We start from the raw sequence: 144,179 nt of genomic DNA on the forward strand, positions 1-144,179 counted from the left end.
CAATGTTGATAAAGAATTCTATATACAAACCAACGTCATACGTTATAGGAACTACGTCATACGTTATATGAGCTACTTGTGAGTAGTAAACCAGAGCATCACTAAGATCTATGCACTTCTAGACTAATAACATTTTATTAAATCAATACGTCTATTGAAGTGAGATACCATCGTTGTCTGGTCGGTAGCACACTGCTTTGTTTGATTGATCTAAAGACACACGAACCAAAGACCAAACTAAAAAGATATTTGAAACTTCACCGTTCGAACATAATAGGTATAGTAAAATACAATAGTAGCTCGTAAACGAAACCAGAAAAGAAATGCATAAAATGTTGGCAGGTAAGGAGACCCTGTCAAAGAAATGTAGACTTACTTGTTCAATGGTATTGAGACGATAAAAACATCGCACCTACCGGTATATATGTATTAGGACTGTGTCTACGGAACGCTATCTAAACGTCAATAAGTTGAACCTCGTTATCTAAACGTCAATAAGTTAAACATCGCTATCTAAACGTCAATAAGTTAAACCTCGCTATCTAAACGTCAATAAGTTAAACCTCGCTATCTAAACGTCAATAAGTTAAACCTCGTTATCTAAACGTCAATAAGTTAGACCTCACTATCTAAACATCAATAAGTTAAACCTCGCTATCTAAACGTCAATAAGTTAAACCTCGCTATCTAAACGTCAATAAGTTAAACCTCGCTATTTAAACGTCAATAAGTTAAACCTCGCTATCTAAACGTCAATAAGTTAAACATCGCTATCTAAACGTCAATAAGTTAAACCTCGTTATCTAAACGTCAATAAGTTAGACCTCACTATCTAAACGTCAATAAGTTAAACCTCGTTATCTAAACGTCAATAAGTTAAACCTCGCTATCTAAACGTCAATAAGTTAAACCTCGCTATCTAAACGTCAATAAGTTAAACCTCGCTATCTAAACGTTAATAAGTTAAACCTCGCTATCTAAACGTCAATAAGTTAAACCTCGCTATCTAAACGTCAATAAGTTAAACCTCGCTATCTAAACGTCAATAAGTTAAACCTCGCTATCTAAACGTCAATAAGTTAAACCTCGCTATCTAAACGTCAATAAGTTAAACTTCGCTATCTAAACGTCAATAAGTTAAACTTCGCTATCTAAACGTCAATAAGTTATACCTCGCTATCTAAACGTTAATAAGTTAAACCTCGCTATCTAAACGTTAATAAGTTAAACCTCGCTATCTAAACGTCAATAAGTTAAACCTCGCTATCCTAACGTCAATAAGTTAAACCTCGCTGTCTAAACGTCAATAAGTTAAACCTCGCTATCTAAACGTCAATAAGTTAAACCTCGCTATCTTAACGTCAATAAGTTAAACCTCGCTGTCTAAACGTCAATAAGTTAAACCTCGCTATCTAAACGTCAATAAGTTAAACCTCGTTATCTAAACGTCAATAAGTTTAAACCTCAGAATTACTAAAGACAGTTTAGAGGATGTACATATTAAAAAAAATTGAGCACTTTAAAATCGAGTACTTTGACATTTTCCGGACTTGTAGTACAGGTGGTTATACCGACGGGAGACATTTAGGGTATTGCCACTGTCATATGCTTACGAACATTAACACGACACTGTTCTCGCTGTCGTTTTACATCTCGTTAATTCTCGTTAATTCTTGTTTCATACCTCGGAGGGTCATAATACACGTCATTGGGACGTACTATAGACAGATGGTTTGTAGTGGTTCTGGGGAAACAGTTTAACAGACATTGTATTGTTACAAACGGCGCAAATATCGAGTTTATTTAAATGCTATCAGTTGGTTTGCTTAAATCAAGATACAAGATAACGCTTGGACCCTCGAACCTTGCTTTTATTTATGAGGGTTTTAAAATGAAACTGAAAATAAAACCGAAAACGCGAATAAAAACAACTCGAAATCACAAGTGATTCGGTATGGTTAACGATGTAAGAAAAAAAGCTTTAAAAATTTCAATGAAACTTTTACCGATGAAATATTTCTAGCCAGACTCGCGTTACGTCTACCACGTAATAGACGATCTCACGATTTGTCACGTGACGCCTTCCACGTAATAGACGATCTCACGATTTGTCACGTGACGCCTTCCACGTAATAGACGATCTCCAGATTTATCACGTGACGCCTTCCACGTAATAGACGATCTCCAGATTTGTCACGTGACGCCTTCCACGTAATAGACGATCTAAAGATTTGTCACGTGACGCCTTCCACGTAATAGACGATATCAAGATTTGTCACGTAACGCCTTCCATGTAATAAACGATCTCAAGATTTGTCATGTGACACCTCCAAAGGTAATAGACGATCTCATGATTTGTCACGTGCCGTCTCAACAGTAATAAACGATCTCACAATTTGCCACGTGACGTCTCCACCGTAATAAACGATCTCACAATTTGTCACGTGACGCCTGTTGGGTTCTCGACGTTAGTTATACAGATGTTTGGTGGCGTTAACGACGTTAGTTATACCGATGTTTGTTTGTGTTAACGACGTTAGTTATACAGATGTTTGGTTGCGTTAACGACATTAGTTATACAGATGTTTGGTTGTGTTGATGACGTAATTATACAGATGTTTGGTTGTGTTGATGACGTTAGTTATACAGATATTTTGTCGCGTTAACGACGTTTGTTATACAGATGTTTGTTTGTGTTAGCGACGTTAGTTATACAGATGTTTGGTTGCGTTAACGACCTTAGTTATACAGATGTTTGGTTGCGTTAACGACGTTAGTTATACAGATGTTTGGTTGTGTTGATGACGTAATTATACATATGTTTGGTGGCGTTACCGACATTAGTTATACAGATGTTTGGTGGCGTTAACGACGTTAGTTATACAGATGTTTGTTTGTGTTAGCGACGTTAGTTATACAGATGTTTGGTTGCGTTAACGACATTAGTTATACAGATGCTTGGTTGTGTTGATGACGTAATTATACAGATGTTTGGTTGTGTTGATGACGTTAGTTATACAGATATTTTGTCGCGTTAACGACGTTTGTTATACAGATGTTTGTTTGTGTTAGCGACGTTAGATATACAGATGTTTGGTTGCGTTAACGACCTTAGTTATACAGATGTTTGGTTGCGTTAACGACGTTAGTTATACAGATGTTTGGTTGTGTTGATGACGTAATTATACAGATGTTTGGTGGCGTTACCGACATTAGTTATACAAATGTTTGTTTGTGTTAACGACGTTAGTTATACAGATGTTTGGTTGTGTTAACGACATTAGTTATACAGATGTTTGGTTGTGTTAACGACGTTAGTTATACAGATGTTTGGTTGTGTTAACGACGTTAGTTATACAGATGTTTGGTTGTGTTAACGACGTTAGTTATACAGATGTTTGGTTGTGTTGATGACGTTAGTTATACAGATGTTTGGTTGTGTTAACGACCTTAGTTAAACAGATATTTGGTTGTGTTACGACGTTTGTTATACAGATGTTTGGTTGCGTTAACGACGTTAGTTATACAGATGTTTGGTGGCGTTAACGACGTTAGTTATACAGATGTTTGGTGGCGTTAACGACGTTAGTTATACAGATGTTTGGTTGTGTTAACGACGTTAGTTATACAGATGTTTGGTTGTGTTAACGACGTTAGTTATACAGATGTTTGGTTGTGTTAACGACGTTAGTTATACAGATGTTTGGTTGTGTTAACGACGTTAGTTATACAGATGTTGGTTGTGTTAACGACGTTAGTTATACAGATGTTTGGTTGTGTTAACGACGTTAGTTATACAGATGTTTGGTTGTGTTAACGACGTTAGTTATACAGATGTTTGGTTGTGTTAACGACCTTAGTTATACAGATATTTGGTTGTGTTAACGATGTTAGTTATACAGATGTTTGGTTGTGTTAACGACGTTAGTTATACAGATGTTTGGTTGTGTTAACGACCTTAGTTATACAGATATTTGGTTGTGTTAACGAGGTTAGTTATACATATGTTTGGTTGTGTTAACGACGTTAGTTATACAGATGTTTGGTTGTGTTGATGACGTTAGTTATACAGATGTTTGGTTGTGTTAACGACGTTAGTTATACAGATGTTTGGTTGTGTTAACGACCGTAGTTATACAGATGTTTGGTTGTGTTGATGACGTAATTATACAGATGTTTGGTTGTGTTGATGACGTTAGTTATACAGATATTTTGTCGCGTTAACGACGTTTGTTATACAGATGTTTGTTTGTGTTAGCGACGTTAGTTATACAGATGTTTGGTTGCGTTAACGACGTTAGTTATACAGATGTTTGGTTGTGTTGATGACGTAATTATACAGATGTTTGGTGGCGTTACCGACATTAGTTATACAGATGTTTGGTGGCGTTAACGACGTTAGTTATACAGATGTTTGTTTGTGTTAGCGACGTTAGTTATACAGATGTTTGGTCGCGTTAACGACATTAGTTATACAGATGTTTGGTTGTGTTGATGACGTAATTATACAGATGTTTGGTTGTGTTGATGACGTTAGTTATACAGATATTTTGTCGCGTTAACGACGTTTGTTATACAGATGTTTGTTTGTGTTAGCGACGTTAGTTATACAGATGTTTGGTTGCGTTAACGACCTTAGTTATACAGATGTTTGGTTGCGTTAACGACGTTAGTTATACAGATGTTTGGTTGTGTTGATGACGTAATTATACAGATGTTTGGTGGCGTTACCGACATTAGTTATACAGATGTTTGTTTGTGTTAACGACGTTAGTTATACAGATGTTTGGTTGTGTTAACGACATTAGTTATACAGATGTTTGGTTGTGTTAACGACGTTAGTTATACAGATGTTTGGTTGTGTTGATGACGTTAGTTATACAGATGTTTGGTTGTGTTAACGACCTTAGTTATACAGATGTTTGGTTGTGTTAACGACGTTAGTTATACAGATGTTTGGTTGTGTTAACGACGTTAGTTATACAGATGTTTGGTTGTGTTGATGACGTTAGTTATACAGATGTTTGGTTGTGTTAACGACCTTAGTTAAACAGATATTTGGTTGTGTTAACGACGTTAGTTATACAGATGTTTGGTTGTATTAACGACGTTAGTTATACAGATGTTTGGTGGCGTTAACGACGTTAGTTATACAGATGTTTGGTTGTGTTAACGACGTTTGTTATACAGATGTTTGGTTGTGTTAACGACGTTAGTTATACAGATGTTTGGTTGTGTTAACGACGTTAGTTATACAGATGTTTGGTTGTGTTAACGACGTTAGTTATACAGATGTTTGGTTGTGTTAACGACGTTAGTTATACAGATGTTTGGTTGTGTTAACGGTGTTAGTTATACAGATGTTTGGTTGTGTTAACGACGTTAGTTATACAGATGTTTGGTTGTGTTAACGACGTTAGTTATACAGATGTTTGGTTGTGTTAACGACGTTAGTTATACAGATGTTTGGTTGTGTTAACGACGTTAGTTATACAGATGTTTGGTTGTGTTAACGGTGTTAGTTATACAGATGTTTGGTTGTGTTAACGACCTTAGTTATACAGATATTTGGTTGTGTTAACGATGTTAGTTATACAGATGTTTGGTTGTGTTAACGACGTTAGTTATACAGATGTTTGGTTGTGTTAACGACCTTAGTTATACAGATATTTGGTTGTGTTAACGACGTTAGTTATACATATGTTTGGTTGTGTTAACGACGTTAGTTATACAGATGTTTGGTTGTGTTGATGACGTTAGTTATACAGATGTTTGGTGGCGTTAACGATGTTAGTTATACAGATGTTTGGTTGTGTTAACGGTGTTAATTATACAGATATTTTGTCGCGTTAACGACGTTTGTTATACAGATGTTTGGTTGTGTTAACGACGTTAGTTATACAGATATTTGGTTGTGTTAACGACCTTAGTTATACAGATGTTTGGTTGTGTTAACGACGTTAGTTATACAGATATTTGTATACGTTAACGACGTTAGTTATACAGATGTTTGGTTGTGTTAACGACCTTAGTTATACAGATATTTGGTTGTGTTAACGATGTTAGTTATACAGATGTTTGGTTGTGTTAACGACGTTAGTTATACAGATGTTTGGTTGTGTTAACGACCTTAGTTATACAGATATTTGGTTGTGTTAACGACGTTAGTTATACAGATGTTTGGTTGTGTTGATGACGTTAGTTATACAGATATTTGGTTGTGTTAACGACGTTAGTTATACAGATGTTTGGTTGTGTTAACGACGTTAGTTATACAGATGTTTGGTTGTGTTAACGACGTTAGTTATACAGATGTTTGGTGGCGATAACGACGTTAGTTATACAGATGTTTGGTTGTGTTAACGACGTTTGTTATACAGATGTTTGGTTGTGTTAACGATGTTAGTTATACACATTTTTGGTTGTGTTAACGACGTTTGTTATACAGATGTTTGGTTGTATTAACGACGTTAGTTATACAGATGTTTGGTTGTGTTAACGATGTTAGTTATACAGATGTTTGGTTGTGTTAACGACGTTAGTTATACAGATGTTTGGTTGTGTTAACGACCTTAGTTATACAGATATTTGGTTGTGTTAACGACGTTAGTTATACAGATGTTTGGTTGTGTTGATGACGTTAGTTATACAGATATTTGGTTGTGTTAACGACGTTAGTTATACAGATGTTTGGTTGTGTTAACGACGTTAGTTATACAGATGTTTGGTTGTGTTAACGACGTTTGTTATACAGATGTTTGGTTGTGTTAACGATGTTAGTTATACACATTTTTGGTTGTGTTAACGACGTTTGTTATACAGATGTTTGGTTGTATTAACGACGTTAGTTATACAGATGTTTGGTTGTGTTAACGATGTTAGTTATACAGATGTTTGGTTGTGTTAACGACGTTAGTTATACAGATGTTTGGTTGTGTTAACGACCTTAGTTATACAGATATTTGGTTGTGTTAACGACGTTAGTTATACAGATGTTTGGTTGTGTTGATGACGTTAGTTATACAGATATTTGGTTGTGTTAACGACGTTAGTTATACAGATGTTTGGTTGTGTTAACGACGTTAGTTATACAGATGTTTGGTTGTGTTAACGACGTTAGTTATACAGATGTTTGGTTGTGTTAACGACGTTAGTTATACAGATGTTTGGTTGCGTTAACGACGTTAGTTATACAGATGTTTGGTTGTGTTGATGACGTTAGTTATACAGATGTTTGGTTGTGTTAACGACATTAGTTATACAGATGTTTGGTTGTATTAACGACGTTAGTTATACAGATGTTTGGTTGTATTAACGACGTTAGTTATACAGATGTTTGGTTGTGTTAACGACGTTAGTTATACAGATGGTTGGTTGCGTTAACGACGTTAGTTATACAGATGTTTGGTGGCGTTAACGACTTTAGTTATACAGATGTTTGGTTGTGTTGATGACGTTAGTTATGCAGATGTTTGGTTGTGTTGATGACGTTAGTTATACAGATGTTTGGTTGTGTTAACGACATTAGTTATACAGATGTTTGGTTGTGTTAACGACGTTTTTAACACGGAACAACGCCCCTGTCCTTGGATATTTATTATCAAAACTTAGTGTTAATTACGGCCTTAATCTGGCAGCGATTTAGCAGACATCTACTTTTATTATCCAATACCAGCCCATAACTCTGGTTTTTTATAGTGACAAAATGAGGGACGCTCCTTATATAGACTTCAGTAGGTGTAATTATGTCAGGACCTTGGTAGAAATACTTAACCTCCAATAATGTTTTCTAAACTTGTTGATACCCTTTGAGAAATTCGGCACTGAATACTGGGAGATATCCATTATCCTCGACGTTTAATTGTCAGTATTAATGACTCGATGTTGAAGGGTTTTTCTGTATCTTGAGCTTAAAATAAGAGTGTTTTCTACGACAGGTCTTAACCTAGTTTTGTGTTAACACGATCAGAACTGAACTGAAACATTTATCACGTGACCCCTTTTCTCACTTTGAGGACGTTACCTGAACTGACCTAGATTTTCACAGAAGATACCCTCTCCCGTGACACATGACCCCTTTTCTCATTTTGAGGACGTTACCTGAACTGACCTAGATTTTCACAGAAGATACCCTCTCCCGTGACACGTGACCCCTTTTCTCACTTTGAGGACGTTACCTGAACTGACCTAGATTTTCACAGAAGATGCCCTATCCCGTGACACGTGACCCTTTTTTTCTCTTTAACTTCACAAGTACCTCCATAGAAATATTCTTTATAATTTGTCCTGATATCCACTTTTGGTAAGAATTGTTATTTAGTTTGCAGGTCAGTGTGTTGTATGTTAATTTGAATTAAAACATAGCGATTATAAGACTAAGAGTTTAGACCGCGGCTCGCCATTACACCAAATACCTTAACTTACTTTCTCTGTAATACATAAACTTAACTGTTCTGGCAGCTATGAAAATAAAATTAAGAAAAAAAATAAAAATAAAAACGAGCTTGCTCCAAGCAGTCGCTAAATTATGGCAAGCCAAGTACTTCACCAAAATTATATTGTATGATAGATATTTTATAAAGTTCATGATATATCTTATATGCTTTTAAGATATCTTTTGAACTATCAGACACTTTCTTTTTCTCTCTTTTTCATTTGAAAAAAAAAAAATTGACATGTTTTAGAGATGCTGTTTATTGGACCTTTCTTTCTTTCTTTTTCTTTCTTTCTTTCTTTCTTTCTTTCTTTCTTTCTTTCTTTCTTTCTTTTGAAAACTAAGATCGACAATTGAGAAAACAAATATAAGAATTTTCTTAGTTCGTGAAAGATTGAAAGAAAAAGAAGTAGGAGCGAACATATGATTGTACGAAGCTTCCTCACTGTGTTCTATTACAGGGCTGGTATAGGCGACGCCTATTGCCAAATTCCTCTGCGTAATAAAATATTCTGATTAGGAAAGAAACCACAATTAAATCAGCGTTCACGTCCTAATAATTTCATTGTTTTCACTGGCGGTGAAATGAACGCCCCACATCTTCTATAAATGGTATGTACATGTATATTTCATACGCATGGGATAAAAAAAAAAAATTAGAATTTAAATATTTAACAAAATACGATGGCGATTTGCCCCGTTTTTGTTGCTCCGTAACGATAATATTGCGCCATTGTGTATTATGATGTGAGATTCAGTACTATATCGATCGTCACTTAGGGCCCTAATGGAGATAAGTGTAGGCTTTCGTGGAAAATGTGATGCATGACCAACTCTGCCATCGATACAAAGGTTGTCTAATACAAGGATTGTCTGATACAAGGATTGTCTGATACAAGGATTGTTATATACAAGGATTGTCTGATACAAGGATTGTTATATACAAGGGTGGTCTGATAAAAGGATTGTTATATACAAGGATTGTCTGATACAAGGATTGTCTGATACAAGGATTGTCTGATACAAGGATTTTCTGATACAAGGATTGTTATATACAAGGATTGTCTGATACAAGGATTGTCTGATACAAGGATTGTCTGATACAAGGATTGTTATATACAAGGATTGTCTGATACAAGGATTATCTGATACAAGGATTGTTTTATACAAGGATTGTTATATACAAGAATTGTCTGATACAAGGATTGTCTGATACAAGGATTGTTATATACAAGGATTGTCTGATACAAGGATTGTTATATACAAGGGTTGTCTGATACAAGGATTGTCTGATACAAGGATTGTTATATACAAGGATTGTCTGATACAAGGATTGTTATATACAAGGATTGTTATATACAAGGATTATTATATACAAGGATTGTCTGATACAAGGATTGTTATATACAAGGATTGTCTGATACAAGGATTGTTATATACAAGGGTTGTCTGATACAAGGATTGTCTGATACAAGGATTGTCTGATACAAGGATTGTTTGATACAAGGTTTGTTATATACAAGGATTGTTATATACAAGGATTGTCTGATACAAGGATTGTTATATACAAGGATTGTCTGATACAAGGATTGTCTGATACAAGGATTGTCTGATACAAGGATTGTTATATACAAGGATTGTCTGATACAAGGATTGTTATATACAAGGATTGTCTGATACAAGGATTGTTATATACAAGGATTGTTATATACAAGGATTGTCTGATACAAGGATTGTTATATACAAGGATTGTCTGATACAAGGATAGTTATATACAAGGATTGTTATATACAAGGATTGTTATATACAAGGATTGTCTGATACAAGGGTGGTCTGATACAAGGATTGTTATATACAAGGATTGTTATATACAAGGATTGTTATATACAAGGATTGTCTGATACAAGGATTGTTATATACAAGGATTGTTATATACAAGGATTGTCTGATACAAGGATTGTTATATACAAGGATTGTTAGATACAAGGATTGTTATATACAAGGATTGTTATATACAAGGATTGTCTGATACAAGGATTGTTATATACAAGGATTGTTATATACAAGGATTGTCTGATACAAGGATTGTTATATACAAGGATTGTTATATACAAGGATTGTTATATACAAGGATTGTCTGATACAAGGATTGTCTGATACAAGGATTGTTATATACAAGGATTGTTATATACAAGGATTGTTATATACAAGGATTGTCTGATACAAGGATTGTTATATACAAGGATTGTCTGATACAAGGATTGTTATATACAAGGATTGTCTGATACAAGGATTGTCTGATACAAGGATTGTTATATACAAGGATTAGTCTGATACAAGGATTGTCTGATACAAGGATTGTTATATACAAGGATTGTCTGATACAAGATTGGTCTGATACAAGGATTGTCTGATACAAGGATTGTTTATATACAAGGAATGTTATATACAAGGATGGTCTGATAACAAGGATTGTCTGATACAAGGGATTGTCTGATACAAGGATTGTTATATCAAGGATTGTGATATACAAGGATTGTCTGATACAAGGATTGTCTGATACAAGGATTGTCTGATACAAGGATTGTTTTATACAAGGATTGTTATATACAAGAATTGTCTGATACAAGGATTGTCTGATACAGGATTGTTATATCAAGGATTGTCTGATACAAGGATTGTTATATACAAGGATTGTCTGATACAAGATTGTTATATACAAGGATTGTCTGATCAAGGATTGTTATAATACAAGGATTGTTATATACAAGGATTGTTATATACAAGGATTGTCTGATACAAGGATTGTCTGATAAAGGATTGTTATATACAAGGATTGTCTGATACAAGGATTGTCTGATACAAGGATTGTTATACAAGGATTGTCTGATACAAGGATTGTTATATACAAGGATTGTATATACAAGGATTGTCTGATACAAGGATTGTATGATACAAGGATTGTTATATACAAGGATTGTCTGATACAAGGATTGTCTGGATACAAGGATTGTTATATACAAGGATTGTTATATACAAGGATTGTGTATATACAAGGATTGTCTGATACAAGGATTGTTATATACAAGGATTGTCTGATACAAGGATTGTTATATACAAGGATTGTATGATACAAGGATTTGTTATATACAAGGATTGTCTGATACAAGGATTGGTATATGACAAGGATTGTCTGATACAAGGATGTTATATACAAGGATTGTTATATACAAGGATTGTCTGATACAAGGATTGTTATATACAAGGATTGTCTTATATCAAGGATAGTTAGATACAAGGATTGGTTAGATACAAGGAATTGTTATATACAAGGATTGTCTGATACAAAGGATTGTCTATACAAGGAGTGGTCTGATACAAGGATTGTTATGATACAAGGATTTATATCAAGGATTGTCTATACAAGGATGTTATATACAAGGATTGTCCTGATACAAGGGTTGTTATATTACAAGGATGTTATACAAGGATTATCTGATACAAGGATTGTCTGATACAAGGATTGTTATATACAAGGATTGTTATATCAAGGATTGTCTGATACAAGGATTGTTATATACAGGATTGTCTGATACAAGGATTGTCTATACAAGGATTTTCTGATACAAGGATTGTTATATACAAGGATTGTCTGATACAAGGATTGTCTGATACAGGGATTGTTATATACAAGGATTGTCTGATACAAGGATTGTCTGATACAAGGATTGTCTGATACAAGGATTGTCTGATACAAGGATTGTTATTATAAAAGGATTGTTATATTCAAGGATTGTCTGATACAAGGATTGTCTGATACAAGGATTGTCTGATACAAGGATTGTTATATACAAGGATTGTTATATACAAGGATTGTCTTATTACAAGGATTGTCTGATACCAGGATTGTTATATACAAGGATTGTTATATACAAGGATTGTCTGATACAAGGATTGTCCTGATACAAGGATTGTCTGATACAAGGATTGTCTGATACAAGGATTGTCTGATACAAGGATTGTTATATACAAGGATGTTATGATACAAGGATTGTCTGATACAAGGATTTGTTATATACAAGGATTGTCTGATACAAGGATTGTTATATACAAGGATTGTCTGATACAAGGATTGTTTATACAGAGGATTTGTCCTGATACCAGGATTGTTTGATACAGGATTGGTCTAATACACGGATTGTAGATACAAGGAGTGTCTGATACAAGGATTGTTATGATACAAGGAGTGTCTGATACAAGGATATGTTATATACAAGGATTTGTTATGATACAAGGATTGTTATATACAAGGATTGTTCCTGATCCAAGGATTGTCCGATACAAGGATTTGTCTGATACAAGGATTGTATATACAAGGATTGTCTGATACAAGGATTGTTATATACAAGGATTTAGATACAAGGATTGTTATTACAAGGATTATCTGATACAAGGATTGTCTGATACAAGGATTGTTATATTCAAGGATTATCTGATATAAGGATTGTTATATACAAGGATTGTTATATGCAAGGATTGTCTGATACAAGGATTGTTATATACAAGGATTGTCTGATACAAGGATTGTCTGATACAAGGATTGTCTGATACAAGGATTGTTATATACAAGGATTGTCTGATACAAGGATTGTCTGATACAAGGATTGTCTGATACAAGGATTGTCTGATACAAGGATTGTTATATACAAGGATTGTTATATACAAGGATTGTCTGATACAAGGATTGTCTGATACAAGGATTGTCTGATACAAGGATTGTTTTATACAAGGATTGTTATATACAAGAATTGTCTGATACAAGGATTGTCTGATACAAGGATTGTTATATACAAGGATTGTCTGATACAAGGATTGTTATATACAAGGATTGTCTGATACAAGGATTGTTATATACAAGGATTGTCTGATACAAGGATTGTTATATACAAGGATTGTTATATACAAGGATTGTTATATACAAGGATTGTCTGATACAAGGATTGTCTGATACAAGGATTGTTATATACAAGGATTGTCTGATACAAGGATTGTCTGATACAAGGATTGTTATATACAAGGATTGTCTGATACAAGGATTGTTATATACAAGGATTGTTATATACAAGGGTTGTCTGATACAAGGATTGTCTGATACAAGGATTGTCTGATACAAGGATTGTTATATACAAGGATTGTCTGATACAAGGATTGTCTGATACAAGGATTGTCTGATACAAGGATTGTTATATACAAGGATTGTTATATACAAGGGTTGTCTGATACAAGGATTGTTATATACAAGGATTGTCTGATACAAGGATTGTTATATACAAGGGTTGTCTGATACAAGGATTGTTATATACAAGGATTGTCTGATACAAGGATTGTTATATACAAGGATTGTCTGATACAAGGATTATCTGATACAAGGATTGTCTGATACAAGGAATGTTTGATACAAGGTTTGTTATATACAAGGATTGTTATATACAAGGATTGTTATATACAAGGATTGTTATATACAAGGATTGTTATATACAAGGATTATCTGATACAAGGATTGTTATATACAAGGATTGTCTGATACAAGGATTGTTATATACAAGGATTGTCTGATACAAGGATTATCTGATACAAGGATTGTCTGATACAAGGATTGTTATATACAAGGATTGTTATATACAAGGATTGTTATATACAAGGATTGTTATATACAAGGATTGTTATATACAAGGATTATCTGATACAAGGATTATCTGATACAAGGATTGTCTGATACAAGGATTGTTATATACAAGGATTGTCTGATACAAGGATTGTTATATACAAGGATTGTTATATACAAGGATTGTCTGATACAAGGATTATCTGATACAAGGATTGTCTGATACAAGGATTGTTATATACAAGGATTGTTATATACAAGGATTGTTATATACAAGGATTGTTATATACAAGGATTGTCTGATACAAGGATTGTTATATACAAGGATTATCTGATACAAGGATTGTTATATACAAGGATTGTTATATACAAGGATTGTTATATACAAGGATTGTCTGATACAAGGATTATCTGATACAAGGATTGTCTGATACAAGGATTGTTATATACAAGGATTGTTATATACAAGGATTGTTATATACAAGGATTGTTATATACAAGGATTGTTATATACAAGGATTATCTGATACAAGGATTGTTATATACAAGGATTGTCTGATACAAGGATTGTTATATACAAGGATTGTCTGATACAAGGATTATCTGATACAAGGATTGTCTGATACAAGGATGTTTATATACAAGGATTGTTATATACAAGGATTGTTATATACAAGGATTGTTATATACAAGGATTATCTGATACAAGGATTGTTATATACAAGGATTGTCTGATACAAGGATTGTTATATACAAGGATTGTCTGATACAAGGATTATCTGATACAAGGATTGTCTGATACAAGGATTGTTATATACAAGGATTGTTATATACAAGGATTGTTATATACAAGGATTGTTATATACAAGGATTATCTGATACAAGGATTGTTATATACAAGGATTGTCTGATACAAGGATTGTTATATACAAGGGTTGTTATATACAAGGATTGTTATATACAAGGATTGTTATATACAAGGATTGTTATATACAAGGATTGTTATATACAAGGATTGTTATATACAAGGATTGTCTGATACAAGGATTGTATATACAAGGATTGTCTGATACAAGGATTGTTATATACAAGGATTGTTATATACAAGGATTGTTATATACAAGGATTATCTGATACAAGGATTGTTATATACAAGGATTGTCTGATACAAGGATTGTTATATACAAGGATTGTCTGATACAAGGATTGTTATATACAAGGATTGTCTGATACAAGGATTGTTATATACAAGGATTGTCTGATACAAGGAATGTTATATACAAGGATTGTCTGATACAAGGATTGTTATATACAAGGGTGGTCTGATACAATGATTGTCTGATACAAGGATTGTTATATACAAGGATTGTTATATATAAGGATTGTCTGATACAAGGATTGTTATATACAAGGATTGTCTGATACAAGGATTGTCTGATACAAGGATTGTTATATACAAGAATTGTCTGATACAAGGATTGTTATATACAAGGATTGTCTGATACAAGGATTGTTATATACAAGGATTGTCTGATACAAGGATAGTTATATACAAGGATTGTTATATACAAGGATTGTTATATACAAGGATTGTCTGATACAAGGATTGTCTGATACAAGGATTGTCTGATACAAGGATTGTTATATACAAGGATTGTCTGATACAAGGATAGTTATATACAAGGATTGTTATATAGAAGGATTGTTATATACAAGGATTGTCTGATACAAGGATTGTCTGATACAAGGATTGTTATATTCAAGGATTATCTGATATAAGGATTGTTATATACAAGGATTGTTATATGCAAGGATTGTCTGATACAAGGATTGTTATATACAAGGATTGTCTGATACAAGGATTGTCTGATACAAGGATTGTCTGATACAAGGATTGTTATATACAAGGAATGTTATATACAAGGATTGTCTGATACAAGGATTGTCTGATACAAGGATTGTCTGATACAAGGATTGTTATATACAAGGATTGTTATATACAAGGATTGTCTGATACAAGGATTGTCTGATACAAGGATTGTCTGATACAAGGATTGTTTATACAAGGATTGTTATATACAAGGATTGTCTGATACAAGGATTGTCTGATACAAGGATTGTTATATACAAGGATTGTCTGATACAAGGATTGTTATATACAAGGATTGTCTGATACAAGGATTGTTATATACAAGGATTGTCTGATACAAGGATTGTTATATACAAGGATTGTTATATACAAGGATTGTTATATACAAGGATTGTCTGATACAAGGATTGTCTGATACAAGGATTGTTATATACAAGGATTGTCTGATACAAGGATTGTCTGATACAAGGATTGTTATATACAAGGATTGTCTGATACAAGGATTGTTATATACAAGGATTGTTATATACAAGGGTTGTCTGATACAAGGATTGTCTGATACAAGGATTGTCTGATACAAGGATTGTTATATACAAGGATTGTCTGATACAAGGATTGTCTGATACAAGGATTGTCTGATACAAGGATTGTTATATACAAGGATTGTTATATACAAGGGTTGTCTGATACAAGGATTGTTATATACAAGGATTGTCTGATACAAGGATTGTTATATACAAGGGTTGTCTGATACAAGGATTGTTATATACAAGGATTGTCTGATACAAGGATTGTTATATACAAGGATTGTCTGATACAAGGATTATCTGATACAAGGATTGTCTGATACAAGGAATGTTTGATACAAGGTTTGTTATATACAAGGATTGTTATATACAAGGATTGTTATATACAAGGATTGTTATATACAAGGATTGTTATATACAAGGATTATCTGATACAAGGATTGTTATATACAAGGATTGTCTGATACAAGGATTGTTATATACAAGGATTGTCTGATACAAGGATTATCTGATACAAGGATTGTCTGATACAAGGATTGTTATATACAAGGATTGTTATATACAAGGATTGTTATATACAAGGATTGTTATATACAAGGATTATCTGATACAAGGATTATCTGATACAAGGATTGTCTGATACAAGGATTGTTATATACAAGGATTGTCTGATACAAGGATTGTTATATACAAGGATTGTTATATACAAGGATTGTCTGATACAAGGATTATCTGATACAAGGATTGTCTGATACAAGGATTGTTATATACAAGGATTGTTATATACAAGGATTGTTATATACAAGGATTGTCTGATACAAGGATTGTTATATACAAGGATTATCTGATACAAGGATTGTTATATACAAGGATTGTTATATACAAGGATTGTCTGATACAAGGATTATCTGATACAAGGATTGTCTGATACAAGGATTGTTAAATACAAGGATTGTTATATACAAGGATTGTTATATACAAGGATTGTTATATACAAGGATTGTTATATACAAGGATTATCTGATACAAGGATTGTTATATACAAGGATTGTCTGATACAAGGATTGTTATATACAAGGATTGTCTGATACAAGGATTATCTGATACAAGGATTGTCTGATACAAGGATGGTTATATACAAGGATTGTTATATACAAGGATTGTTATATACAAGGATTGTTATATACAAGGATTATCTGATACAAGGATTGTTATATACAAGGATTGTCTGATACAAGGATTGTTATATACAAGGATTGTCTGATACAAGGATTATCTGATACAAGGATTGTCTGATACAAGGATTGTTATATACAAGGATTGTTATATACAAGGATTGTTATATACAAGGATTGTTATATACAAGGATTATCTGATACAAGGATTGTTATATACAAGGATTGTCTGATACAAGGATTGTTATATACAAGGGTTGTTATATACAAGGATTGTTATATACAAGGATTGTTATATACAAGGATTGTTATATACAAGGATTGTTATATACAAGGATTGTTATATACAAGGATTGTTATATACAAGGATTGTCTGATACAAGGATTGTTATATACAAGGATTGTCTGATACAAGGATTGTTATATACAAGGATTGTTATATACAAGGATTGTTATATACAAGGATTGTTATATACAAGGATTATCTGATACAAGGATTGTTATATACAAGGATTGTCTGATACAAGGATTGTTATATACAAGGATTGTCTGATACAAGGATTGTTATATTCAAGGATTGTCTGATACAAGGATTGTTATATACAAGGATTGTCTGATACAAGGAATGTTATATACAAGGATTGTCTGATACAAGGATTGTTATATACAAGGGTGGTCTGATACAATGATTGTCTGATACAAGGATTGTTATATACAAGGATTGTTATATATAAGGATTGTCTGATACAAGGATTGTTATATACAAGGATTGTCTGATACAAGGATTGTCTGATACAAGGATTGTTATATACAAGGATTGTTATATACAAGGATTGTCTGATACAAGGATTGTTATATACAAGGATTGTCTGATACAAGGATTATCTGATACAAGGATTGTTATATAAAAGGATTGTTATATTCAAGGATTATCTGATACAAGGATTGTTATATTCAAGGATTATCTGATACAAGGATTGTCTGATACAAGGATTGTTATATACAAGGATTGTTATATACAAGGATTGTCTGATACAAGGATTGTCTGATACAAGGATTGTTATATACAAGGATTGTTATATACAAGGATTGTCTGATACAAGGATTGTCTGATACAAGGATTGTTTGATACAAGGATTGTCTGATACAAGGTTTGTCTGATACAAGGATTCTCTGATACAAGAATTGTCTGATACAAGGATTGTTATATATAAGGATTGTTATATACAAGGATTGTTATATACAAGGATTATCTGATACAAGGATTGTCTGATACAAGGATTGTTATATACAAGGATTCTCTGATACAAGGATTGTCTGATACAAGGATTGTTATATACAAGGGTTGTCTGATACAAGGATTGTTATATACAAGGATTGTTATATACAAGGATTGTTATATACAAGGGTTGTCTGATACAAGGATTGTTATATACAAGGATTGTCTGATACAAGGATTGTTATATAAAAGGATTGTTATATTCAAGGATTATCTGATACAAGGATTGTTATATACAAGGATTGTCTGATACAAGGATTGTCTGATACAAGGATTGTTATATACAAGGATTGTCTGATACAAGGATTGTTTGATACAAGGATTGTTATATACAAGGATTGTCTGATACAAGGATTGTTTGATACAAGGATTTTCTGACAATCCTTGTATCAGACAATCCTTGTATCAGACAATCCTTGTATCAGACAATCCTTGTATCAGACAACCCTTGTATATAACAATCCTTGTATTAGACCACCCTTGTATATAACAATCCTTGTATCAGACAATCCTTGTATATAACAATCCTTGTATCAGACAATCCTTGTATATAACAATCCTTGTATATAACAATCCTTGTATCAGACAATCCTTGTATATAACAATCCTTGTATATAACAATCCTTGTATATAACAATCCTTGTATCAGACAATCCTTGTATATAACAATCCTTGTATATAACAATCCTTGTATCAGACAATCCTTGTATATAACAATCCTTGTATCAGACAATCCTTGTATATAACAATCCTTGTATATAACAATCCTATGTATATAACAATCCTTGTATATATAACAATCCTTGTATCAGACAATCCTTATATCAGACAATTACTTTCAAAGTCATTTCCGTTTTGGTTATAAAGTACTTATGTATTTTAGTAACCATTGGCAAATCATGAAACAGAAAAAAACACCTCAGAAATATAGTGATCGGACAGTTTTCCATTCGTTGTGTATAAGGTGACAGGTAGTATCTAGGCATTCATTGGTCTGTTGATATACATTCCCGTGTAAACAACAGTATTCTTTGAGTAACAAACCTTAAGTGTTTACCTTATTCCGAGAGTTGTATTTTATACTGATATCAGTAATATTGTGTTGTGGTCGGACAAACCAAACTCTATCTCATAATAATGACTCTGGCTGTGATTAGGACACTAAACAAAATGAACCCAACTGAAATTAACATTATTATGAGAGTAGCAGTAGGATTAAGTATCGTTGTGTTGGTTTATATCTATATTATATACATATAAATCAATCACAAACATTGACAAGTGACACTGTTATCAGTGCGGACATCCATCCCAACCCTCGGACATCACACCTTACGGCCAGTAAAGACTTTCGTTGACACGTTTTTCTTAATAACAAGATGACGTATCAATGAAGGAAAGCTGATATTGAAATCACGGTGCGGATATCGTGTCTGATAAATCATACATACAACTCCGTATTACGATTTTGGGGGGGATATGTCTTTGTCTGGCCAACTAGACCCTTATCGCCGACAGTGGTTTAGTCGGGGATCAAATATAAACCAGCAATTTTCTGAAGATATGGAATCCATTTACCGTTAATAACTGTATATGTCTGGTGAGGTGGACTGTTATATTCAGATATGGATATCTTTAGACTACGTTAACATAAATCAACTGTTATCACGAAGAATATAATGCATATCTTAAACTCTATCTTATAGCATGCCTCGTGCACTTTTCTGTGATGCAGTAGTTATTTAATGAACTATCAGATATAGTTTGTGTCTTGTGGAGTGTTCTGTTGCTTGACCCGAGTGATAAAGGGCGTGAGCCTATGGATGACGTGCATCTTGACCTGAGTTATGGAGGACGTGCACCTTGACCTGAGTTATGGAGGACGTGACCTTGACCTGAGTTATGGAGGACGTGACCTTGACCTGAGTTATGGAGGACGTGACCTTGACCTGAGTAATTGAGGACGTGAACCTTGAACTGAGTTATGGATGACGTGCATCTTGACCTGAGTTATGGAGGACGTGCACCTTCACCTGAGTTATGGAGGACGTGACCTTCACCTGAGTTATGGAGGACGTGACCTTGACCTGAGTTATGGAGGACGTGACCTTGACCTGAGTAATTGAGGACGTGAACCTTGAACTGAGTTATGGAGGACGCGCACCTTGACCTGAGTTATGGAGAACGTGCACCTTGACCTGAGTTATAGAGGATGTCCACCTTGACTTGAGTTATGGAGGACGTGGACCTTGACCTGAGTTATGGAGGACGTAAACCTGACCTGAGTTAGGCAGCACGTGAACCCTGACCTGAGTTATGGAGGATGTCCACCTTGACCTGAGTTAGTTAGGAAGGACGTGCACCTTGACCTGAGATATGGAGGACGTTGACCTTGACCTGAGTTATTGAGGACACGCACCTTGACCTGAGATATGGAGGACGTGGACCTTGACCTGAGTTATGGAGGATGTGCACCTTGACTTGAGTTATGGAGGACGTGGACCTTGACCTGAGATATGGAGGATGTGCACCTTGACCTGAGATATGGAGGATGTGCACCTTGACCTGAGATATGGAGGACGTGGACCTTGACCTGAGTTATGGAGGACGTGGACCTTGACCTGAGATATGGAGGATGTCCACCTTGATCTGAGTTATGGAGGACGTGGACCTTGACCTGAGTTATTGATGATGTGCACATTGACCTGAGTTAGGGAGGACGTGCACCTTGACCTGAATAATGGAGGATGTGACCTTGACCTGAATAATGGAGGATGTGACCTTGACCTGAATAATGGAGGATGTGACCCTGACTTGAGTCATGGAGGACGTGACCTTGACCTGAGTTAGGGAGGACGTAAACCTGACCTGAGTTAGGGAGGACGTAAACCTGACCTGAGTTAGGCAGCACGTGAACCCTGACCTGAGTTATGGAGGATGTGCACCTTGACCTGAGTTATTGATGATGTGCACCTTGAACTAGGTTATGGATGACGTGAACCTTGACTTGAGTTATTGAGGACACGCACCTTGGCCTGAGCTATGGAGGACGTGAACCTTGACCTGAGTTATTGATGATGTGCACCTTGACCTGAGTTATTGAGGACACGCACCTTGACCTGAGTTATTGAGGACACGCACCTTGACCTGAGTTATTGAGGACACGCACCTTGACCTGAGTTATTGAGGACACGCACCTTGACCTGAGTTATTGAGGACGTGAACCTTGAACTGAGTTATGGAGGATGTGAACCTTGAACTGAGTTATGGAGGATGTGAACCTTGAACTGAGTTATGGAGGATGTGAACCTTGACCTGAGTTATGGAGAACGTGAACCTTGACCTGAGTTATGGATAACGTGAAATTTGACCTGAGTTATGGAGGGCGTGAACCTCTATTTATTTAGGACACACATCTTGTATATAGAGGTTACACAACGAGTGGTTGTTGTATATAGAGGTTACACAACGAGTGGTTGTTGTATATAGAGGTTACATAACGAGTGGTTGTTGTATATAGAGGTTACACAACGAGTGGTTGTTTTATAGCAATGATTTTATATATATTTATATAAAAGATGAATTATCAAAAAGTCAGTTACGAACTACCTTTTGTGTGTCATCATTTCTGCGACCCCATTAAGTGGTGTTTAGTGTTTGCCAGTCAAAACCCACTGAACTACGTGATTTGAAAAAAAAACATGCCCTTGTCAAAGTTCATTGCAATGCCTTTGGAGTTGAATTGGTATAAATACGAGGTATGATTGATGTTGTAAGCCTTGATATAAAAGCTAAGAAAAGGAGTTCTATGAAAGTGCCCTTAAACATCGCTGGCAAAAGTGTATAGATACTGAAGAGGATTGTGTTGAAAAATAATACAATATGTCCGGCAAAATTCAAATCCTTCAATAAAAGACTCACAACTTATCAATCAGCCCTCGTAAATCGATGAGACAAGGAAAAAACAAAAATGTGCACCCAAGATATCTGACAAGTAATACAAAGACCAAGTATTTCTGATAAGTGTTTTGTTGAAGCAAAAGTTGAGTATATCTTAACCAAATCCCATGTCACGTTTACAGAATGGGAATCAGGGTAGTGAAATCAAACTAAAGTGACATTGTAAATGTCACAAATAGAAGATATTTTGTTTTAGTGAGAGCACGTTTATCCTCAATTTTTGCATTAAGCATTGTGACAAATGCCGATCCTGACACCTAACATCCATTTAACTATCTTTGCTATGCCATGGTTTTATTTTCTTCAAGACGAAGTTCCGAGTCGCTCACTAGTTTTATATGAACTGCCATATCCGTTCAGAAGACGGTGTTGGTTTATTTTCAGGCAGCAAAACAATATCCTGGTTTTTATGTAGTTAAGAACATCATTCATCATACAAAAGTCCCGGTTATGTATGCGAGTACTTCAGCTGTAATTTGACAGATTAATTGATAATGGAATACCCCGAACGCGACAGACCCATCTGTTACATCCGTGACCGACCTTACAGGAATGTGGATCAGGTGCATAGAAAAAAGGCATATTGACATAATGGCAGGGGATGTTGCTTATGAGCTGAGAAACTGGCACAGACAAGTTAATTCCCCGGAGATATGGTACGAAATGATGAACGCGAGTCTGTTTTGTGGTATTTACATAAAGCCGACATAAAATGCAACACAAACGTATAAAATATCCACGACACTTTACAATATGTAGTATAGTGTTCGTTGAAGTTCTTCTGCTAGAATTTACATCAAGCTTAATTTTCTCGGCGTTTTGTATGAAGGCTGATTTGTGCCATTTCGTCCTTTCGCCTTTTCGAGCGAAAAGACGGTAATTATCAAAACATAAATTTCGTCTTTTCGCCCCGAAAAAACGAAACATCATACGCGAAATTATTAATTTTCGTCTTTTCGGGTGAAAAGTCGACAAGACGAAAATAATGAACCCGAAAAGACGAAAATTAAAGTCTCTAATTTGCGTGCATTTATTTCGTCTTTTCGCGTATGATGTTTCATCTTTTCAGGGCAAAAAGACGAACTTAAAGTTAATAAAAAGTCAGTTAAGTCAGAATCTAGGTCACTGTATTAACAGTTTAACATCAAGGAGAAGTGACACCAAAGTCACAATCTAGGTCACTGTATTAACAGTTTAACATCAAGGAGAAGTGACACCAAAGTCACAATCTAGGTCACTGTATTAACAGTTTAACATCAAGGAGAAGTGACACCAAAGTCACAATCTAGGTCACTGTATTAACAGTTTAACATCAAGGAGAAGTGACACCAAAGTCACAATCTAGGTCACTGTATTAACAGTTTAACATCAAGGAGAAGTGACATCAAAGTCACAATCTAGGTCACTGTATTAACAGTTTAACATCAAGGAGAAGTGACACCAAAGTCACAATCTAGGTCACTGTATTAACAGTTTAACATCAAGGAGAAGTGACACCAAAGTCACAATCTAGGTCACTGTATTAACAGTTTAACAGAAAAGAGAGGTACCACCAAAACTAAATCTATATTTATCAAACAAGTAAATGTATATTGATACTTTTCACTTATATGCCGGTTTTTTTTTTATTATTTATTTTTTATTCAGTTTTTTTCATCATGAATACAATATACAAATACATAACTTTCTCACACATACACACTCATACATACCAAGGCTTGTATAAACTCTATCAATTATTGAAATTATAATAAATTAGAGATATTCAAAATTACCTATAGAAGATTATATACATCTACTATATTAGTGTTGCATACCATGTATATACAGTATATATACCACATGCGACTCAACCTGCACGCATGACGCTAAGTTTAAATTTCACGATTTCTTATCTTGCTGTTTTAGTTACCAGATTCTATTTTCACTAACCGGCTATGTGAAGGAATCATGTAACGACTAAATCACGAGACATTGCCGTTTCCTTTGTAAATATTTTCCCTAAAATCCACGATTAGTATTTTTTACGAGCAGGAACATGAATTGATGGCGCACTGCAGATTTTTCGGAACCTTTCTTTTCAAGTGGTCTTACACTGCAGATTTTTCGGAACCTTTCTCTTTAACTGGTCTTACACTGCAGATTTTTCGGAACCTTTCTCTTTAACTGGTCTTACACTGCAGATTTTTTGGAACCTTTCTCTTTAAGTGGTCTTACACTGCAGATTTTTTGGAACCTTTCTCTTTAACTGGTCTTACACTGCAGATTTTTCGGAACCTTTCTCTTTAACTGGTCTTACACTGCAGATTTTTTGGAACCTTTCTCTTTAACAGGTCTTACACTGCAGATTTTTCGGAACCTTTCTCTTTAACTGGTCTTACACTGCAGATTTTTCGGAACCTTTCTCTTTAACTGGTCTTACACTGCAGATTTTTTGGAACCTTTCTCTTTAAGTGGTCTTACACTGCAGATTTTTTGGAATCTTTCTCTTTAAGTGGTCTTACACTGCAGATTTTTCGGAACCTTTCTCTTTAACTGGTCTTACACTGCAGATTTTTTGGAACCTTTCTCTTTAACAGGTCTTACACTGCAGATTTTTTGGAACCTTTCTCTTTAACAGGTCTTACACTGCAGATTTTTCGAAACCTTTCTCTTTAAGTGGTCTTACACTGCAGATTTTTCGGAACCTTTCTCTTTAACTGGTCTTACACTGCAGATTTTTCGGAACCTTTCTCTTTAACTGGTCTTACACTGCAGATTTTTTGGAACCTTTCTCTTTAAGTGGTCTTACACTACAGATTTTTTGGAACCTTTCTCTTTAACTGGTCTTACACTGCAGATTTTTTGGAACCTTTCTCTTTAACAGGTCTTACACTGCAGATTTTTTGGAACCTTTCTCTTTAACTGGTCTTACACTGCAGATTTTTCGGAACCTTTCTCTTTAAGTGGTCTTACACTGCAGATTTTTCGGAACCTTTCTCGTTTACTGGTCTTACACTGCAAAGATAATGCAGTTAGCTAAAACGAACGGAATCGTGACACATTAGTGAATAGTCAGATTTTTTGCCAGTACTTACAGTTTTTGAATTGTTAACACCGTAAACCTTGATTTATAAAGTTATTGACAGTAATTCCAATGTATGGAGTAATTGTAAGCGATCCCTCTGTATGTAGTTATTTCTATACTTGATGTATAAAGTAACTGACGGACTTTCTACTGGATGTAGATAATTCTATACTAGGTGTATAAAGTAACTGACGGACTTTCTACTGGATGTAGATAATTCTATACTAGGTGTATAAAGTAACTGACAGACTTTCTACTAGATGTAGATAATTCTATACTAGGTGTATAAAGTAACTGACAGACTTTCTACTGGATGTAGATAATTCTATACTAGGTGTATAAAGTAACTGACGGACTTTCTACTGGATGTAGATAATTCTATACTAGGTGTATAAAGTAACTGACAGACTTTCTACTAGATGTAGATAATTCTATACTAGGTGTATAAAGTAACTGACGGACTTTCTACTAGATGTAGATAATTCTATACTAGGTGTATAAAGTAACTGACGGACTTTCTACTGGATGTAGATAATTCTATACTAGGTGTATAAAGTAACTGACGGACTTTCTACTGGATGTAGATAATTCTATACTAGGTGTATAAAGTAACTGACGGACTTTCTACTAGATGTAGATAATTCTATACTAGGTGTATAATGTAACTGACGGACTTTCTACTAGATGTAGATAATTCTATACTAGGTGTATAAAGTAACTGACGGACTTTCTACTAGATGTAGATAATTCTATACTAGGTGTATAAAGTAACTGACGGACTTTCTACTGGATGTAGATAATTCTATACTAGGTGTATAAAGTAACTGACGGACTTTCTACTAGATGTAGATAATTCTATACTAGGTGTATAAAGTAACTGACGGACTTTCTACTGGATGTAGATAATTCTATACTAGGTGTATAAAGTAATTGACAGACTTTCTACTGGATGTAGATAATTCTATACTAGGTGTATAAAGTAACTGACGGACTTTCTACTAGATGTAGATAATTCTATACTAGGTGTATAAAGTAACTGACGGACTTTCTACTAGATGTAGATAATTCTATACTAGGTGTATAAAGTAATTGACAGTATGTGTTAGAATTAAGATTAAGGTAACCCTAACCCTAACCCCGGTTTGACGATTTTTTTCTGTGCCTAATCAACTATTGATGATCCCAACCCTGAACTTCCAAACATTAATTACGAATGTTTTCACTCTCTCTCTAATATACATATCACTTCTACTTACGCAAACGACGCTACATTAAAGCTGGAGTGTTCTAAAGCCATTGGCCGCGACCTTGTGAATCTTCGATTGCTTAAAGAATCTGTTGATACCTATATTGTATGTAAGCCCTTAAGCTCTCTCTTTAACCAATCGGTAACATCTACTTATTATATATTGTTCGAAAATTAATGGAACGATACATTTTTAAACATGTCTACAAGTGTTTCGCATGCCAACTCCCTACTAGACACGGCGACCAACCCTTTAATCAACTTCTTGCTATCACACATGGTATTTACTCTACTTTAGACCATAGTAATGAAATACAAAGCTTTTGACCGTGTTGGTATAAGGAAATACTAAGTAAGATTTCCAGTTTTAGAATTTGAGTTTCACTTCAATAATGGTTCTAAAATTATCTTTACAATCGTAAGCAAAGAGTTATTTTTTTTAATTGGTCTTAAATTATGGTCGGGGTTCCCCCAAGATTCGATATTGGGCCCCTTTTTGTTTCTTTTATTTATAAATTACATTGTGCAAGACATATAAGCTAATATTGCATTATATGCAGGTGACACCTCTATTGATGTTATTACGGACTTCCCTAGGATAAGTGACTTTCGACCTTAGTAAAATTCATGAAAGATCGGCGAATTAGTTGGTTAACTTCAATCCTACAAAATTAAAATAATATTATTATCTAGAAAGACTAATTCACCAATTCCTCCTCCTCTAAACATAAACCATATTTTGCTTACTGAGGTAAATTCACATAGGTAACTCGGTTTGTTGATATCACATAATGGCGGTTGGACCAACATATTAACATAAGCAAATCTAAGTTTTCACCAAAATTAAATATTTCACGGTTATTTAAATTCACTTTAGATCGTACTTCCCTTCAAACTTTGTATTTTTCCTCTTATCGGACTTAGTTTGAAAATGGAAACATTCTCTGTGATAACCTGACATATTAGAAGATCTCAAATTAGAAGCAGCAAGAATAGTTACTGGCGGAACTAAACTCACAAGTAGAGTAAAACTTTATCTTGAAACAGGCTGGCTTCCCTTAGAGCAAAGGAGTAAACTCCACAAAATCTTTAATTTCCATAAAAAGATTCACGGTCTCCCTCCTCAGTACCTACAACTCAGCGTAATCATAGCATCCATGATCACAATACTCGTGTTGAATATAACTTTCGCCCTCCTCCTTGTCGCATAGGTCTTTACATGGAATCGTTTCCGCCGCAGAGTTTTTCTTACGTTGTTTTAGTACTCTAAACTATCCCTTATCAACTAATTAATACTCTTTGGTGATAACAAACTCACAAATGATGACAGTATATTGATTTTCTCAGTGTTCAAGAATTTAATATTAGTTCCAAAAGATTTGAATGATTTTTTTCTTGTCCAGTTACAGCAGGTGGCATATTTCATGTCATGGAATACAATTCATTTCTTTTTTCTTTAATCTTTTCATCTCTCCTCTTTTCTTAATTTTCTCATTTTTCATCTATAAAAATATTACATTGGTCAATTATCTGTCCTCCCACCTGCTGCCGTTTACTTAATGTTTCATAAAAAGGAGACGGATTAATATAAGTATAATACTTGTTTCCTAATCCCATTCAAATCATGATTGTATGATCATGTATAAAATAAATGATTAACATTTAATTTATACTTAGAAACATAATGCTCTTGTTAAAATCATATAAATTTGCATCGGCAATATCATTATCAGTATAGTAAAATTGTTCATAATTTATTTTTTTAAAACATCTTGGTTTGTTATGTCAAAACCTTTATCGTCTTTTAATTTCAAATAAGTAGTAATACAACGTTTTACCTTTTAAATTGAAAAAAAGAAGTTCATTGCTTATTCCTCCTCCTCCATTCATTTAAGCATTGAGGTTGATTTTTTTTAGTTTTCATCGGGGTATGAAAAGAATTTTTTTTGCAAACTTTGTAAGAATCAGCGTGCTTATAATTAATTTCAGTTAATTGTTTTTTTCTAATTCAATACATGTTTTATGTACAATTTTACGGGTTTTAGCGGATTCTTACAGAAGTTTGCAAACAAAATTTGTTTCATACCCCGTTGAAACTTTAAAAAAAAAAATGACATCAACGCTTATAATTAATTTTTGAAAATGATTTTCAAATTTAAAACATGATTTATGTACAATTTTACTGGTTTTAAATGGGATTCTTTTTCTCAAATCAATACGCAACGTCAATTGTATTGTGACGTAACATTTTTCGCGCCATTCTCGGAATTTCGTTCATAGAAGAATGAAAAGAATTTTTCGACCAATCATATTTGAGTATATACCATGAAAACAAAGAAAATTAATTATAATGCTTTGGTCCAAATAATACTGCTTTTGGTTTTGATTAATCTAATATCTTTCAGTTCCGTTTTCTTCCTATTCAGCTCTTCTGCTGATATATTCTTATAGTAGGAAATATATCTGTCCCTCATGTCAATTAGAATATATCTGTCCCTCATGTCAATTAAAATCGTTTCCTAAGGAGGTGGCCGTTTGTTATCGTAGTCAGGAATATTATGAATAGAACCAGTATTATATATGGGGAGACCATACAGTGTTTTAACAAACTTTATAGTATTATTTACAAATTAAAACATCATATAACATGGAATTATCACATTTCCATGGCATGTTACTTATTTTCAAACGTTGCATCTTTTTTTGGAAACAGATAGTCTTTATGGTACCATACTAACCACATAGTCACGTGTTCGTTCCAGAAATGACGCAAGTTGTAATAGTATTTGCAGTACTAGTATGTAGGGCACACGTGTAAATCAATCTAAATGCCACAAATTACGGCGAATATTACAGAAAAAGAAAAAAATAAGGCGTTAAACTATCACGAATCATGTTAGTATTATCATACTGTACTGTAGACTCAAACATCGTGATGTTTTTGTTTTTGTTTTGTTGTTGTTGTTTTTTTTTGTTTGTTTGTTTTTTCGTTTTCGTTTTTTTTTTGGTTTTTAACATGTTTATATATTAATACTGTTTCGTAGGCGCCTTGTGGTATAGATTAAAAGTACCCACATTATCCAAATTACAAACTAATCTCAGATTTCAGCAGTTCATTCATTCCTTAACATATAGAATACATGAGTTCTATTATTTTACTGTTATCTTCAATAGGACCGTCAATACCATGTACCAAGTGTCTTCCTGACGATATGATAAGTTGAAAGTATTCATGCTGAAGGCCATCGTGGAATAATAACGACATTTAACAAAAAAAAAATTACATTTTCACTTCGCTCCGCCTCAATGAACCTAGTAAACTCAGATTCTTCATTTCCCGTTGAAGATTTTGGGCCGCGTGCTTCTGTTCTGAGAGACGAATCACTTTCTTGCCGGCGTGCGAATACATTCACTGAATTTACAATTGCGATCAAGTTCTGTACCGCCTCAGATTCACTTCATTTGCACGAGGTTCATTTCCCTTCATAAGTCCATGCCAGCAACAAAATTGACAATCAATCCTTAATTAATACTTTCCAGTAGCATAAACCAAGCGGACGTTATTTTGTGAACATAAAACTTGACATATGACTTTGGATATAAACTTTGTTTAATACACGAAAAATGACAAAAATCGTAACATATTGTTGTTAGAATATAAAGAAAATTTAACAATGAAACAGGTCTTAGGAAACACGGAAATGAAATATCCGCGTACTGGTTGTGGTTGTCGATCGGAACGAGTCGATTCGGGCCATCGTCCATCTTTGTTTTGTATAACATCCAAATATGGAACCAATTCCTGGAACAACAAAATAATATTTCTATTAGAATCTGGTAACTACAAAAACGTAATGATCTTTGGATCAGGGTTATTTTGATACAGATAGAGTTGTTTACATCATCATTACTTAAGGGTTAACTGTAATATTTTTTTTACATTATTGCGCGGTTTATGAAAAGAGTACACCCCAGTTTTTTTTGTGTTTTGCTCAATAACATAAAAAAAAATATTACAGTTAACCCTTATAATTTAATTAACAACGATAAGAAACATTTTCATTAAGTTTAATATGTTTATTTTGCTCCAGATATTTAAAAACACATCGATAAATACTAAATCCCGTGAACAACGATTACTCCGCTGACGTCACAGTCATTATTTATGTTATGAGATGATAACATAATTTTTTGAGCCAATGAAAATGCTTGTTACAAGCAAAATTAAATTATAATGGATTCGAAATGAAGGTTTTTAACGTGATAACAGTTATATTTTCCCAGGGAAAGAGTTTGACCATTGTTATATATATATAACATAGCAACACAATTGACAAAGGAAGACAATTATATATATATATAACATAGCAACACAATTGACAAAGGAAGACAATTATATATATATATAACATAGCAACACAATTGACAAAGGAAGACAATTATATATATATATAACATAGCAACACAATTGACAAAGGAAGACAATTATATATATATATAACATAGCAACACAATTGACAAAGGAAGACAATTATATATATATATAACATAGCAACACAATTGACAAAGGAAGACAATTATATATATATATATAACATAGCAACACAATTGACTAAGGAAGGCAATTATATATATATATAGGGCAAAGAAGTAATTAAAACAGTGTAAACAATAAGGTTTGTTAAATTTTCGAGGCAATCCGCCCCTTTATCAAAACACAAAAAATCACAAATACAATCACATAATATATATAAGAAGTACTGGAAATACAATAAAATACAATAAGAATAATGTTTTATTAACTGGAGAAACCACAATGAACCCTTCGGCAAACGTGGGCCGAAGGCGGATACTAGCGTGACTGCATCATGTTCAAACACTAGAACGCTATGCGACCAACGGCAGAGATATTTTGAATTTCCCCGCACGTGAAAGTATACCGAAGAGTTCAAAGACGATTCGTCCCTAAACACTGCTAGTGGACGACATTGCATTTATATAAAAAATGTTGCATTATCGTCTCTACAGTGATTGATTAAATATCGTGTACAAAGTCTGAAAAACTTTAGAAAAATATGTGTTAGATCATAAGAATTATAGAGAGTGATGTTTTGATAAAGGGGCGGATTGCCTCGAAAATTTAACAAACCTTATTGTTTACACTGTTTGAATTACTTCTTTGCCCCATATATATATATAATTAAAAATATATAATGTCCTTGTGATGGGTATACATAGTAATAATAATAAAAAACACAAACCAGAAATTCACACTAGCGCTTTCAACATGCTTTGAGAGCAAGCTCTTCAGGTGTATCTTTCTCAAAGCATGTTGAAAGCGCTAGTGTGATATATACCATAGCAACACATTTGACAAAGGAAGACACTTATATATATATATATAACATAGCAACACAATTGACGAAGGAAGACAACTTTTTGACTCGTGCCTGGACCGGGCCTTGAACTCACGATCTACACCACCCAATCATGATCACCTAGCCAAAAATACCCGCAGCTTATACCGCTGCGCCACATCAACGTTCTAAAACAGAACGTTTCAATGGCGCAGTGATGGTCGGCCCGATACCCTGACATGATCATGACATGAATACCTGGATTGCAATGCATATACATGGATGCGAATTGAACACATATTATCAATTTTCATCATAGTACAATTACGACGGGAAGTTCAAATCTTGACCTTCGTATCATCAACACATAGTGAATATCAAACATTGTGCTTATGATTTGATATGTAAATAACAGTAACCCAAATGACGAATTACTCGTGCCCTGACCGGACCTCGAACTCACGATCTACGGCACCCAATGGCCTAGCCAGAAATACCCGCAGCTTATACAGGTGCGCCCCATCCTCCGTTTTTTTTTTTAAATTTTACTTTATTTCTCTTCACAAACCAAGATGTACAGAGAAAAACATATTTACAACAAAGCAAATTTGATGCATGTGGAGGACAAATTATGACTTTTTTAAACTAGGACTTTGATCCTTTAATTTTGTTTGATCATTATTTCGAAAAAGTTGATAACATTTGGTAAATCATATGCATACTTAACTAAATATAGTTTTCTTTTTGTATTAAAAATGGACATTTCAATAAATGGTGGAATTCATCACCGATTTCATGTGTATAACAATTAAGACACATTCTATTTTGATATCTAATATTATTGTATCTCCACTATAAATATATATTTTACAAGTTCTAAATGTACACAGTAACATTCGCTCATTGTAATTTAATAATTCTAAATAATTTTCAAAATCACAATTATTTTTTATATATTTTATAACCAACAGATGTAGAAGAATTAAAAACCTTCACTGGTAATTTTTTGTAAAAACCTGTTCGTGTAATATTTGTTTTACCAATTGCAGGTTACTATTTTATCAAAGAATCATGTATATATTTAAATGATAAATTAAGTTTTCAACAGAACGTTTCAAATATATATTTACCATCATTTCAAGTTACGTTGGAGTCTCCGGAAGTTGCTAAATGTTAAATCTGTTGATCTAATTGTCGAATGGAGAGTTATCCAAATTCCATGAGGAACTATCTATTGCAATTTTTTTTTATTGATAACAGACATTCAATTATTTGTAAATGTAAGATATTTAGCTACCATGAAATAACAGATGCCTTTAATTTATCTTTTATTTCGTATTTTTCATAAATACTAGGTAGACATCATTTTAGATTTAGAGTCATTTTAGATTTAGAGTCATTTGAATAAAGTCGATAAATTTTGATTGATTAACTAGCACGAGTATTCAGAAAAGAGCTATTTGTTGTATATATTAACACCTCTCCCTTGTTCAGCTTAGTAAACTCTGACTGCGTTAAAATTAACGGAAAGCAGTGAATCGGTAACATAATCATGATCTCGTACAATAATGTATCTTTGTGACGTTACCGGAACGTCAACTAGACGGCTTCATTTTCAAAGGATTGGTCAACGCAATTTTAGTGTTTTCTCCTGTTACCCGATGATCTCTGTACAAAAAGCTAGTGCCAAGTGAGTATTTTGTCAAAAACTAAACTGAAGATTGCGGAAGTGGGTGCATATCTAACTTCTCCACGAGGTAAGCTAACAACAAATGGCTGAAGCGTACAGTTCCTATAGAACAATCGACCACATCACCACTAAATCTGTGTCAATACACGCTGGGCTTGACAACCATAGTTAGTCCGAGACGGAAATTGTTGATTGTGAATATATTAATGAACTGAAAACGTAAAGTGTATTTAACAAAAATACTAAGTTGTTTCTTTTAAATTTGTTAACACTACTAGTGTCTTTACGTAAATTCACTGGAACTATATTATCTTAGCAACCGCGGCTGCCGTAGTTACCAACGTCGCAACACATCTCGAGTTTCATTTTCTGCGCACGGTATTTCAACGATATATATACATACATATAAGCTTTCCTACTTTTTGTTAATGTAACCACTTATCTGTTTTCCCTTGCTTAGGGCATTAGTGTTGTCAAACGATACCATTTCTTTTTTTCACATTTAGAGTTCTTGTCTACATTTAGTTGGTTTTTTTAAATAGTAAGATAAAAAAGAAATAATTAGAGGTAGACAGGTATAAGAAGGTCCCCAATAGCTTACAACATTCCGTTTCCATTGGAAACCATTGTCTTGTATTACAAAATATAAAACAATAGCCGTGATTATTAGACCAGTGCTCTATTTTGGGTTACTTAACGTTATATATGATATAGAAATATATAAACAAACAAAAACTGACAAACAAATAAACAAAAACAACCTAAAAAACAAAAATATCAGCTTTGGCCTATTCGAAACTAAAACTGACGTCCTCAACCACATCCCGATAACAATGACATATCACGTGCTCATTGCATCATTTCCGGTTCCGGTTTCACTGATCCCATTCGTGTCCTCTGGAGTTTTGTTTAAAAATAGTTCATTAAAATAATATGTCAAGTTTAGTTGTGATTCACGATATTTTGAGTTCAATTTATAATGATATATTTGATATCTTCTCAATATATGATTACAGAAATTTGTCATTTGTTTACCGGATGTTAGCTCCCCCTTTGTGGTCATGTTTCAGGAACATCCTTTTGTTTTTGATGAGACAAGGGTCTCCTGACAGTATAATCTCTAAAACCCGATTAATCAAGTTAATAATAGTGACAATGATTCCAAGGATTCCATTAATTATTTACACGACCCTGTCGTAACCACCGACTCTCTTGTTCATTTCCGACCTAGTATTTTTGTTATGTAATTGACTTAACACTCGCGTCTTCTCGTGTAGCACCAGATAGCTCCTGACACGAGTCACACCGTAATAAAGTGGATGTATGACCTGTGTCGCCGTCTAGTGATCAAACCTAATAGTCTGCCTATTAACATCCCTGTTTATTCCGACTGTATTGTTTTGTCCGGAATTTTCCTTCTTAAACTATAGCAATTCATTTCATCAAATTTTATTGCGAACGTTCGCGAACAGTCAATTTAATAGAATAACACTAAAATGCCCTATCTGTTCTGAAAGCCGGCTTCTTATATTTAAAAAACTGACCATGAAATTGCATGCTTCTATGTATTGTTTTGTCCGTTATATCCCTCTTAAATAATTGCAATTCATTTCATCAAATTTTATTGAAAAAGTTGTAGACAGTCAATTTGATAGAATAACACTAACATTCTCTCTATTGTATAGTGATTAAAAACTTTTTTGGTCCGGAACCTGTCTATTCTGGAAATCGGCCACTTTCAACTGACCATGATATTGTATGCTTCTATATATAATATCGACCTGATCGAACCGGCCAACAACAATTTAAACAAACATTTTGATGATTATTCAAGGTCGCAGCCGTGTTATGGCTTGCATGACCAAGGAGACTTAAATAAAAGTATCAGGCTGTCCGCGAATAAAAAAATATTAATTCAATTCAATCGCCCCCATATATTCATCTACATTCCGTACCTGAGTAATACAGCATACATTGAAATAATATTACCATATTGTTAAAATTCATCCTTATTATGCCCTGTAGGTAGGGCATATGAATTGTACGTGTTGCCCCATTGCATAATCGTAAGTGGCGACTAAATATTTGGGATCTTATCTTTACTCTCTTTCATAAGTCATTCTTTTTGCTACTCTCTCCCTTAATACTGCCTCACGTTTGGCCATTGGTTGAGAATTCGCAAAAACGTGGAAGGCTTGGGGTTCAGTTCCCTGGCCGAGACATACCAGAGTCTTTATAATGGCAGTTTCTACTCCTGCTTAACGCTCAGCATTGTAGGAGTGGGACGACAGGATTGCGCGTTGTCAGTATAATGTGACCGGGCGGGGTATCCTGCTTAGTGTCTTCGGCAGTATGTTTCAGTGATGTAGCACTATAAATCGACAAAAGCTCCGGACAATCAGGAGACTTAACACGAAGATATACGCTCTCACCTCACATATGCATGAAACCGCCCATAATTAGGAGGTTTAACAATTTTAAACCGAACCAATCCTCCTAACCCTTACCCTAGCCTTAGTTGTGCACATTTGATTTTGAGAGTGATCCAGTCAAACAAAATAACAGACAGTTTAATTTTGATATTGCTATTTCTAATTCACAGAAAGTTCTTAGATCTTTCTGACATTCCATAGGTATGTTCCTTTTGATACCAAATCATTAAATCAAAATCAGTAAAGATAATAACATAAGAAATATACATATCAAAGACATCTACAATTAAATATCACGACATAGCTGTCGCCTAATTGAAACTACAACTGACGTCCTCAACCACATTCCGATAACACTTACACATTGCGTGTTCATTAAGGTATTTCTGGTTCCGGTTTCACTGATCCTATTCCTGTTCTCTGAAGTTTGTTTTGTGTAAAACCAATATCTTTAATCGAAACGATATCTGTCAAGTTTAGTTGTAATTTATTCATTTTTTAATACAATCTATAATATAATGTGTTATCCTCTTAATGTATGATATCTGTCATTTGTTTACAGAACTGTCCCGGACATTAGCTCCCCCTGTCTGGACATGTTTCAGGAACATCCTTTTGTTTTTGATGAGACAAGGGTCTCCTGACAGTATAATCTCTAAAACCCGATTAATCAAGTTAATAATAGTGACAATGATTCCAAGGATTCCATTAATTATTTACACGACCCTGTCGTAACCACCGACTCTCTTGTTCATTTCCGACCTAGTATTTTTGTTATGTAATTGACTTAACACTCGCGTCTTCTCGTGTAGCACCAGATAGCTCCTGACACGAGTCTCGCCGTAATAAAGTGGATGTATGACCTGTGTCGCCGTCTAGTGATCAAACCTAATAGGCTGCCTATTAACATCCCTGTTTATTCCGACGATATTGTTTTGTCCGGAATTTTCCTTCTTAAACTATAGCAATTAATTTCATCAAATTGTATTGAGTACGTTGTAAATAGTCAATTTGACTAATTAACATTAAAATTCTCTCCAGAGTATAGTGATTAAAACCTTTATAATAAGGAACTTATCTATTCAGAAAACCGGCGTCTAATTTAAAAGAAAAAGACCGTGAAATTGTTTGCTTCTATGCATAATATCAACCTGATTGAACCAACCGTCATGTTTTCCTGACAAACAACAATCTAAACAAACATTATTCAAGGTCGCAGCCGTGTCGCTGTGGATTGGAGTACCCGTTAGGGTGATTTACCTGTATTTTAACTGATTGACGATTCACCACATCAGATGTTTATCGTCAAATATCGCCAATAATAAATCACACGCGTGTCTATTGAGCATGCAGTAGATAAACAATGCCCGTATGTTAGACTACCTTCTGGAATCTCACGTAATTCTAAATATAGAAATCGGCCTACTCTATAGAATGCCACATAAGGTTGACAATATGGTCTCCAGAAAGATAAGTTTTTAATTATTTGATTATTTGTTTTTGTTTCAGATGACAATTTCTGATGTGGATAGATTAAGAAGGTAAAATAAATGAACATTTGACCAAACATTAAAAAATTTCAAAGAAACAAAGAATACCAATAAGTGAACGATTCTAGGGTACTGAGAAATGATGAAGTGAACATCATATTGGTACAAAGATCTCGAGATCCTTATCGAGATCTTGTGTGAAACATGTTACTTGATGTGAGATGTGTTACCTTGTGTAAGATGTGAGCTAACTGGTGTTAGATGTGAACTAACTGGTGTAAGATGTGAACTAACTGGTGTTAGATGTGAGCTAACTGATATAAGATGTGAGGTAACTGGTGTAAGATGTGAGCTAACTGGTGTAAGATGTCAGCTAACTGGTGTAAGATGTGAACTAACTGGAGTTAGATGTGAGCTAACTGATGTAAGATGTGAACTAACTGGTGTTAGATGTGAACTAACTGGTGTTAGATGTGAGCTAACTGATGTTAGATGTGAGTTAACTGATGTTAGATGTGAGCTAACTGGTGTAAGATGTGAGCTAACTGATGTTAGATGTGAGCTAACTGATGTAAGATGTGAGCTAACTGGTGTAAGATGTGAGCTAACTGGTGTAAGATGTGAGTTAACTGGTGTAAGATGTGAGCTAACTGGTGTAAGATGTGAGCTAACTGGTGTTAGATGTGAGCTAACTGGTGTTAGATGTGAGCTAACTGGTGTTAGATGTGAACTAACTGGTGTAAGATGTGAGCTAACTGGTGTTAGATGTGAGCTAACTGGTGTAAGATGTGAGCTAACTGATGTTAGATGTGAGCTAACTGATGTTAGATGTGAGCTAACTGGTGTAAGATGTGAGCTAACTGATGTTAGATGTGAGCTAACTGATGTAAGATGTGAGCTAACTGGTGTAAGATGTGAGCTAACTGGTGTAAGATGTGAGCTAACTGGTGTTAGATGTGAGGTAACTGGTGTTAGATGTGAGCTAACTGATGTAAGATGTGAACTAACTGGTGTTAGATGTGAGGTAACTGGTGTTAGTTGTGAGCTAACTGGTGTTAGATGTGAGCTAACTGGTATAAGATGTGAGCTAACTGGCGTTAGATGTAATCTTACTGGTGTTAGATGTGAGCTAATCGGTGTAATATGTGATCTTACTGGTATAAGATATATCGCAAAGATCCAGGACATCTGACATGAATTTATATCTAATTAGATGCGCGGAATCACACAGCGTCACGTGATGCCGTATGTGGTCTGTTCGTTTTTTCCCACATTTGCTACATCTAATTTGGGGTTAATCCAAAATTCATGGAAACAGATCTGGCGACGAACACAAAAATCTTTGTTTCCGATTCCACACCATCTAGTCTCCAGCGAAAACTAGTGTTGTTGAATCGTCGACAAAACACCATAGTACAACTTTGAATAGCACTGAATAAGAATTTCCACCGGGATGAGAAGTTCTCGTAAATATCGAGAAGGTAGCGAACGCACCTACAGAGCAATTTTGTATTCGGCAAGTGTAGAACTGCCACGGTGTAATACATTTAGCGGTGTACCAAGATTAGAATTCGTAAAGTCGTTCAGAGGATCGTCGATGAAGGTCATATTGTATACTTTTGACAAAGTCATCCTTGTCTCAATCCACTTCAATCAGTTTCTGTGTGAGTTCACCATGCCACACAGTATCGAATGCTTTATGCACAAGAAAGCAGCACACAATCTGCTGTGCTGTTCTTTATTTTGGCGTAGAGTGCTTTCTGAAGAACAGTTGACACTGACAAACGACTTGACGTTGAAAGCCCTGTTATCTTCCGAACGCCATGAAGTGAGTCCTCTGTGAATAATACTTTCATTTAACTTATACACTGCAGGCAAAAGTGTAATGGGGCGGTGATTATCGAGGTCCGATCTTGGTTAGTTGTTTCCCTCGTATATTGGTATAATAACACCCCCTTTTCCACATGTCAGAAATTTTAGCACTAATTGTAACAGGTTGAATCGTTTCATCAGGTGAATGTCAAATGTCGACCGCCATATTTAATTTACCGATTGTTATTCCATCGACTACCGGAGTATTCCGTAGGTTACTTAACTTATATAACTTCTTTAAATTCATAGAATGAGATTTATTCACAATGTTCATCAAACGATTCTTGAATGTTTTTAAAGGTAAGGTATCAACATCGTGGGAGGATACAGTTATACAAATCAATTTGCTATATTTTCCGGGTCGCGTGCTACTTTATTATTTATATTATCTATATATTTTATCTATATTATTGTTTCGTTACACAAGTTCAGTGGCTGTCATTTGCGAAGTCTTATTAACTGCTAAAATAGGGGTATCTCATAATCAGCCACATCGTCGAGTTCCTTGTTTGTGTTTGTTTCATAGTCATTACTTGTCATAGTCAGTATAGACAGACATTGATATCACGTGACATTTCTTGTACCGTCACATGACTCTCATAAATAAAATGGCTACCAACATGGAAATATCGCCGACCTGTTAACGTCATTCGCGAATTTAAAATCATTTTGAGGTCGGAATTCGGGAACTTATGTTTTCGCGAATAAGTCGAATGAGGTGAGTTCGCGAAATTAAGTACTCGCGAAATATAAATGATTTACAGTATATGTTTTCTCATGGATCACCCGAAAATCTCGTTTTACAGCTCTGTAATCACGGTAAGTACAATGTTGATTTCTTCTTGGTCTTCCGACTTGTATCCAAATTTTCCGTTTAGTTCGGGCGATTTTATAAGACGCTCGGACGTCCATAGTCCAGTGTTGTAGTCCGGGATTGTATTACGAGTTTGGAATGCGGTGTTAGGCTGATTTTTTTAGTATAAGGGTCAATTATTCACACAACATTTCGATGTGTGTCGTGACGTCAAAGTGACTTAATCAGATGGACTGTTGATTTTGGAATCAATTAGCTATTGGTACGTTATAAAACAATCGACTGTAGCATTCGTCCAAGCAGAATTGCAGTTATGTCGTTTAAATGTTTTGTATCGTGCAACTTCAAGCTGAAATTGAGCTGTGATCGGATGGTGACCAGATGGTATCTCTGTATCTGCAGTCGAGAACACAGTTCATGATGAAGCACGTTTCATAAACGTGTCTTGTATCACATTAGAATATATGGGTTGTCATATTCACAACATAAATTCGTTTTGTTAAGAGCAACCATAGCATGGGCAGACAAGAATTTATGGAAAATGGCCGATTTCCGTTTCGTGCATACTGTACTGTACTTAATCAGGACGTTTCATAACACGCATTTAAGTCTCCAGCTATGATATGTCCCTGTCCACATAGTTGAGTGTATATCACCTTAAGTTCCAATTTCATCCATATAATCAGATATGTTGTTATCACTAGGGATATATGTTCCGATTATACATATATGTTCCTGCTTCTCGGTAAGAAGTTAAGACACTGACTATTTTTTCGTTTAGGGACATTTCAAAAAAAAAAAAAATTCGGAAAAAATAAACATGTTTTTCCGTAAGATTTCGATACTCCTCCACCATTTGGCTCTGTAAGTCCAATATTATGGGTATCAGAGTAGCCGAGATGTAAGTGATAAAAAATGTACTGAAGAGAGCTATCTGCCAGTTTATGTTCCGTTATACCGATATTCTCACTATTCAAGGTGTATATCACGTTACAATCAGAACGGATGGCATCAGGCCGCGCACGTCTTAGGTAAGTATAGAAAGGCTCATGGTAATTATCAGTGAAAGCCAAGAAAAACGTTTTCTGCAGAGCCTCTAGTATTCTGAACAAAATTTGTGATTTCCATTGTTTTGAGAACTTGACGAAGAAATCGTCCGTATTTCTTTCCTCAATTTTTAGTCTCCAATCGAGTTCGTTCAGCCAACGGCGACATCAATTTTTACCATTCCTTTAACCCAGTGATTCTATTTCCTCTGTTTCTTCTGGTATGGTATCAATTTTTGCCGATTTATTATTTCCGCGATTTTCAAACATCACTTTTGAGTTGATGTTAGTTCCGTTTCGTATAAGAATTTTCCAAGACAGTTTCCTTCGATCGGGGGTCGATATTGTGTATATGTTAGTGGTCTTTAAGCGAACATCTCGGTGCAGCCGCAAAGCACAGATCATGTCTCGTTATCGGAATCGGTTATTAGCTCGGAAAACATTTCAATCAATACAAACAGGTATCTCATATTCTATTAGGTTCCAGATTGTTAATTGTGGAATCGTGTTGCATTGTGGCATTTTCATTATTTCGTACAACGCCAGCAAATGTAGTATTTGCAGAGTCCTTGTGATTTGGTGGTTTTGATATTTTCAGGTATAAGATATGGTATGAGATATGTTACCTGGTATGAGATATGTTACCTGGTATGAGATATGTTACCTGGTGTGAGATATGTTACCTGGTGTGAGATATGTTACCTGGTATGAGATATGTTACCTGGTATGAGATATGTTACCTGGTATGAGATATGTTACCTGGTATGAGATATGTTACCTGGTATGAGATATGTTACCTGGTGTGAGATATGTTACCTGGTGTGAGATATGTTACCTGGTATGAGATATGTTACCTGGTATGAGATATGTTACCTGGTATGAGATATGTTACCTGGTGTGAGATATGTTACCTGGTATGAGATATGTTACCTGGTGTGAGATATGTTACCTGGTGTGAGATGTACATGTAACTTACCTGGTGTGAGATATGTTACCTGGTGTGAGATATGTTACCTGGTGTGAGATATGTTACCTGGTATGAGATATTTTACCTGGAGGGTAAATCTATTAGAATCGTAACCGTTACATCTGATCAGAGTTACACTATTAAACAACAATGATACCAATCTAGATGTGAGTACCGTACCGTTACCTGATGGCTGACATAGTAAACAACTTGCTTGTTATCAAATATATACTCCTATACATACCGATGGTGTTTAGTTTGATTTGTTATTATTGACGGTAATAGTCAGTGTATATATATATGTAACCAACACACATTGACTGAGAGGCTTCATCCTTATATCGGGACTCTTGTTGTCACTACCATGATAAGTGTGTTATGTACCATTTGTTTATATGGTTACCATAGCAACAATCACCATAAAGTACTGGAAATACTATCTCTTGTATGATAAGCTTTAAATCTGTACTATAGATATGATTGACACGGATGATTGGAAATTCGGTCAAAAGATATACACTGTCTCCAATACAACTTTTGTAACAATGGTGAAAAGACTGCTCAATACTAATGAAAATTACATTGATTTTTGCATTTTTCAAATATTTTGCATTTCTTTTCTTTTTTTTCAAATCACACGTGTGTTTTATACGGTGGCTGATTTGTGCCATTTCGTTATTTCGTCTTTTCGCCCCGAAAAGACGACAAGTCATACGCGAAAAGACGAGATTAATGCATGCTAATTAGCGACCTTAATTCTCGTCTTTTTGGGTTTAAAAATCTCGTCTTTTCGCCCCGAAAACACGAAATTTAACAAACCTTAATTCTCGTCTTTTCGCCCCGAAAACACGAAATTTAACAAACCTTCATTCTCGTCTTTTCGCCCCGATTAAGGTTTGTTAAATTTCGTGTTTTCGGGGCGAAAAGTCGAGAATTAAGGTTCGTTAAATTACATGTTTCGGGGCGAAAAGACGAGAATGAAGGTTTGTTAAATTTCGTGTTTTCGGGGCGAAAAGACGAGAATTAAGGTTTGTTAAATTTCGTATTTTCGGGGCGAAAAGACGAGATTTTTAAACCCGAAAAGACGAGAATTAAGGTCGCTAATTAGCGTGCATTAATTTCGTCTTTTCGCGTATGACTTGTCTTTTCGTCTTTTCGGGGCGAGAAGACGAAAATTAAAGTTTGTTAATTCTCGTCTTTTCGGTTCTTGGCGAAAAGACGAAAGAATGAGAATTTAGATATTTCATTTTCGTCTTTTCGGGGCGAAAAGACGAAATAACGAAATGGCACAAATCAGCCACCGTAGTTTTAGTATATCTTTTTTTATTTTATATGTCATCTTTCTAAATATATCAACAGGTTTTGTTGATTTAACTGTTATGTCAAATAAACATGGAATTTTGTAGTATGTTACGTGAGTTACCAAGGAAACCTTTGGTCCCTGGTTAGCATAGCAACGAACACATTTTGACTAAATAAATATATTTTTTATCAATGCATATTAGTGATAAACATGTATATGTAAAGGGACTATTAAAACTCGTGACATGTTGAAGAACGCCCCAGCATGGTTCCGAGGTAAATTTATACTTTACAATTTGTTAACATCGATCTAAGAATTGTATTAATACTCCTGTCAAACTACAGCGTTAATGTCAACATAGAAACATACAGGCTCCCAAACAAGTGAAGGTTGTGTATCATGTTTATCTAACTCGAGATAGGTAATTTTGAAATGTAGAAAAGACATAATCTTTAGAGTTAAAAGATGTAACATTAGAGTTAGTCACCAATTCGATCTAAAGAGGTGCAACATTAGAGGTCGGCAATCATTACATCTAAAGAAATGTAACATACGGGGTCGGCAATCATTACATCTAAAGAAATGTAACATACGGGGTCGGCAATCATTACATCTAAAGAAATGTAACATTAGAGGTCGGCAATCATTACATCTAAAGAAATGTAACATTAGAGTTAGTCACCTATTCGATCTAAAGAAATGTAACATTAGAGGTCGGCAATCATTCGATCTAAAGAAATGTAACATTAGAGGTCGGCAATCATTACATCTAAAGAAATGTAACATTAGAGGTCGGCAATCATTACATCTAAAGAAATGTAACATTAGAGGTCGGCAATCATTACATCTAAAGAAATGTAACATTTGAGGTCGGCAATCATTACATCTAAAGAAATGTAACATTAGAGGTCGGCAATCATTCGATCTAAAGGAATGTAACATTAGAGGTCGGCAATCATTACATCTAAAGAAATGTAACATTAGAGGTCGGCAATCATTACATCTAAATAAATGTAACATTAGAGGTCGGCAATCATTCGATCTAAAGGAATGTAACATTAGAGGTCGGCAATCATTACATCTAAAGAAATGTAACATTAGAGGTCGGCAATCATTACATCTAAAGAAATGTAACATTTGAGGTCGGCAATCATTCGATCTAAAGAAATGTATCATTAGAGGTCGGCAATCATTACATCTAAAGAAATGTAACATACGGGGTCGGCAATCATTACATCTAAAGAAATGTAACATACGGGGTCGGCAATCATTACATCTGAAGAAATGTAACATTAGAGGTCGGCAATCATTACATCTGAAGAAATGTAACATACGGGGTCGGCAATCATTACATCTAAAGAAATGTAACATACGGGGTCGGCAATCATTACATCTAAAGAAATGTAACATTTGAGGTCGGCAATCATTACATCTAAAGAAATGTAACATTAGAGGTCGGCAATCATTACATCTAAAGAAATGTAACATTAGAGGTCGGCAATCATTACATCTAAAGAAATGTAACATTTGAGGTCGGCAATCATTACATCTAAAGAAATGTAACATTAGAGGTCGGCAATCTTTACATCTAAAGAAATGTAACATTAGAGGTCGGCAATCATTCGATCTAAAGATTTAATAGTACAGGTCCTCACACAATGGTTCCGTGTAGACTATTTTATTCAATCGTCGATACAAAACAGACGGCCTTCAGTTATCCGGAATTCGCTTACATTGTTCCTCGCAGATTCGAATTGAACATTTGTATTGACTTCTGTACCCAGCCGTTCATAAGAAACCTAACTTAACCGTTCTCAAGTAATCCGCACTCAATTGTTTCCCTGAAATTCTAACTCGATCGTTCTTTAGAACATCTAATGCGACCGGTTTATCGGAATGCCCATCAGTGACTCTCGGGAGATGACGGTCGGCGGTCACTGTGCCTCAATCAATGAGAACACAAGCCGATTACAACCTAACGTTACTGCAAAAGAGCAGTCTATGATAAACGGATTTGCCGAGTGAGGAAATCGATGATTCTGTAGCTGATTTCGGTTTTGGCTGATTCATCTGATTCATGACATTCATAATATCAATCTCGAGTTCGGTCGGGACAATTTAAAATTAAATCCCTTCTCTAAAGATCAATAAAACCTTGAAATACAGAGGATTATGTCGCTAATATAAAACGGATAAAAATTACGTCAAGTGTTTCAAACATCACTCTAAATACTTGTATTCGCTCACCTTGTCTGAAATTGTCGTTGAACCCAGCATATACCAGGGGATTGATAGCGCTGTTAGAAAATGCAAACGTTTTTGCAAAGAATGTAAATTTTCTATACCAGGGTCCCATCTGAAATAAAAAGTTAAATATTCATATAAGAAAAAACAACATTTTCATGATAATGGACGACCCCTGTGTCAGGTCAAACAAAGACGAGGTCTACTTCTGTACTTTTCCTGGAATTCTGCTGCCCAGAAGATTAAATTATTTCGGACCTTTTAAACTTTTTTCGGCATAGCCGTATAATATTCTTTTGGCTCCGGATATGACGCGACAGGTGGCGTTGCTGGTCAAGATGAAGTATGTGATTGGTCAATGTAGCGGTCAATGCAAAATGCAGATATGCAGTTCAAAACCGAAACAAAGTTAAGATTGAATACAAGCTAAGTAAGTGGATGTATCTATTCAAGTGACACATTAATAAAATTATATTCCTGATTCAAATGCAGTCTTATTATCACCAAAAAATGATTAAAACTGATATTATTTTGTTATCGGTGCTGAAACATATTAGTTCGTTAATTTATATCATCAGCAAATTTACATTATAACCACCAGCATTAAAACTATGCCGTTTATCTTTTTTAACGATATTTCTTGCGAAGACATAATTCCATGGTAAAGTTAGACTATCATGCCCTTGTGTAGCTGTATACTTACTCGCTGTAGCTGTTCTGGTCGGTATTCAGCGTAGAGAATAGTAACGATGAGAGGGAGCCAACACACAGTGAAAATAGTCAGGATAAACACCAGCATGATGACAACCTGTCAAAATTGTCAAAATTAAAGTTCAGGAGACGTTTTCAAAAATTTCAATTCATTTCTTCTGTATGCTTAGAAAAACAAACAACACACCATAAACATTTTCGTCCAAATCTATATGTAAGGTAGCTATCTATCAGTAAATAATTTTTGAATTTACGTCATCCAGCTTAACAAACAAGTAATTATTTGAGGTAATAGAGGATATCTAACAGTGTCTTCAGTAATACCAAATATATTTCACGAGTGGGGCTAATATTTTTTTTTTTCACGAGTGCGCAGCACGAGTGAAAAATATCAAAATATTAGCCACACGAGTGAAATATATTTGGTTTTACTGAAGACACTGTTAGATATTCTGTTTATTACATTTTTATCAACGAAAACCTACCCCGTATACTAACTAGGACTAGGCCTACAGCGATAATTTGTAAACAAAAAAAGTAGTTTCCCCTGTCCAGGTGCTGACATATATGTCGGGCTTTCTGATTGGTCAATTATTTTGGTATTTTCTAATCATTAATTTGATTGGTCAAATCAGCAAAAGTGATATCACTTTTATAGAATGAATAATTTTTGATATGTCACTGGTAAAAATGTAATAATACTTGATCTTCGCCGTAGTTTATTTCTATATCTACCATACATAGGATGTTTAATCATCTGGTTCTCATTTCCAGGACATCTTCATTTTCATACAAAAACAATTAAGAATACCTACATTTTCACAGTTACAATTATCAACAAGAGGCCCATAATGACCTAAAAACAGATTAGTCGAGGAAAAAATATAAACATTAAATAGATTTGTATCAACAAAAATGCAAAAAAAAAAAAAAAAAATGTGTCAACAAAAAATATAAACAAAACAACAAATTACATTTGTATCAACAAAATTATCAACAACAAAAATTGTGTCAGCAAATATATGAACAAAAAGGCATTTGTATCATTAAAAATATAAACAAAATAACATTTCTATTATCAAAAACATAAACTAAATTCAAAACAAAAGCAGGAGTTTCGGAAGCATCTCCGGGTTTATCGACGTCACGAAGTGAGGGCCAAAACCGTTGACGCCATTTTTTAAATCTCAAAATCAAATAAAAGCTAAACAATTCCCCAATCTAAGGGAATTCAGCAATGGGGACAGGAATAGTATGACTTGTTAGTACGTGTCGACATGTGTACATACATGTAGTCTAAAGTATGGAAACTGATTATGGCCATCTCGTGTTGACGCTGTGGTGTGTTGACGTTAAAATGTCGTGTTGGTTTTATTCATAAAGTATATAGTATATCTACCTGTCACTTACCATTCTGTTTTACCCAGGCACGTGTTAGTTTGGTTTGGTTTGTTTTTGTTTAACGTCCTATTAACAGCCAGGGTCCAGGTTTTGGAGGTGGAGGAATGACGGAGTACCCGGAGAAAAAACACCGGCCTACGGTCAGTGCCTGGCAACTGCCCCACGTAGGTTTCGAACTCGCAACCCAGAGGTGGAGGGCTAGTGTTAAAGTGTCGGGACACATTAACCACTCGGCCCCGCGGGGTAGAGGACTAGTGATAAAGTGTCGGGACACCTTAACCACTCGGCCCCCGCGGGGTACAGGGCTAGTGATAAAGTGTCGGGACACCTTAACCACTCGGCCCCCGCGGGGTAGAGGACTAGTGATAAAGTGTCGGGACACCTTAACCACTCGGCCCCCGCGGGGTACAGGGCTAGTGATAAAGTGTCGGGACACCTTAACCACTCGGCCCCCGCGGCTCCCGGACGTGTTAGTATATATAAGTCAAAGTACCGTGAATACCGGTATATACTTATATGCACGTGTTAGTATATATAAGTATATACCGGAATTCACGGTACGATAGTGATTTACTCACACAAGAATCCAATTAACCATCATTAAAGGTACATATAATATGCCTATTACCAGATATATTTTAAAACTTGTATGGGATAACATTTTTTACCGAAATTTTTTAATCTAAAATTTTATTGTGTAAATCAAACCTGCATCCCTTGGTTTAGGGTATCACTACATTCATCCGTGAACGTGACGTCACGCCGGCACTGTGTATCATTAACTTTACAAGGGTAATTTTTCATCCATATTATCACAATCGCGTGCTTCCCAGATAAGCTCCTCTCCGATTCCAATCGACCGAGTTAATTTAACACCTGATTTTGATAAAACCCATAAATTATTGAGTTATTTGATTAATGACTCGTGACGTGCATTTAACACTGACGTCATCAAGTCGGTGGCAGCATGCCGAAAACGGATTCTCATTTAATGCGCATTAAATTACATGACGGAAGAACTACATGTTGAACATTCACACACTATAGGGAAAGAACAGGTCTGTAATATATAATTAGGACAGGTAAGGTCTGTAATATATAATTAGGACAGGTAAGGTATGTAATAGATAATTAGGACAGGTAAGGTCTGTAATATATAATTAGGACAGGAACGGTATGTAATAGATAATTAGGACAGGTAAGGTCTGTAATATATAATTAGGACAGGTAAGGTATGTAATAGATAATTAGGACAGGTAAGGTATGTAATATATAATTAGGACAGGTAAGGTATGTAATATATAATTAGGACAGGTAAGGTCTGTAATAGATAATTAGGACAGGTAAGGTCTGTAATATATAATTAGGACAGGTAAGGTATGTAATATATAATTAGGACAGGTAAGGTCTGTAATAGATAATTAGGACAGGTAAGGTCTGTAATATATAATTAGGACAGGTAAGGTATGTAATAGATAATTAGGACAGGTAAGGTATGTAATATATAATTAGGACAGGTAAGGTATGTAATAGATAATTAGGACAGGTAAGGTATGTAATAGATAATTAGGACAGGAACGGTATGTAATAGATAATTAGGACAGGTAAGGTCTGTTATATATAATTAGGACAGGTAAGGTATGTAATAGATAATTAGGACAGGTAAGGTATGTAATAGATAATTAGGACAGGTAAGGTCTGTAATAGATAATTAGGACAGGTAAGGTATGTAATATATAATTAGGACAGGTACGGTATGTAATAGATAATTAGGACAGGTAAGGTCTGTAATATATAATTAGGACAGGTAAGGTATGTAATAGATAATTAGGACAGGTAAGGTATGTAATATATAATTAGGACAGGTAAGGTATGTAATAGATAATTAGGACAGGTAAGGTATGTAATAGATAATTAGGACAGGTAAGGTCTGTAATATATAATTAGGACAGGTAAGGTATGTAATAGATAATTAGGACAAGTAAGGTATGTAATAGATAATTAGGACAGGTAAGGTCTGTAATATATAATTAGGACAGGTAAGGTATGTAATATATAATTAGGACAGGTAAGGTCTGTAATAGATAATTAGTCACACACTAATTACCTGTCAGGTAAACCTAAATTTACTACACATAGTACAGATAAGTCAACAATATATTGATTCAGACGACAGAAGTCATAAAACAAAAAGACCCGTCCCCTGACGCTAGGTGTAATTTTAATTACACAGTAGTATTCACGAGCATAATTCAGCATAAGGACGCTGGCTGATGAATGAATGCAATTGCTTATATTTTAGTAAGGGGGATACAAATGTTGTTTGGTTTTCGATTGTGTCGCATTAACTTTATAAAGCTAGCTTTGTATCAAAATATGTTATGAGACCAATACTATCACTTATGACGGCGATGTCTTACGTAACAGGGGGCCGCGGTGGCCGAGTGGTTAAGGTGTACAAACACTTTATCACTAGCCCTCCACCTCTGGGTTGCGAGTTCGAAACCTACGTGGGGCAGTTGCCAGGTACTGACCGTAGGCCGGTCGTTTTTCTCCGGGTACTCCGGCTTTCCTCCACCTCCAAACCTGGCACGTCCTTAAATGACCCTGGCTGTTAATAGGACGTTAACAAAAAAACAAAAAAAAATCTTACGTAACATAGATATAAATATAAGTAGCATAGCATAAATTTAGGTAAAATTACTAAATGGTATTTCTGTGATTACTGTCGGAAAAAAATGGTCAACCGTCTGACGCCTATACCTGGCGCGCAATCAAGAGCTGAAGAGTGTCGGTTGGCGCGTGATTCCGTTCCAGAATGTCCGATTTCACGGTTTAGTGGTCTCGGTACAGCTATCTAAATGTCATTTACGTCTGGTCCTGTCACTAGAAACACAATTGGTTGAATGTTGTCAATGTCAGAAACGTCCATTCACTTTAAGCTTTGATGAACGTCTATACATTAAAATTGTAGTGTAAAATTACTGTACATGGGACCCATGTTGTCACACACTGTACAGACCATTACAAGAGAAGTTGGAAATCTGTGAACTTTGTAACGGACCAATAAACTCAGATTGATCACTTTATTATATCAACCATCCCTGTACATGTATGCCATCTAATGATGTACTGAACGGTTAACAAGAGTATTTAATTTTCAGTTAAATTTTGACCCATTGATCAATTGCTTTTGTTTTTTTGTTGTGTTTTTGTGTTTTGTTTTTTGTTTTGTTTTGTTTAATTTTTGTGTGTGTTTTTGTTTTTAGTTTAGTTTTTTTTCAGACATGAGGCGGTACCAGACATATTTCTCTGTCCGTTATTTGGAAACAGTGGATTGACATTGGACCATATCCATGACTGAAAGAAATCTTATCCTCGGTAAAAACAAACTTCCGGTACGGATCTGACCTTGACTTGTATGGCCGGATGTCGTCAATGGGGCAGTAGTCGCTTGCGATGCCGGAACATCCGGGCATATTCTCTCTGTATCTAGGGTCTCCATGGTAACCGATATATCTGTACAACGCCCACATTCATCTAATTTGAGTTAGAATGATGGCTTTGTTTCAAATGTCGATATTCTCAGTGTTTTTATCAAAAGTGTTACATTATTATGAAAACTAATTAACGATAATTAATCTAGTCAATTTCATGTGTTTATTACAGGACTATGAAACCGCATCAGCCCGAGTTCACTTGATGATGGGTTCGTGGCTGAAACTATGTTAACAAGAACAAATGTCATTTCGTGTCTTAAGAAATAAATAATACATGATGTTCACTGAATTAGATTTTCATTTGATATACTTTAATTGGAGCACCAACTCACCGGTGGAAATAGAAATCCGTTCGTCATAACGACACGATCTATTATTCCTCGCACGCGAGCTTCGGCGCCTGATTGTATCTTTTGTTTTTAGAACTTATTTCTCTACAGTATGGATGATGGAAGAAGGAAGAACTGGCATATTCAATGGGAACTATGAGCCATGGAGAATATGTCGGTATAGATGTAACGTATGGACTCATTGTCTGAGGTAATAATGATTGGTTAAATTACATTTCATTTAATATGTAAGCTGTCAGTTTCATACAGAAATATATTATATCATGTTGATAGTGCACCCTGATTTATAACAACATTGAAGTTATTAAAATGAGTTTAAAAATATTTAATATTGGACAGCCTTGAATACATTTGTATAATTGACAATCGACATATTGTACAATTACCCAGCAGACTTTACTGTTCGTTTATAGGTAAAATGGTACCTATCATTAAAATCTACAATCACATCGAAACATATTAATTTGGTTGTAGCATGGTCTTTTATCATCAGGTTTAAAATAAAAACAAAACCAGTTTCTAATGTTACTAGAAAGCTTGGCAGACGTACGAATGCTTTTGAGCGGCGTCTATATATAACTCAGTCTTGAGCTATCGGAATGGGAGGGTAACAGGAACGAGAGTAGTGTGCCTCCACCGGGGATCGAACCAGCGACCCTCAACTTACTGGTCCGCCGCTCTACCGACTGAATTAAGGGAAATCCTCCCTAGCGCGAAGCTAGAAGGCGACCATATCAATATGTACAATTAAAACCTGCCACAGGAGTGATAGGCGTCTATTTATAAACCACCACTTGAGCTGAACTAATCGAAATGAGAGTGAGAGAAATCTAAAATGGACCTCGTCCTGTGGTGAGATAATCGGAATAAGAGTGAAAGGCGTTTTTGACTCTGAATAAAAAGCTTATTTAGATATCAAAGATAGACGTTATACCAGAGCATCTCTAATAAGAGATCCCAGAGGGATCTTGGCGCCAACCATTGAATGATCTTTATAGGTTCCATGTCAGATTGATCTTCTCTCTATTTTTACCTTCCTCTTACTAATCTGTGTAAATTGAGAGAAATCCCTCCAGTACTTTTCAAACAAGGAGAACCTATATAATATGAAATTTGAGATTTAGCAATTATGGCTGTCTGTTGGCCATGTTGTTTTCAGAATGGTTCAAAATGCAATATGCATAACTACGGACCAAGGGGCACCTGCATATCAAATTTTAGAAAGATACCTTCAGTTCTCTCTGAGAAATAGCGATAAGAAACTTCAACGGTCAAAATCAGCATGGCTGCCTATTGGCCATGTTGTTTTCAGAATGGTTCTAAAATGCAATATGCATAACTAGGGACCAAAGGAAACCTACATACACTGTATTACATTTTAGAAAGATCCCTTCAGTACTTTCTGAGAAATAGTGATATCAACTTCAATTGTCAAAATCCAAGATGGCTGCCTGTCGGCCATGATGTTTTCCAACTGGTCTCAAAATGTAATATGCATAACTAGGCACCAAGGAAAACCTACATATGAAATTTGCAAAAGATCCCTTCAGTACTTTCTGAGAAATAGTGATAAGAAACTTCAAGTGTCAAAATCCAAGATGGCTGCCTGTCGGCCATGTTGTTTTCTGATTGGTCTCAAAATGCATTATGCATAACTAGGCACCAAGGGAAACCTACATATGAACTTTGAGAAAGATTCCTTTAGGATTTTCTGAAAAATTGCGATAACAAGAATTGTTTACGGACGGGCGGACGGACGGACCACAGACCACGGACGCAGGGCGATTTGAATAGCTAATGCCACTATTTGAAGGGAATTATCTTTTGGATAAACTATTTCACACAACGTTTTCCTGAATCTATGTTACATTAAAACTGATTTATTTCATTTGTTTTGTTTAGGGTTATGCGTGTAATGCTATAGAGGAACCACATGCAATATGTCTAATTTTATGGTAAGTCAAAGGATATATGTGTTTATACTGACTCAGAGGATATCTGGGTATATGCGGACTCAAAGGATATCTGTGTTTATACTGACTCAGAGGATATCTGGGTATATGCGGACTCAAAGGATATATGTGTTTATACTGACTCAGAGGATAGCTGTGTTTATACTGACTCAAGAGGATATCTGTGTTTATACTGACTCAGAGGATATCTGTGTTTATACTGACTCAGAGGATATATGTGTTTATACTGACTCAGAGGATATCTGTGTTTATACTGACTCAGAGGATATCTGTGTTTATACTGACTTAAAGGATATCTGGGTATATGCGGACTCAAAGGATATCTAAGTATATATCGAGTCAAATTATATCTGGGTATAAACTGAGTCAAATGATATCTGGGCATAAACTAAGGCAAAGGATAGGATGTACTGTGTCAAAGCATATCTAAGTATGTACCGAGTCAAACAATATCTGCGCATATATTGCGTCAAAAGATAAGTAAATAAAAAATGAGTCAAGGGATCTCTGTGTTTATACTGAGTCAAAGACTATCTGAGTATAGGGTGGTTATTGATTAGAAAAATACTGTTTTAAACCTGGAAATTAAAGGTTTATTAGGTAAAAACAAAGATGTTTCCTTACCATTTACCGTGTTAAAATAAAACAATATTGTAAAGACAGGAAGCATACTTCACCTTTCGCTTCATCTTAGTCTGTACTTTTATTTCGCCCTTCAGTCTCTCTCCTGGGGCACGCGCCGACCATAGAGTCTTCATGATTCCACAGTAAGCCCCAAACATTGCCAAAATTGGAATGATGAACAGCATCAGTGACACAAACGTCCAGTAAGCCACCCGTGCTGGGCGATAGTACAGTGTTTTATTGTCTGTATTTACGCCATATTTTACTGACGGCCATTCCCCGTCACACCAACGTTCCACGTGGTCCTTCCAATGCCGCTCGTGCACTTGGCGGACATAGAGTAGTGGCGCCCCCACGATGATCGAGATCATCCATATGATCACCAGGGAATGACAGGCACGTCGCTCTATTATGTGAGCTTTCATGGCAAATACGATCCCAAAAAATCTGTCCACGGCAATCAAGGTGAGAGACAGGATACTGGCGATTAGTGACGTCACTACAAATATAAAACATTCCGTGATATAGATCCCGGCAACGTGTAAAACTTTACAATACACCGTTCAACATGTTAAGGGTCATCTTTATAGGAGAATAATGTTGAATTTCAAACATGAATACATATAATTAAATTTGCACAAAAATTGTCATGTACAGTTATGTGATCGCACAACGTTAATTCTATCTTATATCATAATTTTAATTTTTTCGTATATCTTTTCGTATAACTAGTTATTCCGTAATATTTATAACCCTATCGTTAGCTTTGCGGTTTACATCGCACAGTTGTGCGGTTTGTATCGCACATCGCACATTTGTGCGCACGATGACTGCACGGTGTGCGCACGATGTTTTTGGAACGTTGTGCGATCACACAACTGTAATATACTAAAATGTTTGTCTGGACATGTAGTTTCTTACAATCACCAATGATTTACTGTTGATACTAACAGTTTCTCCTATACAGTAACTTTGTGGTAAAATGTAGCATGGAATAATTCTACGTCACAAATAACCAAACCTAAAATGAAGGTTCATATTGATCACTTTTAATTGACCGCGTTTTTAATTTTCTATTTTCATCAGATAGTGTATCAGTTTTACTGTAATAAGTAATAAAATACAACGTGATGTTCCTATAAAATTAGAACCGTTAAGATATCCGGAACACCGTCATGATTCAACGTCAGGTGTGCATTAAAATCAGCATGATCGGTTCATCTCTGTCGAACTCTCGAGTGATACGAGAACTCGTGAGAGGTCTGACCCGGGACTAACTGACCCTCCTCGATGTACGTGTTCTCCGACCAACGCCCTGGACAGATAGAAAGTTTATCATTGTATAAGTAATTATCTGATTCCACTTAATATCAAAAAGAATTTAATAAGACACCTCCTCTTCTATATTTTAACATCTGTCTGGGATTCCCTTCTGACGAGTCCTAGAAGGACGAACGAGCTGTGTGGTGTCCCTAACATCACGGACGAGTCCTAGAAGGACGAAACACCTGTATGATGTCCCTAACATCACTGACGAGTCCTAGAAGGACGAAACACTTGTATGATGTCCCTAACATCACTGACGAGTCCTAGAAGGACGAAACACCTGTATGATGTCCCTAACATCACTGACGAGTCCTAGAAGGACGAAAGAGCTGTGTGGTGTCCCTAACATCACTGACGAGTCCTAGAAGGACGAAACAGCTGTATGATGTCCCTAACATCACTGACGAGTCCTAGAAGGACGAAACAGCTATAAATTATGTCCCTAACATCACTGACGAGTCCTAGAAGGACAAAACAGATATATGATGTCCCTAACATCACTGACGAGTCCTAGAAGGACAAAACAGATATATGATGTCCCCAACATCACTGCCGAGTCCTAGAAGGACAAAACAGATATATGATGTCCCTAACATCACTGCCGAGTCCTAGAAGGACAAAACAGATATATGATGTCCCTAACATCACTGCCGAGTCCTAGAAGGACAAAACAGATATATGGTGTCCCTAACATCACTGACGAGTCCTACAGGGACCAATCAGCTATATGGTGTCCCTAACATCACTGACGAGTCCTACAGGGACCAATCAGCTATATGGTGTCCCTAACATCACTGACGAGTCCTACAGGGACCAATCAGCTATATGGTGTCCCTAACATCACTGACGAGTCCTACAGGGACCAATCAGCTATATGGTGTCCCTAACATCACTGACGAGTCCTACAGGGACCAATCAGCTGTATAATATTCCCAACATCACCGTCGAGACCTAGAAAAACCAAACAACTGTATCGCCCCATCACTGACGAGTCATAGAAGAACGAAACATCGGTACGATGAATTTAATATTCATTATTCGGCATTTATTATTAAATTAATTTTTAAATGTGTTTTCACTGTCACACATCTTAGAGTGTGTATATTCGTTTGATCAGATGGCCGCTGTAACGTTAAACGGTTTTATTATCGGGCGTGTTTTAATCATTATGTAGTTTATCAACGCCTTAATATATTGAAATAATGTAATATTGATAATAATGATATTGATGATTGTTATATTGATAATTATTGTATTGATAATTATTATATTGATAATCATTATATTGACAATTATTATTATGGTAATTGTTGCATTGTTAATTAGTATATTGATAATTATTATATTGATAATGATTTCATTGATAATTATTATATTGATGATAATTATAATGATGATAAATGATATGTTAATTAGTATATTGATAATTATGATATTGATAATGATTTCATTGATAATTATTATATTGATGATAATCATAATGATGATAAATGGCTGACGAGGTGTCACAAACACTGTTTACTGAGAGGAGAATCCATTATTACTAGTGCGTTAATCCGAACTTGTTTAATAGTATGACGGAAACCAGAATGGCGGATTTATTTACAACAGTGCCATGTCACCAGACAAAAGTTTTGCGTAGTGTAGTCACAAGATAAATAAAACCATATTTGTCTTGTAAGAAATGTTTCCAGTAAACCGTTAACCTGTAACGTATTGAGGTATATTCGAATTCCATGACGATATTTCTTTATTTGGGATTACTGTCTTTCCATTGCAGATGCAGTCGGAACGTTTTGATATTCTTTGCACTACATTTAAAAGGCGTGCATATACGAGACCGAGGCGCCCAATATAATGTTACACCGGCGACAGCAAGGGCAAATACAAAGACACCGTTTCAAATGACAGACTTCCGTCGAGAAAAATACATTATTGCAGTCAACGGATATGAAAACCCGATTGAGGAACAGTAGTCATTTTCTCGTTAGTTTTATAAATAAGGGAAACAAATTTAAAATCTTGTTTTCTTAATTTGCATATATAGAAATCTCAGGATTTTAAGGTTTTAATTGTTTCCCTGAACCTTTAATTGTGGAGCTTTGGTCTGAGGTCTGTTACCTTACACTATATAAAGTTAAACTTCAGATTACTGTCTAATACAGGTATATCATCTCTACACTCAACAATTATGTATTTTATGTATTGTACATCAAGTTACATTTTTTCGGCATAGCCGTATAATATTCTGTTGGTCCCGGAAATGACGCGACAGGTGGCGTTACTGGTCAAGATGAAGTATGTGATTGGATAATGTTGCGGTAAATGCAAAATGTAGATATGCAGTTAAAAACGAAACAAGTTAATATTGAATGCAAGCTGAATAAGTGGATGTATCTTTTCCAATGACAAATTAATAAAATCTATATTCCTGATTCAAATGCAGTATTATTATCACCAAAAAATGATTCAAACTGATATGATTTTGTTTTCTGAGCTGAAACACATTAGTTCATTCATTTATTTCACCAGCAGTTTTATATTATAACCACCAGCATTAAAACTATGCCGTTTATCTTTTTTTAAGATATTTCTTGTTTATCACTAAAATTTGTCATGTTATTATCATAACATTCTTAATTATGTCAAAGTGTATCTATTCTGTCCTTAAATGTACCCGTACAAGTCCTCCCAGGATTCGACTATACAATACTAATCCTCCAGATGATTGTTTATATTTCTTGTTGGTCGGTTGACACAGTGGTAACACACTTGCCTTTCACCTAGGCGGCTTGGGTTCGATTCCCCAGTCGGACGTGAAAAGGTACGGGGTCACCTGTCCAACCACGTGTTTTTCCCAGGACACCCCGCGCGCTTACATCCCCGCCAACAAGACAATCGGAACCCCTCGTCATTTTCTCCGAAACTAGACTTCGCAGACGGAGGCGAGGTGTTCCGATTGCCAACAAGAGTGACCGATATAGGTCGGTAACTTAATGCACGTTGTTTTACAATAGTTACAATCATATATAAACACATGTGCGTGCATTTAATCGTTTACACTGAGCAATTATTCCGAAATAGACCTATTTTACAGAAGCAATTATAATGTCAATAAATGTCAGAATAAAATGTCATCTCTAAACAGGAGGAGTACAGACCGGAAATGAAATTTACACTGATTAGAAATCAATCCGTTTCCCGCTGTTTCTGGAATGATAAGTAAAATACTTGTGTGCATTCCGGCTCCGTCAAATTATTTAAATACCGTAACAAGGCAATACCTACTGTAGATATAAAATCTTATGTTGGATTTAATTGATGATTGAGGAACAAACAACACAACAACAAAAAACCGTGTTAACAAACCGTAAATCAATATGGATTTACAATAGTTACAAAAATACACCGGAAATAGGATTTACAGAAACGCATGAAGCATTTCTATCGGCGATACCCACCATATAAACCTTGTAGGTAGGAAACGGAAGTGACACCGGAAGTGACACCGGAAGTGACACCGGAAGTGACACCGGAAGTGACACCGGAAGTGGTAACACAGGTAGAGTATTCACCGTTAATGAAGACGACCAACACATTTAAACGGAAATCGTGATATAAGGTAATTTGTACACATCGTCGATCTTCAAGTCAATTAGGCTGCGGAAATAGAGCGATGGAAATAAAAAAGTAAGAAATCATCTGGAGATTTTAGAAGCCAAAATGAACTAGTTTCGTCAATCAAGCAACCACGATATGTCACAGATATTCAAAATGAATTTAAGACATTAATATTCTCAGTTTTAGGTTTACGCTTTTCTGACATCACAATGCAAACGTCGCTGTGACGTCACGATGATTTGTGTATCGGAACTATTTTATAGTCATCCTTCTTTACGATAAAATGTGTACCGTGATTTTACTGTCAATTTGTTGGATTCAGGATATTAGTAACAATTTCGTTAGCGACATTGGATTGGTGGATCGCTAAGCTTTGTTAACCGAGGAAAACAACATTGTGTGATGACCGTGTTATTATAATGGCTACTTCTGTCAAACTGATCGTCAGGTTGAGGTTGTTAATTTCTGTCTAAATCGTTTCTCGTATAATCTGATTAGTCCCGGCAAGTACGAATGTCGAGGCCATCATCAGAGATGTGTGTTAGGGTGAAAATCGTGTTTATATCGGGCCCGGTATCAATCCGAGCCAATCACTTCATATAAATGGAAGGCTGTGTGTTATAAAGGGACATTGCCATGATCGCAATATTGACAAGGTTACGCTGTGAAGTATGAAGCGATCGAGATAAACAGTCGCTACGATGATTATGTTTGTCAGTGAAGAGAGGAGACGATTATTTTCACATCTCACCAAACATAAACACATATACTGATGATAAAAGATAGTTTTCCGTGAATTGTTATTATTGAAATCTAAACTTTCAATTACATTTTCGTCTCAAAAGTGCGTTTAATTGCAAAATCATTAGACCGTCTTGTCCTGACAACTTACATAAAATATACTGTCAATTTCAATAACGTGGATGGCATTAAAGCGACCAGGCGTGTCAACCAATATCGCATATTTATATTGTGGGTACACAATTAGATCTAACAAAATACAATCTCCGCCAATATCACTTAGCAAGGGCGCACTCCGTACATAACACAGTTGACTCGATATCTCCAGTTATTGGAGTAATAAGTCAACATAGACAGTCAGTACATGTGTTTCCTAGAAAACAGGCACTATAATTTCCGTATACTGCTGTGCCGGTGACCCCCTCAAACGTCATCAATCGTCTGAGACTGCCAATCCGACCTCATTACTGGTCCATTCATAAACATATACTCTCATTTAATCCTGTAATTTGCTAACAATTATTTGTTTCTATATACCACCTTACTATCCGTACATACCAGATATGTACTTCCTTCCCTTCATTGAGATATGCATATAGTTAATTGCCATAACCCTGAGACTACGCCTTAATTGTGGTAACCCTGAATGCGACACCTTAATTGTGGTAACCCTGAATGTGACGCCTTAATTATGGTAACCATAAATATCACGCCTTAATTGTGGTAACCAAGAACGTGACGCCTTAATTGTGGTAACCAAGAACGTGACGCCTTAATTGTGGTAACCATGAACGTGACGCCTTAATTGTGGTAACCATGAACGTGACACCTTAATTGTGGTAACCATGAATGTGACGCCTTAATTGTGGTAACCATGAATGTGACGCCTTAATTGTGGTAACCATCAATGTCATGCCATTATTGTGGTAACCATGAATGTCACACCTTAATTGTGGTAACCATGAATGTCACACCTTAATTGTGGTAACCATGAATGTCACGCTTTTATTGTGGTAACCATGAATGTGACGCCTTAATTGTGGTAACCATGAATGTGACGCCTTTATTGTGGTAACCATGAACGTGACGCCTTAATTTTGGTAACCATGAATGTGACGCCTTAATTGTGGTAACCATGAACGTGACACCTTAATTGTGGTAACCATGAACGTGACGCCTTAATTGTGGTAACCATGAATGTCACGCCTTTATTGTGGTAACCATGAATGTCATACCATTATTGTGGTAACCATGAATGTGACGCCTTAATTGTGGTAACCATGAATGTGACGCCTTAATTGCGGTAACCATGAACATGCGCCTTAATTGTGGTAACCATGAATGTCACGCCTTAATTGTGGTAACCATGAATACCACGCCTTAATTGTGGTAACCATGAATGTGACACCTTAATTGTGGTAACCATGAACGTGACGCCTTAATTGTGGTAACCATGAATGTCACATCTTAATTGTTGTAACCATGAACGTGACGCCTTAATTGTGGTAACTAGAAACGTGACGCCTTAATTGTGGTAACTAGAAAAGTGACGCCTTAATTGTGGTAACCATGAATGCCACGCCTTAATTTTGGTAACCATGAATGCCACGCCTTAATTTTGGTAACCATGAATGTGACACCTTAATTGTAGTAACCATGAACGTGACGCCTTAATTGTGGTAACCATGAATGCCACGCCTTAATTGTGGTAACCATGCATGTCACACCTTAATTGTGGTAACTAGGAACGTGACGCCTTAATTGTGGTAACCATGAATGCCACGCCTTAATTATGATAATCATGAATGTCACACCTTAATTCTTAGGACGAGTGGCCCCGGCTCCAAAAATGATATACAGTGGAACTTCGTTAACTCGAAGTCAACGGGACCACGGAAAAACTTCGAGTTATCCGAGTGTTCGAATTAAGCGAGTTATCGTTTTTGGTGAAAAGTTTGGTCAATATTTGTCAACATTATATAACTTCGCTCTGTCGCTCATCAGTTTAGTGTGAAGACTGGTCAATACATGTAAATATATATGTAATGTTTCGTTATGTCAATTGTAATTTGGTGTAGTTTTGCCGATATACAGTCACGATAAAGTTTCTTTCACTTAGTCACTTCAATAACGATCTGATGTGCAAGTCATGTTTGCAAAAGGTAAACGATAAAACGGAATTCGACAAAATAACAAGTTATTAATGTCAAAACAAATAACCGTTTAAGTTTAACACAGATTGCATACAAAACGTAACAGAACCATTACCTTTTATTGGACATATATAAAATACTGTTTGATCGGCCTACTTACTTTTTATTGATAACCACGCCATTTCCATGTGTATTAGCACCGGAAGTTGGGCTGCGCATGTGCGTATAAAATGTTACTGTAACTGAGTTGGCGTTTTATCCGATTTAATAGACAGCACTGACCGTTACAGTTGTACTCTGAACACCTCGGCAGTAATTACGCTATTGTTTCAGCAGTTTAAAGATTTAATAGGCGCCGGTGACTGTGTCATTTCTACACCTGTAAAAACATCAGCCGGGTAGATCTACCGGTGTGTCAGAGATTACTTCCGCTTGAGCGAACGGGTAGATGAGTTGTTGACTATCGTGTGTACTGATATCGGCGACCGCCTTGGGAAATTACCTGATGTAAGTAAAGCAGTACTTTTTATCACCAAGACTTGTTGTTATAAGATTCAACCGACAATTTCTTTTATGAATTCATGAAACACTTATAACAGCATGTAGGTTAGTAGTGCCGATTTGTTCAGTATTACAAACGGAATTTAGCTCTTAAAAAATGTCGGCGTCTGCCACCGATCGACGAAAATTATACTTCGAGTTATTCGAACATTTCAAGTAGGATTTTTATTGTTGGGACCAAATTTTTACTTCGTATTATCCGAGTTATTCGAGTTATCCGAATTCGAATTTTCCGAGTTTTTTTTACTAAGATAAAGAGAGAATTCGGCCGGGACCGGCGAGGTACTTCGATTTAAGCGGGGTATTCGAGTTATCCGAGTTCGAGTTAACGAAGTTCCACTGTATATTATAATTCTCTCTATGTGTAGTTTCGTCCCTGTATCATTGTTATGAGACGGGAGGGTCGTTATATATATATAACATAGTAACACAAATGACGCAGGAAGACTTTTTGACTCGTGCCCTGACCGGGCCTCCAACTCACGATCTACGGCACCCAATCGCCTAGCCAGAAATACCCGCAGCTTATACCACTGCGCCGCATCGGCGTTCTTAAATATATATATCGATATACGATATTATTCCTTAAAACAGCTGATTTTTACGATTCCATTCTCATTTTGCTAGGACAAACCTTTGAATAGTTTCAACGTGTATATTGATATGATGTTGTGGAGTACAAAGCGAAACATAATCGTTCTAATAGAAATAAAACGAACAAGATTTCATCTGAATTACGGTATAAATATTCAACTAGCCGAGACAACAATCTTACAGTCCTTGTAAGGATCCCTGTACATATTGTAAAACTAACGAATATATTGCTATTTCATAATCCTCATTTTTGATTTCCATAAGCAAGAGATATTATCGGACGCACGCTCAGACACAGTTATGTTTGTATCCCGTAAGACATCGTGATCAAGTCTGTGTTACTATTTCTTACTTTAAGCTGCTGATGCGTTTGAGTAAAATGAATCTAATACATTTAATACACATCAAAATTTAATCTATTCCGGAATTCTTTCCTTCCGTCTACGTTTTAGACTCCCCGACGTAGCCCTCCGCGGAATCCATTATTATCTAAAGAGAAGCATTCCTTTTGGTGGAAGGTGGTGTTAGGAATAATTTAAACCTGAGACGATCCACAGCGCTGTATCATAGATAAAGATTACTTACTACGTGCTTACATGGAAAATAGATGTAAGATGATGGAAAGGGCGATCACGTGTTTAAATAAAGAAAACGTTACAAGGTTATCTAAATTCAATTGTTGTCCCTCTCCACGTAATTGAAAAACTAGCAGTGAGTTTAATTTAGTGTAAATGATAGGGGTTCCTTTTTAATCAGAAGAATGGCGGAAAATTAGTTTTCACAGACTTGTAGTGTATGATGTTACATATGTAAATATAGTATATTACTTATTGGCTTTTCAGTTTAACGTCCAAACAATGTCGGGTTACTGGGGTAATCTATATAGACATGCTTAAAACGTCAATAATAACTGTATGCTGGTTCCTAGGATTGTCGACAGTAGATATAGTTTATCATATTGGTTTGGTTTGGTTTGTTTTTGTTTAACGTCCTATTAACAGCCAGGGTCATTTAAGGACGTGCCATGCAGGTTTTGGAGGTGGAGGAAAGCCGGAGTACCCGGAGAAAAACCACCGGCCTACAGTCAGTACCAGGCAACTGCCCCACGTAGGTTTCGAACTCGCAACCCAGAGGTGGAGGGCTAGTGATAAAGTGTTGGGACACCTTAACCACTCGGCTACCGCGGCCCCAGTTGATTATACATTGTATATAAATATTAATAATCCAGATAGAGTAAAAATAGAGAACCTTGGATGCTCTAACAATAAAAGTGTTTTACCATGTAAACACTACAGTACAATGTATATATGATGATTTAACAATAAAAGTGTTTTACCCGGTAAACACTACAGTAAATATGATGGTTTAACAATAAAAGTGTTTTACCCGGTAAACACTACAGTATATATAATGGTTTAACAATAAAAGTGTTTTACCCGGTAAACACTACAGTATATATGATGATTTAACAATAAAAGTGTTTTACCCGGTAAACACTACAGTATATATGATGATTTAACAATAAAAGTGTTTTACCCGGTAAACACTACAGTACAATGTATATATGATGATTTAACAATAAAAGTGTTTTACCCGGTAAACACTACAGTAAATATGATGGTTTAACAATAAAAGTGTTTTACCCGGTAAACACTACAGTATATATAATGGTTTAACAATAAAAGTGTTTTACCCGGTAAACACTACAGTATATATAATGGTTTAACAATAAAAGTGTTTTACCCGGTAAACACTACAGTACATATGATGATTTAACAATAAAAGTGTTTTACCCGGTAAACACTACAGTATATATGATGATTTAACAATAAAAGTGTTTTACCCGTTAAACACTACAGTATATATAATGGTTTAACAATAAAAGTGTTTTACCCGGTAAACACTACAGTATATATGATGATTTAACAATAAAAGTGTTTTACCCGGTAAACACTACAGTATATATGATGGTTTAACAATAAAAGTGTTTTACCCGGTAAACACTACAGTATATATGATGATTTAACAATAAAAGTGTTTTACCCGGTAAACACTACAGTATATATAATGATTTAACAATAAAAAGTGTTTTATCCGGTAAACACTACAGTACATATGATGGTTTAACAATAAAAGTGTTTTACCCGGTAAACACTACAGTATATATAATGATTTAACAATAAAAAGTGTTTTATCCGGTAAACACTACAGTAAATATGATGGTTTAACAATAAAAGTGTTTTATCCGGTAAACACTACAGTAAATATGATGGTTTAACAATAAAAGGGTTTTACCCGGTAAACACTACAGTATATATAATGGTTTAACAATAAAAGTGTTTTATCCGGTAAACACTACAGTATATATAATGGTTTAACAATAAAAGTGTTTTATCCGGTAAACACTACAGTAAATATGATGGTTTAACAATAAAAGTGTTTTACCCGGTAAACACTACAGTATATATGATGGTTTAACAATAAAAGTGTTTTACCCGGTAAACACTACAGTATATATGATGATTTAACAATAAAAGTGTTTTACCCGGTAAACACTACAGTATATATAATGGTTTAACAATAAAAGTGTTTTACCCGGTAAACACTACAGTACATATGATGGTTTAACAATAAAAGGGTTTTACCCGGTAAACACTACAGTATATATAATGATTTAACAATAAAAGTGTTTTACCCGGTAAACACTACAGTATATATGATGGTTTAACAATAAAAGTGTTTTACCCGGTAAACACTACAGTATATATGATGATTTAACAATAAAAGTGTTTTACCCGGTAAACACTACAGTAAATATGATGATTTAACAATAAAAGTGTTTTACCCGGTAAACACTACAGTAAATATGATGATTTAACAATAAAAGTGTTTTACCCGGTAAACACTACAGTATATATGATGGTTTAACAATAAAAGTGTTTTACCCGGTAAACACTACAGTATATATGATGATTTAACAATAAAAGTGTTTTACCCGGTAAACACTACAGTAAATATGATGATTTAACAATAAAAGTGTTTTACCCGGTAAACACTACAGTATATATGATGGTTTAACAATAAAAGTGTTTTACCCGGTAAACACTACAGTATATATAATGGTTTAACAATAAAAGTGTTTTACCCGGTAAACACTACAGTATATATAATGATTTAACAATAAAAGTGTTTTATCCGGTAAACACTACAGTATATATGATGGTTTAACAATACAATGTTGTTATCAGAGTTAAGGACATTTTAACGTGGCTGTACACTGCTGTTACAGTATAACATTTGTTAGTGGGAGAGCGATTCGTCTGTGTCAGAATCTATGTATACAGCTCCGGTAATCACATTTCACGCTCCTAGTATTGGCGATCTGCCTATAGCGTGTTACAACGAAACACGTCATCTGTCAACCATCGTAACTTTTCAAAAAATGAAAGAACACCAACACACCAAATGTACCAGCCATTGATGGAGAAACTGAGTGTTTGACATTTCCGTAAAGCTTTCTCTAATAGAAGCTGTTGAGAGACAGTGTACGTTTTCTAAGTTAGCATATCACTTGTTAGGCCCGGGGTTGACAGATCTAACGTCGAGGTATCATATCATTCTGCGCTTTCTATCCTGACGTGTATCTAAGTAGGATACACTGTGTTTATTTCAGACGTGTACCTGACCTGACTGGGATACACTTTGTTTATTTCAGACGTGTACCTTACCTGACTAGGATACACTACTGTTTATTACAGACGTGTACCTGACTAGGAAGCACTTTGTTTATTTCAGACGTGTACCTTACCTGACTGGGATACACTTTGTTTATTTCAGACGTGTACCTTACCTGACTGGGATACACTTTGTTTATTTCAGACGTGTACCTTACCTGACTGGGATACACTTTGTTTATTTCAGACGTGTACCTTACCTGACTAGGAAGCACTATGTGACTTACATAAACAATATTTGGTCCAGTACTGACATACAAAGTAACACGTCCTCCAGTCTCGCTGTACCATATGACTGTACTACAACCATGATATCATGTATTAATATACCTATATTATATATACTCTATATAAACTGGGTAAATCGATTATATTTCTCGATTTCGATTAGCAGTGTTTTAGTCTGGGATCTAAAACACCCCTACTGAACTAAAAAGCATTTGCAGTCGGATGTTTCCGCGGAGCCAATAGGCAAGAGAGTTGGGCGAAGCTTGTTACCGAACGCGCCTCCAATGTGCAGACGACAGTTTCTCGGGGTTTTATTTTCACTGTCACGGTTTTCCAAACCCAAGGAAGGTTTTCAGTCGCCTTTCTGGAAGTACACAGACGATGTTGGCACAGGTTGATCAATGCAATAAGGTATTCAGCAAATTTACGCCCGAAATGAAGATGGATATGTTACAAAATCACTTAATCTGACACGAAACCAGAATATTACCATCGACAGGTCAAAGTCCAATCTCATGTTATACAGTATACGTCCCGTAGGCTGCATCATTCTGTCAGGTTATAGTGACATAGACATATAAATGACTGGACGCAGATATCAAGTCCGTGTTACACAAATCTCTCTCCAGTTTGTATCGGTATAATAAAGTGTTACACAAATATCTCTCCAGTTTGTATCGGTGTAATAAAGTGTTACACAAATATATCTCCAGTTTGTATCGGTATAATAAAGTGTTACACAAACATCTCTCCAGTTTGTACCGGTATAATAAAGTGTTACACAAATATCTCTCCAGTTTGTACCGGTATAATAAAGTGTTACACAAATCTCTCTCCAGTCTGTACCGTTATAATAAAGTGTTACACAAATATATCTCTAGTTTGTATCGGTATAATAAAGTGTTACACAAATATCTCTCCAGTTTGTATCGGTATAATAAAGTGTTACACAAACATCTCTCCAGTGTGTATCGGTATAATAAAGTGTTACACAAATATCTCTCCAGTTTGTATCGGTATAATAAAGTGTTACACAAATATCTCTCCAGTTTGTATCGGTATAATAAAGTGTTACACAAATATCTCTTTTATGTTTGTATCGGTATAATAAAGTGTTACACAAATATCTCTCCAGTTTGTATCGGTATAATAAAGTGTTACACAAATATCTCTTTTATGTTTGTATCGGTATAATAAAGTGTTACACAAATATCTCACAGGTTTGTATCGGTATAATAAAGTGTTACAAAAATATCTCTCCAGTTTGTATCGGTATAATAAAGTGTTACACAAATATCTCTTTTATGTTTGTATCGGTATAATAAAGTGTTACACAAATATCTCACAGGTTTGTATCGGTATAATAAAGTGTTACACAAATATCTCTCCAGTGTGTATCGGTATAATAAAGTGTTACACAAATATCTCTCCAGTTTGTATCGGTATAATAAAGTATTATACAAATATCTCTCCAGTTTGTACCGGTATAATAAAGTATTACACAAATATCTCTCCAGTTTGTATCGGTATAATAAAGTGTTACACAAATATCTCACAGGTTTGTATCGGTATAATAAAGTGTTACACAAATATCTCACAGGTTTGTATCGGTATAATAAAGTGTTACACAAACATCTCACAGGTTTGTATCGGTATAATAAAGTGTTACACAAATATCTCTTATGTTTGTATCGGTATAATAAAGTGTTACACAAAAATCTCTCCAGTTTGTACCGGTATAATAAAGTGTTACACAAATATCTCACAGGTTTGTATCGGTATAATAAAGTGTTACACAAATATCTCTCCAGTTTGTACCGGTATAATAAAGTGTTACACAAATATCTCACAGGTTTGTATCGGTATAATCAAGTGTTACACAAATATCTCTTATGTTTGTATCGGTATAATAAAGTATTACACAAACATCTCCCCAGTTTGTATCGGTATAATCAAGTGTTACACAAATCTCTCTCCAGTTTGTATCGGTATAATAAAGTGTTACACAAATATCTCTCTAGTTTGTATCGGTATAATAAAGTGTTACACAAATCTATCTCCAGTTTGTACCGGTATAATGAAGTGTTACACAAATCTCTCTCCTGTTTGTATCGGTATAATAAAGTGTTACACAAATATCTCACAGGTTTGTACCGGTATAAAAAAGTGTTACACAAATATCTCTCCAGTCTGTATCGGTATAATAAAGTGTTACACAGATATCTTTTATGTTTGTATCGGTATAATAAAGTGTTACACAAATATCTCTCCAGTTTTGTATCGGTATAATAAAGTGTTACACAAACATCTCTCCAGTTTTTATCGGTATAATAAAGTGTTACACAAATATCTATTATGTTTGTACCGGTATAATAAAGTGTTACACAAATATCTCTCCAGTTTGTATCGGTATAATAAAGTGTTACACAAATATCTCTCCAGTTTGTATCGGTATAATAAAGTGTTACACAAACATCTCTCCAGTTTGTATCGGTATAATAAAGTGTTACACAAATATCTCACAGGTTTGTATCGGTATAATCAAGTGTTACACAAATATCTCTTATGTCTGTATCGGTATAATAAAGTGTTACACAAATATCTCTCCAGTTTGTATCGGTATAATAAAGTGTTACACAAATATCTCACAGGTTTGTATCGGTATAATAAAGTGTTACACTAATATATCTCCAGTTCGTATCGGTATAATAAAGTGTTCCACAAATATCTCTCCAGTTTGTATCGGTATAATAAAGTGTTACACAAATATCTCTCCAGTTTGTATCGGTATAATAAAGTGTTACACAAATATCTCTTTTATGTTTGTATCGGTATAATAAAGTGTTACACAAATATCTCTCCAGTTTGTATCGGTATAAAAAAGTGTTACACAAACGTCTCTACAGTTTGTATCGGTATAATAAAGTGTTACACAAATATCTCTCCAGTTTGTATCGGTATAATAAAGTGTTACACAAATATCTCTTTTATGTTTGTACCGGTATAATAAAGTGTTACACAAATATCTCTCCAGTCTGTATCGGTATAATAAAGTGTTACACAGATATCTTTAATGTTTGTATCGGTATAATAAAGTGTTACACAAATATCTCTCCAGTTTTGTATCGGTATAATAAAGTGTTACACAAACATCTCTCCAGTTTTTATCGGTATAATAAAGTGTTACACAAATATCTATTATGTTTGTACCGGTATAATAAAGTGTTACACAAATATCTCTCCAGTTTGTATCGGTATAATAAAGTATTACACAAATATCTCTCCAGTTTGTATCGGTATAATAAAGTGTTACACAAATATCTCTCCAGTTTGTATCGGTATAATAAAGTGTTACACAAATATCTCACAGGTTTGTATCGGTATAATCAAGTGTTACACAAATATCTCTTATGTTTGTATCGGTATAATAAAGTGTTACACAAATATCTCTCCAGTTTGTATCGGTATAATAAAGTGTTACACAAATATCACACAGGTTTGTATCGGTATAATAAAGTGTTACACTAATATATCTCTAGTTCGTATCGGTATAATAAAGTGTTACACAAACATCTCTCCAGTTTGTACCGGTATAATAAAGTGTTACACAAATATCTCTCCAGTTTGTACCGGTATAATAAAGTGTTACACAAACATCTCTCCAGTTTGTATCGGTATAATAAAGTGTTACACAAATATCTCTCCAGTTTGTATCGGTATAATAAAGTGTTACACAAATATCTCTCCAGTCTGTATCGGTATAATTAAGTGTTACACAAATATCTCTTTTATGTTTGTATCGGTATAATAAAGTGTTACACAAATATCTCTCCAGTTTGTATCGGTATAATAAAGTGTTACACAAATATCTCTTTTATGTTTGTACCGGTATAATAAAGTGTTACACAAATATCTCTCCAGTTTGTATCGGTATAATAAAGTGTTACACAAATATCTCTCCAGTTTGTATCGGTATAATAAAGTGTTACACAAATATCTCACAGGTTTGTATCGGTATAATCAAGTGTTACACAAATATCTCTTATGTTTGTATCGGTATAATAAAGTGTTACACAAATATCTCTCCAGTTTGTATCGGTATAATAAAGTGTTACACAAATATCACACAGGTTTGTATCGGTATAATAAAGTGTTACACTAATATATCTCTAGTTCGTATCGGTATAATAAAGTGTTACACAAACATCTCTCCAGTTTGTACCGGTATAATAAAGTGTTACACAAATATCTCTCCAGTTTGTACCGGTATAATAAAGTGTTACACAAACATCTCTCCAGTTTGTATCGGTATAATAAAGTGTTACACAAATATCTCTCCAGTTTGTATCGGTATAATAAAGTGTTACACAAATATCTCTCCAGTTTGTATCGGTATAATAAAGTGTTACACAAATATCTCTTTTATGTTTGTATCGGTATAATAAAGTGTTACACAAATATCTCTCCAGTTTGTATCGGTATAATAAAGTGTTACACAAATATCTCTTTTATGTTTGTATCGGTATAATAAAGTGTTACACAAATATCTCACAGGTTTGTATCGGTATAATAAAGTGTTACACAAATATCTCTCCAGTTTGTATCGGTATAATAAAGTATTACACAAATATCTCTCCAGTTTGTACCGGTATAATAAAGTGTTACACAAATATCTCTCCAGTTTGTATCGGTATAATAAAGTATTACACAAATATCTCTCCAGTTTGTATCGGTATAATAAAGTGTTACACAAATATCTCTTTTATGTTTGTATCGGTATAATAAAGTGTTACACAAATATCTCACAGGTTTGTATCGGTATAATAAAGTGTTACACAAATATCTCTCCAGTTTGTATTGGTATAATAAAGTGTTACACAAATATCTCACAGGTTTGTATCGGTATAATAAAGTGTTACACAAATATCTCTCCAGTTTGTATCGGTATAATAAAGTGTTACACAAATATCTCACAGGTTTGTATCGGTATAATAAAGTGTTACACAAATATCTCTCCAGGTTGTATTGGTATAATAAAGTGTTACACAAATATCTCACAGGTTTGTATCGGTATAATCAAGTGTTACACAAATATCTCTTATGTTTGTATCGGTATAATAAAGTATTACACAAACATCTCCCCAGTTTGTATCGGTATAATAAAGTGTTACACAAATATCTCTCCAGTTTGTATCGGTATAATAAAGTGTTACACAAATCTATCTCCAGTTTGTACCGGTATAATAAAGTGTTACACAAATCTATCTCCAGTTTGTACCGGTATAATAAAGTGTTACACAAATATCTCACAGGTTTGTATCGGTATAATAAAGTGTTACAAAAATATCTCTCCAGTTTGTATCGGTATAATAAAGTGTTACACAAATATCTCTTTTATGTTTGTATCGGTATAATAAAGTGTTACACAAATATCTCACAGGTTTGTATCGGTATAATAAAGTGTTACACAAATATCTCTCCAGTGTGTATCGGTATAATAAAGTGTTACACAAATATCTCTCCAGTTTGTATCGGTATAATAAAGTATTATACAAATATCTCTCCAGTTTGTACCGGTATAATAAAGTATTACACAAATATCTCTCCAGTTTGTATCGGTATAATAAAGTGTTACACAAATATCTCACAGGTTTGTATCGGTATAATAAAGTGTTACACAAATATCTCACAGGTTTGTATCGGTATAATAAAGTGTTACACAAACATCTCACAGGTTTGTATCGGTATAATCAAGTGTTACACAAATATCTCTTATGTTTGTATCGGTATAATAAAGTGTTACACAAATATATCTCCAGTCTGTACCGGTATAATAAAGTGTTACACAAATATCTCACAGGTTTGTATCGGTATAATAAAGTGTTACACAAATATCTCTCCAGGTTGTATTGGTATAATAAAGTGTTACACAAATATCTCACAGGTTTGTATCGGTATAATCAAGTGTTACACAAATATCTCTTATGTTTGTATCGGTATAATAAAGTATTACACAAACATCTCCCCAGTTTGTATCGGTATAATCAAGTGTTACACAAATCTCTCTCCAGTTTGTATCGGTATAATAAAGTGTTACACAAATATCTCTCTAGTTTGTATCGGTATAATAAAGTGTTACACAAATCTATCTCCAGTTTGTACCGGTATAATGAAGTGTTACACAAATCTCTCTCCTGTTTGTATCGGTATAATAAAGTGTTACACAAATATCTCACAGGTTTGTACCGGTATAAAAAAGTGTTACACAAATATCTCTCCAGTCTGTATCGGTATAATAAAGTGTTACACAGATATCTTTTATGTTTGTATCGGTATAATAAAGTGTTACACAAATATCTCTCCAGTTTTGTATCGGTATAATAAAGTGTTACACAAACATCTCTCCAGTTTTTATCGGTATAATAAAGTGTTACACAAATATCTATTATGTTTGTACCGGTATAATAAAGTGTTACACAAATATCTCTCCAGTTTGTATCGGTATAATAAAGTGTTACACAAATATCTCTCCAGTTTGTATCGGTATAATAAAGTATTACACAAACATCTCTCCAGTTTGTATCGGTATAATAAAGTGTTACACAAATATCTCACAGGTTTGTATCGGTATAATCAAGTGTTACACAAATATCTCTTATGTCTGTATCGGTATAATAAAGTGTTACACAAATATCTCTCCAGTTTGTATCGGTATAATAAAGTGTTACACAAATATCTCACAGGTTTGTATCGGTATAATAAAGTGTTACACTAATATATCTCCAGTTCGTATCGGTATAATAAAGTGTTCCACAAATATCTCTCCAGTTTGTATCGGTATAATAAAGTGTTACACAAATATCTCTCCAGTTTGTATCGGTATAATAAAGTGTTACACAAATATCTCTTTTATGTTTGTATCGGTATAATAAAGTGTTACACAAATATCTCTCCAGTTTGTATCGGTATAAAAAAGTGTTACACAAACGTCTCTACAGTTTGTATCGGTATAATAAAGTGTTACACAAATATCTCTCCAGTTTGTATCGGTATAATAAAGTGTTACACAAATATCTCTTTTATGTTTGTACCGGTATAATAAAGTGTTACACAAATATCTCTCCAGTCTGTATCGGTATAATAAAGTGTTACACAGATATCTTTAATGTTTGTATCGGTATAATAAAGTGTTACACAAATATCTCTCCAGTTTTGTATCGGTATAATAAAGTGTTACACAAACATCTCTCCAGTTTTTATCGGTATAATAAAGTGTTACACAAATATCTATTATGTTTGTACCGGTATAATAAAGTGTTACACAAATATCTCTCCAGTTTGTATCGGTATAATAAAGTATTACACAAATATCTCTCCAGTTTGTATCGGTATAATAAAGTGTTACACAAATATCTCTCCAGTTTGTATCGGTATAATAAAGTGTTACACAAATATCTCACAGGTTTGTATCGGTATAATCAAGTGTTACACAAATATCTCTTATGTTTGTATCGGTATAATAAAGTGTTACACAAATATCTCTCCAGTTTGTATCGGTATAATAAAGTGTTACACAAATATCACACAGGTTTGTATCGGTATAATAAAGTGTTACACTAATATATCTCTAGTTCGTATCGGTATAATAAAGTGTTACACAAACATCTCTCCAGTTTGTACCGGTATAATAAAGTGTTACACAAATATCTCTCCAGTTTGTACCGGTATAATAAAGTGTTACACAAACATCTCTCCAGTGTGTATCGGTATAATAAAGTGTTACACAAATATCTCTCCAGTTTGTATCGGTATAATAAAGTGTTACACAAATATCTCTCCAGTCTGTATCGGTATAATTAAGTGTTACACAAATATCTCTTTTATGTTTGTATCGGTATAATAAAGTGTTACACAAATATCTCTCCAGTTTGTATCGGTATAATAAAGTGTTACACAAATATCTCTTTTATGTTTGTACCGGTATAATAAAGTGTTACACAAATATCTCTCCAGTTTGTATCGGTATAATAAAGTGTTACACAAATATCTCTCCAGTTTGTATCGGTATAATAAAGTGTTACACAAATATCTCACAGGTTGGTATCGGTATAATCAAGTGTTACACAAATATCTCTTATGTTTGTATCGGTATAATAAAGTGTTACACAAATATCTCTCCAGTTTGTATCGGTATAATAAAGTGTTACACAAATATCACACAGGTTTGTATCGGTATAATAAAGTGTTACACTAATATATCTCTAGTTCGTATCGGTATAATAAAGTGTTACACAAACATCTCTCCAGTTTGTACCGGTATAATAAAGTGTTACACAAATATCTCTCCAGTTTGTACCGGTATAATAAAGTGTTACACAAACATCTCTCCAGTTTGTATCGGTATAATAAAGTGTTACACAAATATCTCTCCAGTTTGTATCGGTATAATAAAGTGTTACACAAATATCTCTCCAGTTTGTATCGGTATAATAAAGTGTTACACAAATATCTCTTTTATGTTTGTATCGGTATAATAAAGTGTTACACAAATATCTCTCCAGTTTGTATCGGTATAATAAAGTGTTACACAAATATCTCTTTTATGTTTGTATCGGTATAATAAAGTGTTACACAAATATCTCACAGGTTTGTATCGGTATAATAAAGTGTTACACAAATATCTCTCCAGTTTGTATCGGTATAATAAAGTATTACACAAATATCTCTCCAGTTTGTACCGGTATAATAAAGTATTACACAAATATCTCTCCAGTTTGTATCGGTATAATAAAGTATTAAACAAATATCTCTCCAGTTTGTATCGGTATAATAAAGTGTTACACAAATATCTCTTTTATGTTTGTATCGGTATAATAAAGTGTTACACAAATATCTCACAGGTTTGTATCGGTATAATAAAGTGTTACACAAATATCTCTCCAGTTTGTATTGGTATAATAAAGTGTTACACAAATATCTCACAGGTTTGTATCGGTATAATAAAGTGTTACACAAATATCTCTCCAGTTTGTATCGGTATAATAAAGTGTTACACAAATATCTCACAGGTTTGTATCGGTATAATAAAGTGTTACACAAATATCTCTCCAGTTTGTATTGGTATAATAAAGTGTTACACAAATATCTCACAGGTTTGTATCGGTATAATCAAGTGTTACACAAATATCTCTTATGTTTGTATCGGTATAATAAAGTATTACACAAACATCTCCCCAGTTTGTATCGGTATAATAAAGTGTTACACAAATATCTCTCCAGTTTGTATCGGTATAATAAAGTGTTACACAAATCTATCTCCAGTTTGTACCGGTATAATAAAGTGTTACACAAATCTATCTCCAGTTTGTACCGGTATAATAAAGTGTTACACAAATCTCTCTCCAGTTTGTATCGGTATAATAAAGTGTTACACAAATATCTCTCCAGTTTGTATCGGTATAATAAAGTGTTACACAAATATCTCTCCAGGTTGTATTGGTATAATAAAGTGTTACACAAATATCTCACAGGTTTGTATCGGTATAATCAAGTGTTACACAAATATCTCTTATGTTTGTATCGGTATAATAAAGTGTTACACAAATATCTCACAGGTTTGTATCGGTATAATAAAGTGTTACACAAATATCTCTCCAGTTTGTATCGGTATAATAAAGTGTTACACAAATCTATCTCCAGTTTGTACCGGTATAATAAAGTGTTACACAAATCTATCTCCAGTTTGTACCGGTATAATAAAGTGTTACACAAATCTCTCTCCAGTTTGTATCGGTATAATAAAGTGTTACACAAATATCTCACAGGTTTGTACCGGTACAATAAAGTGTTACACAAATATCTCTCCAGTTTGTATCGGTATAATAAAGTGTTACACAGGTATCTTTTATGTTTGTATCGGTATAATAAAGTGTTACACAAATATCTCTCCAGTTTTGTATCGGTATAATAAAGTGTTACACAAACATCTCTCCAGTTTTTATCGGTATAATAAAGTGTTACACAAATATCTCTCATGTCTGTATCGGTATAATAAAGTGTTACACAAATATCTCTCCAAATTGTATCGGTATAATAAAGTGTTACACAAATATCTCACAGGTTTGTACCGGTATAATAAAGTGTTACACTAACATCTCTTATGTTTGTATCGGTATAATAAAGTGTTACACAAATATCTCTCCAGTTTGTATCGGTATAATAAAGTATTACACAAATATCTCTCCAGTTTGTATCGGTATAATAAAGTGTTACACAAATATCTCTCCAGTTTGTATCGGTATAATAAAGTGTTACACAAATATCTCACAGGTTTGTATCGGTATAATCAAGTGTTACACAAATATCTCTTATGTTTGTATCGGTATAATAAAGTGTTACACAAATATCTCTCCAGTTTGTATCGGTATAATAAAGTGTTACACTAATATCTCTCCAGTTTGTATCGGTATAATAAAGTGTTATACAAATATCTCTCCAGGTTGTATCGGTATAATAAAGTGTTACACAAACATCCCTCCAGTTTGTATCGGTATAATAAACGGTTATACTATGAAATTGAGGGATATAACGCAAGTTTCAGGTTTCCCTCTACATGTCTATTTCCCTCTACATGACTATATCCCTCGACCACATCTATTTTCCTTGATTTCTCAGGAAAATACCTGGCATCCGCAAACCAGAAACTTGTTATTTATGTAAATACTGATGGTTAAAACCTCTACATATATATTATCTCACCCAGGGTAACATATACTCACACCCTGGGTAACATATATTATCACACCCCGGGTAATATATATTATCACACCCCGGGTAACATATATCATCACACCCTGGGTAACATATATTATCACACCCCGGGTAACATATATTATCACACCCTGGGTAACATATATTATCACACCCTGGGTAACATATATCATCACACCTTGGGTAACAATTATCGTCACACCCATGGGTAACATATATCATTATTGGTACCGTGACCTTTGTGCACTCAATTGTCGTCAGCTGTTTTGCTGACAACAGGAATCGTTGGATGCTTGTCACAGCACAGATCATCGGATTTTCCTTCCGACAACCATTCATTTCCCTGTAGATAAACAGGTGACAACATGACACATAGTCTCGACTAATCCTGGTTCGTTATTTATACTTTACTACTGATATAAGAAATCATTGTTTCACAGCTAAATCAGACATTTATTGTTTAACAGCTAAATCATTGGTCCACGACACATATTTGATATGCTATAAAAATATCCACCATCGCTTTACATACCGATAACGTAAGAGTTGGAAAATAAATATACAATACAAAAATATGAGGGATTTAATCTTATAAAATAGATATACTATACAAAAATATGAGGGAACCAGTTTCATAAAATAAATATACAACAGAAAAATATCAGAAGGGGGCCAGCCTAGTCAAATAAATTTAAAATATAAAAACAGTTGGAGGGGACCAGTTTCATAAAATAGATATATACTAGCAGAACAAAGAAACGCAAGTTGATTTTTGGACAATTGGTGATGTGTTTGTGGTCTTAGCGATTATTTCATCATTATCAAATACATTTTTATTTTAATTGTTCTATCACAGACGGTGTTTAGGGTACGCCACTAAAACAAGGGTACCCTACGCCGGTTCCTGATCCAAATCTGTAGCGTATGTGCATATCCCTATTATCGGTCGCTGCTCTTACGCTCCTTAACATTGACCCCAGATACTCCTGAATAATTATAAGGGACTGTATGAGTTGAGAGGTGTAATATGGGACGTTCACGCGCTCCCTAACCTTCCTGTCTAGCTTGTCCCACATTTACTCGATTGGGGACATATCTGGACTGTATGGTGGCCAATCAAGAACTGGAACGTTGTTTTGAGCCAGAAAGTCACAACAAACCCCAACAACATAGGCCCTCGCGTTGTCCTGCTGCAAGGTTACTTTGATGGAAAAGAAGAAGATCGTGTGGTCTCAAGACCTGATCCCGATATCATACTGCTGTAAGATTACCGTCGATTACCACGAGAGGTGTGTTCACGCCTTGAGATATCCCTGCCCATACCATAACAGACCTTTCCCCGAATCTGTCGCTTTCCGTTACGTCAGAATATCTCTTACCCCGACGTCGAATAACACAAAATATTGGTTACCAAGTCAACCAGTCAAAACAGAGAGAGCAACTTCTAACGTTACTCAACGCATAATATAAACTATTAGTTACCATGGGAACCAGTCAACACAGACGAACTACTAACGTTACTCAACGAATAACACTAACTATTAGTTACCAAGGCAACCAGTCAACAGAGAGACCAACTACTTACGCTACTAAATGTATAATATAAATTATAAGTTACCGTGGAAACTTGTCAACAGAGAGACCAACTGTTAACACTACTAAACCGTTACCACGTACAAAGCCGGATGTGATGTAACAACTGGTGTCCCTAATGTATAACGCTGCTACCAGACGTCAACATCTCGCCTGAATCAATCTAAATTCATTTACTTAATGGTTCCTGTATAACTCCATTCCCAAAAGAATAATTTCAAAAAGAGCATTCACATCAGCTACTATTCCAAAATATGATTAAAAAAAAATAACATATTTATTTTTTAAACAAAGCAAATCAACAAGTTTAATTTGATAACAGAATATTCTAAAGCCCCTGTCGTCATGACAATGTCACGTGTTAGGTCATGTGACAGGCTGTAATGAAACACCGACACTCTAAACTATATCATCATGGCGTACAGTTATCAGGTTCTTTTGTACTTAAATCTGTAAAGTGGTAATCGTAACCCCACGAAAACAATAAACTTAACGGTATACTTCATGAGCATTGTTTGTTTTTATCTAATAAAGTACAAGTAAAATATATCAACATTTAAATGGATGTTTTCTTTTCTCTTGATAAGAGTTTAGTGGACAGAAATGACAATAACAATGTTGTAGGTGGTTTTAGACTCTCCAGCTGGATATCTAAAGCCATTCTGCCGTTTTCTACATTTACACGGTACATTGTTACAAAACATGCCAATGACGTAATAATTCAATACGTCAGATTTATCAAAATAATCAATTATCATGTCGCCATTTGTTTGAGACGTGCTGTTGTGGAATACCTACTGAGGTTTGGTTTGTTTAAAGTCCTATTAACAGCCAGGGTCATTTAAGGACGTGCCAGGTTTTGGAGATGGAGGAAAGCCGGAGTACCCGGAGAAAAACCACCGGCCTACGGTCAGTACCTGGCAACTGCTCCACGTAGATTTCGAACTCGCAACCCAGAGGTGGAGGGCTAGTGATACCGTAACCACTCGGCCACCGCGGCCCCCTACCTACTGAGGGAGTTTTGCTATAACTATCTATATTTCCAATAACCATAATTTAATATTAATTTTACAAAACTTGTTTCATAATAAAAAATAACTTGTCCCAGTGAAATTAACACTCATTTAATATTGATATTTTGTAACACGCATACGATTATTTTTATCAAGAAGTTATTAAGGTTACGTTGTGTAATGTTTATTTGGCAGGAACTTCTCCTGCATTGAATAAGAAATAAGAGGTAATTCGCATGGGTTTGTACTGTAATCAGATAAAGGGTTACCACCAATATGTACCAACACTAATAAAGTCTCTAAATACCATCAATATGTACCACTACTAATAAAGTCTCTAAATACCATCAATATGTACCAACACTAATAAAGTCTCTAAATACCATCAATATGTACCAACACTAATAAAGTCTCTAAATACCATCAATATGTACCACTACTAATAAAGTCTCTAAATACCATCAATATGTACCACTACTAATAAAGTCTCTAAATACCATCAATATGTACCAACACTAATAAAGTCTCTAAATACCATCAATATGTACCAACACTAATAAAGTCTCTAAATACCATCAATATGTACCAACACTAATAAAGTCTCTAAATACCATCAATATGTACCAACACTAATAAAGTCTCTAAATACCATCAATATGTACCAACTACTGATAAAGTCTCTAAATACCATCAATATGTACCAACACTAATAAAGTCTCTAAATACCATCAATATGTACCAACACTAATAAAGTCTCTAAATACCATCAATATGTACCACTACTAATAAAGTCTCTAAATACCATCAATATGTACCAACACTAATAAAGTCTCTAAATACCATCAATATGTACCAACTACTAATAAAGTCTCTAAATACCATCAATATGTACCAACACTAATAAAGTCTCTAAATACCATCAATATGTACCAACACTAATAAAGTCTCTAAATACCATCAATATGTACCAACACTAATAAAGTCTCTAAATACCATCAATATGTACCAACACTAATAAAGTCTCTAAATACCATCAATATGTACCACTACTAATAAAGTCTCTAAATACCATCAATATGTACCACTACTAATAAAGTCTCTAATACCATCAATATGTACCAACACTAATAAAGTCTCTAAATACCATCAATATGTACCACACTAATAAAGTCTCTAAATACCATCAATATGTACCAACACTAATAAAGTCTTACAATTACCATCCAAATGTCCAAAAACCCAATAAAGCCCCAACACAAGAAAACAAAAAAACCTAATCCTCTTTTCCCCCACTTAAAAACCAAAACCACCCAACTTTAGTTACCAAGGGGGAAAACCCGTCAACCCCGAGAGACCCAAAAAAATTTCCTTTCTAAATGATAATATAAAAATTAAGGTTAAACCCGGGGAAATTGGGCAACAAGGGGAAAACCCGTTAACATAAATAACCGTTTTCCCCCCGTACAAAGCCGGATGTTATGTAACAACTGGTGTCCCAAATTTTAAAAGCTTTCTACCAGACGTAAAATCTCGCCTGAATCAATTTTAAAATTATTTTCTTAATGGTTTTCCCGGGAAACTCCTTCCCCCAAAAAAAATTTTTTAAAAAAGCATTTACATCAGCTACTATTTCCAAAAAAAAAATGGAAAAAAAAAAAATAACATATTTATTTTTTTTAAAAAAAGCCAAAAAAACGTTTAAAATTTTATAAAAGAATATTCTAAAACCCCTGTCGTCCCTGACAATGTCCCGTGTTTGGTCCCTTGCAGGCTGTAATGGGGGAACCCACCGAAAACTCTAAAAAACCCAATCTTTTTCATGGGGTCCCGTTTTTCAGGTTTTTTTGTACTTAAAAACTGTTTAAAATGGTAAGTAACCCCCCGGGAAAAAAAAAAACTTAACGGTTTTACTTCATGGCAAATTTTTTTGTTTTTTTTCAATAAAGTACAAAAAAATTTCAAAATTTAAATGGAAAGTTTTCTTTTTTCCCCCCCCCCCCCCCCCCCCCCCCCCCCCCCCCCCCCCCCCCCCCCCCTTTTTTAAAAGTTTTGTGGACAGAAAAGCAAAACCCTGTTGTAGGGGGTTTTTAGACTCTTTAGCTGGAATCCAAAGCCCTTCTGCCGTTTTTCTTCAAATTTTTACGGTACATTTGTTAAAAAAAAGCCAATGAACCCTAAAAATTCCCAAAACGGCCCAAATTTTTAAAATAATCAAATTTTCATGTCGCCCTTTGTTTGGACGGGCTGTTTTTGGAAAAACCCACGGGGGTTTGGGTTTTTTTTAAAAACCAAATTTAAAAGCCCGGGTCATTTAAGGGCGTGCCCGGTTTTTTGGGAAAGGAGGAAAAACCCCGGAGTAACCCCGGGGAAAAACCAAACCCGGCCCACGGTCAGTACCTGGAAAATTTTTCCACTTAAAATTTCGAACCGGGAACCCAAGGTGGAGGGGTGTGATACCCCTAAAACCCCCGGCCACCCCGGGGCCCCCACCTATGAGGGATTTTTTCTTTTAAATATCATATTTTCCCAAAAACCATAATTTTAAAATTAATTTTTCCAAAAAATTTTTTCATTAAAAAAAAAAACTTGGGCCCGGTGAAAAATTTAAAACTCATTTTAAAAATTGATATTTTGGGGAAACGCATAGATTATTTTATCAAAAAGTTTTTAAAGGGTTTCTTTTGTAATTTTTATTTTGGCCGGGAAATTCTCCTTCAAATTAATAAGAATAAAGGTAATTTTGCAGGGTTTGAAATTTAATCAGAAAAAAGGGGTTTCCACCAAATGTACCAACACTAATAAAGTCTCTAAATACCATCATATGTACCACAACAACTATAAGTCTCTAAATACCATCAATATGTACCAACACTAATACCATCAATATGTACCAACACTAATACCATCAATATGTACCAACACTAATAAAGTCTCTAAATACCATCAATATGTACCTACACTAATAAAGTCTCTAAATACCATCAATATGTACCAACACTAATAAAGTCTCTAAATACCATCAATATGTACCAACACTAATAAAGTCTCTAAATACCATCAATATGTACCAACACTAATACCATCAATATGTACCAACACTAATACCATCAATATGTACCAACACTAAAAAAAGTCTCTAAATACCATCAATATGTACCACTACTAATAAAGTCTCTAAATACCATCAATATGTACCACTACTAATAAAGTCTCTAAATACCATCAATATGTACCACTACTAATAAAGTCTCTAAATACCATCAATATGTACCAACACTAATAAAGTCTCTAAATACCATCAATATGTACCACTACTAATAAAGTCTCTAAATACCATCAATATGTACAACACTAATAAAGTCTCTAAATACCATCAATATGTACCAACACTAATAAAGTCTCTAAATACCATCAATATGTACCAACACTAATAAAGTCTCTAAATACCATCAATATGTACCAACACTAATAAAGTCTCTAAATACCATCAATATGTACCAACACTAATAAAGTCTCTAAATACCATCAATATGTACCACTACTAATAAAGTCTCTAAATACCATCAATATGTACCACACTATAAGTCTCTAAATACCATCAATATTACCAACACTAATAAAGTCTCTAAATACCATCAATATGTACCAACACTAATAAGTCTCTAAATACCATCAATATGTACCAACTACTAATAAAGTCTCTAAATACCATCAATATGTACCACACTATAAAGTCTCTAAATACCATCAATATGTACCAACTACTAATAAAGTCTCTAAATACCATCAATATGTACCAACACTGATAAAGTCTCTAAATACCATCAATATGTACCACTACTAATAAAGTCTCTAAATACCATCAATATGTACCACTACTGATAAAGTCTCTAAATACCATCAATATGTACCACTACTATAAGTCTCTAAATAACCATCAATATGTACCAACACTAATAAAGTCTCTAAATACCATCAATATGTACCAACACTGAATAAAGTCTCTAAATACCATCAATATGTACCAACTACTAATAAAGTCTCTAAATACCATCAATATGTACCACTACTAATAAAGTCTCTAATACCATCAATATGTACCAACACTGATAAAGTCTCTAAATACCATCAATATGTACCAACACTAATAAAGTCTCTAAATACCATCAATATGTACCACTACTAATAAAGTCTCTAAATACCATCAATATGTACCAACACTGATAAAGTCTCTAAATACCATCAATATGTACCAACACTAATAAAGTCTCTAAATACCATCAATATGTACCAACACTAATAAAGTCTCTAAATACCATCAATATGTACCAACACTGATAAAGTCTCTAAATACCATCAATATGTACCAACTACTAATAAAGTCTCTAAATACCATCAATATGTACCACTACTATAAAGTCTCTAAATACCATCAATATGTACCAACACTAATAAAGTCTCTAAATACCATCAATATGTACCAACACTAATAAAGTCTCTAAATACCATCAATATGACCAACTACTAATAAAGTCTCTAAATACCATCAATATGTACCACTACTAATAAAGTCTCTAAATACCATCAATATGTACCAACACTAATAAAGTCTCTAAATACCATCAATATGTACCAACACTAATAAAGTCTCTAAATACCATCAATATGTACCAACACTAATAAAGTCTCTAAATACCATCAATATGTACCAACACTGATAAAGTCTCTAAATACCATCAATATGTACCAACACTAATAAAGTCTCTAAATACCATCAATATGTACCACTACTAATAAAGTCTCTAAATACCATCAATATGTACCAACACTAATAAAGTCTCTAAATACCATCAATATGTACCAACACTAATACCATCAATATGTACCAACACTAATAAAGTCTCTAAATACCATCAATATGTACCAACACTAATAAAGTCTCTAAATACCATCAATATGTACCAACACTAATAAAGTCTCTAAATACCATCAATATGTACCAACACTAATAAAGTCTCTAAATACCATCAATATTTAATAAAGTCTCTAAATACCATCAATATGTACCAACACTAATAAAGTCTCTAAATACCATCAATATGTACCAACACTAATAAAGTCTCTAAATACCATCAATATGTACCAACACTAATAAAGTCTCTAAATACCATCAATATGTACCATCACTAATAAAGTCTCTAAATACCATCAATATGTACCAACTACTAATAAAGTTCTCTAAATACCATCAATATGTACCAACACTAATAAAGTCTCTAAATACCATCAATATGTACCAACACTAATAAAGTCTCTAAATACCATCAATATGTACCAACACTAATAAAGTCTCTAAATACCATCAATATGTACCAACACTAATAAAGTCTCTAAATACCATCAATATGTACCAACACTAATAAAGTCTCTAAATACCATCAATATGTACCAACACTAATAAAGTCTCTAAATACCATCAATATGTACCACTACTAATAAAGTCTCTAAATACCATCAATATGTACCAACACTAATAAAGTCTCTAAATACCATCAATATGTACCAACACTAATAAAGTCTCTAAATACCATCAATATGTACCAACACTAATAAAGTCTCTAAATACCATCAATATGTACCAACACTAATAAAGTCTCTAAATACCATCAATATGTACCAACACTAATAAAGTCTCTAAATACCATCAATATGTACCACTACTAATAAAGTCTCTAAATACCATCAATATGTACCACTACTAATAAAGTCTCTAAATACCATCAATATGTACCACTACTAATAAAGTCTCTAAATACCATCAATATGTACCACTACTAATAAAGTCTCTAAATACCATCAATATGTACCAACACTGATAAAGTCTCTAAATACCATCAATATGTACCAACACTAATAAAGTCTCTAAATACCATCAATATGTACCAACACTAATAAAGTCTCTAAATACCATCAATATGTACCAACACTAATAAAGTCTCTAAATACCATCAATATGTACCAACACTAATAAAGTCTCTAAATACCATCAATATGTACCACTACTAATAAAGTCTCTAAATACCATCAATATGTACCAACACTAATAAAGTCTCTAAATACCATCAATATGTACCAACACTAATAAAGTCTCTAAATACCATCAATATGTACCACTACTAATAAAGTCTCTAAATACCATCAATATGTACCAACACTAATAAAGTCTCTAAATACCATCAATATGTACCACTACTAATAAGTCTCTAAATACCATCAATATGTACCAACACTAATAAAGTCTCTAAATACCATCAATATGTACCAACACTAATAAAGTCTCTAAATACCATCAATATGTACCAACACTAATAAAGTCTCTAAATACCATCAATATGTACCAACACTATAAAGTCTCTAAATACCATCAATATGTACCAACACTAATAAAGTCTCTAAATACCATCAATATGTACCAACACTAATAAAGTCTCTAAATACCATCAATATGTACCACTACTAATAAAGTCTCTAAATACCATCAATATGTACCTCTACTAATAAAGTCTCTAAATACCATCAATATGTACCACTACTGATAAAGTCTCTAAATACCATCAATATGTACCAACACTAATAAAGTCTCTAAATACCATCAATATGTACCACTACTGATAAAGTCTCTAAATACCATCAATATGTACCAACACTAATAAAGTCTCTAAATACCATCAATATGTACCACTACTAATAAAGTCTCTAAATACCATCAATATGTACCAACACTAATAAAGTCTCTAAATACCATCAATATGTACCAACACTAATAAAGTCTCTAAATACCATCAATATGTACCAACACTGATAAAGTCTCTAAATACCATCAATATGTACCAACACTGATAAAGTCTCTAAATACCATCAATATGTACCAACACTAATAAAGTCTCTAAATACCATCAATATGTACCAACACTAATAAAGTCTCTAAATACCATCAATATGTACCACTACTATAAAGTCTCTAAATACCATCAATATGTACCAACACTAATAAAGTCTCTAAATACCATCAATATGTACCACTACTGATAAAGTCTCTAAATACCATCAATATGTACCAACACTAATAAAGTCTCTAAATACCATCAATATGTACCAACACTGATAAAGTCTCTAAATACCATCAATATGTACCAACACTAATAAAGTCTCTAAATACCATCAATATGTACCAACACTAATAAAGTCTCTAAATACCATCAATATGTACCAACACTAATAAAGTCTCTAAATACCATCAATATGTACCAACACTAATAAAGTCTCTAAATACCATCAATATGTACCAACACTAATAAAGTCTCTAAATACCATCAATATGTACCAACTACTATAAAGTCTCTAAATACCATCAATATGTACCAACACTAATAAAGTCTCTAAATACCATCAATATGTACCACTACTAATAAAGTCTCTAAATACCATCAATATGTACCAACACTAATAAAGTCTCTAAATACCATCAATATGTACCAACACTAATAAAGTCTCTAAATACCATCAATATGTACCAACACTAATAAAGTCTCTAAATACCATCAATATGTACCAACACTAATAAAGTCTCTAAATACCATCAATATGTACCAACACTAATAAAGTCTCTAAATACCATCAATATGTACCAACACTAATAAAGTCTCTAAATACCATCAATATGTACCAACACTAATAAAGTCTCTAAATACCATCAATATGTACCACTACTAATAAAGTCTCTAAATACCATCAATATGTACCAACACTGAATAAAGTCTCTAAATACCATCAATATGTACCACTACTAATAAAGTCTCTAAATACCATCAATATGTACCAACACTAATAAAGTCTCTAAATACCATCAATATGTACCAACACTAATAAAGTCTCTAAATACCATCAATATGTACCAACACTAATAAAGTCTCTAAATACCATCAATATGTACCAACACTAATAAAGTCTCTAAATACCATCAATATGTACCACTACTAATAAAGTCTCTAAATACCATCAATATGTACCAACACTTATAAAGTCTCTAAATACCATCAATATGTACCACTACTAATAAAGTCTCTAAATACCATCAATATGTACCAACACTAATAAAGTCTCTAAATACCATCAATATGTACCAACACTAATAAAGTCTCTAAATACCATCAATATGTACCAACACTAATAAAGTCTCTAAATACCATCAATATGTACCACTACTAATAAAGTCTCTAAATACCATCAATATGTACCACTACTAATAAAGTCTCTAAATACCATCAATATGTACCAACACTAATAAAGTCTCTAAATACCATCAATATGTACCACTACTAATAAAGTCTCTAAATACCATCAATATGTACCAACACTAATAAAGTCTCTAAATACCATCAATATGTACCACTACTAATAAAGTCTCTAAATACCATCAATATGTACCACTACTAATAAAGTCTCTAAATACCATCAATATGTACCAACACTAATAAAGTCTCTAAATACCATCAATATGTACCAACACTGATAAAGTCTCTAAATACCATCAATATGTACCACTACTAATAAAGTCTCTAAATACCATCAATATGTACCACTACTAATAAAGTCTCTAAATACCATCAATATGTACCAACACTAATAAAGTCTCTAAATACCATCAATATGTACCAACACTAATAAAGTCTCTAAATACCATCAATATGTACCAACACTAATAAAGTCTCTAAATACCATCAATATGTACCACTACTAATAAGTCTCTAAATACCATCAATATGTACCAACACTAATAAAGTCTCTAAATACCATCAATATGTACCACTACTAATAAAGTCTCTAAATACCATCAATATGTACCAACACTAAAAAGTCTCTAAATACCATCAATATGTACCAACTACTATAAGTCTCTAAATACCATCAATATGTACCAACACTAATAAAGTCTCTAAATACCATCAATATGTACCAACACTGATAAAGTCTCTAAATACCATCAATATGTACCAACACTAATAAAGTCTCTAAATACCATCAATATGTACCAACACTAATAAAGTCTCTAAATACCATCAATATGTACCAACACTAATAAAGTCTCTAAATACCATCAATATGTACCAACACTAATAAAGTCTCTAAATACCATCAATATGTACCAACACTAATAAAGTCTCTAATACCATCAATATGTACCTAACACTAATAAAGTCTCTAAATACCATCAATATGTACCAACACTAATAAAGTCTCTAAATACCATCAATATGTACCAACACTAATAAAGTCTCTAAATACCATCAATATGTACCAACACTAATAAAGTCTCTAAATACCATCAATATGTACCAACACTAATAAAGTCTCTAAATACCATCAATATGTACCAATAGTAATAAAGTCTCTAAATACCATCAATATGTACCACTACTAATAAAGTCTCTAAATACCATCAATATGTACCAACACTAATAAAGTCTCTAAATACCATCAATATGTACCAACACTGATAAAGTCTCTAAATACCATCAATATGTACCACTACTGATAAAGTCTCTAAATACCATCAATATGTACCACTACTAATAAAGTCTCTAAATACCATCAATATGTACCAACACTAATAAAGTCTCTAAATACCATCAATATGTACCAACACTAATAAAGTATTTAAATACCATCAATATGTACCAATAGTAATAAAGTCTCTAAATACCATCAATATGTACTAACACTAATAAAGTCTCTAAATACCATCAATATGTACCAACACTGATAAAGTCTCTAAATACCATCAATATGTACCAACACTGATAAAGTCTCTAAATACCATCAATATGTACCAACACTAATAAAGTCTCTAATACCATCAATATGTACCAACACTAATAAAGTCTCTAAATACCATCAATATGTACCAACACTAATAAAGTCTCTAAATACCATCAATATGTACCAACACTAATAAAGTCTCTAAATACCATCAATATGTACCAACACTAATAAAGTCTCTAAATACCATCAATATGTACCAACACTAATAAAGTCTCTAAATACCATCAATATGTACCAACACTAATAAAGTCTCTAAATACCATCAATATGTACCACTACTAATAAAGTCTCTAAATACCATCAATATGTACCAACACTAATAAAGTCTCTAAATACCATCAATATGTACCACTACTAATAAAGTCTCTAAATACCATCAATATGTACCAACACTAATAAAGTCTCTAAATACCATCAATATGTACCAACACTAATAAAGTCTCTAAATACCATCAATATGTACCAACACTAATAAAGTCTCTAAATACCATCAATATGTACCAACACTGATAAAGTCTCTAAATACCATCAATATGTACCAACACTAATAAAGTCTCTAAATACCATCAATATGTACCACTACTAATAAAGTCTCTAAATACCATCAATATGTACCAACACTAATAAAGTCTCTAAATACCATCAATATGTACCAACACTAATAAAGTCTCTAAATACCATCAATATGTACCACTACTAATAAAGTCTCTAAATACCATCAATATGTACCAACACTAATAAAGTCCTCTAAATACCATCAATATGTACCAACACTAATAAAGTCTCTAAATACCATCAATATGTACCAACACTAATAAAGTCTCTAAATACCATCAATATGTACCAACACTAATAAAGTCTCTAAATACCATCAATATGTACCAACACTAATAAAGTCTCTAAATACCATCAATATGTACCAACTACTAATAAAGTCTCTAAATACCATCAATATGTACCAACACTAATAAAGTCTCTAAATACCATCAATATGTACCAACACTAATAAAGTCTCTAAATACCATCAATATGTACCAACACTAATAAAGTCTCTAAATACCATCAAATGTACCAACACTAATAAAGTCTCTAAATACCATCAATATGTACCACTACTGATAAAGTCTCTAAATACCATCAATATGTACCAACACTAATAAAGTCTCTAAATACCATCAATATGTACCAACACTAATAAAGTCTCTAAATACCATCAATATGTACCACTACTGATAAAGTCTCTAAATACCATCAATATGTACCAACACTAATGAAGTCTCTAAATACCATCAATATGTACCAACACTAATAAAGTCTCTAAATACCATCAATATGTACCAACACTAATAAAGTCTCTAAATACCATCAATATGTACCAACACTAATACAGTCTCTAAATACCATCAATATATACCAACACTAATAAAGTCTCTAAATACCATCAATATGTACCAACACTAATAAAGTCTCTAAATACCATCAATATGTACCAACACTAATAAAGTCTCTAAATACCATCAATATGTACCAACACTAAAAAAGTCTCTAAATACCATCAATATGTACCACTACTAATAAAGTCTCTAAACACCATCAATATGTACCACTACTGATAGTCTCTAAATACCATCAATATATACCAACACTAATACCATCAATATGTACCACTACTAATAAAGTTTATAAATACCATCAATATGTACCAACACTAATAAAGTCTCTAAATACCATCAATATGTACCAACACTAATACCATCAATATGTACCACTACTAATAAAGTTTCTAAATACCATCAATATGTACCAACACTAATAAAGTCTCTAAATACCATCAATATGTACCAACACTAATAAAGTCTCTAAATACCATCAATATGTACCAACACTAAAAAAGTCTCTAAATACCATCAATATGTACCAACACTGATTAAGTCTCTAAATACCATCAATATGTACCAACACTAATAAAGTCTCTAAATACCATCAATATGTACCAACACTAATAAAGTCTCTAAATACCATCAATATGTACCAACACTAATAAAGTCTCTAAATACCATCAATATGTACCACTACTGATAAAGTCTCTAAATACCATCAATATGTACCAACACTAATAAAGTCTCTAAATACCATCAATATGTACCTCTACTAATAAAGTCTCTAAATACCATCAATATGTACCAACACTAATAAAGTCTCTAAACACCATCAATATGTACCAACACTAATAAAGTCTCTAAATACCATCAATATGTACCAACATTAATAAAGTCTCTAAATACCATCAATATGTACCTCTACTAATAAAGTCTCTAAATACCATCAATATGTACCTCTACTAATAAAGTCTCTAAATACCATCAATATGTACCTCTACTAATAAAGTCTCTAAATACCATCAATATGTACCAACACTAATAAAGTCTCTAAACACCATCAATATGTACCAACACTAATAAAGTCTCTAAACACCATCAATATGTACCAACACTAATAAAGTCTCTAAATACCATCAATATGTACCTCTACTAATAAAGTCTCTAAATACCATCAATATGTACCAACACTAATAAAGTCTCTAAATACCATCAATATGTACTAACACTAATAAAATCTCTAAACACCATCAATATGTACCAACATTAATAAAGTCTCTAAATACCATCAATATGTACCACTACTAATAAAGTCTCTAAATACCATCAATATGTACCACTACTAATAAAGTCTCTAAATACCATCAATATGTACCAACACTGATAAAGTCTCTAAATACCATCAATATGTACCAACACTAATAAAGTCTCTAAGTACCATCAATATGTACCACTACTAATAAAGTCTCTAAATACCATCAATATGTACCAACACTAATAAAGTCTCTAAATACCATCAATATGTACCACTACTAATAAAGTCTCTAAATACCATCAATATGTACCAACACTAATAAAGTCTCTAAATACCATTAATATGTACCAACACTGATAAAGTCTCTAAATACCATCAATATGTACCAACACTGATAAAGTCTCTAAATACCATCAATATTTACCAACACTAATAAAGTCTCTAAATACCATCAATATGTACCAACACTAATAAAGTCTCTAAATACCATCAATATGTACCAACACTAATAAAGTCTCTAAATACCATCAATATGTACCAACACTAATAAAGTCTCTAAACACCATCAATATGTACCAACACTAATAAAGTCTCTAAATACCATCAATATGTACCACTATTAATAAAGTCTCTAAATACCATCAATATGTACCAACACTAATAAAGTCTCTAAACACCATCAATATGTACCAACACTAATAAAGTCTCTAAATACCATCAATATGTACCAACACTAATAAAGTCTCTAAACACCATCAATATGTACCAACACTAATAAAGTCTCTAAATACCATCAATATGTACCAACACTAATAAAGTCTCTAAACACCATCAATATGTACCACTACTGATAAAGTCTCTAAATACCACTGTGTACAAAGTGGTGACCGATATATATATTACGGTCATCAAAGATGGATGCAGGCGAAATCGGTGAGTTTCGGTTTTTTACCGAATTTGCTAGTTTATACATTGAAAGTTTCTGAGGCGAGCCGTAGGAAGATTTTAAAATGCTATTTCCAAATATCATACAACATATTCCTGACAATAACCCGTAGATAGAGTTGGTGTCAATCTGCAAATAAATTATTGATAAAACGTTATACCTCCACGCTATGACAGCGTGGTTATTTTGTATTTTACGTCATTATAACACAATGATTGCGTCATTTTCTAGGATAAGTTCACTGACCATCACTATACAAAGCCTAGACAATGATTTGCTGTTAGCACCTATTCCCAACAGGCTACATATCATCACCTTTAATCATATCGGACCAGTTGTTCGTTGATGACGTGACAGAACTGCCCACTCGTCGCGTTTTTTATCCCAAATTGTCAACTCTCCAGGATAATTATTCGTATCTGATTCGATTACAATGGTTTTGTCTCGTATCAGTCTTTCCTGAACACGAGTGAGTTGGCAGTCATTTGATTCGCTAACTAGACGGAAGTGTGGAGTTTACGTGTGATACAGGGACCCTCGGTTCGACAGTACCTTTACAATGTAATTGTGTCCAGCTAATTGTAGTTATTCCTGCCTAAAAACCAATTGTGCTGTCTGTGTATTTAGGTCTCAGTTTAAAAAGTATATATCAGTCAAAAGAAAATAACGGACATGTGCATTAAAAGGTATTCGTATTGATTTCTAAAAACAGTAAAATAGCTTTAATCCTCAACTTCACCCCGACATATTTATCTGTCTTTATAAACAGTAAAATAGCTTTAATCCTATCTTATTGTACTCTAAAACTATAACTAGGAATTTTACTGCGACGGCCATTGAAGGCATCTTATATATGATACAATATAATAACATTGAACATATTTTGTGAGTCATAAGTATGTTTACATTTCCGGTGTGCAAGTGCTATGAAAGTGATCTATGATTTCATTAAATAAACTATCGGACATATTTGCTGTTTTTGTATTTCTAAATACCTGACAAAAAACACAATAGATATGTAATAATGGGGTGGTAACACGCCCCTTTTCAATCCATGTATCATCGAGAAAATATATCACGTCATCTGAATGATATTTGATGAGACATACTGTCAGCTATTGTTGTTTACGATGTCTACCAACAGATGTAACGTGGAGTTGAGTCCGACAATAGACATTGAAGGGTCACGTGATTACTGTAATACTAACAAGCTGTCGTAATTACATCTAACTACTGTGATAATACTCCGTAATGTCAGAATCACACTGTAAGGTCACGTGATCACTGTAATACTAACCAGTTGTCGTAATTACATCTAAATAATTTAAAATCACTCCGTTATGTCACAATCACACTGTAGGGTCACGTGATCACTGTAATACTAACAAGCTGTCGTAATTACATCTAACTACTGTGATAATACTCCGTAATGTCAGAATCACACTGTAAGGTCACGTGATCACTGTAATACTAACAAGTTGTCGTAATTACATCTAAATAATTTAAAATCACTCCGTAATGTCAGAATCACACTGTAGGGTCACGTGATTACTGTAATACTAACAAGTTGTCGTAGTTACATCTAAATACTGTAATAATACTCCGTAATGTCAGAATCACACCGTAGGGTCACGTGATTACTGTAATACTAACAAGTTGTCGTAATTACATCTAAATACTGTAATAATACACCGTAATGTCAGAATCACACTGTAGGGTCACGTGATCACTGTAATACTAACAAGTTGTCGTAATTACATCTAAATGCTGTAATAATACTCCGTAATGTCAGAATCACACTGTAGGATCACGTGATCACTGTAATACTAACAAGCTGTCGTAATTACATCTAAATACTGTAATAATACTTCGTAGTGTCAGAATCACACTGTAGGATCACGTGATCACTGTAATACTAACAAGTTGTCGTAATTACATCTAAATGCTGTAATAATACTCCGTAATGTCAGAATCACACTGTAGGGTCACGTGATCACTGTAATACTAACCAGCTCTCGTAATTACATCTAAATACTGTAATAATACTCCGTAATGTCAGAATCACACTGTAGGATCACGTGATCACTGTAATACTAACAAGCTGTCGTAATTACATCTAAATACTGTAATAATACTCCGTAATGTCAGAATAACACTGTAGGGTCACGTGATCACTGTAATACTAACCAGCTGTCGTAATTACATCTAAATACTGTAATAATACTCCGTAATATTAGAATCACACTGTAGGGTCACGTGATCACTGTAATACTAACAAACTGTCGTAATTACATCTAAATACTGTAATAATACTCCGTAATGTCAGAATCACACTGTAGGGTCACGTGATCACTGTAATACTAACAAGCTGTCGTAATTATATCTAAATACTGTAATAATACTCCGTAATGTCAGAATCACGTTGTAGGGTCACGTGACCACTGTAATACTAACAAGCTGTCGTAATTACATCTAACTACTGTAATAATACACCGTAATGTCAGAATCACGTTGTAGGGTCACGTGATTACTGTAATACTAACAAACTGTCGTAGTTACATCTAAATACTGTAATAATACACCGTAATGTCAGAATCACACCGTAGGGTCACGTGATTACTGTAATACTAACAAGTTGTCGTAATTACATCTAAATAATTTAAAATCACTCCGTAATGTCAGAATCACACTGTAGGGTCACGTGATCACTGTAATACTAACAAGTTGTCGTAGTTACATCTAAATACTGTAATAATACACCGTAATGTCAGAATCACACCGTAGGGTCACGTGATTACTGTAATACTAACAAGTTGTCGTAATTACATCTAAATACTGTAATAATACTCCGTAATGTCAGAATCACACTGTAGGGTCACTTGATCACTGTAATACTAACAAGCTGTCGTAATTACATCTAAATACTGTAATAATACTCCGTAATGTCAGAATCACACTGTAGGGTCACGTGATCACTGTAATACTAACCAGCTGTCGTAATTACATCTAAATACTGTAATAATACACCGTAATGTCATAATCACACTGTAGGGTCACGTGATTACTGTAATACTAACAAGCTGTCTTAATTACATCTAAATACTGTAATAATACACCGTAGTGTCAGAATCACACTGTAGGGTCACATGATCACTGTAATACTAACCAGCTGTCGTAATTACATCTAAATACTGTAATAATACTCCGTAATGTCAGAATCACACTGTAGGGTCACTTGATCACTGTAATACTAACCAGCTGTCGTAATTACATCTAAATACTGTAATAATACTCCGTAATGTCAGAATCACACTGTAGGGTCACGTAATCACTGTAATACTAACAAGCTGTCGTAATTACATCTAAATACTGTAATAATACTCCGTAGTGTCAGAATCACACTGTAGGGTCACGTGATCACTGTAATACTAACAAGCTGTCGTAATTACATCTAAATACTGTAATAATACACCGTAATAGTACATATCTAGAAATATCTTTTCATTGCTTATTCTCCTATATTTCTCAGTATCTGAAAATACAAGAAATGTTAAAAATGTATTTGCATTAAGTTGAAGTCGTTGATTACGTCACAACAGGATGACATTCAACTTGAATATGAGTACTGATTTGCTGTTTATTTTCCGGCATTCTTTGTGATTACATTCCACATAAAGGCATGGGACTCAAACAGAATACTGTGAAATCAGAAATGTTTGTAGGAGTGTTGTTTTCCTTAAAACAATTAAACAACTTATGTCAACCCATGGGTAAACTGTTAATAACCCATAAAAATGTGTATTGTTAGTGAAATACTACAATGTTACTTCAGGAATCATCCACGGAACATTTGAATAAAATTAAGCTCCACAAAAATAAGTGTGTGATTTTATAACACGTATTTCTGAACTCCAAGAAGATAAGAATGTGATGTTATAACACATATTTCTGAGCTTGACTTACTGGAACAACCCCCCCCCCCCCCCCCCCCCCCCCCCCCCCAACCTAAATGCAGTCTTATTGATTCAAACTGATATAATGTTGTTATCCGTGCTGAAACGCATTAGTTCGTTAATTTATTTCACCAGTAGTTTTACGTTATAACCACCAGCATTAAACTATGCCCTTTATCTTTTTTAAAGATATTTCTTGTTTACATTTTAGTACACGTAGGTCAAAACCGGATACATGAATCCTCGTAGACATGAAATATCCTCGGCTATTTACAGAATAATGAATGACGTCACAATCCCTCCACGTGGTTACGGATTACCACGACCATAGGTCCTATTTGTGTGTATTTCCTATTACCAGTTTATATTGGATCGTGAGTTTGAACTCCTTAGCGATTCCTGATATCTCGACCGGCCCGTTTTTCTCTATTCCCTGGGAGATTCAGCTTTTCCGATCATGAAGATACAATCCATTTCGTTCCTGAGTAGGAGTATATTATATTCCTATCGATTTAAAGTGTGCCGATTTAGACAAGGAAGGTGGGTTATGTCGATGGCATCAATGCGAGGGAGGATCCGGAATCATATTCAAAGAGGACAGGGCATGTCGTAATCTAATTTCCAGTGGGAAAGTATTTATCTAAATAAAACACCGAGATCTGCCACTCGGAACACCTCGGCCGATTCTCTACGGTCGACCGTAGAGAATCGGCCGAGGTGTTCCGAGTGCGAGATATGCATTAACAAAATGTATATGTTCGACCTGTTTCATTTTTGTTAAGAGGAATATCTAACTACAAAAATCCCCTGGTCCAACACGGTACAACCCAAGTAAAGCATTGGCGAGATCAATTAAAAATCGAAAATACACACATTGTTTACCACAAACCAACAACTCATAAAACCGGATGTGACGTCATTGGCTTTTGTCAACCTCAAAAAATAAATCATGATACGGATTTAACACTGACCACAACAGATGTGGAAAGCATGTAGCAATAAGATCAAATTCAGCAACTCAACGTGATAGATTCCATATGATTGAAAAAACCAATTCGACCAAGGAATCTAAAAAACAAGTGGGAAATTAGTGTCAAAATATAAACTGGGAGGTTCAACATACCCATCAATCAACGTACGTTATAACTCAACAATATTTGATTATATTTCAATCTGCTCCGTATTGTCATCATGTAACCTTATCAAACAAAAGGGAAAGTAATCAGACCATAATTCACCCTTGATACACATTGGTTTATTGATATGAAGACAAATGTTTGTGACGTCGTTACTTAATGACGTCGTTTTGTCTGATAATACTATGTTAAGTATATTTGTGACGTTACAAAAATTCATGATAACGGACTAAAAAAAAAAAAATCAATTCAAATTGTAACAGTTCATGTTTTGGTTTGTTTTTGCTTAACGTCCTATTAACAGCCAGGGTCATTTAGGACGTGCCAGGTTTTGGAGGTCACCGCGGCCCCAGTTCATTTATTTCCGTTGTATAAAAGGTGACCATCTTTACGGTGGACTATGTTCATGGAAATGTTGAAATTAAATTGATTTGTTTACAAACAATATATTTGCCGCGAACGATCGTCTGCAATCGTGACGTCACAAGAACAGGTCCAATTAACGGCGCAAAATTTGAATTTGGAATGTGAAAACACTGTTACAAACTTTATATAAGAAAACAAATTAAAATGGGCGTTATAATAAATTTTTCTGAAATCCTGTGTGAACTATAGGACAACAACTTTTCCAAAGAACGCAGTTAAATGCTTAATGAAACGAATGTCGATCAAATGTGTATCATATTCTGAAATTTGTGAGAATTAATTTATTGCAATAATTTTTGAAGTTTATTGCTGATCATATCACTTCTTGTTTAAATTTGAACATCTCTTGACTTTCATCGTCTAATTGATAGCATGTACTTCTATAATAACGTATTTCTTAGATGCTTTATTTGACTGATTCAGATGTTTATATATATTCGAGATTAGTTCATCTCTGTTCGATATTGTTTGAAGTGATACCCTAATATATGACAATTAAAATATAGAAAAGGAGAAACAAAATACATTGGAGTGTCAGATTTTTATTTAAATCTTTTTTGTGTAAAGAATTCTAAAATTTCTATACGGTCGACAATATCTAGTTTTCTTTGGCTTTAAACATCCGTACATAACTGGCCTATCTTTATATTTTACAACGGTGATTAATGCTAAAATCATGCAAAATAATCTTGGTTTACAAGTTACTCGGCAGAGTAAACAACATTAAATATTGGATGACACTTCTGTAACGCGATAGATAACATTGCTGTTTGGAGCTTTTAATTTCTTAAACGTTTTGATCTAACAAGGAAGATACATTCAGCTTGCTTTTTGATCTCGGATCTTTTTTTGATGTTGTTTTGTTTTTGGATGTGAAACATAAAAACATACTCATGAAATCCTTTCTGGTGTAATGCTAGTTAGAATGGCACCTCAGTAAAGTTAATTAGCGGCCATGTTGTTTACTGGTGTAATTATAGGGAGTTTCACACCTTAGTAAAGCTAATTAGCGGCCATGTTGTTTACTGGTGTAATTATAGGGAGTTTCACACCTTAGTAAAGCTAATTAGCGGCCATGTTGTTTACTGGTGTAATTATAGGGAGTTTCACACCTTAGTAAAGCTAATTAGCGGCCATGTTGTTTACTGGTGTAATCCAGGGAGATTCATACCTTAGTAAACCTAATTAGCGGCCATGTTGTTTATTGGTGTAATTCCAGGGAGATTCACACCTTGGTAAACCTAATTAGCGGCCATGTTGTTTACTGGTGTAATTCCAGGGAGATTCACACCTTAGTAAACCTAATTAGCGGCCATGTTGTTTACTGGTGTAATTATAGGGAGTTCCACACCTTAGTAAAGCTAATTAGCGGCCATGTTGTTTACTGGTGTAATTACAGGGAGATTCACACCTAAAAGCTAATTAGCGGCCATGTTGTTTACTGGTGTAATTATAGGGAGACTCACACCTTAAAGCTAATTAGCGGCCATGTTGTTTACTGGTGTAATTACAGGGAGATTCACACCTTAGTAAAGCTAATTAGCGGCCATGTTGTTTACTGGTGTAATTATAGAGAGACTCACACCTTAAAGCTAATTAGCGGCCATGTTGTTTACTGGTGTAATTATGGGGAGATTCATACCTTAGTTAACCTAATTAGCGGCCATGTTGTTTACTGGTGTAATGGAAGGGATATTCACATCTTAGTAAAGCTAATTAGCGGCCATGTTGTTTACTGGTGTAATTACAGGGAGATTCACACCTTAAAGCTAATTAGCGGCCATGTTGTTTACTGGTGTAATTATAGGGAGACTCACACCTTAAAGCTAATTAGCGGCCATGTTGTTTACTGGTGTAATTATAGGGAGTTTCACACCTTAGTAAAGCTAATTAGCGGCCATGTTGTTTACTGGTGTAATTATAGGGAGACTCACACCTTAAAGCTAATTAGCGGCCATGTTGTTTACTGGTGTAATTACAGGGAGATTCACACCTTAGTAAAGCTAATTAGCGGCCATGTTGTTTACTGGTGTAATTATAGAGAGACTCACACCTTAAAGCTAATTAGCGGCCATGTTGTTTACTGATGTAATTATAGGGAGACTCACACCTTAAAGCTAATTAGCGGCCATGTTGTTTACTGGTGTAATGGAAGGGATATTCACATCTTAGTGAAGCTAATTAGCGGCCCTAATGTTGTTCGTCCTTGTTAAATAGACAGGAAATGGAAGACTGACGTATCCATTTAGGAAAGACAATTAACAACCTCATCTAGTAACATGCTGTAGGCCAGTCTCCTTTGTGTCGTTAGTACATCTTAAGCCCGTGATCTCCACCATCAGTGTCAGTGTCCGGCTAAGATGAAATAAATTGAATACACAACGAGAACAACAACTCTAAATCACACAAAGACTAGCACGTGCTATTGACAATAATTAATGCATACAGCTCGACTATACAATTGATGTCTAAGATAATCTAAAATTGTTAGAAATATTGCTGATTTCTTAATTAACGACTAACTGAATTAAAACAATGATCGAATATACAACTCAATAATTCTCGCAATTGCAGTCTCTAACTTACATGTCCATATGTATGAAGCGGGCGACTGTCCTCTAACAGACCACGTGATCACCAGGAAAGTGTAACATGTTCATTAGTATAGCATGACCGATAGTTCTTGTTTCATCCGGGTCTCTATTCCTTGGTCTCGTCATCATTCTGTTTTAGGTTTCTTTGTTTGTTTGCTTTTTTTTATAGAGTTTAGTTCCGAATCACATAAATAAAGTTTGCGATTCAGAATTTTAGTAAATGTCAGTTTTAATAAAAACATATGAATGCTTACAAGTGGACATCGGATGGATACAAATCTTTCGACTACAATTCAAATAAAATATCGCCCTTTCCTAAGTTACATTTAAAATTTGACTAACAAACAAACATTGCTGCTAGGTTTGCGATTTTTATATATATTTTTTGAGAATATCTGAAGAATATATTGAACAGTACAGACGCGTGTATAATGAATTCCCGCACGGAATGATAGACTTTGATAGTTGGTATATTTTATTGACGATATCGATTAGACGCACAATATACATTATTTGGAAGACTACATTTCTTGTGCATCATGGAAAGAAACCGAAGGAAACCAATTATTTTCTTCTAAACATGGCACAAACCCATCTCACAAAAGAAATCCTTCATGTATATTTCAAAATAAGGTATAGATAATGTTTAAAACTGTATTTAGAAGTTGGTATATAGATTATCAAATGTAGAAACATGGTTGCTTAAGCAAAGTTGCACGTAGCAGAGATTTTTTGTATGTTGTGGAAGATATGTTTGTTTTATGTTTTGCCCTTAGGAGACTTGGGTATGTTGATGAAGATATTTTTATTTTAATGTTTTGCTCTTTGAGCAAAAATGTTATTAGATAATTAGAGTCTCTACCAAATTACTAGCGTAGCAATGAAAAGGTACTTTACTTTACAGGTTAGAAACAATCGCGTTCTTTTAGGGACCAAATATACGTTAGGATAGCCAATCGGGTTCCTTGGAGACCAAATATCCGTTAGGATAGCCAATCGGGTTCCTTGGAGACCAAATATCCGTTAGGATAGCCAATCGGGTTCCTTGGAGACCAAATATCCGTTAGGATAGCCAATCGCGCTCCTTGGAGACGAAATATCCGTTAGGATAGCCAATCGGGTTCCTTGGAGACCAAATATCCGTTAGGATAGCCAATCGGTTTCCTTGGAGACCAAATATCTGTTAGGGTGGCCAATCGGGTTCCTTGGAGACCAAATATCTGTTAGGGTGGCCAATCGCGCTCCTTTGTGACCAAATATCTGTTAGGGTTGCTGATCGCGTTCCTTGGGGGACCAAATAACTGTTAAGATAGCCAATCGGGTTCCTTAGGGACCAAATATCTGTGGCCAATCGTGATGACTTAGGACTGGTAAAAATGATTCTATTTTCAGGATGTCGAGCTCTTTCCCAAATTGTCCAGTCTTAGTGTCTTGTAAAAGTCTGTATGATCTTAAACAGGATACTCTAATCTTTACCACTGGAATACACAACAATCTTACACGTAGAAACCTTTTACTTATTGACTAATAAATCATTCAAAATCTCAACCATGCTGTTTTATTCTGAAATTGAAAAGACAGCATAAGTTGGATAAGGTAGGCAAGCAATAAATTGTGTTTATTCCTCGTTCTAGATGTACACCGTGTAGATAAAAATGACATCTACATGTAGCGTTTGACTAGCTAAAGGATCAATACTTAGGGCATACTTCATAATTCATGACACATAAATGTTTCCTTTTTATTGGAAGTGTTTCGATTTATACGTAAATGTTATGATCACCGTGCCCGTATATACCGCTAGACAATAACTCGTGTACAGTTGTATCTGTGACTAAGTTACAGTCTCGTGTCAAAGATCTAGACGCAGGGATCCCCTAGTATCATTACAAACATCACTTGATTACCGAACAAAGACAATTTTGTTGTTTCAAATTTCCTGTTACATGCGGCGGTAAATTGTGTTTGTTACTGATGTCAATCAAACCTACAAATCTCTCGACCAGACTTCATTATCACATGTCATAGTGTCAGAACTGCATATAACTCGTCCCAATCTTCATTATCACATGTCATAGTGTCAGAACTACATATAACTCGTCCCAGTCTTCATTATCACGTGTCATAGTGTCAGAACTACATATAACTCGTCCCAGTCTTCATTATCACATGTCATAGTGTCAGAACTACATATAACTCGTCCCAGTTTTCATTATCACATGTCATAGTGTCAGAACTACATATAACTCGTCCCAGTCTTCATTATCACATGTCATAGTGTCAGAACTACATATAACTCGTCCCAATCTTCATTATCACATGTCATAGTGTCAGAACTACATATAACTCGTCCCAGTCTCCATTATCACATGTCATAGTGTCACAACTACATATAACTCGTCCCAATCTTCATTATCACATGTCATAGTGTCAGAACTACAAATCTCTCGTCCCAGTTTTCATTATCACGTGTCATAGTGTCAGAACTACATATAACTCGTCCCAATCTTCATTATCACATGTCATAGTGTCAGAACTACAAATCTCTCGTCCCAGTTTTCATTATTACATGTCATAGTGTCAGAACTACATATAACTCGTCCCAATCTTCATTATCACATGTCATAGTGTCAGAACTATATATAACTCGTTCCAGTTTTCATTATTACATGTCATAGTGTCACAACTACGTATAACTCGTCCAAGTCTTCATTATCACATGTCATAGTGTCAGAACTATATATAACTCGTCCCAGTCTTCATTATCACGTGTTATAGTGTCAGAACTACATATAACACGTCCCAGTCTTCATTAGTGTATAACATGTCATAGTGTCAGAACTACATATAACTCGTCCCAGTCTTTATTATCACGTGTCATAGTGTCAGAACTATATATAACTCGTCCCAATCTTCATTATCACATGGCATAGTGTCAGAACTTTAATATAACTCGTCCCAGTCTTCATTATCACGTGTCATAGTGTCAGAACTACATATAACTCGTCCCAGTTTTCATTATCACATGTCATAGTGTCAGAACTACATATAACTCGTCCCAGTTTTCATTATTACATGTCATAGTGTCAGAACTACATAAAACTCGTCCCAGTCTTCATTATCACATGTCATAGTGTCAGAACTACATATAACTCGTCCCAGTTTTCATTATCACATGTCATAGTGTCAGAACTATATATAACTCGTCCCAGTTTTCATTATTACATGTCATAGTGTCAGAACTACAAATCTCTCGTCACAGTCTTCATTATCACGTGTCATAGTGTCAGAACTACATATAACTCGTCCCAGTCTTCATTATCACATGTCATAGTGTCAGAACTACATATAACTCGTCCCAGTCTTCATTATCACGTGTCATAGTGTCAGAACTATATATAACTCGTCCCAGTCTTCATTATCACGTGTCATAGTGTCAGAACTATATATAACTCGTCCCAGTCTTCATTATCACATGTCATAGTGTCAGAACTATATATAACTCGTCCCAGTCTTCATTATCACATGTCATAGTGTCAGAACTATATATAACTCGTCCCAGTCTTCATTATCACATGTCATAGTGTCAGAACTACATATAACTCGTCCCAGTCTTCATTATCACATGTCATAGTGTCAGAACTACATATAACTCGTCCCAGTCTTCATTATCACATGTCATAGTGTCAGAACTATATATAACTCGTCCCAGTCTTCATTATCACATGTCATAGTGTCAGAACTACATATAACTCGTCCCAGTCTTCATTATCACGTGTTATAGTGTCAGAACTATATATAACTCTTCCCAGTCTTTATTATCACATGTCATAGTGTCAGAACTACATATAACTCGTCCCAATCTTCATTATCACGTGTTATAGTGTCAGAACTACATATAACTCGTCCCAATCTTCATTATCACATGTCATAGTGTCAGAACTACATATAACTCGTCCCAATCTTCATTATCACATGTCATAGTGTCAGAACTATATAGAACTCGTTCCAGTCTTCATTATAACATGTCATAGTGTCAGAACTATATATAACTCGTCCCAGTTTTTATTATCACATGTCATAGTGTTAGAACTATGTATAACTCGTCCCAGTCTTCATTACAACATGTCATAGTGTCACAACTACATATAACTCGTCCCAGTCTTCGTTATCACATGTCATAGTGTCAGATCTATATATAACACGTCCCAGTCTTCATTATCACGTGTCATAGTGTCATAACTATATATAACTCGTCCCAGTCTTCATTATCACATGTCATAGTGTCAGAACTACACATAACTCGTCCAAGTCTTCATTATCACATGCCATAGTGTCAGAACTACGTATAACTCGTCCAAGTCTTCATTATCACATGTCATAGTGTCAGAACTACACATAACTCGTCCCAATCTTCATTATCACATGCCATAGTGTCAGAACTACGTATAACTCGTCCCAGTCTTCATTATCACGTGTCATCGTGTCAGAGCAATCCCTGGATTACGCTGATTCGGTTTGACATAACAGACATTAACTCGAGGTGGTAGTCAACTTTATTGAATTAGTGTTAACTATATACAATATTTTCTCTCATTGCTAATTTGAGTTTACATATAAAAGACAACGCCGTCGGCCACACACAAAGGGTTAATCATAGTTCTGTGTGTAATAATTCTTTGTCTTTCGACCTGTAAGTACCCATCATACCAAGGAGGACTCGGTCATTACAGACGTATTCAAAACACCGAACGTAAGAGTTCCTCAATGATAATTCTATAGTAAGTTGGTGAGAGCCCCAGGTAACAGTTTCTCAATGATAATTCTATAGTAAGTTGGTGAGAGTCCCAGGTAAGAGTACCTCAATGATAATTCTATAGTAAGTTGGTGAGAGGCCCCGGTAAGAGTTCCTCAATGATAATTCTATAGTAAGTTGGTGAGAGGCCCAGTTAAGAGTTCCTCAATGATAATTCTATAGTAAGTTGGTGAGAGGCCCAGTTAAGAGTTCCTCAATGATAATTCTATAGTAAGTTGGTGAGAGCCCCACGTAAGAGTACCTCAATGATGATTCTATAGTAAGTTGGTGAGAGCCCCGGGTAAGAGTACCTCAATGATAATTCTATAGTTAGTTGGTGAGAGTCCCAGGTAAGAGTTCCTCAATGATAATTATATAATAAGTTGGTGAGAGCCCTAGGTAAGAGTTCCTCAACGTTAGTGAGAGCCCCAGGTGTTATTCGTGCGATAGATGTAATATTATACACATCTATGATAATTATACACCATATTAACCGACAAAGACATTCCCATTTGCCCATACATCAAAAACTGTGTGATTTTTATTGATATACTTCACAGACACAATATCTTCGCCCATCGATCCCCTGGAAGAAAGGCACAAAACTCCGTAAACTGACACCAGTGGAAATACTCCCTCCCCATTTTTTCTCTTCACGTAAACCGTAAACAACATGTCAGATTCCTGAGAAAACAAGTTTGTCTGATTGACGACATTGGCGTGTGAGCGATGTTACATGAGTTTGTGATCCACCGGAGAACCTGCTCCGTAACGGTCCAATTTTCTCTGACATATTGTAATACACATGTATATATATATACGACGGTTAGAGCTGCTCCGGAGAAATTATCTATTGGCATTTACAGACATAGCAAAATGGTAGAATCTCCTCGAGGATCCACGCGTGAAAGTTCAGCATAAGGTCACGTGATGTAACTTAGTTGAAATAGCTTATCGTGCGCACATATCCTGCAAAACACACCAAAATTGCCATGCGCACATCTCCTGCACAACACACAAAAACATCGTGCGCACATCTCCCGCAAAACACACGAAGATAATCGTGCCCAAATCTTCCGCACAACACACCGGAATCTTTGTGCGCACATCTTCTGCACAAAAAAAAAAAAAACTTCGTGCGAACATTTTCCGCACAACACAAGAAAATCATCGTGCACACATATCCTGCACAACATACATCTACCGAACGCATCGTTCGCCGGAGTATCAAGGATTATCGACTGACAATAAAGAAAGACCGAGAAAAATAACTATGTAGCGAACAGTTAGACAATCAAATGGGGGGATTACATCAGGCCGGAACAAATGATCGCTTAAAATAAAAATATCAAGTCAGAACCAAAGATCGTTTAAATTTAAAATATCAAGTCAGAGATCGTTTAAATTTAAAATATCAAGTCAGAACCAAAGATCGCTTAGAATAAAACTATCAAGTCAGAAACAAAGATCGCTTAGAATTATGCAGTATAATAAAGTATGTGTAGATATTATTTGAATTGAGTAGATATCGCATATAATTTGTGAAGATGTCATTTGTAATATGTGTAGATATAATATGCAATTTGTGTAGATATTATATGTAATTTGCTAAGATTTTATATGTAATTATGTTAATATAATATCAATTTGAGCTGATATTATATGTAATATATGTAGATATCATATGTAATTTGTGAAGATATTACATGTAATTTGTGTAGATATTATATATAATTTGTGTAGATATTATATGTAATTTGTGTAGATATTATATGTAATTTGTGTAGATATTATATGTAATTTGTGTAGATATTATATGTAATTTGTGTAGATATCATATGTAATTTGTGTATTTATTTTATGTAATTTGTGTAGATATTATATATAATTTGTGTAGATATGTTATATAATTTGTGTAGATATTATATATAATTTGTGTAGATATTATATGTAATTTGTGTAGATATTATATGTAATTTGTGTAGATATGTTATATATTTTGTGTAGATATTATAATTTGTGTAGATATTATATATAATTTGTGTAGATATGTTATATAATTTGTGTAGATATTATATATAATTTGTGTAGATATTATATATAATTTGTGTAGATATGTTATATGTAATTTGTGTAGATATTATATGTAATTTGTATAGCTATTATATGTAATTTGTGTAGATATCATATGTAATTTGTGTAGATATTATATGTAATTTGTGTAGATATTATATGTAATTTGTGTAGATATATTATATAATTTGTGTAGATATTATATATAATTTGTGTAGGTATTATATGTAATTTGTGTAGATATCATATGTAATTTGTGTAGATATTATATGTAATTTGTGTTGATATTATATGTAATTTGTGTAGATATTATATATAATTTTTGTAGATACCATATGGAATTTATGTAGATATGTTATATAATTTGTGTATATATTATATGTAATTGTGTTGATATCATATAGTATGCATACTTCGTTTAAACGTTCCCCCAATAAGTCTGTACATGAAGATACGTTTTTGATCACACCAATAAACAAAGATCTCGTATAGGAAGGTAAACGTTTAGCTGTACAAACATACGAGTGTAAATCACGATAAAATTGCTGTCGGTAGAAGAAAAGTTTATTCTGCCAGCTGCTTAATACGATAAAACAATTCAGTATCGGTACATTGATAACACTAAATAGTTTATTTCTTATCAGAAGATGGTAAAGTCCCAAAAAACGAAGACTCTAATCCAAACATTATAGAATCTGTGATAATCTATCCCGTACAGCCTCCAGCTGCTGTACCATGTATTTTACAACGGAGTCAATTACAGGGGGCACTTAAACATACCACCCCGCGTACAGCCTTACCGCAGTCTACAAACTCATCAACATTACTAAATAATATATGATGTTGAGGGTACTTATGCCTGCCATCTCAAGGCGCTGGTCCCTACAGAATCGTGTTATCTCATTTATTACATTAACACCACGAAACCAAGTGAAAACATCAGTTATGATTTGATCGTAAATCATTCATTATTGATTTAAGTTGCCGTTTTTTGAGTCAGGCAGTATCTGATGATAGTAAACCCCTTCTGTACTATGGTAAACAAGTTGTGTTTATTGGGAATACCGTACGTTGTATAAAGACTTGTGTCTGATTTCAGTATTGAAATCTACTCTAATATTGATCTAATTTAATTAAATTGTGTATTGATTGATTAAAGCAATACTTGGAACTCAAGCTTGCTACGGACAATGTTAGAGAAATGTATTACATTGGTGAAAGTAATTCCTTCCTAAATAGTGCTTGTGCAAAACGACATCACCGCGAATAATTAATATCAAATATCAAAAGAGACAATTTATAAGAGTTGAGTTGAGTTCACACACTTAAAATTCAACATGATTTTACTGAACTTGACTTACCTTGAGCAAAGCTGTTGAATTTACAGAAGAATTTACCCAGTATCCATCCTTCGGAAAGGTCATCCACGAGGTACACCCAACAACACCAGACGATGACCATTAGGTCGGACACGGCCAGGTTGACGATGAAATAGTTTGTAGTTGTCCTCATCCTTTTGTTTTTGACCACCACTAGGATCACAAGCAGATTGCCCACAAGGGCTGTCAGTATAATTAAAGCATACGTGGAGATTTTGGCCAGAACCTGTATAAAAGGTTGTGGTTCTAGATCCAGTGGATAATCATAAATACTTGGATCGTAGAAATCTGTGTAGTCCCCCTCCTCTATGGAACTAGGAGTCATATTGTATTCGGACGTGTTCACCAACATTTTTTCCATGGCCATTTTTTTTTTATAAACTCTCAATTACTTTCATGTCCATTTATCCCGCGACACTTGTATCCGTAAAAGCGAATGTAAACTGATCACAGCTGTTCTCACACGGCGAGTTAAACAATCGATCGCCCTCCTCCCCCAGTCTTATCTGGCCCCGTCTATAAACCGTAACAATCTTTCTTCGCGGGGGTCTCGCTTCATCTGTTTCAGCGGAACATATATCTAGACCTTCCTCACCTGACCGGTACCGTCACGAGGAATCAGAACCACACACTAACAAGTCTCCCTGAACACGTTGGGATGCCAGTTGACACACCTCGAGAGCTTGGCTGTTTTTGCGCGAGCCCTATGTCCATGAAGCTGAGGATGGCTGGCATCACGTACATGTCTCGGTGCAGAGCGCTTCAGTAGGGTGCGTCACGCTCTGTTGATTTCAATTGCAAATATCAATGATGCGTATCATTATATACGTCAGCCATACATGTATATAGGCACGATCACATGCGACTCCCAGACCACTTGTTAATTTCTCAAAACATATAACTTGTAATAATATCGTCATTACATCAAAAACACTCGAGATTAGGGAACACATTGATGACGGCGGGCAGTGCTTCAATGGCGTATACTCTCTGTATTCATAATAAAGTATGAAAGTAATAGAGTTTCCAATTTCATCTAAATTATATACATGGCATTGTTTCTACAGTAAGTAAGCACCGATATAAACTAATAAACCAAGGGAAGTTTCGGCATGCAGGGATGTAGATAAAAGTAAAGTTACTCAGTTCAAGTGTGCCAATCCAGTTGTAACTTTTCACGTTCATTATAAGTTGATAACTCTGGTCCCAAACGGTGTGTAGATAATTAGTATAACAATAAAAAAATGACATAAAGCTGTAAACAATTAGCGTTAATTGGGAGAAAAGATATTCGTTATTTTTTATAATAATGATAAGCATACTTCGTGCTAAACAAATTACGTGTGTAGGAGTGTCTCCTCACGTACAGACACTTATGTTTGTAAGACATGGTGTACCGTAGGTACTTACATAGGGAAGTGGAGGTAGTTTACCTACATAGATGTTTATTACGGCAGCACATACACAATGTATTACAGAGAAGTTTTCAAACGAAAGTAAACAAGAAAAAAATAGATTTTTCTCAACCTTTATTCAGTTCGATTTTCTTTCTTTTATCGTAATCCTGTATATCAATGCAACCAAGTTATCATTTTTATGATCGGCATTATATTTTCTTTAGCGATATGGAGCAAGACTTGTTCGATGCTTGTTGATATGCGTAGTGGTTCTGTTGTCACCATCCTAAATCTCGAGAACCTGACGTAAACCAGATTTGATTTTGAATCAGAACACGCTTACTCTCTTTGAACGCATGGTCCAGTTATCCATGCACTTTTACAATGGTCTCAATACAAATCTATTGTTTGTATTCGTATTTTACCGTAGTTAAACGGATTAAGAGTTAAAATTATGTGTAGTTTTAATTCGATATTCTCTGTTGTTGTATTGCTGAGTGTGGGGCCGCGGTGGCCGAGTGGTTAAGGTGTCCCGACACTTTATCACTAGCCCTCCACCTCTGGGTTGTGAGTTCGAAACCTACATGGGGCAGTTGCCAGGTACTGACCGTAGGACGATGGTTTTTCTCCGGGTACTCCGGCTTTCCTCCACCTCCAAAACCTGGCACGTCCTTAAATGACCCTGGCTGTTAATAGGACGTTAAACAAAAAACAAACAAACCAAACCAAAGTATTGCTGAGTAAAACTGATGTCTACAGAATCCTGCTTTACGACACACAAGGTGACGCTCAGTGTCAACTTGAACAATCGGAGTTGTTCTGGTATGCGATGAGATGTAAATGACACATCTTGTAAGGTTAACATCATACATAGCTTTTAACGTCTATATTTGGTAGATACCTGTTCATCACTTATATTTAAAGTCCACATAACCTTACCTATGAAATGTAGTTTCTAATCAGATTTCATCTTTCTATGCACTTTTTGAAAAAGGATGAGTCTTACACAAAAGCAATGTGTCTATCGCAAGCACATGATTGCATAATTTTCTTTATTTAATTTTCACAAGTAAACACAGAAAAAACACGATGTGTAGTTATGAAGTTAAACAATTCAAATTCTACCAATATATTGGATTTTAAAAGAAGTTTTATAGATCATATATAAATAAGTATCAAAACAATAACATATCTATTCAATTTTGATTTGTATTCAACCCCTTCACACCAGTTCGCACGACATGATGGAGGGATAGTTCTTTTTTCGGCATAGCCGTATAATATTCTTTTGGCCCAGATATGACACGACAGGTGGCGTTACTGGTCAAGATGAAGTATGTGATTGGTTTATGTAGCGGTCAATGCAAAATGCAGATATGCAGTTAAAAACGAAACAAAGTTAAGATTGAATGCAAACTGAAAAAGTGGATGTATCTTTTCAAATGACTCATTGATAAAATTATATTCCTGATTCAAATGCAGTCTTATTATCACCATAAATGATTAAAACTGATATAATTTTGTTATCGGTGCTGAAACTGCGCATTTATTAATTAGTTGGTTAATTTATTTCACCAGCAGTTTTATATTATAACCACCAGCATTAAAACTATGCCGTTTATCTTTTTTAAAGATATTTCTTGTTTAATTTTGATTCGTACTGTAAATGTATATACAAAATAATGTAATTAATAAAAATCAATTAATAAAGGAATTATCCACTTTCAGTTTACTATAGTATTTTGCCGGTATAAAGGTCAACCTCTAGAGGTAATTTTCGGGCTGTGTCGGTAAGTTTTGGTATTTTGTTGGTATCCCGCCGGTATAAAGGTCAAGCTCTAGAGGTAATTTTTCGGCCTGTGTCGGTAAGTTTTGGTATTTTGGGTTTTTGCTTCTAGTGTAACAAAAACTTGTCTGTAGATCATAGCATTGTCGCATTGAAATCAATAATATTGACAAAATTCAGGTAAAACAAAAATGTACTGTTTTACTTTACTATTTACTTTTTATAAGCTATGAGCAAATCTCAAACACAGTAAATTGACTTCCAAGCGAAATGTTGAGTATAACCCTGAAGTTACGTGAGGGAGAACCTTTAAACCACGTACAATGCATGTATAGTGTATGTGTTAAACCAAGGAGTAAAATACGGCCAGAAATCTTCTGATAACATCAATAGTATAGGCACTCTTGAATTCTGTTACGACAAGTATGTTTGTGACTTCTTACATAATGCTAGTGTCTTCAATAACCGGTACCTTGACAGAGGGACGCCCTGTTTTGTATGTGACGTGTCTACAACATGGAGGCCATTGTTTAAGTCAAGACAAAGCTGTCAAACTTTGTCAAGTGTATTTCCAATATAGATTGTCCATATAGATATGGTTTATATCCGTGAACAGGTGTTCAACCGAGAGCACTAATAGAAAGATGAAGGTTAGCTACCTGTACCCGCCTAAAATAACAGCGCTAGTATTCGATCGCGTTATTTTCTATACTACATTTAGCTATTGTCTAAAAACATCTACAACGTGGGCGTTTTAGTATTAATGAACTAGTAGAAAATGTCTCTGTATCCCTATGTAAATACGCTATAGGATGTCATTAGGATGTCATTATATCATATCCTTATGATGGCATATCATTAGGATGTCATTAGGATGTCATTAGGATGTCATTATATCATATCATTAGGATGTCATTATATCATATCATTAGGATGTCATTATATCATATCATTAGGATGTCATTATATCATATCATTAGGATGTCATTATATCATATCATTAGGATGTCATATCATTAGGATGTCATTATATCATATCATTAGGATGTCATTATATCATATCCTTAGGATGGCATATCATTAGGATGTCATTAGGATGTCATAAGGATGTCATGTAATAAGGATGTTCGGTTTGGTTTATTTTGTTTAACGTCCTATTAACAGCTAATGTCATTTAAGGACGGCCTCCCGTGCGTGCGACATGCATGCGTGTGGAGAGTGCGTATGTGTGTTTTGGGAGGCTCCTTGTGATAGGCCGGGACTTTTGCCGATACTGCCGAAGATACCCAGCAGCACATCCCACCCGGTCACATTATACTGACAACGGGCGAACCAGTCGTCCCACTCCTAATATGCTGAGCGCTAAGCAGTAGCAACTACCATTTTTAAAGACTCTGGTATGTCTCGGCTTGGGGACAGAACCCAAAGCCTTCCTCACAGCGGCGAACGCTCAACTAAAGGCCAAAAGTGAGGCATTGTCAAGGGAGACATTAGGAAGAAGAAAGTTGTTAACAGAAAATATAAGATCCCAAATTTAGTCGCCTCTTACGAGCATGCATTAGGGCAGCAGGTACAATTCTAACGCCCTACCTGCAGGGCAGAATATTCGGATGTCATGTCATTTAGATGTCATTAGGATTTCATAAGGATGTCATTAAACTATTAGTCACGTTCTTACATTAGGAATGCATACAATTCAGGCGTTAAAGGTTCATATCAACTTTAATTACCTATATCTGGACGAAATAATTGCATAACTTCATAATTCGCTACTTTTATATCTTTTTATATTTCATCACGTCATTTAAGGAAATGTGGGGGAAATTTACTTCTAATTATCATCTTAAAGGTGTTACTTCTTGCGACTATGTGTTACAAGGATTCAAATGCCTAGATCAACTCGATAACAATGTGCCTACTACCAGGAACTTCCAGATTAAAAATTTACATGATGAAGCCGCCATGTCGGATCACATGGTGCCACCAATAACTGGCTTAATTATACTGTCGTTCGGGGAAAGCGATATCCGTGCTGATTATTATTTTTTATATAGATTTGAATTGAAATTAATCCAAGGCCAATACTGATGTCGCAAGTTTGATATGTCATCTAGGTCGATATCAGCTGGAATGTGAACAATGTTTCCTAATATCTGGAGAATCGTCACTGGATCCCCTCAAAAAGCACCAAAGAAATCGTTATCTCTTTGTTACTATAACACAGACACACGTCTCTTTATGTATTGATGAGTGACAAACACACTGTAGAAACTGTGTCAGTGGTGATTTCTCTAATAAATCTGGTAACCTGTTCTGTCTTTTACGATTGATAATATAACTTAAGATAACTGCTGACACTCTAATTCTGACTCCGAAAGCATCAAATACGTCAAGACTGATTAAACAATGTGAACTGTTACTAGCCTTCCACGAAAATATTTACAAAACTCCGGGTTGAGGACCCATCCCCCAAAATAGATTTACAAAACCCTGGGTTAAGGACCCATCCCTCAAAATAGATTTAAAAGCCCCGGGTTGAGGAGTAATCCCCTAAAATAGACTTACAAAACCATGGGTTGAGGAGCAATCCCAAAAATAGATTTACAAAGCCCTGGGTTGAGGAGCTATCTCCCAAAATAGATTTACAAAACCCTGGGTTGAGAATCAATCCCCCAAAACAGATTTACAAAACCCTGGGTTGAGAATCAATCCCCAAAAACAGATTTACAAAACCCTTCATTTAGGAGCTACTAAGTATCCCCCCAAAACAACTTTACAAATCTCTGGGTTAAGGACCAATCCCCCAAAATAGATTTACAAAACCCTGGGTTGAGGAGCAATCCCCCCAAAAAAGATTTACAAAACCCTGGATTTAGGAGCTATCCCCCCAAAACAACTTTACAAATCTCTGGGTTAAAGAGCAATCCCCCTTAATAGATTTACAAAACCTTGAGTTGAGGACCAAAAACAAATTTACAAAACCCTGGATTTAGGAGCTATCCCTTTAATACAGATGTACAATACCCCGGGTTGAGGAGCAATCTCCCAATAGTGTCGTGTACGGATACTTATCAACGACAGTTTCCTTTCCCATATCGGTAGGCCAGTTATAATTTGTTTAATTTAAGTTTATACAAGTGTAAGAAGTCAAGCTTCCATCATTTACTCATGTCATTAAATAGTTTAGCATGAGATACGTAGTAGAGGGTAGTTTAAAACAGATCGTAGGGTTCATATAGTTAAGCTGAGATATAGTAGTGTTATTAGCCACGTGATCTAACTGGCCAATGGTCAGTAGTAAGCATCCAGTCAGTCATCTTGGTGATGCGAAGATAAGCCAGACTTTGAGATACGAGGGCTGATTCATATGTTGTGAGATTGATTTGGAAGAATTTGAATTTTGACAGGAATATTGTATTATTTTCAATATAATCCCCTTCATTCTCTATACACTTTTGCCAGTGGTGTTTAAGGTTCTCAATGTCACTTTTATAGAACTCCTTTTCTTGTCTGTTCAGAGAGTCGTCCACTGCATGTATGACGTCATCATCAGACTGGAAATGGGTACCCGAAATAGCGCTGTTTTCAGTTTTGGAAATAGATGAAAGTCTGAGGAGAGGTATCATATAAATAGGGCGGATACTTACTCAATTAAACACCACAATCGTAAAAGACAGTCATGGCAATGACAGACTTGTGAATAGGAGCATTGTCCTGATGGATTAGCACACCTTTAGTGAGCTTTCCGCGTCGCTTAAGTTTAATATTTTCCCGCAACTGCCTCAGAACTGAAACATAGTATGTGCCATTGACTTTCTGTCCCATTTAGTGTTAATATATTAGCAAAATACTATCTGAATACCAGAAAACCGAGGTCATAACCTTCCCAGCTGATGGAACAGTCTTTGCTTTCTTTGGCGGGAGAGAGTCAGGGTGCTTCCGTTGTTTCGATTATTGTTTAGCCTCTGGGGTAAAATGATTGACCCATGTTTCATCCACAGTGACCATTCCCCGAAGAAAGTTGGCAGGATCTTTCATCAAAAAGGTTAAGATTAGCACGCGATAATATGCGCCGTGTGTGCTTCTGATCAACTGTCAGAAGCCTTGGTACACATCGGGCCGACCGAACGCTTTCTCATTGCAGTGTCCTCGGTCAGAATAGAATGTACTCTTTTCTGTGAAATGTCAACTCTACTGGCAATATATCTTTCTATGACTCGTCTGTCAGTCATAACAACATCATGAACTTTGTTGACCATTTCTGGGGTTGCAACATTGACATGCCTTCCAGGAAGAAGGCCATGCTCAAAGCCTTGTCGGCCGCGCTGAAATTCCGCAACTCACCTTTTCACTGAATCATATGAAGGGGCATCTTTCCCTAGTGTTGCTACCATATCATTATAGATACCCTTAGGTGTTTAACATTTTCAATGCAAATATTGGATCACTGCTCTTTCACCGATTTTGACCATTTTGTAAAAGCTACTTGCCCTGTTTACTTTAGAGTGCTACCTCGTCGACATAAACTAACGAAATAAGACCAGTCTTTGGGTACACGGTCCTATATAGTCAGAGAATAGTAGGACTTTAAAAGAACATCATTGAGTACATCAATACGAGGCTCACAACATATCAATCATCCATCGTCGTTCATTCTTTAGACCATCAACACCTCTTGGCGCCTGATACTTTCCACGATTTTGTTCATATTAGTACTATATGTGATACCCTCATTCATCTTCATACATCGTGTGCTCTCGGTACTATTCCGATATCGGAATAAGTTTCGATGAGCTGTCTTAAACAAAGGCTCATGATGAGACCATCTTCATCGTTGTTCAGTCAACCGTGACATATGGCCTGACCCCTGATCAAACACTTGTGGGGATGGAGTTATCAGAGCCCCAGAATACACCGTGCAGTACATATCTAGATGTCGCATCGTGGAAGTACTTACACTGTTGTCGGAATCGTAAACTTCCACGTGACCAGATATGTCTTCCATCAGACCGAAGATGACGTTTCTGGAAGAACGACAGGTTTTGTTAGCGGCAGCAGGCAGTGCGTCTCAAACGGCTACAGATCCATGTGTACTCGTTCAGATGGCGGGTCTTTTCACTAACAGTCGGATATGACTACTTTTCAAACGCAAAATACTAGGCATACTTCTGACACGTCAGGGAGGATCCTATATGGCTTTTCGTCAGAATCTTTATCATTCTTGGAGACGATCTCACCTGCGATCAGGAAAAACTGATTGTAGAAGGTAATGCTACCAACTTGGCGTGTCTATTGATTCCCTATTCCAACAGCCCAGCAACCGGTCATAACCCCGACATGCCAGATCCCAGATTAATGAGGAACTTGTCCATTTGGTAATTTGTACAAGCATTCAGCATTTACAAACATGCTATGTGCCAGGCCTTCCCTAATAGACGGTATGATTTAGACATGTACGAGAGAGATGTGGTCGTTATGGCGTCGTGTTGCAGTGGTCAGTGTTTCTATGAATACCATAAATGATGGTAGCCCTAGTTTAAATGACTTAATCAAAGATTTTTTCACTACATTATGTGACCGTCGACGATGTTATATTATAATTGGTAAGACACATATCTCTTGACGCCTTTAAGATTATATACCCATTCATCCATCTTTGTTGCCTTTCCGTGGTTTTAAATGGGATGGTTTGTATTATATTCAAACTCGACTTGTGTTTGGTAGTATATCGAGTCCCAATATTTTTGACAGTTTATTCCAAGCCGTGTGTTGGATATCAGTTCATCGGTATAACATACCAAATATTGTTCACCTGCTCGATGATTTCTTAACTGTTAATCCACCAAATTTCCACCAAGCCACTAGTACGATGGGGTAACTTATGTTCGTATTCAAATCTTTAAGTATTTCCATTACCCAACATCAGACGGTTGGGGCCTTCCTGGGAGTTACTTTGGATTTTGCTCTTATGCAATCAAGACTGCCGATGAGAAAATTTCCAGAATTTGTGAGATGTTATGTGAATTCAAAGACAAACAATGCGGTACTAAACGTGAACTCCTCAGCTTACTTGGACATTTAGATTTTGCGAGTAGATTTATACTGCACGGTCATTCATCTGTGTCCTACCTCATCACAAAGAAAACTATATCACAGTGGAATGGAATTTCATTTTTTTCCCTCAATGACAATGTTACGCACGCGGCTCACATGCACTTGTTTACAAATGCGACAGATGTTGCTTTTTGAGTTGTTTTGAAATAAGAGGTTCCAAGGAAAGTTCCCACAAGTTATCTAAAGGGATGGATATGATCTCTATGGCTTTCTGTGAATTGTTCCACAATGTGATTGCCAGTGTGTTATCGGAAAAAGAATGATCACGAAAAACGATTTTTTTAATGTGACAACATGGCAGCTGTGCAAATGAGAATAAAGAACGTTCAAAAGTAGAGCTGATCATCGATTTAATGCCAAAGTTGACATTATATTCGGTGTATCACAATTTCAATTTTCACGCAAAACCCATTCCAGGTATAGATAATTCTATAGCGGTGTGGTATTTCCCGGTTCAAGAAGGAGACGTTTAGTCAACTCGCTTCACATGTAGATCCATTTCCAACATTGTGTTCTCCACTTTCCAGTCTGTTGATCTTCGGGGACAGCAAGTGAACACACTGTGGGATTTGGCGGTCAGTCCTGGGACAGCTTCTACTTATTTAGTAGCCATTCAACATTTGCTACGTTTCATAACAATGTGTGGTATAGTGTGTGGTGCAGGACAATTACCACTCCTATCAGAAGATTTGTTGATGTATTTTGTGTCGCACTGTCACAATAGTTTGAACTTGACATTTGCTACAATCAAGCTGTATTTAGCGGGGATACGGTTTCATTATTTGAAAGCTGGTTTCAGTAATCCATTTGCTTATACTTAAAGACTGTCATATTTCTTGCGAGGTTTTAAACAGAGCCAGCTAGGAAGTGGTTACATCAGGATATTTCCTATTACTTTTGACATTCTTGAACGTATGTGTGGATTATTACAGTGTGATGTTTTCAATAAAGATGTAGATTTATTATAATTATGTGCATGTCAGATGAATTTTCTATTTAAGACATGATGTACAGATTTGTGTTTCTGACATGATGTACAGGTTTGTGTTTTTGACATGATGTATAGATTTGTGTTTTTGACATGATGTACAGGTTTGTGTTTTTGACATGATGTACAGGTTTGTGTTTTTGACATGATGTATAGATTTGTGTTTTTGACATGATGTACAGGTTTGTGTTTTTGACATGATGTATAGATTTGTGTTTAAGGTATAATCTACGGATTTCTATTTTCAGTAAAGCTTTACCCTTGATATCTCCGGTCATCACTGTGAAACATTTCCTTTAAACGAAATTTAATCACGGAGCTACAGTTCCCTCTACTTAGTTTGTAAAAAAAAGGATGGTTGTATTCTCACCCGGGAACAGTTTGTCTCTTACCGGAGACATACTTACACGATTAGGTATTGACAGTTCAAATCATAGTGGTCATTCGTTTAGAATAGGTACAGCTATTTCTGCAGCAGCAGCAGTCGAGGACCATCTGATACAAACCTTATGATGTTGGTCATCCTTTTGTTCCACTCGTTATATTAGGACTTCTTCTGCTGTTAAATGATTTGTCGTGTCATTTGATAACAACAATACATCATGTACGTCCCTGATTACACAAACAAAATTAATTTGTTGAAGCATGAACATACGAATCAAGTCCGATTAATTCAATTTATCATGACACGTAAGGAATGATGGAATAATGAAAATCAAGAGAAGCAATTATTTAGTTTTTGAAAAAGCAGTATTTTATTATGAAATACTTAAATGGCATATAGTTGTATCAATCTTTATGTAACCCTGGTAAATACTAGCCGCAATATACCGCTCGGCTAGAGAGATCTTCTCTTTAGCTCGATCGGTTGAGCGTAAGACTAGTAAGCCAGAGGTCCCGGGTTCGATCCCTAGCGGAGGCAGTGATTTAAATTTAATTAATCCTGCAATATGTTACATTTATATCTCTATGACATCATTTGGTATACCGGGAATAATCATAATTAATCAAAATCCCTTCCTCCATCCGTCGTCCCTGGTCCATCCGTCCCTCCATCCCTCCGTCCGTCGTCTCTGGTCCATCTCTCCGTCTCCCCACCATCCGTCCGTCGTCCGTCAACAATCCTTGTTATATTTTTTCTTGGGAACTACTTAAAGGATGTTTCTCAAACTTCATATATATATTTCCCTTGGTCCCTTAATGTACCCCTTTAAATTTTATTCTGATCCGAAAAACGAAATGACGAACACGCAAACCGTTTTGAATTTTGACAGCTGAAATTTGTTATCGCTATATTTTGAGAAGTGCTGGAAAGATAATTTTGAAACTTGATGAGTAGGTGCTCCACTTGGTCCCAAGTTAATGTAAATTATTGTTTTAGCTATTGTTTGCCATAAAGTTTTTAGTGAATTTATTTGCTTTAAAACGATTAATAGGAAAAAGCAAATATGACAAAAAATCAGTTCTAAATCCGAATGAAAAAACAACATTCGAACGAGGGTGCCCTCTTGTTTTCAATTATTTCATATAATCAAAAACAGTTTATTGTAATGCAATTAATCGAAACCTTGTTTACCTAATTATACGACCATGGTAAACACACACTAAAACATATAATGATACAGTCATACATTGTATTTTGATTGACAGCCATTGTTATGAAGACTTAACACCGTACACATCAGACAACAAAGACATAACCCTAAGATCATTCTTCGTCATCAGATATTAAGTTTAAGAAATGTTATTTATACTTTCGATTGAATACCGCCAAGTTATGATTTATGAGTATGAAACCTTTTGTAATGTAAATTAAGACAGTAAAATGGCATATAGAATTAAATACAGTTTCGGATAAAAATGTCTGAAGATATTAAAAAATATATATTAGATATCCAAAAAATATTCAAGATTTCAAATTGTATCTGCTAACACATACTTAAGCATATTATTTTTTTGAGTTGATTAAAAACAGCTATACGATGACATAATTTATCAATCGTTTGACTGTGACAGCATAGTCAACAGCTTAAAACTAAAATGTGATTTATGTGCCTCTATCGTCGTTGTTCCATCCTTTCTCATCCTGTGTTTTTTCTATCGTTGGTGTTCCATCCTTTCTCATCCTGTTTTTCTATCGTTGGTGTTCCATCCTTTCTCATCCTGTGTTTTTTCTATCGTTGGTGTTCCATCCTTTCTCATCCTGTGTTTTTTCTATCGTTGTTGTTCCATCCTTTCTCATCCTGTGTTTTTTCTATCGTCGTTGTTCCATCCTTTCTCATCCTGTGTTTTTTCTATCGTCGTTGTTCCATCCTTTCTCATCCTGCGTTTTTTCTATCGTCGTTGTTCCATCCTTTCTCATCCTGTGTTTTTTCTATCGTCGTTGTTCCATCCTTTCTCATCCTGCGTTTTTTCTATCGTTGTTGTTCCATCCTTTCTCATCCTGTGGTCTTTCTATCGTTGGTGTTTCATCCTTTCTCATCCTGTTTTTCTATCGTTGGTGTTCCATCCTTTCTCATCCTGTGTTTTTTCTATCGTTGTAGTTCCATCCTTTCTCATCCTGTGGTTTTTCTATCGTTGGTGTTCAATCCTTTCTCATCCTATGTTTTTTCTATCGTTGTTGTTCCATCCTTTCTCATCCTATGTTTTTTCTATCGTTGTTGTTCCATCCTTTCTCATCCTATGTTTTTTCTATCGTTGTTGTTCCATCCTTTCTCATCCTATGTTTTCTCTATCGTTGTTGTTCCATCCTTTCTCATCCTATGTTTTCTCTATCGTTGGTGTTCCATCCTCTCTCATCCTATGTTTTTTCTATCGTTGGTGTTCCATCCTTTCTCATCCTATGTTTTCTCTATCGTTGTTGTTCCAACATTTCTCATCTCATCCTGTGGTTTTTATTCGATGGTGTCTTAAATCTTTCTGATAATTGTTTCCAACACCACAGATGTCGACTGTTTACGGGAAACACCTGGCTTCAGGAGATGATGATGATGATGATGATGATGATGGACCCCGTCATTAACAGCTATGTCACCGCAGAGTACTGCAGTCTGGAAATTAAAAGAGTTTCGTTCTCGATAAACTTTTACAATACCCAAGATATACCAAACTGATAAAATCAAGGAGATTGTTTTTACCGCCCCTTCTCCATTCTGTTTAGATCAAGTGTATTGTCCTGTTTTGTTTGCTACCTGAACAAACAAAACATCCCTGTTTACAGTTCTGTATCCGAGATTTGACATCAATGATCTTAAAACATATCAGAATGTGTTTTATGTCTTGCAGTAATCACTTCACATTGGAATTTGTCATGACAAAGACACATAAAAAAACCTGACCAATCACTAGAATAAGGAATTTCTTTTGAATGAGCTACACTATTGTGGAACCTGATCGATAGTGGTTCTATACCACCGAGTGATTTCTTTGATCAAAGAACTGACAGGTATGCATGATACCACAACAGTTCCGAGACTTTAAATCGCGTGACACTGGCAAAGATGGGCGTACAAGAAATTCGATTTCGTCATTACACATGTTGAGGGATCATAGCAGATACTGCCGTGTATAATCCTCGGTGTACCATCATAGAGATAGTATGGCTTCTCAACATTTAGGGTGATCTGTCGATCTAACAGGGCAAAGCCGACAGTTCTACGGTCAGTGACTGACAGTTTTGTTGATATTGAAGCTCGACAACTTGAGAAAGATGCTGGTGATGTGGCCAAATACTCTAGTGTGTTATATAAGTATCACTGATGAAAATAACATTATCTTGCACGGAGGGCGTGACAATTCTTCCAGTTCCCTCCCATTTTATGATCTGTATTGGGCGACTCAATTTGATATTTTAGCTATATCTTCATACACAATTTTATTTCTGCCTTTTTGATACTGCCGCACCTTTTGGATTTCAGTTTGAGTACATGGAGTCATCACTAAATATAACTACCAATAGTCCATTGGAATAATTTTGAATACATAGAGGATATCTAACAGTGTCTTCAGTAATACCAAATATATTTCACGAGAGGGCTAATATTTTGATATTTTTCACGAGTGTGCAGCACGAGTGAAAAATATCAAAATATTAGCCACACGAGTGAAATATATTTGGTATTACTGAAGACACTGTTAGATATTCTGTTTATTACATTTTTTATCAACGAAAAACCTACTCCGTATGCTAACTAGGCCTACAGCGATAATTTATAAACAAAAAAAAAGTAGTTCCCCCTGTCCAGGTGCTGACATATATGTCGGGCTTTCTGATTGGTCAATTATTTTGGTATTTTCTAATCATTAATTTGATTGGTCAAATCAGTAAAAGTGATATTTTTCACTAGAAAAATATCACTTTTATAGAATGAATAATTTTTGATATTTCACTGGTAAAAATGTAATAAATCATGCCATCACGATAGTGAACTAGTCCTTTGGGCCAAACAAACGTGGGTTATCTGTAAACAGATAACTATGTAATTGACCTGAAAACGAGATTCATGGCTAATTCCTCAATTAGGAGTTAACATGGAAATAAACCACTTCACCCCTAAATTTCCAAACACGCCATCAGCCGTTTCTGACATTAATTTTGTTGTTTTTGTGTGATAGCACTTCTCCTTGAATTTGTCTTTGTTTATTTAATATTTCCTTCCAAAATAGAAAATCCGGCGGTCTTCCGGAGTCAATAACCTGATTACAGGATAGAACCACTATTGTCTACATGAGATTCCAATCAGAATCGGAATTCCTAACTGGACACTCGAGATCTGGGGATTAGCGTCACAGCACGGCCATCTGCCGTGTTGATACGGTCACATGAGATGAGTGGGCCGCACGTGTAAAATGCTTCATTAGTAGTGACCCATTCTCGTTAAAGATTGTGTTGTCTGGGTGGAAAATAAACCAGAATGGCTGCCGACAGTCTAAGTCATCTAAACCTTTAGTGACGACCCTTTGGTCAACGGACCGTTGGCTCCATGGGTCATCGGCGTTTAGATTAAGTTTAAAGTTTCTATTTTCACTTATATGAATATGTCTCCAGTTGCTTATCAATTTTCACGTTCATAGTTGATTAAGTCTAGTATATGAACTGAACAAATCACACGCACTATATTACATTGTATCAACATTGAATTTAAATTCAGTGTTAGATTAGGTAGAGCCACAAATCTCAAATAAATCGAACCGACATCTGTTTCGTCCTTCAAGGAATTGTATTTAATTTATTACAGGGGCTCAGAATAGATCGAAAGAAATGTCAAACCCCGGATGTAGTGGTGCAAACCCCGGATGTAGCGGTGAAATAGCCCATAACTCATGATCAGTAAATTGTATAATTCCGCGGTAGTTGTAAGACAGCGCGATTTGTTTGAGTGAGTTATATAACTGATAATAACCATCCATTTTTTTTCATCAAAAGATGAGGGAGCCTGAAGTTGGTTCCGAGTTCCGAGTTACGGAACTAGGAACAGGGACCAAAACCCGTAAATCTTCTAAAAACTTATATTACCTTAAACGGAACTCGGAACTCGGAACTAGGAACCAACTTCAGTGATCACTGGATCGAGGTCATTCGAATAAAATCTACAGAGGAAGGTGATCACCGGATCGAGGCTATTCGAATGTGATTAAGACATTCATCAGTGAGTAGCCAAGGGATTTCTCATAGACCTGCTATAATCTACAATCTCTGTCACATCCATTGCAATGTCGCCTTCCGCTCCAGACTTAATCAGTAAACTTGTTCTCGGTGATTTCCCAATCAAAGTTTTATCGACTCATTCCATCATCTATTTGTTCAGTTCTTAGCTGCCCATTAAGACGTTAGCTCAAAAAGGTCATATCCGTAAAACATAACATTTAATCATGAACACACCATCTACGACACAGTGTAAGCATGTAAGGTCTAAGGGTAAGTTGTCTTTGTGCTCTAATACAAAGTGTAAACTAAAAACCAAGTCTGATATTGAGTGTGAGTGTAGGGTGAACGTAAAGTCTAAGTGTAGGATGAACGTAAATTCTAAGTGTAGGACGAACGTGAAGTCTAAGTGTAGGGTGAACATAAAGTCTAAGTGTAGGGTAAACGTAAAGTCTAAGTGTAGGGTGAACGTAAAGTCTAACTGTAGGGTGAACGTAAAGTCTAAGTGTAGGGTAAACGTAAAGTCTAAGTGTAGGGTAAACGTAAAGTCTAAGTGTAGGGTGAACATAAAGTCTAAGTGTAGGGTGAACATAAAGTCTAAGTGTAGGGTGAACGTAAAGTCTAAGTGTAGGGTGAACATAAAGTCTAAGTGTAGGGTTAACATAAAGTCTAAGTGTGAGGTAAACGTAAAGTCTAAGTTTAGGGTAAGCGTAAAGTCTAAATGTAGGATGAACGTAAAGTCTAAGTGTAGGGTGAACGTAAAGTCTAAGTGTAGGGTGAACATAAAGTCTAAGTGTGAGGTAAACGTAAAGTCTAAGTTTAGGGTAAACGTAAAGTCTAAGTGTAGGGTGAACATAAAGTCTAAGTGTAGGGTAAACGTAAAGTCTAAGTGTGAGGGTGAACGTAAAGTCTAAGTGTAGGGTAAACGTAAAGTATCAGTGTAGGGTGAACGTAAAGTCTAAGTGTGAGGTGAACGTAAAGTCTAAGTGTAGGGTAAACGTAAAGTCTAAGTGTAGGATGAACGTAAAGTCTAAGTGTTATGTGAACGTAAAGTCTAAGTCTAGGGTGAACGTAAAGTCTAAGTGTAGGATGAACGTAAAGTCTAAGTGTTATGTGAACGTGAAGTCTAAGTGTAGGGTGACCGTCAAGTCTAAGTGTAGGGTGAACATAAAGTCTAAGTGTGATGTAAACGTGAAGTCTAAGTGTAGGGTAAACGTAAAGTCTAAGTGTGAGGGTGAACGTAAAGTCTAAGTGTAGGGTAAACGTAAAGTCTAAGTGTGATGTAAACGTGAAGTCTAAGTGTAGGACGAACGTAAAGTCTAAGTGTAGGGTAAACGTAAAGTCTAAGTGTAGGGTGAACGTGAAGTCTAAGTGTAGGGTAAACGTAAAGTCTAAGTGTGAGGGTGAACGTAAAGTCTAGGTGTGAGGGTGAACGTAAAGTCTAGGTGTGAGGGTAAACGTAAAGTCTAAGTGTAGGGTAAACGTAAAGTCTAAGTGTAGGACGAACGTAAAGTCTAAGTGTAGGGTGAACGTAAAGTCTAAGTGTGGGGTAAACGTAAAGTCTAAGTGTAGGGTGAACGTAAAGTCTAAGTGTAGGGTAAACGTAAAGTCTAAGTGTAGGGTAAACGTAAAGTCTAAGTGTAGGGTGAACGTAAAGTCTAAGTGTGGGGTAAACGTAAAGTCTAAGTGTAAGGTAAACGTAAAGTCTAAGTGTAGGGTAAACGTAAAGTCTAAGTGTAGGGTGAACGTAAAGTCTAAGTGTAGGGTAAACGTAAAGTCTAAGTGTAGGGTAAACGTAAAGTCTCAGTGTAGGATGAACGTAAAGTCTAAGTGTAGGGTAAACGTAAAGTCTCAGTGTAGGGTGAACGTAAAGTCTCAGTGTAGGGTGAACATCAAGTCTAAGTGTAGGATGAACGTAAAGTCTAAGTGTAGGATGAACGTAAAGTCTAAGTGTTGGGTGAACGTAAAGTCTAAGTGTAGGGTGAACGTAAAGTCTAAGTGTAGGATGAACGTAAAGTCTAAGTGTAGGATGAACGTAAAGTCTAAGTGTAGGGTAAACGTAAAGTCTAAGTGTAGGGTAAACGTAAAGTCTAAGTGTAGGATGAACGTAAAGTCTAAGTGTAGGGTAAACGTAAAGTCTAAGTGTAGGGTAAACGTAAAGTCTAAGTGTAGGATGAACGTAAAGTCTAAGTGTAGGGTAAACGTAAAGTCTAAGTGTAGGGTAAACGTAAAGTCTAAGTGTAGGATGAACGTGAAGTCTAAGTGTAGGGTAAACGTAAAGTCTAAGTGTAGGATGAACGTAAAGTCTAAGTGTAGGGTAAACGTAAAGTCTAAGTGTAGGGTGAACGTAAAGTCTAAGTGTAGGGTGAACGTAAAGTCTAAGTGTGAGGGTAAACGTAAAGTCTAAGTGTAGGGTGAACGTAAAGTCTAAGTGTAGGGTGAACGTAAAGTCTAAGTGTAGGGTGAACGTAAAGTCGAAGTGTAGGGTGAACGTAAGGTCTAAGTGTAGGACGAACGTAAAGTCTAAGTGTAGGGTGAACGTAAAGTCTAAGTGTGAGGGTGAACGTAAAGTCTAAGTGTAGGGTAAACGTAAAGTCTAAGTGTGATGTAAACGTGAAGTCTAAGTGTAGGACGAACGTAAAGTCTAAGTGTAGGGTAAACGTAAAGTCTAAGTGTAGGGTGAACGTAAAGTCTAAGTGTAGGGTAAACGTAAAGTCTAAGTGTGAGGGTGAACGTAAAGTCTAGGTGTGAGGGTGAACGTAAAGTCTAAGTGTAGGACGAACGTAAAGTCTAAGTGTAGGGTGAACGTAAAGTCTAAGTGTGGGGTAAACGTAAAGTCTAAGTGTAGGGTGAACGTAAAGTCTAAGTGTAGGGTAAACGTAAAGTCTAAGTGTAGGGTAAACGTAAAGTCTAAGTGTAGGGTGAACGTAAAGTCTAAGTGTGGGGTAAACGTAAAGTCTAAGTGTAAGGTAAACGTAAAGTCTAAGTGTAGGGTAAACGTAAAGTCTAAGTGTAGGATGAACGTAAAGTCTAAGTGTAGGGTAACGTAAAGTCTAAGTGTAGGGTAAACGTAAAGTCTAAGTGTAGGATGAACGTAAAGTCTAAGTGTAGGGTAAACGTAAAGTCTAAGTGTAGGGTAAACGTAAAGTCTAAGTGTAGGATGAACGTGAAGTCTAAGTGTAGGGTAAACGTAAAGTCTAAGTGTAGGATGAACGTAAAGTCTAAGTGTAGGGTAAACGTAAAGTCTAAGTGTAGGGTGAACGTAAAGTCTAAGTGTAGGGTGAACGTAAAGTCTAAGTGTGAGGGTAAACGTAAAGTCTAAGTGTAGGGTGAACGTAAAGTCTAAGTGTAGGGTGAACGTAAAGTCTAAGTGTAGGGTGAACGTAAAGTCGAAGTGTAGGATGAACGTAAGGTCTAAGTGTAGGACGAACGTAAAGTCTAAGTGTAGGGTGAACGTAAAGTCTAAGTGTGAGGGTGAACGTAAAGTCTAAGTGTAGGGTAAACGTAAAGTCTAAGTGTGATGTAAACGTGAAGTCTAAGTGTAGGACGAACGTAAAGTCTAAGTGTAGGGTAAACGTAAAGTCTAAGTGTAGGGTGAACGTGAAGTCTAAGTGTAGGGTAAACGTAAAGTCTAAGTGTGAGGGTGAACGTAAAGTCTAGGTGTGAGGGTGAACGTAAAGTCTAAGTGTAGGACGAACGTAAAGTCTAAGTGTAGGGTGAACGTAAAGTCTAAGTGTGGGGTAAACGTAAAGTCTAAGTGTAGGGTGAACGTAAAGTCTAAGTGTAGGGTAAACGTAAAGTCTAAGTGTAGGGTAAACGTAAAGTCTAAGTGTAGGGTGAACGTAAAGTCTAAGTGTGGGGTAAACGTAAAGTCTAAGTGTAAGGTAAACGTAAAGTCTAAGTGTAGGGTAAACGTAAAGTCTAAGTGTAGGGTGAACGTAAAGTCTAAGTGTAGGGTAAACGTAAAGTCTAAGTGTAGGGTAAACGTAAAGTCTCAGTGTAGGATGAACGTAAAGTCTAAGTGTAGGGTAAACGTAAAGTCTCAGTGTAGGGTGAACGTAAAGTCTCAGTGTAGGGTGAACATCAAGTCTAAGTGTAGGATGAACGTAAAGTCTAAGTGTAGGATGAACGTAAAGTCTAAGTGTTGGGTGAACGTAAAGTCTAAGTGTAGGGTGAACGTAAAGTCTAAGTGTAGGATGAACGTAAAGTCTAAGTGTAGGATGAACGTAAAGTCTAAGTGTAGGGTAAACGTAAAGTCTAAGTGTAGGGTAAACGTAAAGTCTAAGTGTAGGATGAACGTAAAGTCTAAGTGTAGGGTAAACGTAAAGTCTAAGTGTAGGGTAAACGTAAAGTCTAAGTGTAGGATGAACGTAAAGTCTAAGTGTAGGGTAAACGTAAAGTCTAAGTGTAGGGTAAACGTAAAGTCTAAGTGTAGGATGAACGTAAAGTCTAAGTGTAGGGTAAACGTAAAGTCTAAGTGTAGGGTGAACGTAAAGTCTAAGTGTAGGGTGAACGTAAAGTCTAAGTGTGAGGGTAAACGTAAAGTCTAAGTGTAGGGTGAACGTAAAGTCTAAGTGTAGGGTGAACGTAAAGTCTAAGTGTAGGGTGAACGTAAAGTCTAAGTGTAGGGTGAACGTAAAGTCTAAGTGTAGGACGAACGTAAAGTCTAAGTGTAGGGTAAACGTAAAGTCTAAGTGTAGGGTAAACGTAAAGTCTAAGTGTAGGGTGAACGTAAAGTCTAAGTGTAGGGTAAACGTAAAGTCTAAGTGTAGGGTGAACGTAAAGTCTAAGTGTGAGGTAAACGTAAAGTCTAAGTGTAAGGTAAACGTAAAGTCTCAGTGTAGGGTAAACGTAAAGTCTAAGTGTGAGGTAAACGTTAAGTCTAAGTGTTGGGTAAACGTAAAGTCTAAGTGTGAGGGTGAACGTAAATTCTAAGTGTAGGGTGAACATAAAGTCTAAGTGTAGGGTGAACGTAAAGTCTAAGTGTAGGATGAACGTAAAGTCTAAGTGTAGGGTGAACGTAAAGTCTAAGTGTAGGATGAACGTAAAGTCTAAGTGTGAGGTAAACGTAAAGTCTAAGTGTAGGGTGAACGTAAAGTCTAAGTGTAGGGTAAACGTAAAGTCTAAGTGTGAGATGAACGTAAAGTCTAAGTGTAGGGTGAACGTAAAGTCTAAGTGTGAGGGTAAACGTAAAGTCTAAGTGTAGGGTGAACGTAAAGTCTAAGTGTGAGGTGAACGTAAAGTCTAAGTGTAGGGTGAACGTAAAGTCTAAGTGTAGGGTGAACGTAAAGTCTAAGTGTGAGGTAAACGTAAAGTCTAAGTGTGAGGTGAACGTAAAGTCTAAGTGTAGGGTGAACGTAAAGTCTAAGTGTGAGGTAAACGTAAAGTCTAAGTGTAGGATGAACGTAAAGTCTAAGTGTAGGGTGAACGTAAAGTCTAAGTGTAGGGTAAACGTAAAGTCTAAGTGTAGGGTGAACGTAAAGTCTAAGTGTGAGGTGAACGTAAAGTCTAAGTGTAGGGTGAACGTAAAGTCTAAGTGTAGGGTGAACGTAAAGTCTAAGTGTGAGGTAAACGTAAAGTCTAAGTGTAGGGTAAACGTAAAGTCTAAGTGTGAGGTAAACGTAAAGTCTAAGTGTGAGGTAAACGTAAAGTCTAAGTGTGAGGTAAACATAAAGTCTAAGTGTGAGGGTAAACGTAAAGTCTAAGTGTAGGGTGAACGTAAAGTCTAAGTGTAGGGTGAACGTAAAGTCTAAGTGTAGGGTGAACGTAAAGTCTAAGTGTAGGGTGAACGTAAAGTCTAAGTGTAGGGTAAACGTAAAGTCTAAGTGTAGGGTGAACGTAAAGTCTAAGTGTGAGGTGAACGTAAAGTCTAAGTGTAGGGTGAACGTAAAGTCTAAGTGTAGGGTGAACGTAAAGTCTAAGTGTAGGGTGAACATAAAGTCTAAGTGTAGGGTGAACGTACAGTCTAAGTGTAGGGTAAACGTAAAGTCTAAGTGTAGGGTAAACGTAAAGTCTCAGTGTAGGGTGAACGTAAAGTCTACGTGTAGGGTAAACGTAAAATCTAAGTGTGAGGTAAACGTAAAGTCTAAGTGTAGGGTGAACGTAAAGTCTAAGTGTAGGGTGAACGTACAGTCTAAGTGTAGGATGAACGTAAAGTCTAAGTTTAGGATGAACGTAAAGTCTAAGTGTAGGGTAAACGTAAAGTCTAAGTGTAGGGTAAACGTAAAGTCTAAGTGTAGGATGAACGTAAAGTCTAAGTGTAGGGTAAACGTAAAGTCTAAGTGTAGGGTGAACGTAAAGTCTAAGTGTAGGGTGAACGTAAAGTCTAAGTGTGAGGGTAAACGTAAAGTCTAAGTGTAGGGTGAACGTAAAGTCTAAGTGTAGGGTGAACGTAAAGTCTAAGTGTAGGGTGAACGTAAAGTCTAAGTGTAGGGTGAACGTAAAGTCTAAGTGTAGGACGAACGTAAAGTCTAAGTGTAGGGTAAACGTAAAGTCTAAGTGTAGGGTAAACGTAAAGTCTTAGTGTAGGGTGAACGTAAAGTCTAAGTGTAGGGTAAACGTAAAGTCTAAGTGTAGGGTGAACGTAAAGTCTTAGTGTGAGGTAAACGTAAAGTCTAAGTGTAAGGTAAACGTAAAGTCTCAGTGTAGGGTAAACGTAAAGTCTAAGTGTGAGGTAAACGTTAAGTCTAAGTGTTGGGTAAACGTAAAGTCTAAGTGTGAGGGTGAACGTAAATTCTAAGTGTAGGGTGAACATAAAGTCTAAGTGTAGGGTGAACGTAAAGTCTAAGTGTAGGATGAACGTAAAGTCTAAGTGTAGGGTGAACGTAAAGTCTAAGTGTAGGATGAACGTAAAGTCTAAGTGTGAGGTAAACGTAAAGTCTAAGTGTAGGGTGAACGTAAAGTCTAAGTGTAGGGTAAACGTAAAGTCTAAGTGTGAGATGAACGTAAAGTCTAAGTGTAGGGTGAACGTAAAGTCTAAGTGTGAGGGTAAACGTAAAGTCTAAGTGTAGGGTGAACGTAAAGTCTAAGTGTGAGGTGAACGTAAAGTCTAAGTGTAGGGTGAACGTAAAGTCTAAGTGTAGGGTGAACGTAAAGTCTAAGTGTGAGGTAAACGTAAAGTCTAAGTGTGAGGTGAACGTAAAGTCTAAGTGTAGGGTGAACGTAAAGTCTAAGTGTGAGGTAAACGTAAAGTCTAAGTGTAGGATGAACGTAAAGTCTAAGTGTAGGGTGAACGTAAAGTCTAAGTGTAGGGTAAACGTAAAGTCTAAGTGTAGGGTGAACGTAAAGTCTAAGTGTGAGGTGAACGTAAAGTCTAAGTGTAGGGTGAACGTAAAGTCTAAGTGTAGGGTGAACGTAAAGTCTAAGTGTGAGGTAAACGTAAAGTCTAAGTGTAGGGTAAACGTAAAGTCTAAGTGTGAGGTAAACGTAAAGTCTAAGTGTGAGGTAAACGTAAAGTCTAAGTGTGAGGTAAACGTTAAGTCTAAGTGTGAGGGTAAACGTAAAGTCTAAGTGTAGGGTGAACGTAAAGTCTAAGTGTAGGGTGAACGTAAAGTCTAAGTGTAGGGTGAACGTAAAGTCTAAGTGTAGGGTGAACGTAAAGTCTAAGTGTAGGGTAAACGTAAAGTCTAAGTGTAGGGTGAACGTAAAGTCTAAGTGTGAGGTGAACGTAACGTTTAAGTGTAGGGTGAACGTAAAGTCTCAGTGTAGGGTGAACGTAAAGTCTACGTGTAGGGTAAACGTAAAATCTAAGTGTGAGGTAAACGTAAAGTCTAAGTGTAGGGTGAACGTAAAGTCTAAGTGTAGGGTGAACGTACAGTCTAAGTGTAGGATGAACGTAAAGTCTAAGTTTAGGATGAACGTAAAGTCTCAGTGTGAGGTAAACGTCAAGTCTAAGTGTGAGTTAAACGTAAAGTCTAAGTGTGAGGTAAACGTAAAGTCTAAGTGTAGGTTAAACGTAAAGTCTAAGTGTAGGGTGAACGTAAATTCTAAGTGTAGGGTGAACGTAAAGTCTAAGTGTAGGTTAAACGTAAAGTCTAAGTGTAGGGTGAACGTAAATTCTAAGTGTAGGACGAACGTACAGTCTAAGTGTAGGGTGAACGTAAAGTCTAAGTGTAGGGTAAACGTAAAGTCTAAGTGTAGGGTGAACGTAAATTCTAAGTGTAGGACGAACGTAAAGTCTAAGGGTAGGGTAAACGTAAAGTCTAAGTGTGATGTAAACGTAAAGTCTAAGTGTGATGTAAACGTAAAGTCTAAGTGTAGGGTAAACGTAAAGTCTAAGTGTAGGACGAACGTACAGTCTAAGTGTAGGGTGAACGTAATAGGTGAACGTACAGTCTAAGTGTAGGGTGAACGTGAAGTCTAAGTGTAGGGTAAACGTAAAGTCTAAGTGTAGGATTAACGTAAAGTCTAAGTATAAGCTGAACGTACAGTCTAAGTGTAGGGTGAACGTAAAGTCTAAGTTTAGGATGAACGTAAAGTCTAAGTATAAGCTGAACGTACAGTCTAAGTGTAGGATGAACGTAAAGTCTAAGTGTAGGATTAACGTAAAGTCTAAGTGTAGGATGAACGTAAAGTCTAAGTATAAGCTGAACGTACAGTCTAAGTGTAGGGTGAACGTAAAGTCTAAGTGTAGGATGAACGTAAAGTATACGTGTTGGGTGAACGTAAAGTCTAAGTATAAGCTGAACGTACAGTCTAAGTGTAGGGTGAACGTAAAGTCTAAGTGTAGGGTGAACGTAAAGTCTAAGTGTAGGGTGAACGTAAAGTCTAAGTGTAGGGTGAACGTAAAGTCTAAGTGTAGGGTGAACGTAAAGTCTAAGTGTAGGGTGAACGTAAAGTCTAAGTGTAGGGTGAACGTACAGTCTAAGTGTAGGATGAACGTAAAGTCTAAGTGTAGGGTGAACGTAAAGTCTAAGTGTAGGGTGAACGTAAAGTCTAAGTGTAGGGTGAACGTAAAGTCTAAGTGTAGGGTGAACGTAAAGTCTAAGTGTAGGGTGAACGTAAAGTCTAAGTGTAGGATGAACGTAAAGTCTAAGTGTAGGGTGAACGTAAAGTCTAAGTGTAGGGTGAACGTAAAGTCTAAGTGTAGGGTGAACGTAAAGTCTAAGTGTAGGGTGAACGTAAAGTCTAAGTGTAGGGTGAACGTAAGGTCTAAGTGTAGGACGAACGTAAAGTCTAAGTGTAGGGTGAACGTAAAGTCTAAGTGTAGGGTAAACGTAAAGTCTAAGTGTAGGGTAAACGTAAAGTCTTAGTGTAGGGTGAACGTAAAGTCTAAGTGTAGGGTAAACGTAAAGTCTAAGTGTAGGGTGAACGTAAAGTCTTAGTGTGAGGTAAACGTAAAGTCTAAGTGTAAGGTAAACGTAAAGTCTCAGTGTAGGGTAAACGTAAAGTCTAAGTGTGAGGTAAACGTTAAGTCTAAGTGTTGGGTAAACGTAAAGTCTAAGTGTGAGGGTGAACGTAAATTCTAAGTGTAGGGTGAACATAAAGTCTAAGTGTAGGGTGAACGTAAAGTCTAAGTGTAGGATGAACGTAAAGTCTCAGTGTAGGGTGAACGTAAAGTCTAAGTGTAGGATGAACGTAAAGTCTAAGTGTGAGGTAAACGTAAAGTCTAAGTGTAGAGTGAACGTAAAGTCTAAGTGTAGGGTAAACGTAAAGTCTAAGTGTGAGATGAACGTAAAGTCTAAGTGTAGGGTGAACGTAAAGTCTAAGTGTGAGGGTAAACGTAAAGTCTAAGTGTAGGGTGAACGTAAAGTCTAAGTGTGAGGTGAACGTAAAGTCTAAGTGTAGGATGAACGTAAAGTCTAAGTGTAGGGTGAACGTAAAGTCTAAGTGTGAGGTAAACGTTAAGTCTAAGTGTGAGGTGAACGTAAAGTCTAAGTGTAGGGTGAACGTAAAGTCTAAGTGTGAGGTAAACGTAAAGTCTAAGTGTAGGATGAACGTTAAGTCTAAGTGTAGGGTGAACGTAAAGTCTAAGTGTAGGGTAAACGTAAAGTCTAAGTGTAGGGTGAACGTAAAGTCTAAGTGTGAGGTGAACGTAAAGTCTAAGTGTAGGATGAACGTAAAGTCTAAGTGTAGGGTGAACGTAAAGTCTAAGTGTGAGGTAAACGTAAAGTCTAAGTGTAGGGTAAACGTAAAGTCTAAGTGTGAGGTAAACGTTAAGTCTAAGTGTGAGGGTAAACGTAAAGTCTAAGTGTAGGGTGAACGTAAAGTCTAAGTGTAGGGTGAACGTAAAGTCTAAGTGTAGGGTGAACGTAAAGTCTAAGTGTAGGGTGAACGTAAAGTCTAAGTGTAGGGTAAACGTAAAGTCTAAGTGTAGGGTGAACGTAAAGTCTAAGTGTGAGGTGAACGTAAAGTTTAAGTGTAGGGTGAACGTAAAGTCTAAGTGTAGGGTGAACGTAAAGTCTAAGTGTAGGGTGAACATAAAGTCTAAGTGTAGGGTGAACGTACAGTCTAAGTGTAGGGTAAACGTAAAGTCTAAGTGTAGGGTAAACGTAAAGTCTCAGTTTAGGGTGAACGTAAAGTCTACGTGTAGGGTAAACGTAAAGTCTAAGTGTGAGGTAAACGTAAAGTCTAAGTGTAGGGTGAACGTAAAGTCTAAGTGTAGGGTGAACGTACAGTCTAAGTGTAGGATGAACGTAAAGTCTAAGTTTAGGATGAACGTAAAGTCTCAGTGTGAGGTAAACGTAAAGTCTAAGTGTGAGGTAAACGTAAAGTCTAAGTGTAGGTTAAACGTAAAGTCTAAGTGTAGGGTGAACGTAAATTCTAAGTGTAGGGTGAACGTAAAGTCTAAGTGTAGGTTAAACGTAAAGTCTAAGTGTAGGGTGAACGTAAATTCTAAGTGTAGGACGAACGTACAGTCTAAGTGTAGGGTGAACGTAAAGTCTAAGTGTAGGGTAAACGTAAAGTCTAAGTGTAGGGTGAACGTAAATTCTAAGTGTAGGACGAACGTACAGTCTAAGTGTAGGGTGAACGTAAAGTCTAAGTGTAGGGTGAACGTAAAGTCTAAGGGTAGGGTAAACGTAAAGTCTAAGTGTGATGTAAACGTAAAGTCTAAGTGTGATGTAAACGTAAAGTCTAAGTGTAGGGTAAACGTAAAGTCTAAGTGTAGGACGAACGTACAGTCTAAGTGTAGGGTGAACGTAAAGTATAAGTGTAGGGTGAACGTACAGTCTAAGTGTAGGGTGAACGTGAAGTCTAAGTGTAGGGTAAACGTAAAGTCTAAGTGTAGGATTAACGTAAAGTCTAAGTGTAGGATGAACGTAAAGTCTAAGTGTAGGATGAACGTAAAGTCTAAGTATAAGCTGAACGTACAGTCTAAGTGTAGGGTGAACGTAAAGTCTAAGTTTAGGATGAACGTAAAGTCTAAGTATAAGCTGAACGTACAGTCTAAGTGTAGGATGAACGTAAAGTCTAAGTGTAGGATTAACGTAAAGTCTAAGTGTAGGATGAACGTAAAGTCTAAGTATAAGCTGAACGTACAGTCTAAGTGTAGGGTGAACGTAAAGTCTAAGTGTAGGATGAACGTAAAGTATACGTGTTGGGTGAACGTAAAGTCTAAGTATAAGCTGAACGTACAGTCTAAGTGTAGGGTGAACGTAAAGTCTAAGTGTAGGGTGAACGTAAAGTCTAAGTGTAGGGTGAACGTAAAGTCTAAGTGTAGGGTGAACGTAAAGTCTAAGTGTAGGGTGAACGTAAAGTCTAAGTGTAGGGTGAACGTAAAGTCTAAGTGTAGGGTGAACGTAAAGTCTAAGTGTAGGGTGAACGTAAAGTCGAAGTGTAGGGTGAACGTAAAGTCTAAGTGTAGGGTGAACGTAAAGTCTAAGTGTAGGATGAACGTAAAGTCTAAGTTTAGGATGAACGTAAAGTCTAAGTGTAGGGTGAACGTAAAGTCTAAGTGTTGGGTGAACGTAAAGTCTAAGTGTAGGGTAAACGTAAAGTCTAAGTTTAGGATGAACGTAAAGTCTAAGTGTAGGGTGAACGTAAAGTCTAATTGTAGGGTGAACGTAAAGTCTAAGTTTAGGATGAACGTACAGTCTAAGTGTAGGATGAACGTAAAGTCTAAGTGTAGGGTGACCGTAAAGTCTAAGTTTAGGATGAACGTACAGTCTAAGTGTAGGATGAACGTACAGTCTAAGTGTAGGGTGAACGTAAAGTCTACGTGTGAGGTGAACGTAAAGTCTAAGTGTAGGTTAAACGTAAAGTCTAAGTGTGAGGTAAACGTAAAGTCTAAGTGTAGGGTAAACGTAAAGTCTAAGTGTAGGATGAACGTACAGTCTAAGTGTAGGGTGAACGTAAAGTCTACGTGTGAGGTGAACGTGAAGTCTAAATGTAGGTTGAACGTAAAGTCTCAGTGTAGGTTAAACGTAAAGTCTAAGTGTAGGATGAACGTACAGTCTAAGTGTAGGGTGAACGTAAAGTCTACGTGTGAGGTGAACGTAAAGTCTAAGTGTAGGGTGAACGTAAAGTCTAAGTGTAGGGTGAACGTAAAGTCTAAGTGTAGGGTAAACGTAAAGTCTAAGTGTAGGGTGAACATAAAGTCTAAGTGTAGGGTAAACGTAAAGTCTAAGTGTGGGATGAACGTAAAGTCTAAGTGTAAGGTGAACGAAAGTCTAAGTGTTGGGTGAACGTAAAGTCTAAGTGTAGGGTGAACGTAAAGTCTAAGTGTAGGATGAACGTAAAGTCTAAGTGTAGGGTGAACGTAAAGTCTAAGTGTAGGATGAACGTAAAGTCTAAGTGTGAGGGTAAACGTAAAGTCTAAGTGTAGGGTAAACGTAAAGTCTAAGTGTAGGGTAAACGTAAAGTCTAAGTGTGGGATGAACGTAAAGTCTAAGTGTAAGGTGAACGTAAAGTCTAAGTGTTGGGTGAACGTAAAGTCTAAGTGTAGGGTGAACGTAAAGTCTAAGTGTAGGATGAACGTAAAGTCTAAGTGTAGGGTGAACGTAAAGTCTAAGTGTAGGGTGAACGTGAAGTCTAAGTGTAGGGTGAACGTGAAGTCTAAGTGTAGGGTGAACGTGAAGTCTAAGTGTAGGGTGAACGTAAAGTCTAAGTGTAGGGTGAACGTGAAGTCTAAGTGTAGGGTGAACGTAAAGTCTAAGTGTAGGGTGAACGTGAAGTCTAAGTGTAGGGTGAACGTAAAGTCTAAGTGTAGGGTGAACGTAAAGTCTAAGTGTAGGGTGAACGTAAAGTCTAAGTGTTATGTAAACGTAAAGTCTAAGTGTAGGGTGAACGTGAAGTCTAAGTGTAGGGTGAACGTAAAGTCTAAGTGTAGGGTGAACGTAAAGTCTAAGTGTAGGGTGAACGTAAAGTCTAAGTGTAGGGTGAACGTAAAGTCTAAGTGTTGGGTGAACGTAAAGTCTAAGTGTAGGGTAAACGTAAAGTCTAAGTTTAGGATGAACGTAAAGTCTAAGTGTTATGTAAACGTAAAGTCTAAGTGTAGGGTAAACGTAAAGTCTAAGTTGAGGGTGAACATAAAGTCTAAGTGTAGGGTAAACGTAAAGTCTAAGTGTAGGGTGAACGTAAAGTCTTAGTGTAGGGTGAACATAAAGTCTAAGTGTAGGGTAAACGTAAAGTCTAAGTTTAGAGTGAACGTAAAGTCTAAGTGTAAGGAGAAAGTTATCTAGACGACCATGTCCTGTTGTATGTCTTACTAAAAGTTCTCCAGACGACAATGTCCTATTTTATGTCTAACTGAAAGTTCTCTAGACGTGCATATCCTGTTTTATGTCTTACTTAAAGTTTTCTAGACGACCATGTCCTGTTTTGTGTCTTACTGAAAGTTATCTAGACGACCATGTCCTGTTTTATGTCTTACTCAAAGTTATCTAGACGACCATGTCCTGTTTTATGTCTTACTAAAAGTTATCTAGACGACCATGTCCTGTTTTATGTCTTACTTAAAGTTCTCTAGACGACCATGTCTTGTTTTATGTCTTACTGAAAGTTATCTAGACGACCGTGTCCTGTTTTATGTCTTACTGAAAGTTATCTAGACGACCCTGTCCTGTTTTATGTCTTACTGAAAGTTATCTAGACGACCATTTCCTGTTGTATGTCTTACTGAAAGTTATCTAGACGTGCATATCCTGTTTTATGTCTTACTTAAAGTTTTCTAGACGTCCAGCCTCTTTTATGTCTTACTGAAAGTTATCTAGACGACCGTGTCCCGTTTTGTGTCTTACTAAAAGTTCTCTAGACGACCATGTCCTGTTGTATGTCTTACTTAAAGTTATCTAGACGACCCTGTCCTGTTTTCTGTCTTACTGAAAGTTATCTAGACGACCCTGTCCTGTTGTATGTCTTACTGAAAGTTCTCTAGACGACCATGTCCTGTTTTGTGTCTTACTGAAAGTTCTCTAGACGTTCATGTCCTGTTTTGTGTCTTACTAAAAGTTATCTAGACGACCATGTCCTGTTGTTTGTCTTATTGAAAGTTATCTAGACGACCCTGTCCTGTTTTATGTCTTACTGAAAGTTATCTAGACGACCCGTGTCCTGTTTTATGTCTTACTAAAAGTTATCTAGACGACCGTGTCCTGTTTTATGTCTTACTGAAAGTTATCTAGACGACCATGTCCTATTTTATGTCTTACTAAAAGTTATCTAGACGACCCTGTCCTGTTGTATGTCTTACTGAAAGTTATCTAGACGACCCTGTCCTGTTGTATGTATTACTGAAAGTTATCTAGACGTTCATGTCCTGTTTTGTGTCTTACTTAAAGTTATCTAGACGACCCTGTCCTGTTGTATGTCTTACTGAAAGTTATCTAGACGACCCTGTCCTGTTGTATGTCTTACTGAAAGTTATCTAGACGACCCTCTCCGATACTAGTTTAAATAGAAACGTTGCGATGCGTGGTGTTATTGTAAATGTTAACGGTTTGTCAACATGAAACGGTTTTTTAGACTTTGAATATGCTGGCGACAAAGTAATCTGGATTCAAATTATATTGTACATCATTCCAGTTTGATCATTTGACCATGTATAGACTTGAACATTCAGTCTCGCTGTTTTTGGATAATGTGTTCGCTACATTTAAACGATTTTATTATTACTGGCGGTTTTAACGTAGATTAGGTACATGTAACTATTATAACGAATCATATTTTCTTAGATAAAATTAGATTTTAGTTTAACAAATGTAATACTCTAACTTCCGCGTATAGGTCGGACTAGTTATAACTTGGTCCAGTTTTCCTGGGCAAGTCTATGTCCTGTATTGACTCTTTCATACTTAATAAGATAGAACAGTCACAGATTACAGAGGTCGTATTAGTGTAAAAAAATGTAAGGTCTGGTTTTATAAAGAGCCGACTTCGTAACCTTGGTATTCTTATATTACAGTACAACTGGAACACGTCTTTCTTAAATTGTTTAAATAAATGTATTTGCTACAATGGGTATACATTCTACCAAAGTTGTAACAAACGACAAATCTTGGATGACTTCGAACTGAGAAAAAAATCAGAATTGCTAATAGGTCATTTAAAATAGCTAGAACATGGAACCTTTGTGACGATATTTTGATTCAGATATCACTATATGGTAATGATATGAAAAAGTTAAGTCGTTTGAATGTTTGGGTCATCTGAGATGAAGTTTAAGTTGACCTATTTCGATCGCCTTTTGCCCGGCGTCGTCCGCCGTGCGTCGTAAACAATTTACATTTTTAACTTCTTCTCGGTTAGCAACAGGTCCAGAGACCTGATATTGGGTCTGTAGTGTGCTGGGATACAGTGCTACCAAGTTTGTTCCAATGGATGACATTGACCTTCATGCAAGGTCACAGGGGTCAAATATGCTAAGATCTTTAAACCATTTCTTCTTGATAACCAATCGTCCGGCGATCTGATATTGGGTTTGTAGCATTCATTGGTAAAGGCCTATAAGGACTGTTCAAACGATTGACCTTAACATTCATTTAAGGCCCAAGGGGCCAAATATACCAAAACAAATCAAAACTCATGTGACCGTTAAGGTCCATGGGCCTCTTCTTATCAAAATGCCCATGGTGTTATTGATATTTTCTTCCGATGCCAAAGCCCTCTGGGGATTGATTAAACCATAGACGAAAAAAAATCTAGTGGAACATCACATTATAATCCAATAGGAGATCGACCAATTTAAAGTATGATTTCTAGTGACGAAAATGCATCCAACTTATCAAATTCATATTTTTGTAGTGCAACTCTTATCGACAAACGTAAAACTCAAGTTCCAGATATTGCGCTGGAAACAAATGATTTGTTTTAGATTCAATTAGATTCCATTTATGCATTAAACAGCATTCAGATTCATATGATGGTCCTATAACACGGAACAGGGTTGCAGACAGATAATCATAGCGCGCGTTATTCAATTTATTCTTGATCCTGTTACCCGTTATAGAACCTTAGCACGGAAAAGGATGCTGTTTAGTGCTTAGTTTGACATTTTTCATATTTTCAACTTTAGTTTTTTCATGTAAAAAATGCACTGCACGAAACAAAATCACCAGGACATTGGTGTCACTTCTAAAACTAATCAATCTACATTTGCAATTTACATTTTATATCATTTTCGGTCATATAATATTAGAATTGAGTGACCATATGTTGAAGAATGTTTGTCCTACTATTTGTTAACCTGTTGAGATACGTTTAAATATATCACTATCTGTCGGCGTTTATCTAAATCTATGGAAAATGCGCAATAATTATAAATTATGTCTTTATTCAAAAAGGTGATTAAAATTCTCTTTAAAATATCCGACTGATATCTCTCTTGCCTACAGTTGGCAAGATTATTGAATTCTATTTGAATTTATTGTATGACTGTATCCCCAAGGCTATATTCTAAATCCTTAATTAGATTTTAATGATAACAATGATTTTGTAGACGTCATTGACTCAGCATTTCGTCTTTTCGAAAATGATATTTCTGTTCAATTTTCCTCCTCTTCTTGTCTTGGAATTCAAACTTCTTCTATAAAGAGCTCGGATCTTTGAACACATTGGCAAAGACTTGACTTGTAACTTTAAATCCTGTCAAAATTGACCAATAGAAAAAACATTGATAATGAATAACACTTAGAAGAATTATAATTTAATGGTTACATTTCAGATG

General features: G+C 35.3%; 1 protein-coding gene across 1 annotated transcript; it reads right to left on the reverse strand.

The window, feature by feature from the left end:
* Nucleotides 1-30,815: 30,815 nt before the first annotated feature.
* Nucleotides 30,816-111,982, reverse strand: LOC117339602 (QRFP-like peptide receptor). Its single transcript, XM_033901294.1, has 5 exons — nt 111,132-111,982; nt 55,051-55,496; nt 47,142-47,246; nt 46,442-46,550; nt 30,816-31,025 (listed from the first exon to the last, which is right to left on the reverse strand). The coding sequence occupies exons 1-5, from the start codon at nt 111,514-111,516 to the stop codon at nt 30,910-30,912; spliced, it is 1,161 nt and encodes a 386-aa protein (XP_033757185.1). The 5' UTR covers nt 111,517-111,982; the 3' UTR covers nt 30,816-30,909.
* Between the last annotated feature and the right edge of the window lie 32,197 nt (nt 111,983-144,179).

Source organism: Pecten maximus, chromosome 1 (genome assembly GCF_902652985.1).
Source record: "Pecten maximus chromosome 1, xPecMax1.1, whole genome shotgun sequence".
Taxonomy (NCBI): domain Eukaryota; kingdom Metazoa; phylum Mollusca; class Bivalvia; order Pectinida; family Pectinidae; genus Pecten; species Pecten maximus.

What these genes read in the sequence shown, in the direction of transcription:
- LOC117339602 (XM_033901294.1), bottom strand. Translation starts at nt 111,516, where the DNA reads ATGGCCATGGAAAAAATGTTGGTGAACACGTCCGAATACAATATGACT. An exon ending in ATTCAACAGCTTTGCTCAAG is followed by an intron (nt 55,497 to 111,131) that starts GTAAGTCAAGTT and finishes TTATATTTGTAG; the next exon opens with TGACGTCACTAATCGCCAGT. An exon ending in CAACGACAATTTCAGACAAG is followed by an intron (nt 31,026 to 46,441) that starts GTGAGCGAATAC and finishes TTGTTGTTCCAG; the next exon opens with GAATTGGTTCCATATTTGGA.